The sequence below is a fragment of the Malaclemys terrapin genome, chromosome 1, assembly GCF_027887155.1.
Source record: "Malaclemys terrapin pileata isolate rMalTer1 chromosome 1, rMalTer1.hap1, whole genome shotgun sequence".
NCBI lineage: Eukaryota > Metazoa > Chordata > Testudines > Emydidae > Malaclemys > Malaclemys terrapin.
Genome location: NC_071505.1, coordinates 237,415,690 through 237,518,403, shown reverse-complemented (window position 1 = coordinate 237,518,403; position 102,714 = coordinate 237,415,690). Strand labels below are relative to the sequence as shown.

Here is a 102,714-nt window from a genome sequence, read left to right as displayed (position 1 = left end):
TAAAAAGCGACGAAGAGTCCTGTGGCACCTTATAGACTAACAGACGTATGACGAAGTGGGTATTCACCCACGAAAGCTTATGCTCCAATACGTCTGTTAGTCTATAAGGTGCCACAGGACTCTTTGTCGCTTGTATTGAGAAGGTGAACAAGCCTGAATTTGGTCTTCTTTACGATATTACTCTAAGTGAAAATAATAATATTAATACTTACAGGGGGTCCCCGTTATACTTTGGGGCTGCGTTCTTGAAAAGGGTGATGGATATCGAAACAACAGATACCAGGGAATTTTTCCCCATAAGAAATAATGGCCCACCCTGCCTCTTTCCACCCAGCCACCCCCGCCCCACCTCTTCCCACCCAATTCCAGCCTCTCCTCCAAGTGTGCCCCATCCCTGCTCCTTCCCCTCCCTCTCAGCACCTCCTGCACACGGGGGAACAGCTGTTTCGTGGCGTGCAGGAGGCACTGGGAGGGAGGTGGAGGAGCAGGGCCACTGGCAGAAAGGAGACTCTGGGGAGTGGGGGGTGCTGGCTGCCGGTGGGTGCTAAGCAGCCACAGAAAAACCACACAAAAGGTGAAGCGACGGATATGCGGATCAGGACCGACGTTAATCGGAACACATTCCCCTACTGATGAGCAATGGATATGTGAAATGATGGATAAGGGGGAGATGTATACAGGGACCCCCGGTATATAGTTGATTTCTTCCATACATCTCAAATCATTTTATGAAGATGGATAAGCATAATTATTCCTATTTTTACAACTGAGGAAAGTGCAATTGCTTATCCAAAGTTAAAGAGTGAGTTAATGCCAGAGCAAGGAATAGAACTCAGGTCTCCTGACCCCAAGTTTTGTACCATACCCACAGGACTACAGATTGTGAAAGTAATAAAATGTTTAGTTTAATTCTTGTTATATAAGCCTGTGCAAGAGACACAGGCTAGGAGCATCTTCAGTGCCTCCCCTGCCCCTCCATTTGTTAATTTTTTAATACCTTATTTTTATGCATTTATAGCCCATGTCATGACACTGATGCACAACTTGCATGCATGATTTATCCCTGTCATATAAGAAGATAAATTTCCATGCTGGGATATGTAAATCTGTATTTATTCATGCCATATATACACAAATAAAAAAATTTGTTTCCTCTAAGCTTACAGAAATACATGGAATACCTGAAACATTTTACCTCAAACATTCTATTTTCCCTTTTGTTGCTAACAATAGAAACAACATCCTAAGCCTGGCACCCCCCCAAGCCCGGCACCCTAGGTGATCGCCTGGGTCGCCTGCCCCTAAATTCTTTCTTATAGCAGAAAGAAGGAGAGATACCTATGGCTCTAATCCTGCAAGCACTTCCACATGTAACTTCACTCATATGACTAGTTCGGTTGAACTCAATTGACAGCTACATCATTCGCTATGCAGTTCAAGTGTTTATTTTTAAAATACTGTACATGTTGTGTTTTGGTTCTTAATTTAGAATGTTCATTCTGAGAGGCCCTAATTTAATTATTCTCTTCTTTATTTATGGCATGTTCTCTGGTGTTCATATCTTCCAAATACTCCAACATCTTTGATATTATTCCTTTCTAAATTGGGAATGAATCAGAAGCCATATTAAGACTTGTTATGTCCTAATGAAAATTCATGTTGTCCACCACTTGAATACTTGCATTAAACCCTGGAGGTTCATCATTAGAAAGTAAAATCAATCAAGGCAAAGAAAAGAGTCTCAGTCTTATCAAAATAAAACAATCATTCTTTTGAATCTTACTGTAAGGTCAGTCACTGATTCACAATATCTAATGCCCATAAGTGTCTGTAGTAAGACTAGGATTTTAAAAACAAAAGTTAATTGGCCAAATTCATCCCTGCTATAAAAAATTCCACTGAGTCAAATGAGTTTATTCTAGGGATCAATTTCTCCCATTATGTCTAATTTTTGTTAACTGATTTTGTTACTTTTTAGTGTGGCAGACTGTAGTGAAGGATCTAATAGAAAGGATTAATTCAGATATACCATTTAAGAAAACTGACAACATTTTTAGGATTCAGTCTGTTTTGAATAAGCCTACAACTGACTCCTAACTCTGCATGTTTCTATCTATTTACGTGTTTCTATGGCTCTGCTGTAAGTGCAGCATCTGAACACCTCCCGAGAATTTAGAAGTGAAATAACAATAGCAGTCTGCCTCTTTTTTTCTTTTCCAGTGAGTAGGAGAAATGGCTTGATTAGTCTAGTTGGGGAGAGGGGGTATTTGTTTGCTTGTTTATTTTTGTGTGTGATTGAGTCAATGTTTTGTGTGTATGTTTAGATTTGGCAAGCAGCTCCTTATCTGTGCTGGCAGATACATCCATGATCTAAAAACAGCATTTTATACTGGCTTGTGTCTCAACATATACCAAGAAACTATTATTGCAGTTGCTGAGAAAATTGCTCCTGCAGTTGAATCCTCCGAGGACCTCATAGCCCATTAACTGCTAAAGAAAGACATGTTAAATAGCGTTGGAACGTCTCGCTTACTCATTCAGAAACTAGTCCACAGGAACCATCCCCGATTGGATTATATGTTATCCATTACATCATATTCAGAATACTGGGCATGCACGCTGGGTGAAAATCATCTGGCCTAGGGACCTCTTAATGTCTATGGAGTTAGGCTATAAGTCATTACAACAAGGCTTAAACAAGACTAAAGTGGTGCATAGGCTGTGTGCTGGTCCTCTGCAACAGGGTGAAGGTAACCCGTTCACATAAGGATTTGCAAGTGGTTCAATCCTCAGCCATGCTGAACTCATACTTGATGCAGCTTATAAAGAAATAAAGGTTGCCCTGAAGTTCCTTTATTCTTCCCTAATCCTGGGCACAAAACCAGCCTCCTATACAAGTTAAAGCTGCTCTAACATGCATCAACAGGAGATCAGCAGAACACATCACACTTTGGCCCTGTCCCCGTCACATCCCCTCTTCACCCAGGGATACCCCACTCCAGCTGGGATGCTGGGGGAATCCTCAGCTGCCTCTTTGCAGTAGCTTTAAGGTCACTTGGCACTGTCTGGAAGCACAAAGTGACCTTTGTCGGACTCAGGATCCTTCCCTACATGTTTATATGAGATAGGTATCATAAATTGGATTAATATTTTGTATAGGCACTGCTCCCAGCAAATGCCACTGTGGGCACTAGCTATCTGACAGGTGAAAAGTTTCCCAGTGTGAATCCATGTTATAGTCATATGCAAGGCAGATGTTAACAAAATGTATCTGAGAAGTGAAGGCATTAATACTCCTGTGATGGAAGTGGAACTGCTCTGTAATAATTTATGAGTGCTGTCTGCTAACCTGATTACTGAATGAATGAATGAATGAATGAATGAATGTAGGACGAACAGGACTACAGCAGTTTCAAAATGGTTGAGGGCAAGTTGTTTGGGGGAACCAGATTAAGACACAGGCACCTGCTGGGATGTCTGCCTGGGCTACCATCAAGGAAGAGTAATACTTCAGGTAAGACACATGTAGACTGTTATTCTAAAGTCCTTTCTCACTAAATGTTTTGTTCCTATTATTAATACAAACAATACTTTGGTTTAAGCAGGCGGTCTGATCGCTATATACTGCTGGCCAAAGACTCCCACAAAGAAGAATCACGGGTGTCTGAACTCAGTCAGAGATGCCTGGTAAGCACAGTTGATACACGGAATACTGTAGCCCCAAGCCCAGCCTAGGAGTGGGAAAATTGTGGAATTCCACCCCAAGACAGGTAAAGGCAGAAGGCCTGATGCCTGAGGTGTGTTCATAGCATCCAGAAAAAGGGCAAAAGTGCAGCCCTGTAATCATGACAACTCTATCCTAAGATGTCCTTAAGATGCTTCATGAAAGTCTGAAAAGTGACACAATCTATTTGCCTTCCTGAAGGATTATATTCTGTTCAAATAAATGATTAATAAATTAGTAGTGTCAACAAAATAACGTAGTCTACTTAGTTCAGATTTGTGTTGCTGGGACAAAGAGGGTTTACTGTTGTTCTTTAATCTCTGAGGTAACATAAAATTTATCTCAGATCTGTAGCAAGCAAGAGAACAGGCAATGTTGTATAACACCTCAACCTCTAGAAATCTTAATGATCTAATTGAAATGTAGTTGGAGAAGCAGGGCCTGCAACAACTCATACCTCAACTGTTGAAACATGGTTGATATCATGAACCAATCGCTTGTACCCAAGCTACTCTTTCAAAGGTACTTTTAGGCTACCTTTAAATTTTATTTTTGCTCATCCAGCAACTCTGCCCTAGAAAAAGTGGCCATAGTTCTCAAATTTTGTTTTAGGACAAGCACATCCTTTGGTGTTTCTAGGACTGTAGCATCATTCCATAGTCTTAACCATATGCTTGGGTCTCTAGGATTTCCTGGTTGTCCTGTCAGAGATCTTCTGATGTGATATGTGACATGGAGTCAGCAGGATCCCCAGAGCTCCAAGCATAAAATGCACAGATTCAAGGTGCGTAGTTTAAAAAAATAGTTCTAACTTATTAACACAAAAAAAAAATAGATAAAGAGACAAAAGTTGGTTCCCTAATTGGGCCTAGATCCCTTCAGTGTCTGCAGCCTACCTAATTAGGCTTCTTCTGCTAGGATTTCTCTTTATACGCAGGGAAGATTCTCATCGTGCCTCACTCCGAAAAGGCACTGTCATTTCTCTGAAGGCACCATTATTCCCTTATGCAGAACTCCTGAAGAACAGAAGTTTGTTGGTTAATATTTTTGATAGACATAGAAAAAGAAACAGAGGACAAAGGTAACTGCTATACTCAACTCTAGTTACACTAGGAGTGAAAACACCAGAAGAGGGGAGAAAGCTGAACTGGGCTATATCCTTGAAATAATTCCTTCCATTAACCAGATTTAAAAAAAAAAAAACCTTCTAAGTCACTCTGTCACTAGGGTGACCACCAGTCCTGAACTGGGCGGTACAGTCCCAAAATGCAGAGTTCAAGTCCCAGTGCCAGGCTGAATGATGCCAGGACAGCATTTGTCCCAGATTCCTTGTAGCGCTGCTCTCCGCCTACCAAAGGCTCAGGGTCAGTGGAGGGAGGAGAGGCTGAGGTGAGCCTTAGCCCCCCTCGCCACAAGGCCCTGGCCCTGCTCCTCCTCTTTCCCCCGAGGCACTGCCCCCCGGCCAGACCAGAAGCTGGAGGTGGCCCGGGCCATGATAAAAGCTGCCTAGGGAGCCCGGGCCACTGTGGGGAGCTCTGGACCTTCCACCTGCCCTGGGCGATGGGCCAGGTGCCTGAGGATAGCCCCCAGCCCATGTCCCCATCCCCTGGGGTGTGCTGCCCAGGGAAGGTGGAGGGTCCGGGGCTTCCCACAGTGGCCTGGGCTCCCTAGGCAGCTTTTACCACAGCCCAGCTCCAGCTTCCGGCCTGGCCAGGGGGTAAGGCCTCAGGGGGAAGAGGAGGAGAAGGGGGCAGGGCCTCGGAGGGAGGGGGTCAGAGCTCCTGCATGTATCCCACTTTGCCATTTGAAAAAGGGGTCACCCTATCTGTCACACTCACCAAAATGTATAGCTTTGAGGTTGCAGTCACTAAAAAGACTAATTTTCATGTCTCAGATGTGTAGATAAGAACATAAGAATGGCCCTACAGAGTCAGACCAAAGGTCCATCTAGCCCAATATCCTGTCTTCTGGCAGTGGCCAGTGCCAGGTGCCCCAGAGGGAATGAACAGAACAGAACAGGTAATCATCAAGTGATCCATCCCCTGTCGCTCATTCCCAGATCTTTTAGAAAAGATTACTCTTCAGATACTATTAGTATGATCAGCAGTTTTAAAACTCCAATCCATTTACAGTGCCTCAAAATTTTCTGGACCAGTGGATTGTAAGTTTTTCTTCTGGGCTCAATCTGTATATGAAAAGTTGAAATGACTGCTAAATACACCCTAATGATTTGAAGTTGTAAACCAGAATGAAATAAGTCATTGTTAGATTTGGTAAGTTTGATGATAAATGGTACATTTGGGGGTCTTGATCTTGCCTATTTGTAATGCTGAAATCCAAGAATATGTTCCATTTACTGCAATAAATTGCATTAGTTGTCTTAGATCTGTCTCACAAAATGATTTTAAGAACTTTAGTTGAAAATTTATAAGGCTTAAAATGTTGTCTCTCTTGCTGAGGGACTGAATATGTTCTCAAAACTTTGTTAACTGTTAGGATGTGACTGTGATGGGGGTTCTGAGGGCCGGGCAGTGGCTAGCGCACCTGACTTCCAGCCTTTTGCCTCTGTCAGGGCAGTATAGAAACCAGTTCCTGATCTTAGGGTGGGAATCTTCAGCTTTCCACCCACATCTGGGCCTCCTTGGCCCTTAAGGTTACATATCTGGGAGTTTGGATTGTCTTCTTCTTATCTTCAGGTCTTGTTCTCAGAAGACAAACACAACTCCATCTCCTACTGTGTACCCTATTCTTGATCAAGACCGTAACTCTGTAACTGACTGTTTAAAAACACATGAAGATATATTTTATCGAGTTCGCAGGAACACATCAATTGTTCATTTCTTTTGCCAAACATCAACTTTCATTCGTGGTTTTACCAAGTGGCTAGAGTAAATTAGTAAACTGATAAGGACTGACGCAATTAATTTAGGAGGACATATTATGTAAGAGAGGTTATGACTAGTGAGGTGATGGTAATAGGTGTTAGGACAGATTGTATCCTGAAAGATGCTTCAGGTCCAGAGGACTCTTTAACCATAGTTATAGCACAAGCCTAATGTGGAGTCTAATTCTTCTTAAGACATTATTGCAGGCTTTGAAGCATTGTCCAAGACTTTAATATTTTAAAATAGGTTTTGTTTTATAAAGAGTTTATGCTTAATGTAAAATTATTGAGCTGTTGTTCCTTCAAATTTCTTAAGTTTTCAGAAAGTATAGCCTTGCTGGTTGATTCCTGACCAAGTGGCTGAATTAGGAAATCTCTTCTGGTTTTAACATAATAATAACACTTTGCATTATATAGCAATTTTCATTTTGGGATCTCAAAATGCTTTACAAATGTTATTTTATGTATTTGAATTGAAAGGCAGCAAAAAACAATGCCTACCAAAATCTTGACATTCAGAAATAAACAATACAAAAATACAAACACAGAGCCAAAAAAGCAGCACAGCTTCTGTATTACAAGCCAGAACAAGATGAGAGCCATTTCAGATTACTGGGTGGGAGGGCATGAGAAATTTTCTACATAAGAACGGCCATACTGTTTCAGACCAAAGGTCCATCTAGCCCAGTATCCTGTCTTCCAACAGTGGCCAACGTCAGGAGCCCCGGAGGGAATGAACAGAACAGGTAATCATCAAGTTATCCATTCCCTGTCGCCCATTCCCAGCTTCTGGCAAACAGAGGCTAGGGACACCATCCCTGCCCATCCTGGCTAATAGCCATTGCTGGACCTATCCTCCATGAATTTCTCCTCAAGGAGCCAGACTTAGAGGTTTATAGTTTGTGTGGTCAGATTCTTCTTTTCAGGGCTGGGTGCAAAAAAGTGTGTATGCGCTGGGGGAGGGGTGGCTTTAAGCCATCTTTAGTGCCCCTTGAGTTTTGGCTCCAGGGCTGCTCTAATATGTATTGGCTCCTAAGGACCATGAGTGTGCTGTCACACACCTTTACAAACTAGCTGTAGCATAGTGTGCTCTGACCAAGACCTACTCCTGCCCTTTCTTTTCTCCGACACAACCCTTAAGCCAGAGCTGTTATATTGACCCACAGAGAATCCCCACACCCCATGCTGGGGGCTATCAGCACAGCCACAGCCCGGTGTATGACATGGGTGCAAAAGTGCAGGAGCGGCTCTAGGCACCAGCGTTCCAAGCAGTGGCGGCTCCAGGCACCAGCGCTCCGCGGGGGGCACTCTACCGGTCCCTGCGAGGGCGGCAGTCAGGAAGCCTTCGGCGGCTTGCCTGCGGGAGGTCCGCCAGTCCCGCAGATTCGGCGGCAATTCGGCGGCGGGTACGCCGAAGCTGTGGGACCAGCGGACCTCCCGCAAGCATGCCGCCAAAGGGGTGGCAAAAAAGCTAGAGCCACCGCTGTTCCAAGCTAGGGTTACCATATTTTGAGTGTCCAAAAAGAGGACACTCCACGGGGCCCCGGCCCCAGCCCCGCCCATGCCTCCGCCCCAACTCCACCCCTTCCCCAAAGTCACCGCCCCAACTCCGCCCCCTCCCCTGCTTCCCGTGGACATTTGATTCGCGGGAAGCCTGAAGCAGGCAGCAGGTAAGCTGGGGTGGGGTGTGGGGAGGAGTCGAGGCCCAGTCTGGCCCCCCCCAACCGAGCGGCTCCCTCCGGCGGCCGGCCCCGGCCCCAGAGTCTCCAGCCTGGCTCGGCTCCTGGGGTGCTGGCCCCGGGCCGAGCACCCCAGGCCCCCGGCCCGGCCTCAGCCCAGCACCCCCGGCCCAACACCGCCGGCCCCGGCCCCAGCGTCTCCAGCCTGGCTCGGCTCCTGGGGTGCCGGCCCTGGGCCAGCCCCCGGCCCAGCACTGCCGGCCCCCGGCCCAGCACCCCCGGCCCCCGACCCCAGCCCAGCACCCCCAGCCCAGCACCGCCGGCCCCGGCCCCAGCGTCTCCAGCCTGGCTCGGCTCCTGGGGTGCCGGCCCCGGGCCAGCCCCCAGCCGAGCACCCCCGGCCCGGCCCCGGCCCGGCCCAGCACCCCCGGCCCTGGCCCAGCACCCCCAGCCCAGCACTGCCAGTCCCAGCCCGGCCCCGGACCAGCACCCCCGGGCCAGCCCCCGGCTGAGCACCCCCGGCCCAGCACCGCCGGCCGAGCACCCCCGGCCCAGCACCGCCGGCCCCGGCCCGGCCCGGCCCCTGGCCCAGCACCCAGTGGCGCTGGCCCCTCCCTATTTTCACGGACATGTTCGGCTTTTTGGGATTTCTCCCCGGACAGGGATTTGAGGCCCAAAAAGCCAGACATGTCCGGGAAAAGCCAGACGTATGGTAACCCTATTCCAAGCATATGCATGGGGCGGCACTTTTCAAGGGGCGGCATTCCGGCTTTTTTTTTTTTTTTTATTGGGGCGGCAAAAAACCTGGAGCTGGCCCTACAAAAGTGGGACTTCAGGAAGTGAGAAAGGGTACGCACAATGGCATCCTTTCATCTGGCCTAACAGGTGCAGTCTGGTGTTGGACACCTCAGGAAGGTACTGACAAGGTTGGTCCCCTCTGGTGACTGGTATCACCCACCTCTTAAAGCCCCAGCTCCTGGAATCCTGTGACAATCCCAGCAGGGTCCAGCTGCTGGGCTGGGGACTAGAGAAAAACTGGGTAACACGATCCTCAAAGGCTTCAAGCCCTGATGGCAAATCAACCCCACCTCCACTTATCACTCGTGTGAGATCATAGTTGGCAAATACGTGACTCTGATCTCTGAAGGTCTGACCGCGGCGGCTGGGCCGGACCGCCCGGACTCAGCCAAGCCGGGTCCCTTCCCAGCCCCGCCCTCTAGTCAACGCCCCGCCCCAGGCCTCGGCCCGCCCTCCCCGCGCTGCGCGTGCTCGTCCCCCCGCTGCGGCCGCCGGCGCCGGGCCTGGCTGGAGAATGGGGGCCTCGGAGCCGCCGCCAGCCCCGCGGCCGGGCCCGGCGGCTCCTCCTGCTCCGCGCGGGGCCGGGCCCAGCCGCTTCGTGCGGTGCCTCTACCTGGTGGGCTTCCTGGTGAGTGCGGGGCGGGGGGCAGGAGCATCAGTCCCCTGCCCGGCGGGGTGGGTGTGTAAATGTAAAAAAGCAAATACTGTCTGGCCTGTCGGTGAACCCGGGCCCCGGTGGTGTCGCTGCCGCTTGTCTCCACTGGAACTCTCAGAAACCCTGAGACAGGATCCTCGGCTCCATTGCCAGGCCCGCCTGCAGCCCAGGGCAGATCTTCTCCCCTGTTTTTAGGGGTGGGGAATGTAGAACAAATGTAACCTTCAATATGTGTAATCCACATATAAAATATATTCTGTCCCATACTGTAAATGACCCTAGAGCATCCGGGTTCGAGAGCTGCCTTTTTATTGCCTGTCCGGACACCACCCATTTCTCCTGTGTTTGTATTTAACGTCACTGTCATGGTTGAACCTCCCCGGCCTTGACAATAATAGCAACTACCTGGCCAAAAAAGCCTTGAGATTCCTGAGGGAGCTCTAAGGGACTGGAAAAATTCCTCCAAACGTCTGAGCTTAGACAATCTGTTCTGTTCAGTACTCAAGTATTCACCGCAGTGGTGTGCTGTTTACTCTTAATTCAGTTTGGACAATGGTGTCTCTTTCACTTTCAAGTTGGCTTACTAATACTGCAGTGCAGGGTTTACTTCCAAACAAAACAATTTGTTAATTGGAGTTTACTGAAGACAATTTGTCAGACACTTGTATTGAACTAAATCATGTGAAATCTTGCTTTCAGAGCAGCTGTTGTTAAGGGATTGAGTGGTTTGTTCTGTGGACTCAGAAAGGGAGCTGCATTCAGGAACTCTTCAGTTCTAATCCAGGCTCTGTCACTGACTTCCTGTGTGGCCTTGGATGAGTCTCTTAAGTTTTCTGGGTCTGATTGTGCTTTGGCTGTAGAACTTCCAGCCCTGCCCTATTTCCAAATCTCCCCCCGCATGCAGCCATGCAAGATGCCCCTGTTGAGCGGAGTATTCTGGATGGGGAGTGCACTCACCAAATCCTGTTCAGCCCCTTGGAAAGTGGTACCACAGTGGTTTCATGCAAAGAGAGCCATCTGCACATGTAGGAGAGACATAAGGATTTGCCCTGTTACTAAATTAAAGCACTATGTTTATACTGGCTATTAACATAGGCAAACTAACCATTCATGTTTGGGACCTTGAATGCTTTCAGTTCAATTAGCCAGTGTGATAGTTTAATTCAAAAATAAGCATTTAAGATTGATAAAACGGGGGAAATGTTTTTGTATGTGTATGTATTACTGCAAGTTGCTTTGTTTAAACTAGCCGAAGAGAACTGACATGTTTCTTTCATATCTTTTATATTGTTTTCCCATCATTTCCGCCTTTGATAAATCTGTCTCGTTTTTGCTTCTTTTCCTTTGTTTGTGCTTCCTCTTTGGCTCTGTCTTTCTCCTTACAAGTCTGAAAAAGCAGTAGGCACTAGTGCTCCATAGAGCTTGTCTGTTTTGCTTTAAATAGATAATGCTTACATTTATATTTGCAATGTTTCATAAACTTTCTTATACTCATTATAGGTAATAATTAGAACCCTTCAAATACTGAGGTAAATTTACTCTGCCATAGACGGCAATTGGCACATTTCTAAGGGTGACCGCTGTGAATAGTAGCTGAAAGATGTCACTGAACTGTTATCTGCTACATAACCTTCCCATAGTCAGTAAATTAGAGTTTAGAATAACATACACTTTTCTCTTTAAAATAAGAAATAATTACTGTTCTTCACTGACATGCAAATGCTAGTAATAATTACTGGGCTTAAAGATTGTGTTACTTAAGAAGTACCAGGGATCAACTATGGGTATTATTAGACTTTCAATAGTTTTGTGAGTGTATGTATATATAAAAATTAGCCATCAAGACTGCTTAATGAGGTATTTGAAGCATTTGACTGAATGGTATATATAATGACATCTCTATTCTAGTTTTGGACGGACTATTATGAACGTTTAGTCCAACTGCAGTAGTCTCTCATAAAAGGTGATACTGCTTCAGTAGTCCCCTTCAGCACAGTTCCACTCTGATGTAGAAGTGGCATGCAAGCAGCATTGTACAGTAAAGAATTAGCAGGTCAATATGGTAAGTTAACAAAAGATAAAAATTTGAAAGGATAGGCCAGGAGATCCTTGTACAGTATAGGAGTGTAGAACCCCCACATGCTGTCTCGCCTTCCTCTGATGCTATTGAGGAAATCTCTGCTTCCCTTATGCTTTGCCTTGCCTCTGTACTGTATCCTGTATAACACTTTGCCATTGTAATGTAAGAAAAATAGTGTAATCTACTTACAGGAGTGGGCTGTCTTGAAAGCCTCTCTTCCCGTTGTAGATGATGTTTTTCAACTGAAAGACTGTACTTTACATGCATTTTTCAAAGTGCTTTAAATGTTTGTTTTCATAACTTAATTATTTGTACAGAGAGGAGCTTTTTTGTATTTGCATGATACACCAGACTATTTATATTTCTGAATTAAAAATGCTATTAGTGCAAACCTATCATTTTGAAAATTCAGAATAATTATTCAACTTCAAATATATATATAAAGCATTCAATATTTCTTAAGTAGGTCTTCTGAAAGAGTGTAGCTTTTTTCATGTATTTAGAACCATTCAGAAGATAAGTAGTTCCTGTCATAGTTTTTAGCTTAAAAAATTGTAGTTTGTGAACATACCAGTCAAATTGCAAGGATTATGCAATGCAACACAACACTTTTTATTTCTTGTAGACCAGGTCTATGTTACAAACTGTTGGTCATGTGTGTGACGAAAGTGTGATTTGTGATCAGCATAACTGTGCCGTCTAGAACCCCTAGTGTAGATGCAGTCATACCAGCATAACTGTGCCATCTAGAACCCCTAGTGTAGATGCAGTCATACCAGCAAAACTGTGCTTTTACCAGTATAGCTTGTTTCACTCAGGGCAGCTAGGATAAGCTGCATCCACGCTAGAAGCACTTGACCGGTATAATATGCTGGTATATCTGTACGGGTGGAGCCTTCCAAATGTAGACCTGATCCTAGATTGTTATTTAATTAAAATATAATACCCTTTTAAAATACAGAATCACTTAGTCTAAATCTTGACTTTCTGTATCTTTGTAAATATGCTCAATTACTGAAACTCCATTCTCCCTATTCTTTCAGGACTTCTTTGGTGTAAGTATGGTTGTGCCTCTGTTAAGCCTTCATATCAAGTCTCTAGGAGCAAGTCCAACTGTTGCAGGAGTAGTAGGTGAGTACAGCCTGGGTACTGATTACCCAGGACATGAGGTAGAAGTCAGATATGTATCATAACTAACCTTCAGTAGCCACACAGTGGAAAACAATGGCAAGCTCTAAGCAAGATAGACATTTGTCTGCAGCTGATTCTTCCCCCTTATAATCATGATTGTCCCACTATTAAGTCATTGTATTTCTTCATAGTTGTCTTCAGAAGCTACTGTATGGTGGGTTCCAAATGATGACCTTTTTGAGTTCTGTAGCTTCCTGTCCTCCACTGAAATGATTATGGGGTCCTGGCTTGTAACACAAATACAGGTCTAGTTTATAAATAGTAATGATGATAGAAATGTCGTCTTTATATCCAGATTTTTAATATCCTGCCTTTTCAGTTTGCCTGGAATAGAGCTCCTTCTGATGCTAATCCCAGGTCTGAGTTTGGTTGACAGAAATGTTCTTTATGCAGTAACTTAGTGTACAGTACGTTATCACCTCTACACTCTGCATTGACTTTAAGCGTTCAAAAAGCCAGGGAGCTGGGGTGTCCTTTAATCAGTAAAAGAGACTGACAAATATTGTACTGTTGGCTCCATGCTGGAATTGTTGTTTTCTTTCTGTTCCTTCTCTCCTACTGCCAATTGCTGCTAGGTTCTTACCCTTCATTTTGAAGGGTAGGATTTGCAATTTCTTCCAGGCCTACTGCTACAATGCCCTGTCATGTTTGGTGTAGGATGCCAACTGTCCCAGTTTCAGTTATTTCCCCTGGCAAAGCAGCATACTTCTGCTTCCACACTTCTCAGTTGAATAGTATTGCAATTTTGAGACACCCAGAAAAAGAGGAAAATTCATCCATCAAAGTGGTGAAACTCTTTTTCATGCTGTACCTGCCCCTGCTTTTCCCTATTGCCTCTTCCTGTACTTCTAATGAATTATTTTGTTAATTTTCCCACTTTGCAGAACCATTTTAAAGCTAGTTTCACAAGTCTGTTCACACTTAATTCTCAGTGTCTTTTTTTCCACTATTTTTATTTTAGGATCTTTTTATGGTTTACTGCAGCTCTTTTCTAGCACGTTTGTGGTAAGTTTTGAATACTGAATCTTAAATATATATTGGTGTCAAGTATCGGGGGTAGCCGTGTTAGTCTGTATCTACAAAAACAACAAGGAGTCTGGTGGCACCTCAAAGACTAACAGATTTATTTGGGCATAAGTTTTCATGGGTAAAAACCTCACTTCTTCAGATGCATAGCTATATTGCAAATATATATTGGTGTTTCTATTAACTTTGTAGGAAAATTGATAACATTAATGGTAATACTTTGGGGAATGTGAAACTGTACATTTGCTAGTGTAACCCACACACCTCCTAGTGGCACTGAGACCACTTAGAGAGAGAGAGAGAGATTGAGTCCGCCCTACAGCTTTAGCTAACAGCCAGTTGACTTTTGGCTCATGCAGTAAGCTCCAGAGGTCCTGGGTTCGATCCTGCCCGCCGACAACCGAGGCCTGTCAGTGTTACGCTAGTGTTTACACAAGCCCTTGAGGTTGGAGGAACTGTTCTTACTCTATGTGGAACTTTTTGTTTCAGTTATAGGGACTAATCAAATCCTAGTACACAAGATGAAATTTGTAGCTGAAAACCAAATCTCTGCCTAGATCTGAAAGTAGTAGTTTAAGCATTCAAATATTACTATGTGTCAGTCATGCAACATTCTGTTTAATGTTGTGTTGCTATTAGAGCAGTTTTCTTCAACGCAGTAATCTAAATACAAGAAATAGCATCATGGACCAGATCTCTGAAATTGTTATCTGTGTTTGCTATTCTGTGATTAATATGGAGTCTGTCGTAATTTGCCAGATGGCCTTAATTTATGCAATGTCTCTCAAACTTTATTTTTTCCCCATAGGTTATGCTTTTCCCTCTCCTTTCCCAAAACAAATATGCACAAGGACACAACCCCAAGGCCATAGGCCAGGAATGTATACTGTACCTGCCAACATTCAAATCTGTACTTTGGAGCCAGTGCTCCTAGGTTTCATCCACCCGTTTAGCACACAGTCACCTTGTCCTCTGTCTCTTGCAGCTTCCCTGAACTTATGTGTAAGGCTCCTACCCTTCCTACTTAAAGACCCTCTTCTGCCATGCTGCCTGTAGTGAATTAAGCTGACTTATTGTATATAGGTTACCTTTTAATTTCCCCCTTCCCATGACCTCTCTCTGTCTGCCCTCAGAGTGATATCTCCCTCAAGCCGGGACTGCCCTCTCTGAGTGTTTGGCAGGCATCTAGCACACAGTAGTTACTATCGTAAATAAATAATAATGGTCAGTGTTGGTGTGATGGCATTTTCATTAGACTGTCACCCATGATATTTCACTAAATTGTCACGAGTTTACATAAAATTAAGATGAGACATTAAATTAAATTAAGCTTGGCTTTCATATCTCATCTAGTAAAATTAATTTGTGGTGCAAGCAGGTGCTTCTCCCATTGACTTCAGGGTTGAATTTAGTCCGTCGTGTCCAGCCTCTGGCATCTAGACACAATACTATTATGAATGTTATCTAATCTATTTATGAATGTTTCCACTGATGGTCCCTCAGGGACCTCTCTTTTGAGAAGAGAAGTAATCAATTTAATTCAGACATGCATATTGTTCACATAGTAGTTCAGTACTATAAAAGCACTCATTTATTGTCTTACCAGGGCTGCTGGAGTGATGTAATAGGAAGACAATATTCCCTGCTTGCCTGTATCCTCTTCAGTGCACTGGGTTATTTGCTACTTGGCATGTCCACAAGTGTGTGTTTATTTGCCATTGCAAGGATACCTGTAGGTGAGTAATTGACTTGGTACTTGGATTTATATTCAGTCCAATGTTAGTTTGAGAATTATTGCTGCGGAAGTCATGATATTTAAATATGGGGGCAACCTGGATAGCAGCTTTGAACAGTTTTACTTATCACAGGTGCAATGGTTCTTTGGTACCTATGGAACCCCAGCTTTGAAAAGACCTCTAAGTTGATCTTTTTACTGAATTTTTCATTTACTTTTTTTTAATTGAGAAATGTACCAGTGATTTTTCAGGGCCTTTTTTGAGGGTGGGGGAGGGGGTGAACAACTTCTGAGACACCTTAGTGCAGGGATTGTTTTTTCAAAGGATGGGTGCTTATCACTTCCTGAAAATCAGGCCACTTTAATGTTTCTCAAGTTGAGCACCCAAAGTCACTAGTAACTTCTAAAAATGTTAGTCTGCGTGCACCACATAATGATATATATTATCTTCAAAAAGAACAGGAGTACTTGTGGCACCGTTCTTTTTGCGGATACAGACTAACACGGCTGCTACTCTGAAACCTGTCATATTATCTTCAATATATTGTTGTCATACTGAACATATATTTCCAAATAGGAGATCACCTAAAAGCTTGGCTCACTACTTAATGGGCTGTGTACGTTGTGGAAAAGCATATTTGTTAGTGCCACTAACACTAAGTTTCCATCAACATAACTGTATTATAAAACTCAGATAATAGGTTTTTAAAATTCTGACTGACTAGCCTCATTCCAAAGTAAACTTTTTTGTTTCTTTGATAGAGGAGGCAGTGGGTTTTTGGTATGATAAAGGAACTTCAGTGGTTTGTTTGATAAATCTTTAAAATTTTAACTACCTCTTTAGAGGTTTTTGTAATGCTCCTATATTGCCAATGGTTGCGGACTGTGGTGGTGTAAGGTAATCCTTTTGTGAGGAAGGAGCAGAGAGAGAGATTTTATTGTGCACGTGTGGCATTTTTAGAATGCCCCAGAATTCATATTAATTACTGCTTCTCTCGGCCTGTCAATACCTACTGTTTAACAATCTGGGATTGTACTGTACCAATTGCAAGTGTCTAGCCTGACGTATCGTTCTTTCCCCAGCACTGACCACAAGATGCAGTGTCTCTGGCAGTTGCCTCACCTCTACTGGGATCCACCATTCGGAGGTGCTGCTTCTATTCTATTTGAGCTGTTTTGCTCACTTGACACAGATCTCTGTTTAACATGATTCCTAGGTCCCAACCATCAACTAGCCGAGGGAATGGTTGCTGCCAGACTCGTCACATGCCCAGGACACAACCTCTATAGCTCTGGCGTTGGATAATTTGTAGCTTTTGGAATTTTCAAAGAATAATTAACCACAACCTTATGAATTACATCACATGCTAAATAAATATGATATCGTTTTCCTGTATGTTTTTGTTATCTTGCAGGTATTTTCAAACACACACTCTCCATTTCAAAAGCTCTTCTTTCTGACTTGGTTTCTGAGAAAGAGCGTTCTCTTATAATAGGACATTTCAATGCAGCCTCCAGTGTTGGTTTCATCCTGGGTCCTGTGGTTGGTGGCTACTTTACAGAGCTAGAGAGTGGCTTTTACCTGACATCTTTCATCTGTTCTTTTATCTTCATTCTGAATGCTGGTAAGTTGTATGTAGTATTTTGTGCTTCAGGCTTTTTCAAGCGGTACGTGTTCATGCTGTTTGTACAGTAATATGACTGTAATCCCCTTCTGTTCTGTGCATTCAGACTGCTCTTTGAATGTAAACTTCTTCTGACTTTTTGAAAAGAGTTCATTTAAGACAGCCCCTCCCCCTCTTTATTTATTTTTTACATCCAGATACAAGAGAGGGAGTGTTTTTGTGTCTAGAGCTGGAGAATGGGAGTCTGAATCCTGGGTTAAGTTCTCAGATCTGCTATGTATATGCTGCATGAGCAAGTCACTTAACCTTTCTCTCTCTTATTATAGAGCCCCATTTAAAATATGGGGAAACCAATAGTAACTACATGGGTTATGTTGTGCTTCATTTTTGTAAACTGTTTTGTGATTATTTTAAGATGAAATGTTGCCAACAAAGTGCAAAATACTTTCATGTCTTTGATTTCTACCATTAGAGACATCATTAAAACATAACAGTAACTTACGTGTTTGAGTATGGGGTAAAGAGCGTAACTGTCTACAATTAACTGATTGTAATGCATCACCTCTACAGGCCTCGTCTGGATGTTACCATGGAGTGAGGAACACACAGATAGTGATGAAAACGAACAGACCACCAGTAACAGTAAAGTGACAGCAAAGGCAAACTATGACCTGCAGGTTCAATCACTAGCTAATGGAACAATGAAATATGAAACTCCCCTCCAGTCCCTATGGATTCCAGTTGTGTCAGTGCTGAAGAGGATTAAAAGCATTGCATGCTCTGATCTGTGGGATATATTTTTAGTACGGTTACTAATGTCTGTTGCTGTAATGCTGTATTATAGCAATTTTGTTCTGGCAATTGAAGAGAGATTTGGGGTGAAACCTAAGCTCACAGGGTACCTCATAAGCTATAGTAGCACCGTTGGAGCACTTGCTGGTTTTCTACTTGGACCAATAACAAGACTCTATCAACATAACTCTTATGCACTTTTATTACATTCCACTGTTCTCACCTGTGTATTGATAATGCTATATTCCATAGCATTCAGCATATGGGCGGTCATTTTATCGTCAACATTTTTAGCGTTTTCAACCACTGTAGGACGCACTTGCATCACTGACCTTGAGTTGACCCTGGGTGGGAATCAGGCCAGTGGCACGCTCATAGGAGTTGGTCAGTCTGTGACATCTGTGGGACGCATAATTGCCCCTCTTCTCTCAGGAATTGCACAGGAGTTCAGTCCCTGTGGCCCTCCAAGTCTTGGTGTGGGGCTGGCACTGGTGGCTATTCTGATAATGCTCATGAACACACCACGATGTTGCAGTGGTAGAAATGCCAAATTAAAAAGTGAATAGCAGCTTATTTTGGACAGGCTGATGCATCATCAATAAACTGCAAAGCAATTCAAACAGCTGGGGATATGTTATACTAAAGAATGGTGAGCACTAAAGAAACCTGTATTGTAGCAACGGGCTGTTTTCTAAAAGAAATGGTACAAGTTCAAGGGGAGGCCAGCCTGACTGAGCCCTCAGATTCATACTGACTTGTCTGCTGCAGGATCATACGTCAAAGAATGCTCAGCGCTGTAGTTCAGAGAGAAATTCTCTTTCAAAGGTGCAGGTATCATTTAAAACCTTTCGTAAATTGAGCGTTGTATTTTCTTTATGCTAATAAGGTTGAAATCCCTTCAAGAAAAATGATTCTGACTCTGAATATATAAATGGCTGATGAATAATCCAGTTTGCAACCGCACATTGAAGCATGATGGTTAGACTGATAGGCTCTTTGACTGAGAGAGACAGACAAGTGAATTTTTTTATTTAAACAAATAAAATTTGTTATGTTCACTTATCAGTATGAGAAATGAAGGCTGACCTGGATAAACCATTGGCCTCCTGTGACAATGGCTTGTTGATAAATCAGAGGTTCCATATATAACTTGTGACGCATGCTCTGCCTAGAAGTTTTCCCATGCAGCATAATTAACCATTCCCAACTGGCTGGCTGACATTCTGCTTTCACTCCTCTGTCCCAGCATTTCTGGTAAATAGAGCTGTGTATGCTCTAGCACGTATGTTTCTTTTATATATAATATAGAAGGTAGTTTAAGAGAAAATGCCATCCTGCAGAGTAAGGGTGATTGAAGATGAGACAATGTAAATTACAGTGAAATTTGCACTAGTGGTACCTGGACTATTGAACACCTCCTTCTGGCAACCTTCTGTCATAAGTGAGTATTTTAAGGAACTTCCTGTGCAATTTTGTTCCATCTTCATTTTAAGAATAACTGCTCCTTCCTGTTCTTTAGATGGTTGTTTAAGACACATTTTGGAAAATCTAGTGATGTTTTAAAGTGTTTGTTCCATGTAGGATTAATCCATTTATTTTTCATCTCTGAAGACATACATTTAAATCCCAATTTAGGTAACCAGGGAAAATGTGTGTCTGGCAGCTTAGTCTTCGTTTGTCTGCATCCATTTTAGCAGGCCAAAGCTAATGGAGGTTGATGCAGGTAAAGACTGAAATGCATTGACAGACTTATGGGGATGGTTTCCATAGCAGTGACCCATGCTATACCAGGTTCAAGCCAGTGTTACTAGTCTGTCACTTTTCTGAGCATTACATTTGATCCACTAATTTAAAAAAAAAAGTTTGTTCTTATAGTGCCTTTTATCTGAAAGTTTCATAGCACTTCCCGTTTAATTATTTGATGTAGTATACAAAGCCTCTCTGCAGATTTTTTTAAATTGAATTTAGCACGTATGATGTGCACATGCAACTTTAAATGTTACTTTATAGCCGTCACAGCTGGTGTTTTTGTAATTTTGTTTTTAAATCAACTTTTCTTTCCTTCTTACAGAGTGCCTGTTCTTGTTTGAAATCGGTGGCAAAATCCCATTGATCTCAGTAAAAGCACAATGGGAGCACGTACATATATTTTAATTACTTGAAATTTTATAGGCGGACCCAGTGAGACAAGCACATATATAGACTAGTTTTGGGGAGGTCCCCTTGATTTCTGTCTGAGAGTTAAGCTTCATGCAGAAAATGGAATCTTCTCATTTTTAATGTACTGTAGATTTCATCTTATTTTTTTGTGACCTGGGATAAAGTTTTGCTATGTGACTTAGGTGCTTAGGAGCCCAAGTCTTATTGACTTTCAATTGAGACTTAGGCACCTAAGTCACTTTTGAAAATTTTATCCCTGGTGACCATTTAAGCAAGAGCCTCAAAACGTCCCCACTAATTCTCGTGCCCTTTTCCCCTCCACTCAGGAAAGACACATCATTCCCCAGAACAGGGACCTTTATCATAGAATCATAGAAGATTAGGGTTGGAAGAGACCTCAGGAGGTCATCTAGTCCAACCCCTTGCTCAAAGCAGGACCAACTCCAACTAAATCATCCTAGTCAGGGCTTTCTCAAGATGGACCTTAAAAACCTCTAAGGATGGAGATTCCACCACCACCTCCTGAGGTAACCCATTCCAGTGCTTCACCACCCTCCTAGTGAAATAGTTTTTCCTAATATCCAAACTATACCACCCCCACTGCAACTCGAGACCATTGCTCCTTGTTCTGTCATTTGCCACCACTGAGAACAGCCTCTTTGGAAAACCCTTCCAGGTAGTTGAAGGCTACTATCAAATGCCCCCTCTTCCCTTCTGCAGATTAAATAAGACCAGTTCCCTCAGCCTCTCCTCATAAGTCATGTGTCCCAGACCCCTAATCATTTTTGTTGCCCTCCACTGGATTCTCTCCAATTTGTCCCCATCCTTTCTGTAGTTGGGGGCCCAAAACTGGATGCAGTACTCCAGATGTGGCCTCACCACCGCCAAATAGAGCGGAATAATCACTTTCCTCGATCTGCCAATGCATCTACTAATGCAGCCCAGTATGCTGTTAGCCTTCTTGGCAACAAGGGCAAACTTTGCTTTGCTGCTGCCACTTGGAATGAAGTGGAAATAAAACATAATGGACTGGTTTTTGGTATAAAGGATTTAACAACTTTGGTGGTCTTCTTACCCAACAACCAACAGATAGAAAGTCATTCTAACTTGTGACACTGATAACAAAAGTGGGGGGCTTTCTTAGACCAAATGCACCATGAAATTAGCTAACACTAGATTTAACAATTGTCTGCATACCACTCTCAGGGGTGATAGGACTCAACACTTCACTTTTTATGTTTATGCACAAGCTGAAACACTTTGTTCTTTCCACAACCAAATTTTATTTTATTTTTATTTTTTGCTTTAATATATGAACGATTTTTGGTTTGGAAGATGTATTTTTCTTATTGTCTAAATCTGTATTATGGAAAATTAATATTTGGCGTGAGAAGCCTGTGAAAGATGTGGTCTCAGGGACATACTGTAGCTGATGCTACTGGACAAAGTGGCTTTTATTTATAGCAAAAAGTGATTCTGAAGTACTTTAGAAAAGTTTACTCTCTGTAGTGTTAGTTACAAAAAATGCACTAAAATTTTCTTTTAAAATGCAATAAAGTGAAATGACATTCCATTTTTATTAATGTTTCAGTAATTGTCTTCTGTTAACTTTATATATTGTTCCTTGTAATGCATTTCAGAAGACAGGTGGCCAAGTCAATGGAGTTGGATGGGATGCATATCCAATGCAGTATATTTAGTTTCCGTGACTGCCTTCTCTCAATTCTTTAGTCTTCCTCTGCCTGATTGACTTACTGAGTCAAGTTGACCTCTTGCTTCCTGATCAGTTAAGCACCCATTCAGGAAACATCTCTATTCAGGACATCATTTAAGCATGTGCTTAACTTGAAACGCATATGAAAGTCCCGCTGCCTTCTGTATGTCCTTAAAATTAAACATGTGATTAAGTGATTTCCTGAGTTGGGCCTAAGAGCAGAAGGAATTGGGGAATGGGGCTGGGAAGTCAGTTCAGTTGCATATGGTAGCTGAAGGGAGTGCAAGAGGGTTCTCCATAGGAACTGCTGGTAATACCTTCTTGTTCTCTTATTCCTCTCATTCCCAGATATGAATGTACTGTCTCCAACCCTGTTGCCAGCTTCCCCTACCAGTCCAGCTCTCCTCTGTTTTCTGGCTCCAATCTGTGCACCTCCCTGACCACACCCCCTTACACAAGAGGATGCTTTTACTAGGGCAGGGATCGGCAACCTTTAGCAGGCAGCCCATTAGGTGCCGATCCCTGTACTAGGGGCTGCTCCTACCCTTTGCTCCCAATTTCCATGCTGTTCCTGGCAGTGCCTGCATCTGCGAGGTTTTGGATTCCCCTCTGCAGAAGGTAGTTGCTGCTAAATGCTATCTTTGGAGATGCCAGCTTTCACTTAATGGTAAATGGGATTTGATCTCTACTTCACCCAGGAAGGCAGGGCCATCAATGGATACAAGAGAAACAAAGACAGAAAGGGGAAAGAGTTGGAATGCAAGTTCTGAGACAGGGTGCCCAGAGCCACCATTTCCGGTGCCTAGGAAGATAAGCTTGGCATCTTGCCATTCTCACTATTGCCATCCCCATGAGTCACACTCACTGCTTTTCTTCTGCCTTGAGTCTTGTCTTGGGAGGGTGGGGGGGTTGGTTTTGCAATTCACCTCTTGAAGTTTCCTAACTGTCACTATAGATCCCACAATACTTTTCACAAGAACAAGTGTGTTCATTTCATCACCCTGGCCAAACTTCCGTTGAATTCGGTCTCCCTAAATTTCTCCCTTTGCTTCTGTGTGACAGAAATTTCCTTGAAGGGAATGAAAACCATGTCTATAGTCAATACATCATTTCCGCCAATAGATGGTGCTAGATGATAGACATTTATTTGGCTTCTAATTTCCCAACACCCACAAACTTTCTTTGGCATTGGATGACAAAATCCACATTGCAGGCTGTAGCTGAAGGTGCTGATTAGAAAGTCTTAAAGATAATGTTCCAATTTACTTTTTCCCTGTAGAGATAAAAGGTAGTAGGAGACATACTTCAAAATATAATGATTCTGTAAGTTTATGGTGTGCATTTACTTACTGCTTTTCATTCATATATCTCAAAATGCGTTTAAAAATAAGCATTATCCTGTTCTATAAATGAAGTAATTGAAGTACAAAGAGGTTAAGACCCAGGTTTCCGAAAATGGCCCCTAATTTTAGGTGCCTCAGTTTTTGGGTGTGCAATTTAAACATTTGGGGCTGCCTTTCAATCACACTGAGTACCCACTACTCCAGCTGAAATCAGTGAAAGATGCAAGTTCTCAGGAGTTGTGAGAAATCAGAGGCCACTTTTGAAAATTTGACCCTAAGTGACTTGCTCAGTTACCATTCGCTTGTTTAGTCCTTATCAGCGAAGAAAAGAGAGAGTGAGTAAACCAAACTAACCTTCTACATGCATAATTTTACCACGTTTTTTAAAGTCACAATTCAAACTTAATTCAACCCCTCCCCCAAGTCATAACATAATCTCATTATGGGGGAAATTTGGACCTGGATTCAAGTGTGAAAATTCCAGCACAGGCTCATTTCTAGCTCGGATATGGCAAGAGTATATGATGATAATTCTAATAAATGTAAAAAAAAAAAAAAAAAACCCAAGATGCTGTTGAAAAATGAATTCAAAATTATTTGTATAAATTAACATTGTAGCATCATCTCACTCCATTATAAGCCAAAGAGAAGAAGATGGTTGTGCACAGGTGACTGATTCCCACAGTAACTAAACATGGCCACGTTTTTTTGCAAAAATCAACATTTCACAGTAGAGAAAGTAACTAGATGTGGGCCTTTGAGTGAGACTTTAAAAAGATCATGGTTCCATCTGCACTCAATTTAGAATTTGCATTTGACAGATACGAGAACTCCGCATAACCTGAACAGTAGAAAAGGATTACAGTAACTGCAGCAAAACTTAGGAAAGTTTGAGACATCAAAAAACAAACAAAAATAAAACCAACCCTCAAACATAAATAAAACTAAAATGGCCAGCTCTAAACTGAGATGAGAAAAACAGGGATGTTTTAGTATAGTAATTTATTTTATGGTAGTGTCTAGTGAAGGGGTGTCAAACTCAATTGCACAGGGGGCCAAAACTCAAAACTCGCGGGCCGAACAGTATAACCATTTATTTAACAGACTAAATATTTATGTTTTTTAACCATTAATATGAACCAAAATACAGGATATCATTCCAAAATAAATACATTTCAACTTAAAATATTTTGCTCTTCATAAAAAAATATCCTGTCAATACAATACATTCAAAATCTGTACATGCTGGAATATTAAAAAATCTGAAAATATAAATAAAAAATTGAATTTAAAGCAAAAGTATAATCATAACAAATCATAACATTCCATTTTCTTGTCCTATTTAGTCAGAGCCTGATACTTGGAGTCTTATCTTTGCAACAAGTTCGTTTATGTTTGGGGTTAGGTTCTGTGTTGTGAAGATTCTCAGGATCGATTGCAGGTGTTCATCAGTGAGGCGACTCCTGTGTGACGTTTTGTTAATTTTCATCACAGAGAACAGCTGCTCGCACAGATATGTGCTGCCAAACATGGACAGGATTCGAGCCGCATGTTGGCGGAGCTGCGGCATCGCTTCAGGAATGAAGCGAGTGAACTGTGCTGGCCCCGCAGTGTCGTACTTTGCCTTCAGTGTCCCGTTACATTGCAGTTCTATCAGCTCCATCTGCATTTCTACAGGTGCGGTTTCCACATCGACTGCAAATGGATTGCGAAGCAGCTCGAAGTTACTTTTCTGTGCCTCAAAGTCACTGAAGTGCCGTGCGAACTCAGTGCGCAGCGCGCTGAGTTTTTCAGCAAAGGTGGCATTTGGGAAAACTGTGGCACTTTCTTGGTTCCGTATTACTTGGCAACAGGGAAAGTGAGACAAGTTGCATTGGTGCATTTGTGTCTCCCATAAGCGCAGCTTCACTTGAAATGCCTTCACTGCATCATGCATATCGGTTATTATGTGCTCCCGTCCCTGGAGTTGAAGGTTTAAAGCGCTAAGATGCGACGTTATGTCAGCCAGGAACGCCAACTCACATTTCCACTTTTCATCCCGCAGAACTGTGCAGTCTTTCCCCTTACTGTCCATGAACTGGCAGATTTCCTCTCGCAGCTCAAAGTGTCTTTTGAGAACTTTTCCCCGACTTAGCCACCGGACCTCCGTATGATATGGCATATCGCCAAACTCGCTATCTATTTCCCGCAGAAAAGACTGGAATTGGCGGTGATTTAAACCGTGGGCTCTGATAAAGTTGACGGTTTGTGTTACAGTGTTCATCACATGATCCATTTTTAGGACTTTAGCACTCAGCGATTCCTGGTGTATGATGCAGTGATACACTGTCAACTCACCGGCACAGTTCTCCTCCCGCATCTTTGAGCGCATCCTTCCCACCAGTCCATTTTTTTCACCACACATAGCAGGTGCGCCATCTGTTGTAAGTCCAACGAGTTTTTCCCACGGCAGTTTCATGTCGGTTACACTTTGAAATACATTTCCAAAGATGTCTTCTCCTTTCGTTGTCCCGTGCATCGATTTAATGTCCAGTATTTCCTCTGTTACGCACAAATTGGAATCCACACCACGGATAAATATCGCCAGCTGTACAGTGTCAGTCGCGTCAGTAGTTTCATCCACGGCAAGGGAGTATGCAACAAAATCTTTTGCTCTTTCAATCAACTGTGTTTTCAAATCAGTCGCCATCTCACAAACCCGATTAGCAACAGTGTTTCTGCTGAGGCTTACATTTGCAAACGCTCGCGTTTTATCTGGACAAAGGACGTCGCACACTTTCATCATACAATTCTTTACGAATTCCCCCTCGGTAAACGGCCGTCCTGATTTGGCGATCTCTTCGGCCACAATGAAACTTGCTTTCACAGCAGCTTCACTTTGTGATTTTGCTTTGGTGAAAAACGTCTGCTGGGATGTCAAATTCTTCTTCAACTCCTCTACCTTTTGTAGCTTCTGTCCTGCGCTCAGGTTTTTGAATTTGTTCTCATGTTTCGTCTCGTAGTGCCATCTTAGGTTATACTCCTTCATTACAGCGATATTACTCCCGCAAAGGAGACACACTGGTTTACCTGCAATTTCAGTAAACATATACTCATTCTCCCACCGGCTTTGAAAGCCTCGGTTTTCAGAATCAATTTTTCTCTTGGCCATTGTTGGGGTCTAGCTTTGATTTGAGATTAGCGTTGTATACATCAACAGACCGCGAACTTGAACCGCGGCTTGCCGTTGGCGGCAATTGCACTGCATCATGGGATTTGTAGTGTGTGTTATTGGGGCGTCATATCACAGGGCCATTAAAAACAGATATATAAAACGATTTCGCGGGCCGGATATAATTGTATGGCGGGCCGGATGTGGCCCGCGGGCCTTGAGTTTGACACATGTGGTCTAGTGGCTCCAACTGAGATTGAGGCCCCATTGTGCAACATGCAGTACAAACAAAAATAGGAAATCGTCCCTGTCCCACTGAGCTTACAATCTAGATAAAGACAAAACAGACAAAGGAAGGACTAATATCCCCGTTTTACTGAGGGGATACAAAGAGAACAAATGAGCCACCCAATTTCACAAGCAAAACTCAGAACTGGACCCACATTTCCTGAATCTGACTCCATGCCTCACCGTGACACCATCCACCCTCAGTCTGTGACTAGCGTTATAACAATTCTGCTGCATTTCCACAGTAGCCACAAACAGACACAGTAGCCAGTTCTTCAAACAGATCCTTTTGATGTGCCTGCAACTCCTCCTCTGAGGGCCCAATCCTGATAGGTGCTGAGTGCTATCTACTCCCATTGACATGAATGAAAGTTGAGGACATTCATCATAGCACTTAAGGTGCTCAGCACCTTTCATTGGTTATATGCTGGGGGGGGAGGGGGGTGGAATGCAGATAGTCTGAATCAGGATTACTCAGGAGTTAATGCCCTTCACCTGATTTTACAGCCCATTTTCCATGAACTGAATGTGTTTCAGAATCTGCTTCTGCAGCTGGGTCTTCCTTTTCTGACCCTGTTCCAGCCTTCCCAACCCCTAACCGCATCCTACTATACTGGCCATTCTAACAATAATCTGCAGTGATAAATGTATTTGTCTTGTAAGGTCCGTGGGACAGGGGCATAGTGCAATTTTCAGTGCTATTCACATTAAAAATCTGATCTAGACAAGCAAAATTCAATCAAAAATAAAATCTTAAATGTACTAGAATATTTTTAAAGGTTCTCTTCATTGTAAGAGTTTTTAAAACATTCTTAGTTGGATAATTAAATATCGAACTTGGTTTATTTGGTTCCAGAGCTATTAGCGTGATAAAAGGCACAGTTTCCCCTTAGTGGTTATAAGAACATAATTGTCAAAGCATTGCTAAAAGTTATTCATAAAAGATATTTTCTTTTGTGTCTTGGGTTTAGTATTTGCTGTAGTATTTCATCCAGTTAATTAATGACATGGGCATGCAACCCAAAGGATCCACACCAAGTTTTTAAAATAGATCCCATTGTCCAGTCAGATGGTTTAGAATGCTAATTTAAATCTGTAGTTTATTATTGATAGTTCTACTTCAGCTATTTTCAGTATGGCTGATTCTGAGATTTATTTTTATGCCTTTCAGCTTCTGATGCCCACCTGACTATTCGTGGTGGTGGCTTTGGTCTTGTTGATTTAACATCTTCAGTCAAATTTTCTTCACTCACTGTTCCAAATCTTGGTCTCGATAGCAGTGGTTGCCTGAACCCTCTGGATGTTTGAGCTTCATTGTCCATTTCTCTGCGATCTACCCTTCCATCATGGTCTCCATTAACTTCATTCCTCCACTCCATTCTAAATTGCTGCAGTGGCTGCTGCTGGCTCTGGTCTTGCAAAATTTTTCGTGCTCTGGGTTTTAAATTGAGCACTGTGGTAGGAAGCTCCAATTCAGAGTCACTGCTGTCCGCACCCCCTACTGTTAATTTAAAACAAAATTAAAATGTTAGTTGAAGAATATCACTGCCTATACAGTGCTGTAAAACAAAATAACTGAGCCATGCACAGTATCAACCACAAGAAATAAAAATGCTTGTCTGTATTTTGCAATTCACAGCCATTTTGCCTGTTTTCCCAGAAATTTGCAGATAGAATTTTGCACTTGTGCTCAGTTGGCTGAATGTTTTCAAAAACATTTGTGACATTTCCTTATACATTTCCAGTTGTTCTAGACAGCAGTCTATCTGCTCCTTTCCACTTACACAAGGGAAAGGGAATGCAGACATGTGGATGGGGCTCCTAGGGTCACAGGGCTTGGACCATAGGGCTAAATATTGTGGACATTTGGGCTCAGACTGGAAGCCAGGCTCTGAAACCTGTGATGGGGGTGGGTCTCAGAGCCCAACTGACCCAGGCTCTGAGACTCAGTGACCCGGGTTTTTTATTGCAGTGTAGATGCTCCCATAGGCTACATCTACACTTCATACTGGAGGTGTAATCCCCAACTGGGGGAGACATACCCACACTAGCTCTGATTGAGCTAATGCACTAAAAATAGTGTAGCCGCCATGGTGTGAGCAGCGGGTGAGCTAGCTGCCCCAGTACAATCCCAGCTGAAATGCTAGGCATGTACTTGGGCAGCTAGCCCCTCCCACGGTGTGCATCACCGCAGCTACACTTCTATTTTTAGCACACTAGCTGGCTTGGAGGGTATGTCTCCTCAAGCTGGAATTTATACCTCCAGCTCAAAGTGTAGCAGTGTCCATACTGGGAAAGTGTCAGGTCTGCTGCATTTACTCCATCTCCAGCCCTGAAGAACTCCCACTGGGAATGTTCCACAGATATTGCTTGGGTAGGGTTTGTATGGGCAAGAGGGGTGGATAAACTGCTTTTTGCAATGTTTTGCCCTCTCTGTGCAGCCGGTATTACACTGGGCATCCTTGCCTAAGTAAATAGTAATCAAATCACTAGTAACTCAACCTCTGTGTATGCATGCTTCTCCCTGAAGGAACCGCATGGCCCAGGATGGAAGAGGTCCAGAGAAGCAGCACGAAGGGACCAACCCTCCACCAGACAAAGGATCTTCCCTGGGGATCTGTGGAGGTGGGAGGTCATGTCTCCTACCTCTCTACGCCACCAGAAGAGACAATGTCAAGGAAACACCATGCAATAAATCTTAGTTTCCAATCCCTCAAACCCCTTCTCACTGGTCTCCCCAGGGCAGAGTACAAATTGTCTCAATGAAAGCTGTGGTAATCTATCCACAAATATTCTTAAATGGCCACTGTCTGGTAGTTTAAGTTGATAATATTCCTAAAGATAGATAGATATAGATCAAAATGATTTTCCCTTTAGCAGCATTCCTTTAAATTTCTTAATATTTTCCTCAATATTTGCATACTTTCCATAATTTTAATACCTCCATATTTTATAGCATTTACTATTTACAAATGAATTGTGGTATTTCCTATATTTAAGTCAGTTACGGTGCTTTAAATCTATTTTTAAAAGTATTTAAGAGGAGTACATTGTGGGACTGTCATAGGAACGGTTCCCATTAGTACTCTTCACAGCATTTCTCTTGCACAAAGGAGGAAGAGGTCAACAAAATATATCCTCATATAATTGTCCTTCCACCCACATAATTTCATAGAAAGAAAACCTTCCTCCATCTCTGGTGGCAGGCTTATTGCTTTTTTTTCTAAATGTGTCAAATTATATATTTTTTGACAATTGAATAATCTTGAGGCACATTTCCTTTTCAATGTTTAATTCTAGGTGACAGTGGATGACCTCTGTAGACAGAGCTACAGAATAAAAGGCATCACTATACTCCAGGAGAGCAAAGACATAATTACGAACTTGCAAGGACATGATCCATTGCTAAACTTGTGTGGGGGTCATATTCCACTAATTATGGTGGGCAGTATGGTCTGGAAATGTTACTGAATCTAAATGTATTACATCTTCCCAGGGGTAGCTCTTGATTGTTACTTTACGTGGAAGAGAATCAGATGGAGCAGGTTCTATCTATGTATAAATTATAATAAAAATCATATAGAGGGCAAGCCAGAGATGTTCCATTGAAACCGTTTTTCTATGGAAAACTCAGATTTCAACAAAATGAAATTTTTCCCAAAGGCTGTCTACTTTCCATGGAATATTAAAAAAAAAAAATTGTGAGAAACGAAATGCCTAAACCCTGGTTTGGCAAACACTGAGATATTTGGGGCGTGAAATACACTACAATGTCCAGAAAGACACATGACCCAGAGGGTGTCAAATTCATCCATGGATCAGCGTTCTGGGCCAGTTGCCATAGTAACAGTCAGCTTGTCAATAGTGCTTCATTTATAGCACAAAAAGCACTTCGTAAAAGAGGGTAAGTAGTATCCCCATTTTGCAGATTGAGAAACTGAGGCACAGAAAGACTCAGTGATGTGCCCACGGTCAGTGGCAGAGTTGGGAGTAAAATGTGAGTGTCTTAACTACTACCAGATGTCCAAATAAGCTATCCACTGGTTATGGCTACTGTTCACCTGGTTTGGACTAGGTGTTCTCTTTGGACAATAGTCTGTGGATCTAAAATTTCATTCTTTCTAATACCCATGACAATGACTCTTATGTGTGGGAAGTAATGCAGAGAAGAGTCTCATTTTTTAGCATCAAAGTTTGGGGTGAAAGGAGAAGCAGACAAGCTGTAGGCATCTCACCCCATGGAAATCTTCAAAGGGGATAATCCCTGTGGTGAACATATAGGCAGAGAAAGTCATAGACACTGAAACATAACAGGAACCCAATCCTGCAAACCCTCACTCACATGAGTAGGCTTGACTCATATGTGCTTGTTCCCACTGAACTAAATCATAATCTCTCATTGACTTCAGTAGTACAGAACTGCTGCCATGAGAAATCTCACTGACTTTTATGGGAGTAGTTATATAAGGACTAGTCTCATGAGTAAGGGTTTGCAGGATTGGGCCTTAAATGCAGATATCCCCTTCAATAAAAAAAAAGGGAATCATGGGGAAAATATGTATTTTGAAGACATGTGAATCAAGGACTAAATATTTTGCTTTCCAAATCTTTGTTGCCCTGATTTATTTATTTGTGTTGTTTCTTCTGACTCCCTTTTCAAGTGATGTGACCACTTTTATCTTACTCTCACCCACAGAATACAGAGAGTGGAATTGTGCAGTCAATGACAGAACTCCCACTGGCTTCCACAGGGCCAAGATTTCACCCACAGAGTCCAGGCTCTTGTTTTCACCATTTCCCTCTAGCTTGCCCCCAATTAAATATATTTTGCCACCACTAAACTTTATTGGAGCAAAAAAGCCACTTCTAATTAATTCTGCTAATTATCAATAACTTATTTTATCTTAATTTTTAATTAGCACTGGCATGTCTTCATAGCCCCATAAGAGCAGTATTTGCAATGGCAAAGTAACACAGTACAATCTTAGGCAGTGGTCCCCAAACCATGGGGCATGCCCCACCTAGGGGGGCATGGAGGAACATTCAAGGGGGCATGCGATGGGTTCTGGGCCAGCTCCCACAGGGAGCAGGGAGGGAGTGCCATCCAGCCCCACGCTGCTCCCAGCCCAACTCTGGCCCCAGCCACAGCTCCACTCCACCCCCAGCCCAGCTCCACCCCAAGCCACAGCTCCACTCCGCCCCCAGCCCAGCTCACCCCCAGCCGCAGCTCCACTCTGCCCCCAGCCCAGCTCCGGTCCCAGACGCAGCTCCACTCCATGCCCAGCTTTGCCCTCATTCCTTCTCTACCCACAGGCCAGCTCCTCCCTTATCCCCAGTTCAGCCCCTAGGATGACCAGACAGCAAATGTAAAAAATTGGGATGTGGGTGGGGGGGGGGTAATAGGAGCCTATATAAGAAAAAGACCCAAAAATTGGGACTGTCCCTATAAAATCGGGACATCTGGTCACCCTATTCAGCCCAAGCTCCTTTGCTGAGCCAACTGTGCATAATGGGGGGTTGGTGCAAACAGATTCCATTACTGGTAAGGGGGTGGGCGGGCATGACAGGAAAAGTTTGGACACCACTGCTCTAAGGTGACATTTCAAAAATACTTACAATAGCCGCTTTTCAGCTGAATAGTGTTGAGGTCTTAAAAACAACTGAAGAAGTTACTGAATCTCTAGTTTAGGAGCAAGGATATGGGCACAATCCTGCAAACCCTCACCTAAGCAAGTTTATTCATGTCGGTAATTACACTGATGTGAATGCAATTGCTTGCACGCGTAAGGATTATTCATATGGGTAAATGTGGCCCTATCTGGGGAGTCTGTCCATCCCAAATATACAATATACTAGGCCCTGCTGCCGTTGGTATCAAAACACGTTGCATTACCTCTAAAAGATGTTTTATTCCTTATTCGTAATTTCTCTGGCAGTTTAGTGTTTTTAGGCAGGGACAGAAACCGTGTTGCTTTGGTGATAGCCTGTATAAATAAATGCAGGAAGTGTTAAATTATAGTAGAGGGAAATATCACATAATGAACACCAGAAACACAAGCGAGACATCTGAAAGGGTTTGCCTACCTTAGGAAAAGAGCTGAAGGCTAGGCTGAGGTTAGCAAACACATAATAGTTAATCATGATCTTTTCCCACCACAGACCTAGGTTAATCTTTTGCCTCAGTTTAGCTGGCTGAGGCCTACCCTAGCCAATGGGAAGCCTAAGGTTAATGTCAGCCAGCTAAACCAAAATAAAATATGTTAATATGCATCTATACTAGAGAAAAGGTCTGGATAGGTCAGAGTTAGTTACATGTTTATTAACCCACACCTTTCCTTAACCACTTTTGCTAATGTAAGAAAACCCAAAGTCTTTCTATACACAATCCCTGTTTAGAACTTTATTACTCACTTATTAAAATTAGCTCAAAATTGAAAGTTGGCTTACAAACTCTCAGAGCAGGAACAAATCTAGGCCCCGATCCTGTAATCACCTATATATCTGAGTAACTTGATACATGTGACTAATCCCAGTGAGGTCATCGGGCAACTCACTGCATAGAGTTAAACACATTTAAGTGTTTGCAAGATCAGAGCCTAAAGGCCTAGCTCCTACAAAGTGCCATTAAAATCATGTGGAGTTGAAGACAGTCAGCAACTGGTGGTAGGTAGCTTACAGCATAGGACTCTTAATTTTTTATCTACAATTTCTCAAGTGAATCCAGTTTGTGGTAGTTAAAGTGACACTCTCAAGAGATTTTTTTTTTAAATCTGCCCCCTTTCCCTATCTACCCATCCCACTCATTGTGTACCCAAAAGAAACTTGAAATTGAAATCCATTTCCTAGCAGACATGTGTCCTCTGGATATTGTAGTGCTACCCAGGAGCACTGAGCTGACGGCATATTGGTTAAGTAAAAAAAAATAATCCAACATTATTTAAGAAAAAATATTTTAAAAATTACTGTCTGTGAATTTTGACAATCTGACTTGGACCCCCTGTTTCTTTTCCCACCCACAAAATTTCTTTGTCCTGTACTTCTCTCTGGCATCCCTGGCTAGTAAATCAGTTATTTGCATGACCAAGGCAATGTGTAGCCATGGCTGCAGTGTCAGAAAAATATTGTGCTTCCAGAACAAGATCTAGTGTTACACTAAATGCCATGGTAGCCTCAATAATGATGATAACCAAATACAGTGATTCTTGCAGATGTCACTCTGACCTCAGCTGTAACAATGAGTACAGCAATTACCAAGTAACCATGGAATGCGAAAATAAATATTCAAAGAATGGTTAATTTTCCTTTCTCCTAAAGTGGGTAGATGGATTGATTTCAAAGCAGCTGCCAGTGTCGCCTCTACTGGAAGACCCTTTCCCCCTAGTCTTTCAGATATGACCTGAAGTTTGTGATTTTTGCAGTATAGGTTGACTCAGCCCTTCAAACGGCATCATTTGAAGAAGAATAAATTGCATACCATGCAGTTTACTTGGCGGGGAGAGGGGGTCCTTTATGTGCCTCCTCAAAGCTGGAGGTCTTATGTGCCCTCTGTGGATATTGCAGAACGCCTGGCACTTTTCAAATGAGGGGGGTGGTCTGCTGAGCTTGGTCAAAATTTGTCTTCTTTACATTGTTGCGGAGATTTTCTATGGACAGATTTTCTGCCTCAGTGCCACTATCTCAGCCAAGCAGGCTCTATTAACATACAGATGCACCTTCACAGTGAGAAGAGAGAAGTCTGTAGTGCTATGTGTATGAAGTTTGTGAAGTTCTTTGTGGACATTTTGGATGACGGCGGCAATAGAACCTCACCCTACAACAGATGCAACTGCATGGAGCTCTGTGGAGGTAAATGGGGCTTCACACAAGCTCCAGGGCTCGTGCACAGAACAAGGTGCAAGATCAGAGCCTAAGTGTCAGTATTACAAATGACTGATTTTTACTTGTTCCCTTGCACATTCAAGTTTTCCTGTGTTTCATGGGGACATTTTGCATGATATTTAGCTATGATGAGTTCTTTTCTACAAACATACTAAAATGCAAATACCGGTCTGTCCCTAGATAGGCTGTGGGTTTTCTTTACACTCTCCCGCAGGCTGTGTCGGCGACGGATAAGAATTTCTTTGGCCTGTTTTTCACTTGCATCTGCAGCCAGGCTGTGTCTGTTATATGACATCGTCTGAAAAACAAAGGCCGTGGTAACATTTTCAAAAGCACAATGGCAAATGCATTGACAATTTACAAACAGCACAAAATGCACTCTTTGCTTTAACATTTTTTTAAGCGTCACAAATATCTTCCAAACCGAATCACATTAAAAATTGATTAAGGACAATCCGAGTGATTAGGTCAGTGTTTGTTTAGTCATTTGTTCCACAGGCGTTCTGTTCGGCACCTGTCTTTGTTAAACCTGCCAATATTTATCATGAAAAAGAATGGGGGGAAAATAGCTTAATACAGTGTTTATGCCAGATTCACACTAGCTCATTCAATGTGTCAATAGAGGACACTCGTTTGAAGATGATAAGATCAGTCACCAAAGGGGGGAAATATTTTCAGCTCCAGTGAGCTGAAGCCAGCGCCTCATTTGAACACTTTCCAAAAACACAGACACACAAACCATTTTAGCCACAGTAGGGTGTAAGTACAGTGTCCTTTTTGCTTTTATGTCACGACTTTCTCAGCTCATCAATTCGTACTCTCAATAGAAACAACCACACAACCACTGAAAATGAGAAGAGCAATCTCACATCAAGAGCTGACCAAAACACTGGCATGACAGAACTGGGACAAAACTGGGGTTTGGTTTCATGGGGTTGTGTGCATATGACCCTTCAAAAGTAAAGTAAATAAGCTGGATGTAATGTAACAATAATATTTAGTACCCATACAAAGGTATAAATGCCAGCAAAGCCCTTATGGCTTATTGTGAACATAAAAGGGACAGATCCTCAACTGGCATAAATCCAAATGGAGCTCCACTGATTTTCACCAACTGAGAATCTGGTCTGAGAATGGATTTTTCAGATGACCTTTACATTCAAAACTGATATGGGACATTCCATTAAGTATAACTTCACCCTTACTCGATGTCGTATTTGATAGAGATTCTTTGTTAATATTTCTCGCATATTATCCATTTCAGCAGGGGAAGGCGGCCTTACTTTATCTTCCGGATAGTCACTGTTGAAAAGTAGAAAAAAAAATAGAGAGAGAGAGAGAGAGAGAGAGAGAGAGAGAGATGCTTAATACCTGATCATACAAATTAAAATTACCAATTTTCTTCCTTAGAGATAAAAATAAAATTTTACATAGGGGGAATTTTTTTTTTTTTTTACAAGATGAAGGGTTTAATCCTGACTCCATTGAAGTCAATGGCAAAGCTCAAAACTCACCCAAAAATGTCATGCTTTTTCAAAATTCTATACAGGTTGGATTAAACTACAGATTTGATTGAGGTACTTGTCAAAGTGCCCCTGAAACCTCCTTTCCAGCTGCTGTACCCAGGGCTGGCCCTAGACCAAATGGACCCCCTCCCCCCCAATTTGTTAAACTTTTGATTAACTTACAGCAACCTGGGCCCCATTGCCCCCCAAGCCCAGCACCCCGGCTGGTTGCCTGCCCCTAAATCTGGCCATGGCTGCTTTTCAGAAGGGCAGGCACTGTCTCAGAATTTAGACACAGCTCCCTTGGGAATGTGCTGCACTCTGGGATACTTGTGCCATCAGGCTCTTCAACCTGGAAGAGCAAAGGTCACCTTCAGTCTCTGTGGGCTGAAGGTGAAACTGACCAACAATGAATCCCTTCACTTCTCTTAGTGGGCCAGTGCCCGAGCGACCCCAAAGCTACAGCCACCACTCCCGCTGATGGCATTCATTTCAGATTCATTGTGGGGAAAATGGTAATTGCACTGTCAATGTCAGGCAACACTAATATACCAGTCTTACGAAGACACAATCCCTGTACACAAATGGTGTAGTATAATAAACCCACACACCTACATGGAGATTCATCCACACTGGCTTTACTCACTTGAGAGAAGCTGAGGATGGGACTGTACTTATCATCCCACTTTCTGCCATCTCAATGGCATGTTTGATTTCCAGCTTCTTGTACAGGGAAACAATGCTGGATTTGGGCTGGTTCTCCCGGATTAGAAGTCTCCGCAGGAATTTATTGTCAAATTTTTTAAACCTGTGGGGAAGGCAAACCAACCCGACCAGTTAGCTTCTGTTACAAATAGTTCGGGAAAGCAAATATTCCACGGCTGCAGTGATGGGGATGGAGGTTACTCCCTGTGGGATGGATTTCTGGCCACGTCAATCAAATATCATTGAATGAGGTAATCAAGGATCAAGTAAATCTTTCTCTGCTGGGACTGGCCTCTGTTTGGGCTCATACATTCACCCTCTAACAGTGGCCTTTAGCTTTTAATTGTGTTGGCTTATTGACAATTATTATTTTTAATTAGCCATTTGCCTAAAAGACAAAGAGAGCAGTAAATATTACTGTAATAGCGCCAAAAAGGCCTTGGCTTGAACTCACTGCCTTTCATGCTCTGAACTTTTAATGGCCCCCTGAAAAAGAACATTCAATTTTGTTAAAAGTTCTCGCCTCTAGTGTAGCAATTGGATGCTTACTGAACCACTATTGATCCTTCTTCTCCTTACTAAGTTTGAAATAAAACCATCAAGAACCACGCAATAGCCAATCTGCTGTTCTGATATTCAACTCTTTCAGGCACCTCAAAGTCAACTAGTTCCTGAGTCTTCCTGTGATAAGATCCAAAGGACGCTGATTGGTTTCCACCAAGCAAGGAGCTAACCCTGTCCTTCAACATTACAAAGCTGTACAGGTTGGAATAGCAAAGCAGGCTGGGGACTACAGGTTTACACAACCTCTCAAAGGCCACACAGAAAACATTGCAAAAACAACCAGAAATGGGGAACGAATGGTTTGAGGTGATGGAATTCCATAGCTGGGGTCAGAGGGCTGGGTTTTTACCCAGCCTTAGGCTTTTGTTCTGTTTTCTTGTGGTTTTGTAAAACTATTTTGTCTCACCGTGTAACCCACGCATGCTAAAACCAAAGCAAACAGGAGTAAAACCCCGAGGAGTAAATCTGCTGCCCGACTGGCTGCTTTTGCTGTTGCTAAGCCAGCTCATCCGTTCAGCCAACTTAGTCTCCCTTCTACCGCGAAGAGTTTTAAATAACATTCTTACTTATCTTTCCAAAAGTTGTGACCCCAGTGTCCGCACACATCTTCAATTCCAGTCTTCACATGATCAAAGAACTAAAGGCAAAAATACAGATTCCTTATGAATTCCCACGGACATCATTTAGCTTGCTCTTAGATATGACACTTTAACGAGAGCTTATTTAAATCACTAAAGTCTTGTCTGTATTAGAAAAGTTGCACCAGTTTAACTCAACCAATTCAAAAGTCAATTGAGTTAAACCAGTGCAAATCTGTAAAGTAGAATCACAGAACCACAGGGTTAGAAGGGAGTGCAAGGGTTAATAGAGGCCCTAAAACCAGTTAGTCTGTGTTTAAATTGCCTTAGGTTGAGTGGAAAGATTATCGAGTAATTCAAGCACTAGCTTAGGATTCAGGAGACCTGGCTTCAATGTCCTACTCCACCACAAACTTCCTGTGTGACGTTGAGGCAAGTCACTTAGGGTACATCTATACTGCATCTAGGAGCAAGCCTCACCGCCCAGGTGCACAGATTTTTGCTAGCGGGATTCATGCTAGCGTGCATAAAAATAGCTGTGTAGACATTGCTTTGATGTTGTAACTTGGGCTCTCAAACTGGGGTGGGTGGGAGGGGCTTAAGAGCCTGAGCTCCAGCCCGAGCAGCAACGTCTACACAGCTATTTTTAGTGTACTAATGTGATCCCCGCTAACAGGGGTCTCTGGACTTGGGCTTGGAGGCTCGCTCCCAGATGCAGTGTACACATAATCAGGGTTAGACCCTCAAAGGTATTTAGGCTCCTAAATTCCACTGAAATCAACTGGAGTTAGGTGCCTGAACACCTTTGAGGATCTGAGTCTTCATCGCTCTGTGTTTCAGTTTTCCATCTATAAAATGGAGATAATAGCACTTCTCTACTGCTCAGAAGTATTCTGTGAGTAAATACATTACAAATTGTGATGCACCCAGAGTGGGATTCACATACATATTTAGCCATCTAGCTCTGGGAGTATATATCTTAGATTCAGAGAGAAACTGATGTACGGTAGGGTTAAACTGATTTAAGTGTGTCTACATTAGGGTTTGCACTGATTTCACTAGTTGAATTTAATATCAGTTTAGTTAAACATGTGCCACTGTTCTAACATAGGCAAGTCCTAAAACTGCAGCAAATTCATATATAAAGAGTAAAAGGAATGTAATTTTATCACAGCAGATCAACAATTTAGAAAATGAACAATCCAAAGGCAAATTCTCTCTCTCTCTTTCTCTCTCTCTCTATATATATATACATATAAAATAAAGTTTATCTCCTTGTGGCACAGGCACATTACAGGTCAAATCTGGTCCTAGTCAATGGGAGTTTTGCAATTGTCTTCAACAGAGCCAGGATTTCACCCTATAATGCTAAAGCTATGGCATACCCGATTGTAAATTTCTTCACCGACAGCTGGCTGCTTTTTATTCGATCTTTTAACATCAAGAAACTCTACCAGTGGGCGAATTGTTATTCCCTGTACAGAAAACAGAAAAAAAAAATCCTTGTTGACTCATAGACATAAAGGAATAGAGACATACATTTCAGTCATTTGCCTTCTTTTTTTTCAGTCAAAACTGTGACAACCAGCCTGGGGGTCTTCCTGGCTCCCCAAAGACAAGTATGGTACAGTAGTTTCAAATATGAATTCACCCTTGTAATTAGCAAGTGTTGCATTTAGTCAGCAATGTGCTCCCTCACATAATACAGTCCCTACTAGCAAAGCAGAAGTGAAGGGAATCTCCAGACTATGATTGATGTCCATAAAAAAAAAAGGATGCATTCATCTGACAAATCCTATTAGTGACTTGCCACTTGCTAATGGCAACCATTTTTTTCCAATACAAGTTTTTCAAGAATTGCATGATGAAGAAAAACAATCAGCTTTTGAAACCAGAAGTAAATCTTTTCTTAATTCAAACACAGATTTGCTACATTCTCCGTCAGCTATTGTTTTAGAAATTAAAATTCGGGGCTCACTAAATAGGAATATGGAAATTAATATCGAAGAGTAGGTGACAGTGGAATTTTTGGTTAGTATTTATCCTCATTTGGTTATTTTAAGAGAAGGCACCAAGGTCTGGCTTGCCCAATATGCTATGTTGGCTTTTAACATTTACTTATGGAGGAAATGTCTTCTTTTTATTTTAATGCTACTTACACATTAACATAAGCTGTTAATAAATACCTGACACACCTTTGCTGCCTGGCTGCTGGCTACACTGCATTTTTAGGGATGGTCATATTACAAAACCCTCTGAAAAAGGCCCATTCAGGCAGATTAAATGTTTTGATTTTCTTCTCAAATGCTTCTTCACAAAACATCTGGGAAACAAAACCTGACAGAAGGAGAGTTCTCACCTGAATGAAAACGGTAAAGAATATCACCACAATAGTAGCAGTAATAAACAATTTCTTTCTGGGGATCACAGCAACAGGAAGCAGAAATACAAGAGAAAAACAGATGGCTCCTCGGAGACCTCCATAGGCAATAATGAACTGGTCCTTAAAAGTTAGAGGAATTGTCCGGAACATGTTAATGATCTGAGTCAAAACAAAAACACCTGAGGAAAGGATGAAGACAATAGTCAAAGGGAAAACTGCAGTGACATGGAAAGCCTCATCATTGCTGATGTTTATTTTTATGACACAGTGTTTGTTTGTTTTTGTTTTTTTTAAGAAAGGAAATGTCTGTTTACCAGATTGAGAGATTTTTAGTTTAAAACATTGGGTAACATTTTCAAAAGTGCCTAAGAGACTTAGGAGCCCAAGTCCTATTTTCAAAAGTGATGTAAACACTCCAGTGGCTGAAAATCCATGGACTTTAGTTCCTAAGGGCTAGATTTACAAAGGTATTTAGGCACCAAGGTGCACCTGGTGAAATTTATATAAGCATCAAAGCTGGTTAGGTGCCTAATTCCCACTGAAAGTCTATGGGAGCTCAGTTAAACTCCTAAGGCCTAGATTCACAAAGGAAGTTAGGCATAGTGGTGCTGTGTGTCACAACACCTAACTGTTAGACAGCTAGAAATCACCAGCATTCACAGTCAGTTCCCCAGCCAAGCTAGCCTATGGGAGATCCTAAGGAGAGGGTTGTGTCCTAAGCCCCACCTTTCTCAAGCTCAAGGAGTTCGACACTTAAATCCACATTGGACAGAGGCACCTCCCTCTGCTTTGGATTCTCAGCTGTGAACTCCCTTGAAATTCACTTCCTATGTTGTTTTCTGCAAGAAGCCAGCGGGAAGAAGAAATAGGAGCTCCCTCATAGCTTTTAGCTCAGTGGCACGATACTCACCTGGGATGTGCAAGACCCCTGTTTCAAGTCCTTCCTCCACCTGAGGGAGGAAGAGGGAATCTGCCACTTCTCAGGTGAGTGTCCTAGTCACTGGGCTATGGGACATTCTGATAGGGGGTTCCCTCACTCTCCTGTTGAAGCTGTTCCACTGTTCCATATAATTAAAGAGGCATTGAAGGAAAAGGACAGGACCCTGGGTCTCCCACATCCCTGGTGAACTCTAAGTGTCCTAAACACCAGACTATAGAGTCATTCTCAGCTTGTGTGCTTTCACTCTCTCTGGTCCAATGACCCTTTAATTATTTATCCACAGTGGAACAGCTTCAACAGGAGAGACTAAGCCTCAGATCAGAATACCCCATAGGCAGTAGTTAGAACACTCACCTGAGTGCCAGGGGATCCCTGATCTACTCCCTTCTCCTCTCAGGGACAGAGGGAACTTAAGCTGGGCATCTCCCACATCCCAGATGAGTACCCTAGCCACTGGGCTAAAGGTTATGAGGGAGCTCTTCCTCCTCCCCGTTTAAGCAGACTGGATTGGGCCTGCAGGTGAGTTAGGTGGAGAAGCACCTATCCTTCTCTGGTACGTGCACTGCTCCGGAGTTTAGGCATCCGGACGCATAATGTGAGGCTGCAGTGCGCATGTGCAGAGGTGGAAACATAGGTGCCTACAGAACTTTTAATGCAAAAACTCAGGCACTGAGCTAGTTTGACACCTATAGGGTTTGGTGGCAGCTGAGGGGAGTGGGGCTTTTGAATCCCAGTGGGGCCTGATTCTGAGATTTAGGTGCCTAAAGAGGCAGCTAGGCACCTAACTCCCTTTGTGAATCTTTAGTCCTAAGTTACTTTAGTCCTGAGTTACTAAAGCACTTTTGAAAATCCCACTAGACACTGATCTGCATCTTTAGGTGCCTAAATACCTTTGTAAACCTGGCCTTAAGTGGCTAAATAACTGTAAAAATGGGACTTAGACACTGTCAAAAATGTTACCTGTTGTCTCCAACACACAAGGACTCAAATCCTGGAAACAGTCACATGCTTAACTTTACCTGCATGAGTGATGAAGCCAATGGGTTATTCAAGTGACTAAAGTTAAGCATGTGCATAAATCTTTTCAGGATTGTGGCCCAGAATAGGGGAAGCCAAAAAGACTCTTTAAAGGGTTTGTTTCTTCTCAACATACAGAAGACACTTTCTTCTTTTCTGGTTTAAGAACCATATAACACAGTAAACAGAAATTTAACTATGGTATCCCCCATTGTAATGCTATTGGTATTTCTGATCATGACTGAATTGGGATAAACATACAAGACATTAACTAACTCTTATTTGTTTCCTTTTTGCAATGCTGCCAATAATTTGGGGAATTTTTCTTTCGTTTTCTGTTTATTTTTAAACCACTTTCAAATAAAATGCTTGTGACAATGATGACGCTTTAGTTTCAATATGGTTACGGGAATATATGGACTCCTACGCATTTCATGAGCACAAGACTGAGCTGAAAGTAATCTTTGGAAAGCAGACTAACCTCTTTGAAATAAAGGACACTTAAATGTAAGGAGACCTACTGTGACCTACTGAAACTCAGCTTTATCAATCCCTAGAGCTCTGACCTGAAGTCTCCTGCCAATAGTGAGGAAAAAAGTTATTAGTCTCCCATATCCAGCACAAGCAGATATTCAGCTTTCCCCTATCCTATGCAGATTAGCTATTACTTCTTCACAGGTCCTGTGCCACAAAAGATGCACATTTCACTTGTAAAGAATGCTCAAGAACAAAGTTGGATGTCAAGACTTTCTTACCCAGTGCACGCCAGATCAAACAGAAGAGGAGGGTGAAGCTAACAAAGGCCCAATTCCATTCATGGTTTTTTCCAATCGTGGACACTCCCATGAAAATAAAGATCAGGGTCTCACTGACACTGCTCAGCATCTTCATGAAATACTTTATGGTTGTGTAGGACTTCTGGGAAACATTCTCCTCCACATACTTATTCATGGTCATGGCACAAGCTGTTATCCTGCAAAGTTAAAAGTTAGTGTTTAGTTTATGTTTTAAACCCATTCATCTAAAGAGAACACTATTGCAATGTTCAGCTAGGAAGGGCTCCCTTTGATATTGGTCGTCTCTTAAATAAAAAGCATAATTAAGTCTACCAACTACCTATTTTCAATTATATATGTAGAATGTATTTATAGAGGGGTTTTTTTCATGGAGGTGTGTTTTCTAAAGAAGTGTTAGTGTGGAGAACCTTTTCTCATAGGCTGATCCACACCGCCAAAATGAAAGGCCCTCTGCAGGGTCACTCAAGATTCTAATGCTGAGCTTACAAAACAACCCCTTCAAAGAAGCACAAAGCAAGACATCACACCTGTCCTTCAGCATACGTACGTTGCCAGCATGAGTGAGTGAAATGGGGATGCTCGGTACAATCATCCAACGTATGAGGGAGGAAGCAAGGCTTACTAAGACAGACATAGACAGCAAGGGCCAAGGACCTAGCAGTTTCTCTCTATTAAAGAACAACATCCATATTTCTCCCTTATTCCTCCGTGTCCTCTGATAACAAGTATTTCTATGTCCTTGTCCATGATGGTCATAACTCAGTATAATGATCTATTTCTGTTCATGGACTGACTCTGAGTAGGAAAGAGATGACAGGGGCCTTGGGTAAAAGGCTCAAAAAGGTCTCAGTGATTTAGGTACCTAAGTTCCATTTTCAAAAGTAACTTAGGCACTCAGAAACCTAAATTTCACTGAAAGTCAATGGGACTTTGACTTTGAAGGAGTGACACTTTGATTTCTGATTTCAATGGGATTTAGGCTCCTAGAAGCTTTTAAAAATCCCACTCAGTACCTATCTGCATCTTTAGGCAACTAAATACCTTTAAAAGTCTGGCTGAAAGTCACATTTGAAAATGGGACTTAGGCGCCTAAGTCACTTAGGTAGTTTTGAAAATTTTACCCCTTGTCTACAGAAGGACTTCAGCTGCCAGCGTAGCTGCCCCAGGGCAAATCCCTGATAATGCATGGCTATGTTTTATTGGTACAGGATGATTGGAACCAATGTGGTTTAATTCCAGCCTCAAAACCACAGTAAACTACACTTGTACTAATCATACTGCACCACTGAAAACCATGGGGAAAGTTGAGGTTGTAGTTGCTGACACTTTCTCAAAATGGTACCCTCTCCTACTAAAACTGCTTCTATCATTTCCTGATGTAGCTTGATCTTTTGTCCAGATTCCAATTTCCTTCAGATACTGGGAGACAGTGTTGTTTGCTCTGGATGAGAAAGACTAATAGCTGAATATATTAAGTCCTTGACTCCTCTAGGATCCCTTGTCACAGCCAAAGCCATAAGTGGCTGATGAGTCTTACCCCAGCGTGGGGAAATCCAACTCTTCCCTCTCCCCATGACAGGCATGATGGAGACTGGAGGGGCAGGGCTGGAGCACAGTGTGCTCTGCTGATCCCATGAGAGTGCAGTATGATGAGTGGAACTGGAAAAAGAGGGACAGGTTTCAGGAGGGAATGAGTTTAGTGTAGAAATGGGTACCCAAAAATGCAAGTTGGGTGGGGCTAGGGCTAGGCCATTACCATTCACACAACAGATCCTCATTGTTCAATACTGGACCCAGCATGCTTAATAACAATTTCTTTCCTACAATGCTGTCTTCCTGCAATCTCACTTATTGCTAATGAAAAAGAGACCAGTCAGTGCAATCTGGAGCAGCCATTTGGCACCTCTAATGTGCTTTGAGGACTGGCTCTGTCCCCGGACAAGTTGAGGATGGAGGAGGAATAAAGTTAGTTTAGAGCATCCTTTGCATCCCCTGGCCCTCATCTGTGCTGAGCATGAGTTTGACATTGGTGAGGATTGTGTCCAATATCTCCTTATTGTATCCCCAGTGTTTTTATGCAGATGTTGAGTAAAACTGAAACTCAGATGTAGTCTCTGGGTCCCTACAACTGTGGGCTCTTTGGGAAAACAAGCTCGGCATAACAGGCCGGGACCTGTCAGAGAAGAATGGTGAAGATCTCATTCTTCCCTCCTCAACACCTTTGGTTTGGCCTGAACATATTGTCTATGATAATGCAGCCATTGTCTTTTGCCAGGACTCATTAAGATCAGCCTGAGACCAATCCCAGAAGGCTATGTGAAGCAGGGTGTCTAACCAATATAACATTTCACCTTCCTGACTTTCCGATTTATTGGGAAGCCTGACCGTCACAGTGTACAAACTAAACAGAAAATGAAATTAAATGTTAGATTCTATTGATTACCCTCTAAAACTTAATTCTTATCATGATTACAGACATGTAGGAAAGCCCTGCAGCTCCAGGGTGAGTCAGCCAGTTTTGGGAGCAGTTTGTTTTTGGATCCTGAGCTAATGGAGACTCTGTGCACGGATGTCTGAAAAGAATCTGTCACCAGATTAATTTGTCCCTCTGTAACTTAATCCATCTCATATATTTAACCACTAAAATTTAAAGGGACAGCATCCTCATTTTTTATATATTTTTTTCAGTACAATATTACTTTCACTTATTGAATGTCAGTAACTGACTTCATTCTGTAATGTACCGAGATTGAGCAGTGCTATAAATCTTCATTAATCTTCAAATGATGAATATGCTACAATTAGCCAATGTGCAATTTTGCATTTGATAGCTCTTTAGATTAGTTACTTCTATTTGAACAAAAAGTCCTATGTGAGTTTCTTCATTTGGAAAAATGAAATTACAAGACAGCTACCAAACTTCTAAAAGATGCAAAATACAAATATTATTTTAATATTTTCTTTCCAGTGGAGGTTAATATTGTCAACATAATCTGCGAGTGGGAAAGCCTAGGTGTTCTCTTCATTTTGTTTTGTACTTCCTGTTCACATCCAATTTACATGTAGCTCCTGCATTCTTTGCTCTCCGCCTGTTGACTCTGCTATGTTAAAATCAGGAAAAGAATAAAGGACTGATTACCATCAAATTGTATTTTGTCTCCCTTCGACAAATGTAAGTCCATTTGCACAAACAGTGCAGTTTCTGTTGTGGCTGGAATAAACTAGAGCTCTGGATTCAGTCCTCAAGTTTCTTTGACCTACTAAACTTAACTGTAGTTTAAGTGCATGTTTCTTTTAGGCTGTTCATTCATTGTTGCAAAAAAAGAAACTCATATGAATAGTTCTGCTGTTTCACAGCCCTTATAAAAATTATAAACAGAAAATGTAGTATTATCATTTGAGGTGGGACTAGACTGAAAAGTTCAGCTCCACTGCTACTGTTTCTAGTTCATGGTTTTGATACAGGCCCAGCTCTAATTACATCATAATACATTTCCTCGCCTTCAGAAGAGAACACTCTAATAGGCACTATCTAGGAGATGATTAATCCATTACAACCTACTATGTTGATGAGTCATCTGGCCAGGAGTTATAAATGGCTGTTTCAAGGATCATTTGTCCCCATGACAAGTATGTTGCATGGGATATTTTGGGTAAAAGGAAAAGGCATTAACTCCTTTTTTTCCTCTTCTCCTCTGGCTTCAATCAATTTCCCAGCTGCACACAGGTGAGGAGACAGGGTCAATAGATATTATTTATTTGATAATGCTGCATTTTCCTTTCCAGTAATTTACCAGTGCCACAACTTTAATATGTCAGTTTCAGTGTTTCTTTCATTCAGGTAAATGGAAACTGGATTTTAGAAGTTCAGGGCTAAGTATCTGTGATGCATGAAAACCTAGAGCTGAGGGGTGTGGGTAAGAATTTATTTGAAAATAATCTGAAATTAATCTTTGAAACAGCATGTTTTAAATTAGATGTACACAGCCTTCCATCTGCATTGGTACAGTGATTCACTGTTCACTCAGTCATCTCTGGCACCTGCAGCTATCATGTATGCTTCAGACATGTCAACAACCTTTTTCCCAAAATGTAAGGATCCAATACTTTTACCTGGATGATAGAGTAAACACCACCTTCAACCTCATTTTCAAAACAGAGAATACTCTGATTTTCTAAATAATACATTATAGGACTGTTTTGATATTTCATAACTTCTGTCTGGAAGCCACTAGACAAAAGTGGCCGGGGTTTAAAGTCTTCTACAAATGATGAGACATCTGGCAGTGCTGTCTTCTCCGAGCACTCACTGTGAGCCCAAGTCCTGCTGTGGGACTGAACCCACGGCCTTCTAGTCTTTGCTGTTCAAGATGACTAAATAGATGTCAGAGGAAAACCTGGATCTGCTATTAAAATTTTTATTTCAATGCCATACACCATGTGCTTTTCGTGCTTTATTAAATTAAGAGGTAGAATATGCTTTTGCCCTCTGCCCAGTGTATGGAGCAATGCATAGCTGCACTGCCCCCAGGGGCCTCCGCCCATATGCTCAAGGGGGAGAGAGGAAGAATAGATGCACAGTGTCTACTTATCCTATCCACAACTGGAAGGCCCAAGTAGACGCCACAGAAGAATAAAGGGGGAAGGGAGCTTACTCCCCACATGGGCCCACAGGTCAGGCTATAAATGATCGTTATTAATCTATTCCAGAAATGACCAAGCACAGTATTATGGATATGGCGTGTTATGGGAAAGAGTAAAATATTTAATAATAATTAATATGTATATAGTATTATAAATATGAAACAAGTTTAGAGTAAAAACACATTCAAGATATATTTGATGATAAATATTTTGTGGTCAAGTTGGAATATCAAATAGTAATAATACTACCTACTACTTCCTCCATCTTTCATACCCATGCAGGGGCCAATCACATGTTGACACTAGGGTTGTCATAGTAATGAATATTTATCCATACAGCTGTATACTTTCAGTATTATTCTGCACCCATGTGCTTATTCCATTTAAACATGTTAGGAGACATGCAGTATAATTAGTTTTATATTAGGCTCACAGTGTCCAGTTCAGCATTTTCATGCAAACTATTATGACTTTTTTATATAATGCTTCACTTCCTTTTTTGATATGGGAGCCCTTTAAGTACATGATCATATGCTGCCAATGACATTTGACTAAGAACAGGAGGAAACTGGAAACCACACAAATGCTATGAATAGCAACCAGTGGAAGAGATGGGTCATTTCAGAACTAGGTCAAATTGGATTCGTATGTTACTTTATTTCGGTTCATATCTGAGAAAGAAACACATGCACCCTTCAGTTCCTTATGTTCATTAGCATGCCTTCCGCTTCTTTTTCTTCTGCTTTTTGGGGGTGTGGAGAATATTTCTATGTTTATAGTACTTAAATAATTAGGGTTGTTTTCCCCATTTAATTGCTTCTTAGCCCTGGAAAAACTTAAATTACCACATCTGTGATAAATAAACAATTCTGTCTTCAATCAGATACTAGAAAAGGTTCTAAAAACAACAAAAATTTCACCAAATATTAGAAATACTAAGTAGTAACTTTTAAGTTTCATAAAATGTTATCGCTTCTAAAACCTGACTGCCTCATGTTTGTCACTAGAACAATGCAATACTTAAGTGAAAGAAGATTGTTCTTTACACAATATTGCTTGAATCACAATAAACTGTTTTAATTTATTTGATGTCATGATGGTCTTTTCTAAAACTTAGGTCATTACAGGTCATTTATGCAGTACAGGAAGGGTGTCTTAGTTCTTCCTATTGAAGTGCTATGCGGGAGCACTATAATACTTTTATCTGTCAGAAATAACAGAGAAAATATTATTGTTGTATGTAATTACACACACACACACACACACACACACACACACACCCAAAGGGTTAGATTCACAAAATGACTTAGGAGCCTAACTACCACTATAGGTGCCTAAATTCAAGAAACAGGCCCGCTGGGATTCACAAAGCCCCTGCTTAGCTGCCTCCAAGCCCTATAGGCATTTAAACAAGCTCAGCACCTAATTTTTTTGCAGTAAAAGTTCCCTAGGTGCCTATGTTTCTGCATGTGCATTGCAGCCCCATGCCAGGTATCTGGACACATAAGTCACAGAGCAATTCATGAACTGGTGAAAGAAATGCACTCTTATGCGGCCAAATTCAATAATCACACTCAGAGTTCGCATGCCAGACTGGGCCCCTATAGACAAGCTTATACAAAACAGCGGGGGGGCAGGGGGAAGGAGAAGGAGGATGACCATCTTTCGCATAACTTAGAGCAGCAGTTGGGATACAAACCCAGGAAGTGTGAAACCCCTGGTGCAAGTTCCCACTCTACCTGATGGGGAGAAGGAAATTGAACTGGGCTCTGTCACTCAGGTGAATGCCCTAGCTATAGGGCTATGGGATATTCTGCTTCAGTCTCTCCTGCTGAACCTGTTCCGTGGTGAATAAACAATTTGAAAAGTCACAGGGCCAGAGAGAGAGAGAGAGAGAGAGAACACTAGCATGAGAATTGCCAGGAACGGCAAACCACGGACACTGGGAGCTGCACGGGGCCGTGCCTGTGGACGGCCAAAGTTAGCAAAATGTCTCGCAGCCCGCAATCAGATTACCCTGATGGGCCGCAGGTTGCCCACCACTGATCTAGCCCCAAGAAGCAAAGATCAATGGTTATTACTCCCAATTTAGTAAATGGGAGTTTTTTCATTTAACATTAATGGAACAGCATTGTCTCCATTCACCAGTACTTATTCAAACAACTAAGTACTACTCATTCTGAGGTACAGGCTGCAGAATCTAGCCATCACTGATGTCTGGCTTTGCACTGCCATTTGGTGCTATTATTACTAAAGTACCTTTTTTGTATACTTACGCCATAATGCCTGAGAGGTGAAACATTTCAGCTGTTATGTATGACAAGTAACTGTAGAGGAAGACAAAAAGTGGCTCAATCACTCGGATTTTATGGGTGAAACGGGTTGTAAATGCTGCCACAAATCCCAAAAAGATTCCAATCAACACTCCACCGATCCCCACCACAACGAATTTAGCAATTCCAGCAAATACATCAATGGTCTCAATTGTGGGCATCTGGCAGAAAGTCTTGAACAAATTGTACAGGACCTACAGAGAAAAGAAAGCACATTTTCAGAAGCCTTTCCAATTCCTCTCAGTGTCACTGTAGTCCTGCATTCTAATGGAAGATTTTGTATTTTTGTCTTTACCTTGAATTCACTTTAAAAATATGCTAAATAATTAATAATCAACTTATATACTTATAATATGTATATATATACTATTTTTCATCCATAGATCTGAAAGTACTTTACAAAGGGGGACAAATATCAATATTCCTGTTTTGCAGATTGATTTTGCAGACACTGAGGTACAGAAAGGCAAACTGACTCAATCAATTTCACCCAGCAGGTCATCGGCCACGCCAAGAATAAAACCAAGTTTTCCAGATTGATGCAAATTCCTGTGTCCCACCTATGCTGCCAATCATTTTCAGACTTCCTAACTTCACACTTTCCCTGCCCAAGGCAAGATTTTTCAGACTCAAATTGCAAAAAGAAAAGAAAAGAAAAGAAAAGAAAAGAAAAGAAAAGAAAAGAAAAGAAAAGAAAAGAACGATTTGTTTGATCACTAGTAAAATCAAGTAATTTCATTAGACATTTGAGGCTGTGGGACAACAGGTCTGAAAACATATCTGCTCAGCCGAACTGTGACAGATGCAAACCCTAAATGGCCACAATGCCTCTTGCTCCTGCCAAGTTCTGTTTAGAACAATATGCAATGTGATCACCTGGGTTATATTTTAAATATAATCAACTGATTAGAACTGTGCAAAATCATAACCAGAAGCCATGAGTAGGTCCAATGGCAAGCTACTGGGCCTTCTAACGATCATTCCGATGTCTTTAAACACTCACTGCCTCTGAAGCGGAACTGAATTGATTATAAACTCCCATTGACTGCAGATATTCTGACTCCGGAACATTTCTGGATAAAAATAGAAGCCCAAACAAAGTATAAAACAGACCAACAAGAGACTTCAAAAGAGCTGCAAGGTGAAGTTGTTAGCATGGTCAGCCCATCTGCTGAATCAGGCCAGTTGGCCTCATTCGGTAGATCCATAAATTGTGTTCTCTGTATCTGACCCCAGGAGGCTCAAAATCTCTGTGATAAATGATTTCTTTAGAAGCAGGTAGGCAAACATGAAGACTGTGCCAAAGATCTGCAGCCTGGTTCCAGCACCACCACTGCAGTGTATGTACAGAATGGTGGGTGGGAGTCAGTGTCATTCTGATCATGGCACACGTATTTCAGGCCTCAAAAACAGTGGGCTTTTTAGCAAAGTGTGCTCATCTGTGTTTAGGTTAGATGCTGTTCGAACTGAAAAAGTGATTGTTTTTGTTGAAAACAATTACACAATGAGAAGGCTCCATATAAATACGAAGACCAGCCATTCCCCAAATATTGATGCAAACCGAAACACCTTTGCATGAATGATTGTTAAGATAGGCATAGACATGTCTGAACCAAACAGCAATTTGGAATTGGAATTAATATTTGCTTGCGCTGTTTTTGCAGTACTGTGTTTGGCCAACCCTAATACCATCATAGACATGATAGAGAGATTCAACTATAAACTAACAAGAAGAGTCAGGCTTTAAGATAAGCTTTAAAGAGAGGATGTGATTCAGTGGCTTGGAAGGAGGCAACATCAGGTAGATTGGGAAGCGTAAGTGGAAAAACAATATCCCAACTGTGGAGGATCATGGGAAGGGAAAGAAAAATGGCCAATACTGAAGGATCAGATAGAGTGGATGGGGGATATGAGGTCAGTGAGATAGACTGTAGATTTTTAAACGTTTAAAAATCAGGAAGACAACTCATTGTTGAATTAGGAGATGAATAGGAAGCCAGTGATGGAGAAAAGAGAAAGCGATGGTTCTAATTCATGGAGCTGTCTGGCCCTTATGACGTGGAAAACTGGAGTTACATTGATCATAAAACAGGACATTACAGGAATGATGACAGGAGATTATTTATACATGGGTAAGGATTTCAGGAGAGATAAGGCCAGGTAAGAAGAAATGCCAGTAATATTCGAGATACATTGACAGCAGATTTACACATGGGGAGGTGGATGGCTCAGGGAAAGGGTAATGGGCTCTGCAGACTTTCATCTCTAGGTCAGCATAAGAAATTCAGCTCAGCTGGTTAATCATTAGACATCTGATGGCTGCTTGGTGTCCTATAGGAAATAAGTTGGTGATCTCAGTGCAGCTCCAACTGGGCAGGTGCCCACATCAAATTAGCACTAATTGGAAACTGGGCTTATAGTCTCCATGTGATTTGCACTATTTCTGGGTGTATCCATGAGAATCCATGCTGAACACCTCTTCTCTCCTCCTCTCCCCCACAGACACTTCTGCATCTGGGGAAAACCTCTAAATTGTTATTAAAAATCTGACAGAATTCAATGATAAATACCTGAAGACTTCCGATATTAAAATCTATGAAATATTTATATGCCTCCATTAAATATTAGCATGTAGGTCTAGTGTAAAGAAAGAATTTGATAAACTGGCTTTGGCTCTCAGTAGATAGTGACAACTAGCTAGAAAGCCATATGGCATGATGGTGCCATGCAGTCAAGTAGCAGCAACAATAGTTGTTTATATAGTAACTTACCACTGTTATGGCATCATTCAGCAGAGACTCTCCGAACACTAGGATGTAAAGCTGTTCATTGACATGAATATTTTCAAAAACAGCCAGCACTGCAACAGGATCCACGGCTGAAATCAAGCTGCCAAAGAGCAGGCTCTGCAGCAAAGTGATATCGGTCAAGCCAAATATTTCAATCTGGCAAATCCCAAAGAGGGAAAGCCCAATGCCAATAGAATTCCAGAGTGTGCCCACTACAGCATACCAGAATATGGTACCAAAGTTCTCAAAGAACAGACGAGTCGGCATGAAATATCCAGCATCGAGTACAATCGGTGGAAGGAGATACAAGAAAAAAACATCGCTCTTCATTGCAGGTGGGGACTTTTCCTCGGCTCCAAAAATAATTCCACCCAGTAGTAATCCAACCAGAATAAGGAGGCAGCTCTCAGGCACGATGGAGGGCAACTTGTAATAGAGATGAAAGCCTTCAAGGGGAGTTCAAAACACAAGAATGTAAAATAGTTACTTCTCCAGAATCTACAAGCAAATTATGTTGTTGTATTCTTTATACTAAAAAAATAATAATCACATGATAACTTTATTTTCACTTCAAAGAAACATTCAGAAAAGCAGAAAACAAACACACATAATCTCATTGTGCAGCAAGAGGTGGGGATAGAATACAGGTCCTGTTTGGCAGATATGTAGATTTGATATCATCTCCCAACCTACCCATTCACCAGGCAAATCCAGACCATGCAGTAAATACACACATAAATGAGCAGTAAGAGATCTGACTTGACATTTGTGCACAAGTTTACCATGGCTGTGCACACAGTTGTGGTAATTGTGCACTCTAATTAGGCAAGAAGCCACTTAACATTTTGCATTCACAATTCTTAAAATCTGGGCCTTAGTGCCTCATTATTTCACAATTCTACTGAACACCCAGTGTGCTGTCTGCTGTACAAATACATAGAAAAATTCTTGGAAGAGATTTTCAGTGGTGACCTAAAGGTTCTATAACCTATAGGCCAGGGCCAGATTAAGGTAGGGCTTTAGGGGCTGCATCCCCATCCCCACCCCACCCCCATTCCACCCGACCCCACACCCACTCCAATCCCTTTCCCCAAGCCTCCACTCCTTCCCTGCCTCTTCCTGCCCCCGCTCTGCCCCAGCCCCACCTCTTTCTACCCCCACTCTGTCTTCCCCCTCTCCCCCAGTGCCTCCTGCAACCTGCTGAACAGCTGATCGTGGTGGGTGGGAAGTGATGGGGAGGGAGCTGATCCGTGGGGCTGCTGGTGGGTGCTGATCACCCACTATTTTTTTCCTATGGGTGCTCCATCCACAGAGCACCCACGGAGTCAGTGCTTATGACTCATTCTATTTAGAAAATAGTTTTTTTTCCCCTTGCAAGTGTATTTCTTCTGTTTCATTTTTCCTCCAAAATATCAAGAATGTCAAATCTGATCAGACTTGGCTTCGCTGGAGGATCTGTTGAGGACTCAGGGCTCTTTAGATAGCCCCTCTCATTCTTAATGCACGGGATGGAGAAGTTGAATCTTTAACAAATACATCAAGAAAGTGTTCTTCAGTCACTGACGTTTAATGGCTGTTAACATACACACAATTTTTTAAACAGCCTGACTCTAAATCCCTTCCCCTCTCAGACAAGTATTTACACACACAAATTGTACCAATTTCACTATATTAGTATAGTTAAACCAGTACAATCCCCCTAATGTGGGTATAGTTACACTGGGATAAAGGGCTATATTTCTATAGCTATTCCCATACAGGAAGGGGAATAAGCTAAACCAGTATAAGGGCTTGTCTACACTTGTCTAATGACTTCAGTGAAGACACTACCTATGCTACCGGGGGGTTTCTCCCATCAGCATAGGGAATCCACCTCCCCAAGAGGTGGCAGCTAGGTCAACAGGAGAATTCTCCTGTCAACCTAGCACTGTCTACACCAGATGTTAGGTTGGTTTAATTGCATCACTCGAGGTATAGAATTTTCATACCCCTGAGCAACTATACCAACCAAATTTCCTTCTGTACACCAGGCCTTAGATGCCTTTATAGAGACATAACCACATCTCTACTCCAGATGGTACTGATTTAACTATTTCAGTAAAACTCACACCCACAAACAAAATAGTTAATTTGGTACAAAAACTTTGTGCACACCAGGCCTCAGTTGCCCAACTTTTGATTTTGTGGCATATTTCACTAGTTTTCTGGTCCTCATAGAGTCGTCCAGGGTAGACAAAGGGTGTGGGTAGATGAATAGTGAATGTGTGGCAAGCTGGGGTGTAAATCTAAGTCACGCTAGCACACTACAAGCTAAGTATCTGTATGGATCTTGGTACCATGAACTATAAGTTCCCTAGTGCACTTTGATCTACTCCCATTTCAAACAACACTAACTGTGCGTCTAGACAAGCCCCATGTCTGAATTTCTTGTGTAAAAAGCAAACAGAAAAAAACTACAAACAAAAACCTTACAGGCGTTTTTTATTATACACCATAAAGATATTTTTAAACTAAAAGGGCACAAGCATAATTATTTTTTTCTGTTACAGGGTACCAATATAGCAAATTTGCCCTCCAAAATATATCTAGCTCACGTCAATTCAGATTTTTTTTTTTAATTTCAAGAATAAGAATCTGAATGAATGTGGAAGAGCTGTCAAACCCACTCAGTATAACCTGCAGTAGGACACCTCCAGTTTGCTGCTTGGTCACAACAGGTGAGGGCTTTAAGGGACATGAGAATGAGCCATTGGGGACCATAGGTGGTGCTTTGCACCTTCCAATCAGTTCCATGTTGAATTGTCATGCTTCGTACTGGTTTCTGCCATGACAGAAGACCAAACTTTCCAATAAAGAGAGTGAAATCTCACCTGACCCCTACAGTCAAATTTCACAAGTTTCTGGAGCTTGCTCCTCCCAGAAGGATTTCAATTTTTCCTGCTAGTTATAGCCCTGCATACTTGTCATGATCAACTGAATCAAAAATTTTCTTTCTGACACCTGGATTCTGCACAGGTAATATAAAATCACAACTATGCCTTTATTGCTGCAGGGTGGAGAGCCGGCAATTCCTAGCTTTCATGAATTACCTTTCATTGTGCATCTGTATTTTCACAGGCACAGTAAGTGGAAATATATTGTACTGTGTATACAAAGACATTGAGCTAGGTTTACTGAAACTAGCAGAAGACAATGGAAACTGCACCTCAGTATGTCAGCATTGGAAAAAAAAGACTTTAATTAATGAAAAGTCCAAGTCTTAGTGATACTGCTATTACTGCCACTTAAAATATTGAAAACTGGTTAAAGGAGATGTGGGTAACATTTACAAAAGTGACCAAGTGATTTAGGAGCCTAAGATCCATTTCCAAAAGTGACCGTCAAGATCCAAAAAGGGACTGAGGTGCCTAACTGCCACTTCAGATGCCCAGGTCCAAACTTTAGATCTTCAAAACCTCTGCTCAGCTAATTAACCCTGGAGGTGCCTAAATTTCTGCTGGTGCAAATGTGTAAAGTCACTGAAGTCCTACCACTGCAAATCTGCTCAACAGCTAAACTCTGGCAGATTTTCAAACTAAGCATTCCCCTGTCTAGCCTGCCTGTGGGGCCCAATCCAGTAGGCATTCTCAGAGCACACCTACACCCCACAAAAGACATCCAAAAGGAGGCTCCCCTAGTGGTTAGAAATCCCCACCCTGTCTAATTTGAAGCAGAGATTTGAAGCCAGATCTCCCTCAGAAATGCCTTAATAACTGAGTTATAGAGCTATTTGGGATGGTGCTCTCTCAATTTCTCCTCTGGAAGCTGTTCCACTGGGTATAAATAATTAAGTATTCTTTGGGCCATAGAGAATGACTTCATAGGCCCACTTTGTATAAAATATTTAAATATTCATTGGAGCAGGGACTGGAACCTGCTCTCCCAGGTGAATGCACTGACCACTAGGCTATGGAGTCATTCTCACACTTTCTCTAGCCCACTTTTGGAAATTTTACCCCTTAGGCCCAATCCTGTAGTTATTATTAATACAAAGTAAAGCTGGTGGGACATGAAAAAGCTAATTTCATGAAAAAATTGAAAGGTAGAAGTTGTTTTAATTGCCGAGAGTTCAAAGTGTACGCATTTTTCAGTTTTGTTTTATTTTTTAATTTGTCATGAATTTTCTTCAGGAATGTTTCAAAACGTTTATCAGAAAAAGTATCAAATGCCTTACTGAAATAGACTCTCTAAAATTAAAACTTTTGAAAACCATTTCAATAACACATTTGATTAAAAAAATCTGATTTTTTAAATGCATGGAATTGCTCATAAAAACTGAAACATTTTGGTAATATCAATAGTTTAAAAAATTATTTTGAAAAAGACCATTGTTTTCATTCTGCGATGGAAGAAAACAAAAACCTTTGTGAAACAGCATTGTGTCAAAATTCTCATTTTTCACTCAGAAAGCTCAGATTTTAGATTATGTGTTCTCTTACTCTTTCTGATCTACAGTGACCAGATGCCACCCAGGCCCTCTGAAACCTTCCAGATGAAAACACTGATGAGATCGACAAGTTCTCTGCGTAGCATTTTGGCTACAACAAAACTGCATATTTTGACAACACTACATATAGTCAAAAATATTCTGACCAGCTCTAGTAATTACAGCACATTTAAATATACTTGGCCTTCAGGTTCATGAAGTTCTGTTCATATGCAATGGGAGGTTATGAAATTTGATCATATCCTATGCGCTTGAGTAATTTTTGAAAGGGTCTTATTGTTTAGTGCATTTTTTTAATAAAGCAATGTTCTGTATTACTGATAATGCTTTAGATTATTACATCTGAAAAAGTTTTTAAAATCTACTTTACTCCTCACAGTTTATGCAGTTTGTTTACTTTTTGCATTGCATTTATCTTAGAAAATAAAATTAGACTTGTCTTTTTCACCTTCTGGAGTCTTAAGCATTAACAAAGCACTGCAAACAGTCCACAAGAATATTTATGTTTTTAAAATGACATCATTGGAATTATAAAAACAATCACAGAAATATTTCCATTGGTCTTAGCTTCTGCAAGACTTTTTATTACAAAATCTAAATTTTGGCCTAAATCAACTTTACAGTACTCTTTTAAATGAGGAGAGATGGATACAAAACAAATGGCATATGTTTATATCAGGCGATTAGTTGTAATACATTGGTGTTCTATATATCAAAATTAAATATATAGACCCTGAACCTGCAAACCTTTATGTACATGCTTGAGGTTAACCACATAAGTAGTCCCATTGGACAGAACCTCAACTGATGTAATTGCAGTAGTTCTGTTCAAGTCAAGGAGACTATGCTTAAAGTTAAGCACATGCTTTAAGTATTTGCAGGAACAGAGCTATATGGCTACTAAGCAGAATGATAGCTAATTTGGCTCAATAAGTAGTTATCCACACGAATGTATTCATAGTTTTCAGTGAAATGTGTGATACAAAAAAAAGGCATTTGAAGTCAAACAAACATGGTAATGGTATGTTTTCCCATTTATTCCTCAAAGCAGGTTCTTCCAGACTAAGATTCTCCAGGACTGCTTAGAAAGAAACTTAGTTAAAAAGAATTTCATCATTTATACATAGTCTTACTGATTTTTACACAATTCCTAAAATCCTTTGTTTTCCAGATCACTCTGTTACTAGTTTTAGTTTTCATATTTTATTGTAACAAGAAATAAAACAGTTAATTCAAAAACAAAAATATATTTCCCTAATAAAGAGAACACAACACCGTGGAACTATGCAATACAAACTTTTCCCACATCAAAGAATGAATGACCTTTCTAACCACTCAGTGTTTCTCATCTTTCAGGAACTATTCACAGGACATAGCTGAGTGGTTAAAAAAAAAAAAAAAAAAATACTAAGAGGAGGCTTAATCCACACTGATTAACATGTTTGTTTGCTTTCCATCAGTCCCTTGCCATAAATTTTCTTTAGCTGAAATTCTTTATTAAAGATAAATTATATAATTGCCTACCATTATGTACTGTAATATTTTATGGAAAGGAATAGTGTTCATAGACTGTTCTTGTAAATATGTATCTAGAGACTCTAGGGAATGTGTTTCATGTATACACAGAAGGATGAATGAAACTGTAAGTTTTTTAGTGCTACATTTTTAATATTTTGCAACCAAATGCTTTAAGCTTTACATTTTGTTTAGGCCTATTATGAGGGACATTTTCTAATGGTAATTCAATCTAATGTTCTCGTTCATACTGTTTCTCTTGAAGAAGCAAAAAATTTTTTGCTAAATCATGCCAAAGGCTTCAAATTACATCACTAAGCAATAGAAGAAAATCCCCCTAATGGTCACTTGTCAGTAACTCTAAAAGTCAGCTACCACTCTGTACCTGACCTATCAGTCCTCATTTTCAAAGGAAATCTTCACAACACCTTCAAAATATGAGCCTGGGGTTTCATTCATAACTTTGCTAGACACTACCAATCAAGGACTGGAAGAGATGCTGGATTTATGATTAACTGCAACAATGTACAACCCACTAACAACCCCTCACAAACTGCCTTTCCCGACCTTTTGCATTTTACCCATGAAGGGATGTAAAAGGGACATTTCACTTGGAAAAGTTCCTTAAATATGCTAAACAATCTGTTTCACCTTGTATTTAACTGTGACACTCTGAGCCCTTTCCCATACCTGAAGAAGAGCTACAAAGCTTGTCTCTCTCACCAACAGACGCTGGTTCAATAAAAGATATTATCTCACCCACCTTATCTTTCATCTGAGGAGTTTTCACTGAACTTATCACACTGAAAGGTAATTCACAGTGACTTGCGTCTATTTTAGTAAATCAATGTTATTCACTGTTTGTCTTAAAAAACCAAGCAGGGTCATAGTGAAAGCCACTGTTAAGTTAAAATCTAGAATCTAGGTGGGTGTTTGCCCAATAAACAATTAGGGAGTACATGTATAAATGAAGACATAACTTGGGGACTTTCTCTGCTTTTCAGGGATTTCTGAACAGCAGTAGAACTCTGAGTGAGAAGTAGCCTTATGTATCCGCATTCTCACTACCCCTCGGTGTATAAATAGACAGGGAGGGGCACATTATCTACCCATATATTTGCCCTGTTTTTAACAGTGAAATAAACAGGCAAAGCGTGCATTGCAAGGCTCTCCCTTTGCCACACTTGTAAAGCTCCTGCAGGCAGCTGTCCCCCGCCGGTGAAGTGCACTGGGCACTGCCCCCACCCGCCCGCCGAATGGGCTCCCACCCAAGCTCCCTTTGGCTCACACAGCTCCGCTGGACTCAGGGGCAGTCGCCCAGCCTCTGCCTCCCCATCGGTGCCAGCCCCAAGGCGCGCGGCCGGGCCGGGGGCACTCACCGATCTTGGCCAGGGAAGCCAGCAGGATCCAGAGGGTGATCTCGAAGGGGATCTGCACGTGCGGATAGTCCAGGGTGAAGACATGGAGCCGGGTCTCCTCTAAGGGGGTCCCGCTCGGCGGCTGCAGAGTCCCTGAGCTGCCGGGGTCGAGGCTGGCGGTGCTCATCGCGGCTTCCGAGAAGGCAGAGACCGCTCCGGGCTCCAGGAGCCAGGCGAGGAGGAGGACAAGGGGCCCGGCAGGCAGCCGGGGGCAGCGGCAGCCCATGGCGCGGCTTGTCAGGGTCCCCCACCGCCACTCAGAGCATGATCCCCTCTGCCGGGCCGAGCCCCGCTGCTGCCCCGCTCCCGGGGACGTGCCAAGCCTCCCTCCCCGGGCTCTGGATGCGCCCCGCCCCGCTCCCGCTGCCCCTTGCTGCTCACCTGGGCCCCTGCCCGGGCCGCCCCGCGCACCCCTTCATCCCCCAGCCTCCGCCTCCCCCGGCCGCCTGCCTCTGCCCCAGGGCCAGCCCCGCGCTCGCCCCGGCAACGCCCCTCGGCAGCCGCCCCGGGCACAAGGGCGCTGGCTGCCACCGCGCACCTGCCGCCGGCTCCCAGGGAGCCAGCCCGCTCCCGGCGCGGCAGCCAGCGAGGTGCGGCTGGGCCCAGGAAATAGCCAGCCCCGGCTCTCCGCATCTTGCTGGGCAGGAAAGAAAGCGCCCAAAAGCTCCGTTTGGGGACAATGGGGAGCCGCTAGACAGTCCGATCTGTGCGCGCCGCATGGCAGAGACCCACCCCAGCCGCTGCATTTATGGCACCCTTCTGCCACCTGCCCCAGGATCCTGCCACTGATTCCTCCTCCTGGGACCACCTCACCTGCACTGTACCCACTAGGCTTCCTCCTATTTATACCAACACTCCGAGCTTCTCCCAGCCTTCCCTCATCTGCCAGCGATGAGAAACCAGCCAGGGAAATGTGGAACCCCTCCCCCTCCCAAAAAAAATTATACTGACCCAAGGCCCAAGACAGTATTCAGTCATGCCCCCCCTCCCCGCCTTGGTGATGTCTCCTGGCCCCCATAAGGCTTGAAAGGAGAGACGTCTAGCCTCCTAGTAGAACATTTGCCATTTGATCCTAACCCTGGAAGGTCCCAAGGTCTTAAGATCTTAAGACAGTGACATACATGTATTATGTATGAAAAACAAGCTACCCGCGGCTATTTTAGAGGTTTACATGACTATGTCTGAGTCCTGTACAGTCTGACTCATGGTAACTGGGCCTGATCCTGCAGACATGTATGCATGTGCTGAATTATAACATAACTTTACTACTCATGTGCTTAAAGTAAAGCACATACATAGGCACATTTGCAAAGTAGGGAACCTAAGACATTTGGCTTTACAGGTGGATATTTGCAAAAATAGTCCCAGTGTAGTCTTGTAACTCACTACAATATATTTTAAAAGATCTGAAAATATGTATTGCATATACAGAACACAGGTGAAATATGGTCCTCACTGAAGGCCATGAACTTCAAAGAGATTTGCCATTGACTTCAAAGAGGCCAGGATTTCCTTAAATAGTATGGAATACATTTTTTACTGAGACTTATTGGGATAATCAGCATAACTTTCTTCTGGCTTCCCCACTAATGAGTAATGTAGTATTTCAAAACTCAGACCAATAGAAACGTCATCGTGCACAATCTGGTATTCTCTTGCTCTTAATAGTAGTTTAATGCAAATACCACCAAAGAGAGCAGTAACAGCTCTTTTCTTCCTAACAGTGATGGGGAAAATAACTTTTGCCATGTTTAAATACTTTGTTTTTCATAGGATCTGGGGGAGATGGAGTGAAGATCCTAAATAAAAAGCAGAATTGAATCCTGGCAGTTCTCAATAACTTCAACATCTTTCAAAGTTTGGCCATTGTACTTAAGTTTCTAATAGATTTAAGAGCATATCACTGGGTACCCACATTTGAATTTTTTGGCCATGATGTATCAAAACCAAGGTTTTTTTAGATGAAAGCTATGTATCATCTAGAAAATCAAATGGAAGGAAAAATATGTCTGAATTTCTAGCCAGTCTACAAACATTCCAACTATATGTTGAGTTTGGTAACCTTCTGCAAGAAGCCCTTAGTGTTGCTTTTGTCTCTTGTATTAGGTTCCCTGAATTAAGAGAAGGACTGCTGAGTCTGTTCATACTAAGGAACTCGCCCTGGAAGGAAACATGTATACAGAAAGAAAAGATTGTGCAATGCCAGGAAATACCTCTGTCCATTTGGCCATTTGTAGGGGAAAAGGCCCAGCCTACAAATGAAGCTTGCCACACCCAAGCAACATTACCAAGCCAGATGGATCTATGTTTCTGTGGCTTCAGCACATTACATCAGTTGGAGCAGTATCTTAACAAACTTCCTTGAAAAAGCTGTGGTAAGGAGATGGTGTCCACACCTACCTGTCAAACATCTCTGCACAGAGGGGGGAAAAAACAAAAACAAAAAAACCCTCTATTCACATAACATTGTGGGGTTTAAATCTTTAATGTATCCTCAGCACACCCCTGTGTGGTAGTACAGTACTATCACTCCCCAATGGGGAAGTGAGGCACAGAAAAACTAAATGACTTTCCCAAGGTCACAGGTGGCAAAGTAGAGTCGGGAACCCTCCAATTCTGAGTACCACACTAGCACTCTAAGCACTGGATCATTCTTTCTCTTAGATACAAGTAGAGCTAGTTAAAAGAAATGGCCACATTTGTGTGTGACCTATTTTGTTGACATTTTCTTTTCTTCAAAGTTTGAAAAAATATCAGCCACCTGTTGGTGTGCCAGAGCACAGAGAAGAAAATACAGAGAGGAACATACAAATGCCTACAAGTGTGTACCACTGGATTAGCTAGCAGAATGTGGTAGAACTGTCCCTATCAAAAGATGATCTTGTGAGGTAAACTATTTTTCAGATCTATTAGGACCCAAAGGCTCTATATTGAGTTAATGTAAATATAACTAAGGAGCACATAAGAATGGAAATTGGTATAGGGGAGAGAGGAAGACCGTGGGGGGGGGGTGCGAGGTGTTGTCATAAATCCTGGGACCAGTGATTTACCTGGCTGATAAGAGGGGAGGTGATGAAGAAACATATTGCTACAAGCCAAAGGTGAGAAAAGGGGAAAGGCACTGAAATTGGAGCTGGCGACAAGGGAATTAATGGAAATGGCTATGTTTACATTTATTGTTACATTGACATCTCTATACACATATTTCCTGGATTTGTTTTTTAGGAACAGCAACTGCATTTTTGTGTAATAATGCTGGTATTTAGATAATCCCAGTTAGGCTTTGATGCTCACAGTTTACTGAGATAAATGGGATGGTGCTTTCTCTCTTCCTACAGCCTCTGAACATTAGAGACTTGCTCTGTTGTAATTACCTATCATTTTGGTCACCCACGTTGCCTCCAATCCTGTAACTGGATCTATGTGGGTGGATCTCTGCAACCTTTCAGAGCCCCCTGAGGTCAATGGGGCTCCAGACATAAGGGTCCTTGTGTCCACACATAAAAGCACTTGTAACCATGCACAATCACTGCATTTGTATTTGCTTTTAGAGCAAGGCTGACCACTATGTTATCTTGCCTTGGGTAGCTCTGCACCATTGCACACTATGGTATCTTGCCTTGGGTAGCTCTGCACCATTGCACACTATGGTATCTTGCCTTGGGTAGCTCTGCACCATTGCACACTATGGTATCTTGCCTTGGGTAGCTCTGCACCATTGCACACTATGGTATCTTGCCTTGGGTAGCTCTGCACCATTGCACACTATGGTATCTTGCCTTGGGTAGCTCTGCACCATTGCAGTGCTATTGCAAAAAGAAAGCACTGGCATTGCAGCTGTGCTATTGCAAATGGCCCTTCCAGCACAGTCCAGGAGTGCCCCTGCACACACTCCTTTGGCTACGCTGTGCAATATCTCCTGTGTTCCTGATTATTTTCATGCTTTGAGTAGCTGTCATTTTATACATAAAAATTGTCTGTTTTATAAGGTACAATACAGAAATCTTAAGGCTTTCCTTGTTTAAAAACAATGCAATACTAAATGGTATTTAATTTTACGAACTATGTAGTCATTCCTACATTTTAGATTAAAAAAAAAAAACAACAACTACAGTATTGATTGCTACCTCCGTTTTAGAGAATTGTGCTGGATACCCACAATGCATTAATATTGCAATGGTGAGTATGAGAGAGTGCTGGTTGTGGGCATGCTTAATAGGTTTGCACTGGCCAGGATGGTTAATGCAAAGATTCTGAACAAGTTACGATAGTTCAGTCATACCTTTGCAACAATACATTTCTTTAGTATAGATCGAGGTTTTGATTGAAAAGGATGGATTATTATCAAGCTGACTTTATCTTTACAGTGAAAAAAGATATTCACTTGTTAACATTGTGCTTACTCTTTTTTCACAGTGGCAAAAGATAAACATTTAAAAAGAGAGATTGATCACAATATTGTAGAATTCAGTCATTATTTTCAGAGAGACCCTAAAACCACATGATCTTCCATTTTATTTGCATGTATAATTTTCTCCTAACCTTAAAGCATTTTTCTGGACAGTATCGTTGTGTATGTTTCAGTAGTACATTTGCAATGTCCCTCGTGTAAATTGTCCCAGCAGTAGCCTAACAGTAGCCACCCCTTTGTCAGCCAGGTTTGAAAAGGCTAATGTGCAATGAAGTCTCAGGGTATGTCTACACTACGGGATTAATCCGAATTTAGATAATTCGGATTTGAGAAACAGGTTGTATAAAGTCGAAATGAGTGCGGCCACACTAGCACAGTAATTCGGTGGTGTGCGTCCAAGTACCGGGGCTAGCGTCGATTTCTGCACCGTTGCACTGTGGGTAGCAATTCCATAGCTATCCCATAGTTCCCGCAGTCTCCTGCGCTCATTGGGATTGTGGGTTAAGATCCCAGTGCCTGATGGGACAAAAAACATCGTCGCAGGTGGTTCTGGGTACAGCCTCACTCCCTCCCTCCCTCCCTCCCTGCATGAAAGCAACGGACGGCAGACAACCATTTTCGCGCCTTTTTTCCTGGGTGGGTGAACACTGCAGACTCCATACCACGGCAAGCATGGAGCCCGCTGAGGTCAAGACAGCACTCATGAATATTGCAAACACCTCGCGCGTTCTTGTGGAGTTTATGCTCAGCCAGGACCAGAAAAACGAGGCGAGGAGGCAGCGGCGGCGGCAGCGCAGCGACAAGCATGATGAGGACATGGACACGGACACGGACACAGAATTCAGTGAAACCACAGGCCCCGGTGCTTTGGAGATCATGTTGTTAATGGGGCAGATTCTATCCATGGAACGCCGATTCTGGGCAAGGGAAACAAGCACAGACTGGTGGGACCGCATAGTGTTGCAGGTCTGGGACGATTCCCAGTGGCTGCGGAACTTTCGCATGTGTAAGGGCACTTTCATGGAACTTTGTGACTTGCTGTCTCCTGCCCTGAAACGCCAGAATACCAAGATGAGAGCAGCCCTCACAGTTGAGAAGCGCGTGGCGATAGCCCTGTGGAAGCTTGCAACGCCAGACAGCTACCGGTCAGTCGGGAATCAATTTGGAGTGGGCAAATCTACGGTGGGGGCTGCTGTGATGCAAGTAGCCAAAGCAATCACTCAGGTGCTGCTACGAAAGTTAGTGACTCTGGGAAATGTGCAGGCTATAGTGGATGGTTTTGCTGCAATGGGATTCCCTAACTGTGGTGGGGCAATAGACGGAACCCATATCCCTATCTTGGCACCGGAGCACCAAGCCACCGAGTACATAAACCGCAAGGGGTACTTTTCAATGGTGCTGCAAGCACTTGTGGATCACAAGGGACGTTTCACCAACATCAACGCGGGCTGGGCGGGAAGGGTTCATGACGCTCGCGTCTTCAGGAACACTACTCTGTTTAAAGGGCTGCAGCAAGGGACTTACTTTCCGGACCAGAAAATAACCGTTGGGGATGTTGAAATGCCCATAGTTATTCTTGGGGACCCAGCCTACCCCTTAATGCCATGGCTTATGAAGCCATACACAGGCAGCCTGGACAGGAGTCAGGAGCTGTTTAACTACAGGCTAAGCAAGTGCAGAATGGTGGTAGAATGTGCATTTGGCCGTTTAAAAGGTCGCTGGCGTTCATTATTGACTCGCTCTGACCTCAGCCAAAGAAATCTCCCCATTGTTATTTCTGCTTGCTGTGTGCTCCACAATCTCTGTGAAAGTAAGGGGGAGACCTTTATGGCGGGGTGGGAGGCTGAGGCAAATCGCCTGGCTGCTGATTACGCGCAGCCAGACACCAGGGCGATTAGAAGATCACACCATGAAGCGCTGTGCATCAGAGAAGCTTTGAAAACCAGTTTCATGGCTGGCCAGGCTACCGTGTGAAATATCTGTTTGTTTCTCCTTCATGAAAACCCTCCCCCTTTACTGACTGATTTTCTGTAAGGAACCCACCCTGCCCCTTCCCCCAGCTTTCTTTCAAACCAAATAAAGTCACTATCATTTAAAAATCATTTATTCTTTATTAATAGATTAGAAAAAGAGGGAGGGAACCCGGGTGGTATTTGGGAGGAGGATTGCTGGGAAGGAAAAAGCCACAAAGAAAAGGTTAAAAAAATGACAGCCTTTTGCTTGGGCTGTCTACTGGGGTGGAATGGGAAGGTGTACGGAGCCTCCCCCCCCGCGTTCTTACACGTCTGGGTGAGGAGGATACGGAACATGGGGAGGGGGGAGGGTGGAACAGGGGCTGAAGCGGCAGTCTGTTTTCCAGCAGCCGTTCCTGAACCTCCACCAGACGCCGGAGCAGCCCCAGCGTTGCATCCTTCATCCTCTGGTCTTCCTGCCGCCATCTCTCATCTCGATCGTCTCTCCTCTCCTCACGTTGGTCCCTCCTCTCCTCACGTTGGTCCCTCCTCTCCTCACGTTCACTGACTTCTTTCCTATACTTTGAAACTGTTTCCTTCCACTCATTCAGATGAGCTCTGTCACTCCTGCTGGATTGCATAATTTCAGAAAACATGTCCTCCCGCGTCTTCTTCTTACGACGCCTTATCTGTGATAACCTTCGGGATGGAGGAGGGAGGCTTGAGGAATTTGCAGCTGCTGTAGGGAGGGGAAAAAAGAGAGAATTGTTTTAAAAGCTACATTTTGCAGAACAATGCTTATACTCTTTCACGGTGACCAACACTGTTCACATTACATAGCACATGTGATTTCTGTGCAAGGTCGCATTTTGCCTCTTAATGCTGAGTGCTTGTGGCTTTGCTGCTAGAGATCACAGGTCTGGGCAACAGAATTCGGCTTGCATGCGGCCATGGTAAGCCATTGTTTTACAGCTTCTGCACCCTCCTTTCCCACATACCAAGCATAGCCTGTAGAGTGCTGCAGAAGCCTGGCCAATCTCAGCCAGTTGGGGGGGGGCAGTGTGGGGGGGCTTGTCTGGGCCCCTTCAGGCAAGTAGAGTGCTGCGGTTTTTCTGTTAACATTCAGCAGCACCAGAAAACAAACTAACCCCCCCCCCGCCATGAATTCTCTGGGATGATCACGGTACCCCTCCCCCCACCGCATGGCTGGTATCAGGGAAGATCCCTGCAGGCACCAAACTACCCCCCCCCCGCCGCCGACCCCCCCCCTCGCCATGAATTCTCTGGGATGATCACGGTACCCTCCCCCCACCGCGTGGCTGGTAACAGGGAAGAACCCTGCTAGCCAAACGCGGAAAACTTCAGGGCCAATTTCCCATCTGCGCTTGGCTAACTGCAGGGAAGGATTTATTTTCCGCCACAGGCAAACAGCCCAGTAGGAACGGCCACCTCTGTCCCCTTAATTAAGTTCCCGTATTTCAACCAGGTTACCAGGAGTGATATCACTCTCCTGAGGATTACACAACAAGATAAAGAACGGATGTTGCTTGAATGCCAGCAAACACCGGGACCATACGCTGCTAGGCTTTGTCAGGCAATGATACCAGATTACTTGCTGCAAGCATGGCGTGGTCAAGTGTCCTACCATGGAGGAGGGAATAAGGATGCACTGCCCAGAAACCTTCTGGCAAGGCTTTCGGAGTACCTCCAGGAGAGCTTCATGGAGATGTCCCTGGAGGATTTCCGCTCCATCCCCAGACACGTTAACAGACTTTTCCAGTAGCTACAGACTTTTCCAGTAGCTGAACTGACCGCGAATGCAAAGTCAGGCAAAGTAATCATTAAAAACCGTTTGCTTTTAAAACAAGTTTTATATTTTAAAAGGTAAACTCACCTGAGGTCCCTTCCATGGGGTCAGAGTCTTGGGTACTGGCTTGGGAGGCTTGGGAGGGTACTTCAGTCAGGGTGAGAAAAAGATCCTGGCTGTTGGGGAGAATGGAGTGCTGTGTGCTCTCTGCAAGCTCATCCTCCTCCTCCTCCTCCTCTACCCCATCGGCAGAATCCTCAGGCGTCGAGACTATCCCCGACCCAGAATCCACGAACAAAGGTGGGGTAGTGGTGGCAGCCCCCCCTAGAATTGCATGCAGCTCGGCGTAGTAGCGGCATGTCCGCGGCTCTGACCCGGAGCGACCGTTTGCCTCCTTTGTTTTTTGATAGGCTTGTCTGAGCTCCTTGACCTTCACGCGGCACTGCTCAGAGTCCCTATTGTGGCCTCTCTCCATCATGCCCTTGGAAATTTTTTCAAAAGTTTTTGCATTTCGTCTTTTAGAACGAAGTTCTGCAAGCACTGAATCCTCTCCCCATACAGCAATCAGATCCAGTACCTCCCTCACGGTCCATGCTGGTTCTCTTTTTCGATTATCAGCCTGCATGGTTACCTGTGCTGATGAGGTATCTGTGGTCACCTGTGCTCTCCACGCTGGGCAAACAGGAAATGAAGTTCAAATGTTCGCGGGGCTTTTCCTGTCTACCTGGCCAGTGCATCCGAGTTCGGATTGCTGTCCAGAGCGGTCACAATGATGCACTGTGGGATAGCTCCCGGAGGCCAATACCATCGAATTGCGGCCACACTAACCCTAATTCGAATTGCTAAAATCGATTTTGGCGCTACTCCGCTCGTTGGGGTGGAGTACAGAAATCGATTTAAAGGGCCCTTTACATCGAATTAAATGGCGTCGTTGTGTGGACGGTTACAGGGTTAATTCGAATTAAAGCTGATAAATCCGAATTAAAGTCGTAGTGTAGACCAGGCCTCAAAGAAGATGGAATTTTTATAGGCCCTGTTAAAACCTTAATAGATGCCCATTGATAATGTGATCGAAACTGCAGCTGTAACATGGAGCACCCCATTAAATAGGGAGATAAAATGTTTATATTACTGTATAATGTTTCTCTAAACCAAAGTTCACTGTTCTAATGATTATTGCATTGTCTCTGATATTTATATGGCTAGGATTTATAATCCTGTTTAAAAAAAGCAACAAGCTGCAGCTAACTGGAAAACAATTTCATGAACTTTTTTATGAATATTTGTCCCCCTTTTCCATCAACATTTTGACAGCAATTTTCCAACCATCTATAAAACTAATAAAAGAATGGAAAACATTTTTCATTAAATTCTGGTTTCTTTTCCATTTACTATTGAAATTTTTTTCTCATGAAAGTTTTCTGACCAGCTGTATACAAAGGTGATTTTTAATTTCATACAGTTGATATCCTTCACTCCAAAAGATAGTAAAGCATATATTCCTTATTAAGAGTAAAAGTATAAGTTTTGTCCCTCTTTCATCCATAACTTAAAAAGAGATTAAAGGATTTTGCTCAAAATATCCAAAAGAAAATTGCATCTGAACAGACTACACCTGGAATATTTCAGCCAAGTAGGTGGATAATTCTGAAAGTTATCAGCACTTGAAAGCAGAGTGTTATATGATTGAAACTGTTTTGCAACAAGAACTACAGTAATTGCTAAAGCTGACTGCTATAAAGATAATATATAGCAATAAATTTACAGTTACAGCACAACCTTTGTGTCACACTGCTTTTTTAAACAATCACAAGACTCTTAAAATCAAAGTTTTGTTTCCAATAATAACACGCTATTAAGATAAAATATAATAAAAATAATTTCTATAGTGGAACAAAATACAAAAGCATTCAGGTCACCGCAGGTAAAGAGGACAATCTTGTCTGGTTCTTATTTCACTTCAGCAGCCAAGAGGAAGTAATTGAAATTCTGGGAAAACATGCTCATGGTATGCGTAACTGAGATGTCTAGTGAGGTAAGGGATAATTGACATTGATAGCTGATGTAGGTTTTGAGAAGAGGCAAAAATAACTTATTCCATAGAATTTGAACACTAAACAATGTGAATATGCATTGTGGAGAGGGAAGGGTTTAGATTTGTTTACCTTTTGTTTTTTTTATTATAGTTCACCTTGATACGTTACTTTGGATAGTGTTGCTCACATGTAGTTTCTATAATCTATAGCTAAATTTCCTTTATTAGATTGATACATCTAAGGCCTTGATCCTGCAAATATTTGTGCATGTGAGTAGTCCCATTGCCTGTTCAAAGAATGCATAATTGATCAGTTGAAGTGTGAGATGACAGGAGCTACAATAACCCAATAAGTACATTTTTGTCTCAGGTTTGTGCCTGGCGCTGCTGAGCAGTCATCCCTATGATTGTGATTGCGATTCCAAATTATGGGCAGTCCCATCTCCTGAGCAACAGTTGAATGGGATACTGGGGTAACTGTATCTGGGTAAACACTGATCCAACACCAATGACCTGCCCCCGTCACAACGTTTCACATCATCCTGTGCCAGGCTGGTACAGAGGCCATTTGTCCTGTCATGTGTAGACAGCCCTGGGACACCACTTCATTTCACCGCTCTTTTTAAATGACACAGAGAGCCTTGTAGGGTTCCAGAGCGCCAGGGGTGAATTTCACCCAGAAGAGGAACACAAAGGAGAAGTACAGTAAAGGAGGGGAGGGATAGCTCAGTGGTTTGAGCATTGGCCTGCTAAACCCAGTGTTGTGAGCTCAATCCTTGAGGGGGCCACTTAAGGGTCTGGGGCAAAAATCAGTACTTGGTCCTGCTAGTGAAGGCAGGGGGCTGGAGTCAATGACCTTTTAAGGTTCCTTCCAGCTCTAGGAGATGGGATATCTCCATTAATTTATTTATAAAGTTAGGCAAATTCATGTAAAAATGTGCAGGTGTATTAACAAAAACTGTTTTGCAGCATTCACCCAGTAGTAATTATTCAAGGAATGTTTCAAATGTCACAAGATCACTTTTGTGGCAGGAGGTACAACAACTAAGTCCATACTTTACATTTCTTGAATGAAAAGTGCACGCATTCTGCTTGTAGCAACACTGACAAAGGTGGGAGGTTTGTTGTTGTTTTTCCCAGTCAGCATTCCTTAAGTACTTGCTACTCATTTACATCACTGTACCATTGGGAAATGACATTGTTGGTAACATGCTGTATGGACCCAAAATCAGAGACTACAGACTGGCCTCCATTCTGCTTAATGGTGTTTTAGCAATCAAGGAGCCTCCCTGTTTAATATTTAAACAAAATGTTTAATGTTTAAACAGCAACATTCTTCTTTGATGTCTTGTGCTAGGTTGCAGCAGGATTGTTATTGGTCTATTGATCTCTGATATGGAGTCCCCAATCTTAGTCTCAAAAATACAGTCACTTTTCATCAGTATGAGACCAATCACTACAGAAAAAGCAGAAATGCTCATTTTAATAACGTGCATTTTAATAAAATTTTAATAACATTAACTGTTTATCTTCCAGTTAATCTTTGGACATATTCATTACTTTTGCAGGAGATTCCTGTGACAAGAATGTTTTCTGCTCCTTCTTTCAACCATGGCAGTGTTTAAAAGATAAGGGGCTAGATTCTGCTATTAGGCAAGGGGTAGTGTGGAACTGCCTCACCTTAGCATTAGCCTTAGGAGGCAGTGTCAGTTACACCCCTCTAATGCACAATTCCCTACCTGCACCCCCCTCTGCATTGGTGGGATGATAACTAGTAGCAAGAGCTGGTTGAAAATTTGTTCTTTATTAAAAATGTGACCAATTTTTCTCTTTGGATTAAAAAAAAAACAAAACCTGAAAAATACATTGCTGTTTTTTCAACCGGTTAATAGAGCGGACAAACCATTTCAAAAATTTGATGAACTTTATTTTATGAAAATTTTCAAGCAATCTTCACAAAAATGTTTGAGTGCTTTTTTATTATTTAATCAGCTCTCCTATCAGCCTATTCCCAGCCAGCCCTATGCTGGCTCAGCTATTCTGACCCACAAGAGAGAGGGTGGAGCTAACTCTCTATGCATTCCCACCCCCCCTCCCTACTAATTCCGTGCCCTTTCCCAACTACTCCCCATCTATCAGCTTTAGGGAGGAAGTGAGCAGGTAGTAACCTTGCTTTCTCCTAAGTGTCTGGACCCAAGATCAGGATAGGGCATGTAAAGGGGCAGGGAGTTACTCGTTTTTCTCCCTTGCGCAGGTGCATAGTCTAAATTCGGATCTAGCCTTAATAAGATATAAGATGCAAAAAAATGCCAATTTTAATCAAAACTTTACATGTAAAACCAAGTCTAAGGCCTGATTCTACCTTCAGTAGCATGAGTTTATCTGCCCCAATATAAATGAGGGTAGAGTTGGGCCCTTCCTATTTATATGTTGTAAAAAGTGCTTCTGAGCATGAAGGATATACAGCAAAGCATGCTGTGGCAAATGATGCAGTTCATTTTTATGATGAAAATTAATCTTTCTGTTTACTTTTAAATAACACAGGATTATATTTTTGTGAGCAAAATTGCTAACAAAAATCATTGCATTACAGTGGGTTTTTGCATTACATTCTTGAGTTTTTCCTCTGCATCAGTTCTGTGGTTACTTATTATATACATTATGTTTGAGTGTATTTTAAATTTATTTTTAAATAAGTTGCAAGGGTTCCTTGCAAAGCATGAACAGTAAATAGTTAACGTTTCATATCAATACAAGCCAAATTATTTTATCTTCAAAACTACCCTTTCACTTTCCTTTAAAGAAGAAAAGTGAGATAAAATATTCTTGTTACTGTGCTGGCAATTCCTTTTCCTGGTATATTATAATCAAACAATTGAACCATCAAAGTCCTCTAGAATAATACTGTAGCTAAAGCTTACAAGTAAGTAGATGGTACTTAAAATAGCAATGTTTAAGTAAGGCAAAGCCTCACAACTCAGTATACGTAGTATAATTAATGAAGTGCACAAAAACAGTAATTTCATTAATCTATCTACGTTATCCATCAAGATTCTCAGCTGAGGCAACATGAAATTCCATTTCCTTTCTCTGATGTACTGTATGCAGATCAAACCATAGCCCAGCTGCCAAGTAAATACACATTCACAGTCAATCAGAATTAAACAACTGTGACATCATTAACCTAATGATAAATCTGTAGCACTAATATTTTAAAAACTAAGCAATCCCTAGTTAATCCTCTACATTAGTGGTTCTTTACATGATTCCAATTGAAGTCAACTGGAAAATTCCCACTGATTTAAATGGCAGCAAATCAGGCCCGTCATTAGGAAGGAGTTTTGGTTTAAGATGATACTGGTGTATTAAGAGGTTGCTTGTGAATTGCTGCCTTTCATAGCTATCAAATAGTTAACTGACTGTGTGCTAAAAGTGTACATGCTCTCAGGGGTTATAAGGTGAGCATGTGTTTTATACAAAAACAAGAAAACTGAATGGCAAGTATCCATTTTGAGTGTGAATGCAGCTTTCTATTAAGGTGTTGAAATATGCAGCTTCACCTTTTAATTATTATTTCAGCTGGATTTTTAAGTCCTTATCTTGCTTTCGATTTATTGAATTTCTAGTCCATGTGTTCAGATTTAAGTACCTGCTACGTATGACTCTTACGTCACTGTGTGTTTTTATTCCTGAGGGTTATTATGCTATTGTGGAGTCTCTTAACTGTTCATCTCAGGCCACTGGTGGAACTGACAGATGATTATAGGTATATCATAGATTTTCCATATGCTTTGGTGGGAGTTTGACCCTTATGTTTACTCAATCTTGCATACATTCTGTTTTCACTAGAAATTATTCCCATTTAGTATTGTTCCAAAATCACATATAGATACAAACCCATTCTCATCTGTCAGGAAACCTCAGGATTTAGCCAGTTATTGTTCTTGGGCCTGATCCAGCACCCACTGATATCAGTGGGAGAGTTGGATCAGGTCCCTGCTGCTATGCATTGACATTATCCTTTTCTTACTGTTCTTTAAAGCCCATTGGAGTGTGCCAAGAATAGTGCCAGTGCGCCCTTTTCAAAGGCTTACAAATCTCTATTAACTATGCCATTCTGATTTTGCAAGGCTAATGGGTCTGTATGTTTTTTCTGGATGGATAGAAGCCATTCTCCTGTCAAATACTAATACACATATAAAGAAATAAATCCTGTGGCAATTATTTTCTCCCTCAATTTATAACTATAGCTCTGAATTTACTCCAACAAAAATCACATTTCCTAAAAATTATATACAAATAATTATTTGTCATTTATATTTTATTTATACACAAAAATAAAAAGAATGCCTATTCAAAGCATTAGGAGCACCAGCCCAAATTACAATAAAAACAGCAAACCCAACAAAAGCCAATAGAATTCAACCCAATATATATATAACCCATGGTTATATCTTACTATTGCATTTCTCGATAGTATAATAAGTCCATTACATATAATTCTATATACAGCAAGCAGATTTTAAGAAAAATATACTGACCATATTTATAAACACATCCCTTTTCAGGAAGATTCCTAAGCACGGGATTAACTAGAAGATGCTTAAGTTCAAGCACATTCTTACGTGTTTTCCTGAATGGGAGTCAAGATAGGGGAGTTGCTCTTGTATTCATAGCACTGTCCTGGGACTCAGGAGATCTGGATTCTCTTTCCAACTCTACCCCTCTATTTCTGTGTGATCTTGGGTAAGTAATTTAGTTTCTCTGTACCTCACTTTCCCATCTGTAAAATGGGGATAATACTTAATTTCTCCCATTTTTGGTCAGTCTTGCCTATTTAGACTGTAAGCTCTTCAGGACAGAAGCTCTCTCGTCCTATGTGTTTGTTCAGTGTCTAACACAATGAGACACCCAGCAGCTACAAAAACAAATATATAAATAATAATTTTGAGGTGGATGGTTTGTTACAGCCATCCATTGCAGATTAGGGCCTGAATCTGCTCCCAGAGAACAGCAATAAGAGTTTTGCCATTGATCTCAGTGGGAGCTGGATTGAAACCCACCTCCTAAGTCTACCTGCCAGAGCTATTTCAAACAAAGTCATGGTAAAAGTTGTTAATTGTTAAATAGACTTCTCCAAAGAGTGAAGAGAAAGACAATAAATAGAGCAAATGCTTAGTATGAGGACGTGGCAAATTCTGTCTGTAGGACAAAATGTTAAATGTACATAGAAGAGAGGGGCAAAGGCTTCCAGGCACACTCCAACTGTAGGCACATCTACAGTGCACAGATAAAAGGAAAGTTGTGCAAAAGAGGTAAAGATTGATTATTGCCAAACTGGAGATAGTGACATCACAAGGAAAATGATATGATGGGTAATAATGTTTAGCAATATGTGGACTTGATCCAAAGGTCTTTGAAGTCAATGGAAAGATTCCCATTGACCTCAATGGGCTTTGGATCCAACTCTGGACACCCAAGACTGAATATAGGTTAGATTGCCTAGAAGATTTGGCAAATCTTTTCAGGAGAGGTCACTAATGATCTGTCACACCAGCCTCATTGGAACCTTTTTGGAGGTTGTTGTTCACTCTCATATCTTACCCTCTCCACCTGTTTTAGTCTCAGTGGATTGGGTTTGATGCTACTGGCATATTAGTTTTAGTTATTTCAATGCAGTTTGTATGTACAGGATATATAATTCTTTTGTATGGTCTTCTAACCATGAATTTCACAAATTGTTATATTTTGTGTATCCTGATTTGTAATTACTCCTAGTTAGTATTCTTACATACAGTCAAGTTGTTAAAGGCTGCCATCTCTTTTGTGTGTGAGTGCATGCATATGCAATTAGTACCCAGAAAATGTGCATTTGCATTTTGGAACATACAATTTAGTATGGACCCAAATCCTACAATTTAGATGGCAAAATTCCTAATTTAATCCTCCAATCAAGCATTAAAAGACATATTATAGATGGTTGGTGGCTTTGATCCCACAGCTAAGTGCAGGGACCACAGATACACTTTTTGCAGGTGTAAATGTTTTCCACAGAAAAGCCAGGCTGGACTGAAACTTCTGTATAAATCTGGCCCATAATTGGAGAAACAAGCAGCAGGGAAGTTAATTGAACAAAATATGTAGAACAAGGTGTGATAATGCTTCCCATCCACCTAGGAAAACACATGAATGCAGTCTGAGTGTCTTCCATCATCCTAGACATGGTAATATTAGACAGTAACACAAGTACACACCATGAACAAACTTGTCGCTGTGATAGTCTAGTTTAAAATATTATTTTGGAGAGCAAATACATTCATTGCTTGTTTGTGGATCTCAAGATTCCAGGTTGTCCTAGAGTTCAGGAAAGTTGTCTGTCTAAATCCCCTGCAGTGCTGGGAAAATCTCAACCTCAATTGATGTTTCTATTTAGTGTCAAAAGAAGTTAGGTGACGTGGAAATTTGTCCTTTGTCAAATAAAACAGCCTCACTCTATTCAGGGGAAGCCAGTCCAGTATACTATTACAGCAGTTGGAGGATTATATATATTTCCTCATACCTAGATGTGCCCCAGTTACTTTCCTACACAACTGTCTTTTACAGCACATATAATGGAAAAAAGGTGGGGCAGGTATGCTCCTTAACTGCAATTTTCATTATTGTTGCAAACCCAGCCCTAACAACATTGCATCTCGTACCTCCTGAGGAAAGAATGCACTGCATAAACACGTGAATGAATGCTGAATCTCGGACAAGGGTTGGAGGAGGGGAAGTGTCTTGTTCCCATCTACAAAGGTTTGTGTGTGTTTTGCTGGGGGCATGGAGGTGTGCTGGGCAGAGCTGTCGTGGTATGGAGGAGGTTTCAGGGGGGAGGTGGAAGAAGAGAAGATAGGAGGAAGAATTAGCACCCAGGCACACAGGCGCTGACTTTTGTTTTGGCCAGTCGGTGCGTGCTCCTCTCCGCTCCCTCCCCCCCATGCAAATGCCGGGTGGAGCCTTGAGGGGGAAGAGGCTGAGTTAAGGCAGGGCCTTAGGGCAGAGCATGGATGGAGGGGGGGTGGGGCCACAGTCCAAGTGTCGGGGTCCACAAAAGATTAATCTAGCCCTGCAGGTGCTGAGCACCCTCTATTTTTTTCGGTGGCTGCTTGAGCCCCAAAGCACCTACGGAGTCGGTTCCTATGCCCACACACCTTCTCTTGCCACCAACCCTCACAGATGAGCTATAGGCTGTTCAATAATGGGCAGTTCCTACCATTCTACATGGTTGCCTTCCAGAAGGGAAGAATTTATAGACGTTTGCTGTATACATAGATAAATGAATCCATTACTCATTTTTCAGGTAGTCTGGAAGGTTAAAGTGATAACACTGATCCTAATTTCTACCCAAGGCCAACTTTTTCCAGATAGTTTGTACCTTGAGGCAGGTTCTACCCTTTAATGGACATAGCTATCTCTTCCAGGGGCTAAGTTCCAGGTTTTGTCAGATAATCAGCTTCATTGTGATCTCGGTTATTATAGTGTAAATCAGGAATGACTGTACTGGTATCAGTTGTGTTATATCTGTGAAAAACCAGTGCAGTAGCTTTAAGAATTTGAATTGAACAAATGTAGCTAACCATCTATGAAAACCAAAGAGAGGTAAAAAAAGAATTATTCTGAACTGTGCTTTCCGCTGTAATAGGTAAGCCTTTCGATGCTACAAACTGCTTCAAGTTTAGAAGCAAAAGACTAACATAGCAAGTTTTTATTGTATATCATTTTGTTACATTAGGGAAGGATCTTAATGATAACTCCTGGGCAGAGCTCTGGTGACGATCACATCTCGGAAAAGAAAAGATGTGGCCTGCTGGAATATGACAGCCATGAAAATTCATGCAGACACTATGAACTGAATGGAAAAAGGTTTCATGCATTCAATTTCTAATCTCCTTCTTTCAGCTATTACTCCAACAATGAGCACAAGGATTGTATCAGTCCTCCCCCACAACACCCTGACCCACCACCGTCATATGAGGTTTTGATGGTGTTTGAGTTTTAGCCTCCACTAGGAGTAGGTTTGCAGAAGTGCAAGGTGCCCCAAACCTCCCCACCATTGATGCGTGCCCAGCAAGCCAGCACGGTTTAAGAGGGGATATACCAATTCTGCACATTGTCTAGGCAGCTGCCATATGGGGTATCTTCTACAGCCTCCAGCAAAACTTCCATCCCCTGGCAGAATCCATGAGTAAGTGTTACCACCTTCCCTTCCACAGCTGAATCCCTCCTGAGATGAAGCAGATCAGGAATGAAAAAAGATGTGCAAATTGCACGAGCAAGAATGAATGTAGCCCCACGAACGTAAGTTCCAAGGGTGTATTTTAAAAACAAGCATAACTGTCAGGGTTCAGTTAAAAACTGGTCTCAAGCCGAGAGGTTGGGTTCTAACTCTGGACATGTTTGGACAGATTTCATATAGAAAGAATCTGAACACACACAGGCAGAGTCACAAGTGAACTCCAGAGCATCCTGGGGAGGCTTTTAGTCTTTTCTTTTCCTTATTTTTAAAAAACAAGCAAGGAAAATGAATGCAAAATCTCATATACAATATTACAGATGTGCAATTACAAAAAATGGTAATCAATTCAAATTAAATGTCCTCCCACAATATTAATGTGTCATATGCTGTATAAAATAGCTGCAGCATTGGGGAATGGGGTGTTCCCTCCACCCATTAACATTACGTGGCATCTTCAGAACAAGAACTGAGTAGGTTTACCATTTCCTGAAGAACATGGTGAGAAATGTGGCTGCTGTGATCTGATCACCCTGCCTGTGTGAGTTTCACACAGATGCCTCCCCCCTCCTCCCCCTCCCCCAAAAGCCACCTGTGACAAACCAAACTAACTAAAAAGAAACTCCCAGAGTTTTACCTAGACTCCATGAAGTCCACTAAGGACTTAGCCACTGCAATTGATTTTAAAGGGAGAGCACTCAGATACTATGGTGATGAGGCAGCAGGATAAACCCGAGAGGGAGGGAGGTAGCTAGACAATATACTTTCTTCTTGATTTTCTTGTTATTTGTACATAGTACCATAAAATATGCTGGATGATAACTCAGTCAAGTTAAATTTGATATAGCAACTATATAACTTTTTGCATATCCTGATTATTTTTTTTGACTGCCTAGTAAGACTCAAGGAAACAAGGCTCTTAAATGTTTACCTTTAACATACAGTTAATGACATCTTTGTGAATTTAATTAATAAGTTATTTTTCTTATTTTAATGTATAGTAAAAGGACACTTCAGTTGTATCTATAACTTTGGTTACTAGAAATAGGAATAACTTTTCCTTTTCACCACTCCTTAACCTTTTTACTAGTTATTCATAGACATGAAGGATGATAACCATAATGTTTTATATTAATAGTAACCCACCCTCAATAATAGCATTTAATATAGACAAGAATCCAGAGGAAAAAGCCCTTGTTCCAAATACTTAGATGAAAGAAACTAGAGGTTTGGTGGCAGCATTAACAAATTTAAATTTCCATATAAAGAAAATCTCAGTTACTTGTCATGGTCAGGCTTGTCATAACATTGTCACATTATTATTTATTAGTATTAGTATTTATTTGTACTGTAGTAGTGCCCAGGGACCTCATGGACAATTGAGGCCTCATTGTGCTGGACTATAATCTAAAACCCTGACCCTGCAAATACTTACGCATATGTAAACGTAACCACATGCATAAGTCTTTGTAAGATCAGGGCCTAAGGCCCTGATTCAGTAAGAAACATAGGCCTTGCTCCTGTTCCTACTGAAATCAATGGTAAAACTACAATTAACTTAAATGGTGCAAGATCAGTCCCTAAATGCCTTGGTTTCAGTGAGTGGGACTACTCCCATGCGTATAATTAGGCATTAAGGCCCAGTTCCTCAAAAGTATTTAGATACCTTATTCCCACTGATTAGTTAGGTGCCTAACTACCTTTGAGGATCTGAGCCTAAGTCCCTCGCTGCTGAATTGGACTTTTCAGCAGATAAAAGAAATTGCCTGGATTCTTGGTCATGGAGGCACAATAGTACCTAGATGCATGACTCTGTAATAGGCAGACAACCTAGTGAAAAGTTTCTTCTTTTCAAAACATTGAGAGTATGGTGTGAGAGGCTGCCACATCACGCCATCTACCAAAGCAGAATCACCTAACTTAATAGGATGTTACTTAGTTTAGCATAACCTATTGCAATGTAGCAGAACACTTTGGAAAAAAATCTTTCCTAGTGTGCTACATTCACTTATATAACTCTTCTCCCCTCTCTCGCAACACCTATTCTTGATCATTTTTAAAAAATTCCAGATTGGGGAGGGTGAGACGATAGGAAATAAAAAATCCAGCCTGCAGGTGGTGCAGAAGACAGTGTGAAGGATTCCTTTTGAAATACAGCCTGAAAGTCATTCATTCCTCACAAAGGTTACTGTTGTTCCTATTTAGACCCATTTGGAGAACTTGAATGTGTCAGCATTTTCTCTGTGGTTGAAACCAAACCATTATGTGAGTGCATTTCTTGGTTTTCATCACCAGAGGTCACCGTAGCACTTTTGCTCTTTGCTAAAAGCGTTCCTTTTCCAGCAGATAACATGAGAGAATGTAGGGCTCTCGCCTAACTTTAATTAGGCTTTGAAGATCGGAACAGAAAGACACAGAGATAAGAGTGAAAAAACATAATAGTAAAAAAGGTTGTTAAACGGGATTCACTCATCAGCTTTTGAAATGGGTTTATTTCATACAAAGACTGATAGTGTGTGTGTTTCTGGTTTTGGCTGTGTATGCATCTTGTGTCCCTGTGTATATCTCACCCCCTGGAGACAGAGTCTGTACTTCCAGTCTTGGTGCTGGGTTTACAGCTTCACTCTGGCTCTTGATACATCAGGTGAGTATAAGGTATTTCACAAGGAAGGTTATTCTCAGTAGGGTGGTAGAAAAAAGGGGGAACGTTTCTGAAGGACCTCCAAAGAAAGCTCTCATTCCAAATGGTGGGATTTATGGAGTAAATTTGCCAGCAACCATTAGCTGAATTTGAATCTGTGTTTGCATGTTTATGAAAATGATGAGGGGGTAGATTTGAGATTAGTCATTGGTGACAATGAGGAATTCAAACCAAAAGATCCATTTGATCCAGCAATAATGTGAGTGTTGGAGTTTGTAGCTGATAGCCCAGTATAACAGATTGAGCCAAACACAGATGCAGTCAGAGATTGCTTTGGAAACAAAGTACAATACATGAATGAACTGTTAGCAATGAAGATCAATTGTTACAACAATCATTACTGTCCTTCCTGCACTTATTGATTATACAGAAGTAAACACTTCAGTTTCTACAAGCAGGATAATAATGTTCTTTTTAAACAGTATTGGTGGAATAAAAAAATACTTAGCTATTATATATTGCCTTTTAGATCTCAAAAACTTTCAAGGAAAGTATCGTTATCCCATTTTACAAATGAGAAAATCGAGGCACAGAAAGCTGAAAGGACTCGCTTCTGGCCAGTGGCAGGTCCATTAACAGAACTCAAGTTTCCTAACTCTGGTGCCCACTCCACTGGACCACACTGGGTAAAAAGAGATTCAACTTCAGACTCCAAGAAATAAATAAATTTGCTGCAAATTCTTCACTTCTCTTTTTCCTTACAAGTCCATTCAGTTTTGTTGGAGTGTCTGAGAGGTGTGTGTTTGCATAATATATCCATATCAGAGAGCAAATTAGACACGTTTTTTGTCAACAGAGGTCAGTCATTATTCTGAATGTAACTACCTTTTCTCATTAGTCCACCAGACTAAGGTGGTACAGGGAAGGGTGGCTAAGAGAAACATACAACTTTCAGTGCTTTATATTGTTAACAAGCCGCTTCTTGAATTGAAATTATATCACAGGAAGTTGGTGTTTACACACATATTGTAACACATACCAGGGGACCAATGTTTTAGTTTGCAACAACATATCTGTGGGAATTATTGCATTCAAAGGCCATGTCTATTATACCTATATGCAACTGTAGCTATGCCAGCATAACCCCATAGTGTAGATACAGCCTATTCTGACAGAAGGGTTTTTTCCATTGGTGTAGGACCAATGGTAGCTAGGCAGACATAGGCCCAGCTGCATCTACACCAGAAATTAGGTTGGCATAGTTATGTCATTCAGCTGTGTGGATTTGTCACACCCCTGAGTGATGTAGCTGTCGACCTAAGTTTCAAGTGTAGGCCCAGGCCAAACTTAGTGACAAACTAAAGTTGCCAGATGACACCTGACCTCACAAGTAAATAATAAAGGCCAGCCAGTGGTACCCACACTGTAAGGGCCATCCTGCCATGCTGTGTTATTTTTATTTATTATTTGTATTACCGCTTCAGGTGAGTACATAGGTTAACATCCCCTTCTGATGTAAAGGCATAACCCAAATAGCCCCTGGCACATTGTTTTTGTCCGAATATCTTCTTTTAACTTGGACTGTAGGAGATTAAACATTCTTAAACAGCAGGTGTTTTTCACTGACTCCAGGTAGTTTACAAACAACATCCTTTCCATTCAAGTTCTTCCACTTTTTGTGCTAAGAATAAGAGGAACAGTTTAAGTCCATTGTTTTGTTCATCTGAGGAAGTTTCAGTCACCTGACTGAGGAAGTTTCAGTCACCTGAATGCCTAAGGGGTGGAAAGATGGATTTCTTCAGCTTTCAAATGAGGATAGTAATATTAATATTTGCTTATCTTACATGGGTTCAGGGACTCTCAATTAACCGCTCTTTGTCTGAAAGGTGCTATGCAAAGTCCTGTTATTGTTACTCATGTATTACTCACACTGTATAAATGGGTGGGTCTAAGGGGAAATGAGTAAGTCTGTTTTCAGCAAGCAGAAACTTTTCAATCTCCTCTTTCATTCACAGGTGGTTGTGTTCCCTCCATCCCCACCCCGATTACCCACCCAACAAAAGCCTTTTGAGGTTGGAAATTTTTCCTGGGGTAAAGCAAACTGAACTGGCTAAAGGGTAGTTGTTTTTATTGCAAGAGGACTTAAAAAAAAAATAAGAGCCCATTTACTTCAGCAATGAGGAATACCTATTGTTATTCATTGTTTCTTATCATTGCTGATAATATTGTAAAGCCAAGATCAAATAGTAGGTGTTCAGCTCAAGGGCTGCTAGTGCCCTAGAATTAGTAGCTGAAGTAGTGATAGTGATACAGCAGATTCATTTCAAATATTGTGAGGTAGTGTCATATTCAACATACTAACTAATATATTGTTGGTAGAAAAATATTAACTAGGTGTCTAGCTATTTGATTTGTAGCTGCATACAGCCCCTTAGATCTCAAGTTACTGTTTATGCGTACAATTCACTGTGGGCACAAAAATATGGGCACAGTTATTGCACAAAATGACACTCATAAAAAAAGAGGTCACTGCTGAAAATCAAGGCCTCAACTTATTTATTTTTTTCAGACTGTCTCTTTTTTTCTTTCTGTCTTTTGATAGAAAGGACAGGTAATGGGAATCTAAATTGCTCAAGGAGAATGGATGGACTATAATAAACAAGAACTAATATTGATTCTTGAAATTTTATACCTGTGAAACCAAACCTACAATGAGTTTCACTTGCAATTAAGATTGAGAAAGAGTCTCATAAGAAAGTAAATAAACTAGGCAATTTAGCACCATATCTTTTTAGTCCTTTTAACTGGACCAGGCTATTACTCATACTGCCTGCCCTTTTTGATTTAAAAGTTCTTAATTACAGTGTGTTTTGCAACTAAAAATATTAGCATTATTTGTCCTACTGGAGAAAATACCCACACACAACCAAGAAGACAGACTATCCATTTTTTAACTGTAACAAAGAGGGTGAGATCATATTTTTTATTGGACCAACTTCCGTTGGATGAAAGAGACAAGCTTTCGAGCTACACCCACATCGCTTCCCGCAGCCCCCATTGGTCTGGAACAGCAAACCACAGCCAGTGGGAGCTGCCATCGGCCGAACCTGCAGACTCTGCAGGTAAACAAACAAAGATATTACCTCCCCCACTTTGTCTCTCTGATATCCTGGGACCCACAGGGCCACAAGAACCCTTTTTTAACCGTTAGTTTAAGACAGCTATGCAAGTCAGCATACAAAAAGTTAAACCACTGTAAGTATGAAATAAGAACACTTGAGAAAGTTTAAATGAAGACATTTTGAAGTCAGTAAAAATCCCTGCTCATTTTCAAAAACCATATTAATGGTCTGCTTTAGAACATGGGCAGCATTTGGGAATATTTTGTTAACTGGCCTCATTTTACCGTTTTTTTTAAATCATGTAAATTATGGGCCAGGTCAGGCCATCAAACAAGTGTTTCAATGGCTTTAAAACAGATAACACGAAATGGCCCTATGTTATTTCAGTGGGAATTTCTCTAGAAACACAGAGCCACAATGAGAATTTAGCAGGACCGATTGTTTTGGTTTATAATGAAAATGATATACTCCTGTTACATGCACCCCCATGACTCTTTGGATGAAATATATTAAAATCTACTACATCCTGAACTGAATTAAGGGATAGTCTGAGGACCAGATTTCCAAAAGAGGTCTGCTCCTGTTTCATCAATGGGAGCTCTTTTGAAACTCTGGTCAAGATGAAACCATTGTGGTTCTCTGTCATTAACAAAGAATTTACAGAATTTAAGGAGTGCTACAGTGGAATCTGGTCCTCTTGTGATGCAGAGTACATGGGGCCCTGGTCATTATATCTTTCATACATAAGAAAATCAAACTTAGGTATGCAAGAACATAGCTGCTGTAGATATCTTACACGCAGAACTGAAGTATAAAAAAGGTCTTAGGGGCTAGACTCTCCATATTGATGTGCTCTGTTAGCACTTTTTGATACCATTGATCCTCTTCTCCGTTTGTATCCTGTCTCTGGATGATCGCATATCACAGAACCCAACTGTCTTCTCTATGCTGAAGACATAGATGTACCTTTCTGCTTCTAACCTCTCTCCCACTGTCCAAACTAAAATTTTAGCCTTTCTGACATTTTCTTGTGGATATCCAGCCTTCAGCTTAAGCTCAACATGCACAAAACAGAGCTCCTAATCTTTCCCTCCAAGCAGGGCTGCCCAGAGGGGTCCACAGGGGCCCGCGGCCCCACGAGAATGTCTGAGGCTCCCCCGGCGCCTCAGCGCGCTGTGTCAGGAGCAGCCCTGGACAGTGCTGCAGCAGTGTGGTTCCGGTGGGGCCTGAGCTCCTCCCGCTGAGTCAGAGCCACGTGGTAAGGGGGTGGGGCTGCGAGCTCTGTTCCCGCTAGAGCCACACTGCTGCAGCTCTGTCCAGGGGCCAGGGCAGCTCCTGGACGCGGCGCGCTGAGGATCTGAGAGAGGGGAGAGGCGGGGGTAACCCAGGAGTGGCCCTGGACAGCGCTGCTCAGGGACTGGATCGTGGGTGTTCTGGGGGTCTGTCAGGACTTGGCGGGGGGCGGGGAGGAGGATAGGGGTCGGGGCAGTCAGGGGACAGGGAGCAGGGGGTTTGGTGGGGGGTGGGGTACCGAGGTGGTGGTTGGGGGAGGTCTCGGGGGGGGCGGTGAGGGGACAAGGAGCAGGATGGGTCGGGGATTCTGAGGGGGGCAGTCGGGGGGCAGGAAGTGGGTGGGGGGTTAGATAGGGGGCAGGGCCAGGCTGTTTGGGGAGGCACAGCCTTCCCTACCCTAAAGCTCATTCAGCAGTTTGAGGCTTGCAGACAGCTATTTAACACAAAGAGCCAAGCTGTTATCTTTTCCCTTAGGGCTACCATCCCTTTCACTTCTCAAATGCCAAATTATAATCTACATTTAATTTCAGTGCCATAGGGAGATTCATGTCAGGGGAGGGTAGCTTCATTTAAAATTAGCCACTTTAGATTAACAGTGATAGAGCCAAGAGAGCCATGGGGGAGGGATCACATGAGAAGAGCAATATCCTACATCACCTACCTCCTTCCCAACCCTACCAAGGGAGACCTCCCTCCCCTGCATTCCCTGAGGCTCCAGAGGGGTTAATTCAGTGGTTCTCAAACTTTTGTACTGGTGACCCCTTTCACATAGCAAACCTCTGAGTGCAATCCCCCCTTATAAATTAAAAACACTTTTTTATATATTTAACATTATTATAAATGCTGGAGGCAAAGCGTGGTTTGAGGTAGAGGCTGACAGCTCGTGACCCCCAGTAATAACCTCATGACCCCCTGAGGGGTCCCGACCCCCAGTTTGAGATCCCCTGGGTTAATTTAATTTTAGCACCCTGTGTCCATTCGCATGCATATGCTATTTTAAGCATTTCCTGGGGTAAAGCAAACTGAACTGGCTTATTTAATCACATCTCGGAAAAGAAAAGATGTGGCCTGCTGGAATATGACAGCCATGAAAATTCATGCAGACACTATGAACTGAATGGAAAAAGGTTTCATGCATTCAATTTCTAATCTCCTTCTTTCAGCTATTACTCCAACAATGAGCACAAGGATTGTATCAGTCCTCCCCCACAACACCCTGACCCACCACCGTCATATGAGGTTTTGATGGTGTTTGAGTTTTAGCCTCCACTAGGAGTAGGTTTGCAGAAGTGCAAGGTGCCCCAAACCTCCCCACCATTGATGCGTGCCCAGCAAGCCAGCACGGTTTAAGAGGGGATATACCAATTCTGCACATTGTCTAGGCAGCTGCCATATGGGGTATCTTCTACAGCCTCCAGCAAAACTTCCATCCCCTGGCAGAATCCATGAGTAAGTGTTACCACCTTCCCTTCCACAGCTGAATCCCTCCTGAGATGAAGCAGATCAGGAATGAAAAAAGATGTGCAAATTGCACGAGCAAGAATGAATGTAGCCCCACGAACGTAAGTTCCAAGGGTGTATTTTAAAAACAAGCATAACTGTCAGGGTTCAGTTAAAAACTGGTCTCAAGCCGAGAGGTTGGGTTCTAACTCTGGACATGTTTGGACAGATTTCATATAGAAAGAATCTGAACACACACAGGCAGAGTCACAAGTGAACTCCAGAGCATCCTGGGGAGGCTTTTAGTCTTTTCTTTTCCTTATTTTTAAAAAACAAGCAAGGAAAATGAATGCAAAATCTCATATACAATATTACAGATGTGCAATTACAAAAAATGGTAATCAATTCAAATTAAATGTCCTCCCACAATATTAATGTGTCATATGCTGTATAAAATAGCTGCAGCATTGGGGAATGGGGTGTTCCCTCCACCCATTAACATTACGTGGCATCTTCAGAACAAGAACTGAGTAGGTTTACCATTTCCTGAAGAACATGGTGAGAAATGTGGCTGCTGTGATCTGATCACCCTGCCTGTGTGAGTTTCACACAGATGCCTCCCCCCTCCTCCCCCTCCCCCAAAAGCCACCTGTGACAAACCAAACTAACTAAAAAGAAACTCCCAGAGTTTTACCTAGACTCCATGAAGTCCACTAAGGACTTAGCCACTGCAATTGATTTTAAAGGGAGAGCACTCAGATACTATGGTGATGAGGCAGCAGGATAAACCCGAGAGGGAGGGAGGTAGCTAGACAATATACTTTCTTCTTGATTTTCTTGTTATTTGTACATAGTACCATAAAATATGCTGGATGATAACTCAGTCAAGTTAAATTTGATATAGCAACTATATAACTTTTTGCATATCCTGATTATTTTTTTTGACTGCCTAGTAAGACTCAAGGAAACAAGGCTCTTAAATGTTTACCTTTAACATACAGTTAATGACATCTTTGTGAATTTAATTAATAAGTTATTTTTCTTATTTTAATGTATAGTAAAAGGACACTTCAGTTGTATCTATAACTTTGGTTACTAGAAATAGGAATAACTTTTCCTTTTCACCACTCCTTAACCTTTTTACTAGTTATTCATAGACATGAAGGATGATAACCATAATGTTTTATATTAATAGTAACCCACCCTCAATAATAGCATTTAATATAGACAAGAATCCAGAGGAAAAAGCCCTTGTTCCAAATACTTAGATGAAAGAAACTAGAGGTTTGGTGGCAGCATTAACAAATTTAAATTTCCATATAAAGAAAATCTCAGTTACTTGTCATGGTCAGGCTTGTCATAACATTGTCACATTATTATTTATTAGTATTAGTATTTATTTGTACTGTAGTAGTGCCCAGGGACCTCATGGACAATTGAGGCCTCATTGTGCTGGACTATAATCTAAAACCCTGACCCTGCAAATACTTACGCATATGTAAACGTAACCACATGCATAAGTCTTTGTAAGATCAGGGCCTAAGGCCCTGATTCAGTAAGAAACATAGGCCTTGCTCCTGTTCCTACTGAAATCAATGGTAAAACTACAATTAACTTAAATGGTGCAAGATCAGTCCCTAAATGCCTTGGTTTCAGTGAGTGGGACTACTCCCATGCGTATAATTAGGCATTAAGGCCCAGTTCCTCAAAAGTATTTAGATACCTTATTCCCACTGATTAGTTAGGTGCCTAACTACCTTTGAGGATCTGAGCCTAAGTCCCTCGCTGCTGAATTGGACTTTTCAGCAGATAAAAGAAATTGCCTGGATTCTTGGTCATGGAGGCACAATAGTACCTAGATGCATGACTCTGTAATAGGCAGACAACCTAGTGAAAAGTTTCTTCTTTTCAAAACATTGAGAGTATGGTGTGAGAGGCTGCCACATCACGCCATCTACCAAAGCAGAATCACCTAACTTAATAGGATGTTACTTAGTTTAGCATAACCTATTGCAATGTAGCAGAACACTTTGGAAAAAAATCTTTCCTAGTGTGCTACATTCACTTATATAACTCTTCTCCCCTCTCTCGCAACACCTATTCTTGATCATTTTTAAAAAATTCCAGATTGGGGAGGGTGAGACGATAGGAAATAAAAAATCCAGCCTGCAGGTGGTGCAGAAGACAGTGTGAAGGATTCCTTTTGAAATACAGCCTGAAAGTCATTCATTCCTCACAAAGGTTACTGTTGTTCCTATTTAGACCCATTTGGAGAACTTGAATGTGTCAGCATTTTCTCTGTGGTTGAAACCAAACCATTATGTGAGTGCATTTCTTGGTTTTCATCACCAGAGGTCACCGTAGCACTTTTGCTCTTTGCTAAAAGCGTTCCTTTTCCAGCAGATAACATGAGAGAATGTAGGGCTCTCGCCTAACTTTAATTAGGCTTTGAAGATCGGAACAGAAAGACACAGAGATAAGAGTGAAAAAACATAATAGTAAAAAAGGTTGTTAAACGGGATTCACTCATCAGCTTTTGAAATGGGTTTATTTCATACAAAGACTGATAGTGTGTGTGTTTCTGGTTTTGGCTGTGTATGCATCTTGTGTCCCTGTGTATATCTCACCCCCTGGAGACAGAGTCTGTACTTCCAGTCTTGGTGCTGGGTTTACAGCTTCACTCTGGCTCTTGATACATCAGGTGAGTATAAGGTATTTCACAAGGAAGGTTATTCTCAGTAGGGTGGTAGAAAAAAGGGGGAACGTTTCTGAAGGACCTCCAAAGAAAGCTCTCATTCCAAATGGTGGGATTTATGGAGTAAATTTGCCAGCAACCATTAGCTGAATTTGAATCTGTGTTTGCATGTTTATGAAAATGATGAGGGGGTAGATTTGAGATTAGTCATTGGTGACAATGAGGAATTCAAACCAAAAGATCCATTTGATCCAGCAATAATGTGAGTGTTGGAGTTTGTAGCTGATAGCCCAGTATAACAGATTGAGCCAAACACAGATGCAGTCAGAGATTGCTTTGGAAACAAAGTACAATACATGAATGAACTGTTAGCAATGAAGATCAATTGTTACAACAATCATTACTGTCCTTCCTGCACTTATTGATTATACAGAAGTAAACACTTCAGTTTCTACAAGCAGGATAATAATGTTCTTTTTAAACAGTATTGGTGGAATAAAAAAATACTTAGCTATTATATATTGCCTTTTAGATCTCAAAAACTTTCAAGGAAAGTATCGTTATCCCATTTTACAAATGAGAAAATCGAGGCACAGAAAGCTGAAAGGACTCGCTTCTGGCCAGTGGCAGGTCCATTAACAGAACTCAAGTTTCCTAACTCTGGTGCCCACTCCACTGGACCACACTGGGTAAAAAGAGATTCAACTTCAGACTCCAAGAAATAAATAAATTTGCTGCAAATTCTTCACTTCTCTTTTTCCTTACAAGTCCATTCAGTTTTGTTGGAGTGTCTGAGAGGTGTGTGTTTGCATAATATATCCATATCAGAGAGCAAATTAGACACGTTTTTTGTCAACAGAGGTCAGTCATTATTCTGAATGTAACTACCTTTTCTCATTAGTCCACCAGACTAAGGTGGTACAGGGAAGGGTGGCTAAGAGAAACATACAACTTTCAGTGCTTTATATTGTTAACAAGCCGCTTCTTGAATTGAAATTATATCACAGGAAGTTGGTGTTTACACACATATTGTAACACATACCAGGGGACCAATGTTTTAGTTTGCAACAACATATCTGTGGGAATTATTGCATTCAAAGGCCATGTCTATTATACCTATATGCAACTGTAGCTATGCCAGCATAACCCCATAGTGTAGATACAGCCTATTCTGACAGAAGGGTTTTTTCCATTGGTGTAGGACCAATGGTAGCTAGGCAGACATAGGCCCAGCTGCATCTACACCAGAAATTAGGTTGGCATAGTTATGTCATTCAGCTGTGTGGATTTGTCACACCCCTGAGTGATGTAGCTGTCGACCTAAGTTTCAAGTGTAGGCCCAGGCCAAACTTAGTGACAAACTAAAGTTGCCAGATGACACCTGACCTCACAAGTAAATAATAAAGGCCAGCCAGTGGTACCCACACTGTAAGGGCCATCCTGCCATGCTGTGTTATTTTTATTTATTATTTGTATTACCGCTTCAGGTGAGTACATAGGTTAACATCCCCTTCTGATGTAAAGGCATAACCCAAATAGCCCCTGGCACATTGTTTTTGTCCGAATATCTTCTTTTAACTTGGACTGTAGGAGATTAAACATTCTTAAACAGCAGGTGTTTTTCACTGACTCCAGGTAGTTTACAAACAACATCCTTTCCATTCAAGTTCTTCCACTTTCTGTGCTAAGAATAAGAGAAACAGTTTAAGTCCATTGTTTTGTTCATCTGAGGAAGTTTCAGTCACCTGACTGAGGAAGTTTCAGTCACCTGAATGCCTAAGGGGTGGAAAGATGGATTTCTTCAGCTTTCAAATGAGGATAGTAATATTAATATTTGCTTATCTTACATGGGTTCAGGGACTCTCAATTAACCGCTCTTTGTCTGAAAGGTGCTATGCAAAGTCCTGTTATTGTTACTCATGTATTACTCACACTGTATAAATGGGTGGGTCTAAGGGGAAATGAGTAAGTCTGTTTTCAGCAAGCAGAAACTTTTCAATCTCCTCTTTCATTCACAGGTGGTTGTGTTCCCTCCATCCCCACCCCGATTACCCACCCAACAAAAGCCTTTTGAGGTTGGAAATTTTTCCTGGGGTAAAGCAAACTGAACTGGCTAAAGGGTAGTTGTTTTTATTGCAAGAGGACTTAAAAAAAAAATAAGAGCCCATTTACTTCAGCAATGAGGAATACCTATTGTTATTCATTGTTTCTTATCATTGCTGATAATATTGTAAAGCCAAGATCAAATAGTAGGTGTTCAGCTCAAGGGCTGCTAGTGCCCTAGAATTAGTAGCTGAAGTAGTGATAGTGATACAGCAGATTCATTTCAAATATTGTGAGGTAGTGTCATATTCAACATACTAACTAATATATTGTTGGTAGAAAAATATTAACTAGATGTCTAGCTATTTGATTTGTAGCTGCATACAGCCCCTTAGATCTCAAGTTACTGTTTATGCGTACAATTCACTGTGGGCACAAAAATATGGGCACAGTTATTGCACAAAATGATACTCATAAAAAAAGAGGTCACTGCTGAAAATCAAGGCCTCAACTTATTTATTTTTTTCAGACTGTCTCTTTTTTTCTTTCTGTCTTTTGATAGAAAGGACAGGTAATGGGAATCTAAATTGCTCAAGGAGAATGGATGGACTATAATAAACAAGAACTAATATTGATTCTTGAAATTTTATACCTGTGAAACCAAACCTACAATGAGTTTCACTTGCAATTAAGATTGAGAAAGAGTCTCATAAGAAAGTAAATAAACTAGGCAATTTAGCACCATATCTTTTTAGTCCTTTTAACTGGACCAGGCTATTACTCATACTGCCTGCCCTTTTTGATTTAAAAGTTCTTAATTACAGTGTGTTTTGCAACTAAAAATACTAGCATTATTTGTCCTACTGGAGAAAATACCCACACACAACCAAGAAGACAGACTATCCATTTTTTAACTGTAACAAAGAGGGTGAGATCATATTTTTTATTGGACCAACTTCCGTTGGATAAAAGAGACAAGCTTTCGAGCTACACCCACATCGCTTCCCGCAGCCCCCATTGGTCTGGAACAGCAAACCACAGCCAGTGGGAGCTGCCATCGGCCGAACCTGCAGACTCTGCAGGTAAACAAACCATCCCATCCCGCCAGCAGATTTCCCTGATGGGCTGCGTGCTAAAGGTTGCCAATCCCTGAGCTACACAGAGTTCTTCTTAAGAGCACTGTGCAAGCTCAAAATCTTGTCTCTCTCACCAACAGCAGTTGGTCCAGTAAAAGATATTACCTCCCCCACTTTGTCTCTCTGATATCCTGGGACCCACAGGGCCACAAGAACCCTTTTTTAACCGTTAGTTTAAGACAGCTATGCAAGTCAGCATACAAAAAGTTAAACCACTGTAAGTATGAAATAAGAACACTTGAGAAAGTTTAAATGAAGACATTTTGAAGTCAGTAAAAATCCCTGCTCATTTTCAAAAACCATATTAATGGTCTGCTTTAGAACATGGGCAGCATTTGGGAATATTTTGTTAACTGGCCTCATTTTACCGTTTTTTTTAAATCATGTACATTATGGGCCAGGTCAGGCCATCAAACAAGTGTTTCAATGGCTTTAAAACAGATAACACGAAATGGCCCTATGTTATTTCAGTGGGAATTTCTCTAGAAACACAGAGCCACAATGAGAATTTAGCAGGACCGATTGTTTTGGTTTATAATGAAAATGATATACTCCTGTTACATGCACCCCCATGACTCTTTGGATGAAATATATTAAAATCTACTACATCCTGAACTGAATTAAGGGATAGTCTGAGGACCAGATTTCCAAAAGAGGTCTGCTCCTGTTTCATCAATGGGAGCTCTTTTGAAACTCTGGTCAAGATGAAACCATTGTGGTTCTCTGTCATTAACAAAGAATTTACAGAATTTAAGGAGTGCTACAGTGGAATCTGGTCCTCTTGTGATGCAGAGTACATGGGGCCCTGGTCATTATATCTTTCATACATAAGAAAATCAAACTTAGGTATGCAAGAACATAGCTGCTGTAGATATCTTACACGCAGAACTGAAGTATAAAAAAGGTCTTAGGGGCTAGACTCTCCATATTGATGTGCTCTGTTAGCACTTTTTGATACCATTGATCCTCTTCTCCGTTTGTATCCTGTCTCTGGATGATCGCATATCACAGAACCCAACTGTCTTCTCTATGCTGAAGACATAGATGTACCTTTCTGCTTCTAACCTCTCTCCCACTGTCCAAACTAAAATTTTAGCCTTTCTGACATTTTCTTGTGGATATCCAGCCTTCAGCTTAAGCTCAACATGCACAAAACAGAGCTCCTAATCTTTCCCTCCAAGCAGGGCTGCCCAGAGGGGTCCACAGGGGCCCGCGGCCCCACGAGAATGTCTGAGGCTCCCCCGGCGCCTCAGCGCGCTGTGTCAGGAGCAGCCCTGGACAGTGCTGCAGCAGTGTGGTTCCGGTGGGGCCTGAGCTCCTCCCGCTGAGTCAGAGCCACGTGGTAAGGGGGTGGGGCTGCGAGCTCTGTTCCCGCTAGAGCCACACTGCTGCAGCTCTGTCCAGGGGCCAGGGCAGCTCCTGGACGCGGCGTGCTGAGGATCTGAGAGAGGGGAGAGGCGGGGGTAACCCAGGAGTGGCCCTGGACAGCGCTGCTCAGGGACTGGATCGTGGGTGTTCTGGGGGTCTGTCAGGACTTGGCGGGGGGCGGGGAGGAGGATAGGGGTCGGGGCAGTCAGGGGACAGGGAGCAGGGGGTTTGGTGGGGGGTGGGGTACCGAGGTGGTGGTTGGGGGAGGTCTCGGGGGGGGGGCGGTGAGGGGACAAGGAGCAGGATGGGTCGGGGATTCTGAGGGGGGCAGTCGGGGGGCAGGAAGTGGGTGGGGGTTAAATAGGGGGCAGGGCCAGGCTGTTTGGGGAGGCACAGCCTTCCCTACCCTAAAGCTCATTCAGCAGTTTGAGGCTTGCAGACAGCTATTTAACACAAAGAGCCAAGCTGTTATCTTTTCCCTTAGGGCTACCATCCCTTTCACTTCTCAAATGCCAAATTATAATCTACATTTAATTTCAGTGCCATAGGGAGATTCATGTCAGGGGAGGGTAGCTTCATTTAAAATTAGCCACTTTAGATTAACAGTGATAGAGCCAAGAGAGCCATGGGGGAGGGATCACATGAGAAGAGCAATATCCTACATCACCTACCTCCTTCCCAACCCTACCAAGGGAGACCTCCCTCCCCTGCATTCCCTGAGGCTCCAGAGGGGTTAATTCAGTGGTTCTCAAACTTTTGTACTGGTGACCCCTTTCACATAGCAAACCTCTGAGTGCAATCCCCCCTTATAAATTAAAAACACTTTTTTATATATTTAACATTATTATAAATGCTGGAGGCAAAGCGTGGTTTGAGGTAGAGGCTGACAGCTCGTGACCCCCAGTAATAACCTCATGACCCCCTGAGGGGTCCCGACCCCCAGTTTGAGATCCCCTGGGTTAATTTAATTTTAGCACCCTGTGTCCATTCGCATGCATATGCTATTTTAAGCATTTCAGTTTTCACAACATAGGCTCATTCCAAATTCTGGAACAAGCTCAAATGCTCAGTTCGTGGAGTATGTACATAAGCTATACTAAAGACAAACCCACAGTAGCCATCTCCAGTTTGTGAGGGACTCCATGGAGCCAGTCTCTAGGAAACAGATAAATTAATGGAGGTTAAGTCTATTAATGGCTATTAGCCAGGATGGGTAAGGAATGGTGTCCCTAGCCTCTGTTTGTCAGAGGGTGGAGATGGATGGCAGGAGAGAGATCACGTGATCATTACCTGTTAGGTTCACTCCCTCTGGGGCACTTGGCATTGGCCACTGTCTGTAGACAGGATACTGGGCTGGATGGACCTTTGGTCTGACCCAATATGGCCATTCTTATGTTCTAACCTAAATGAACCCAAAGTTATGGAGACAGATATGAGTCAAGGAAACCAGCAGAGTATCAGAAACCTGGAAAAATCTCTGACTGGATGGGCTCAGGCGTTTGGTCACAAGCTGAGGTGGTTCAAAAATTTTGGATTTTTTTTAAGCAGAATTATTTTATTGTTTCTTTAAACCATCAAACACAGCAAGCAGCAAATAGTTGGCCACACACTGTTCAGGTTTTGGCAGACTAATTTCAGCTTTCCAATTAAAAAAAAACACAACAAATTTTGATTTTTTCTGCTTTTTAAAAACCGCTAGTTTTCAATCCAAAAAAAGTTTTGACAGAAAATATTTGTCCAAACCTTTTGTGCCTTTTAGCACTAGCTGATGCTGAGAACCAGTGATATCTTGTAAAGGTGACTTGAAATGAAGTTTTCTCAAAACTGGGTTTGTGCCAAGATGCAGAAGGTTTTTAAATGTTTATTTTTCCCAGGGCCGCCCGGGAGGTGGGGGGGGGGGGGGGAGAAGTGGGGCAATTTGCCCTGGGACCCACAGGGGTCCCCAGGAGAATATAGTATTCTATAGTATTGCAACTTTTTTTTTTATGGAAGGAGCCCCCAAAATTGCTTTGCCCCAGGCTCCCTGAATCCTCTGGGCAGCCCTGCCTCCAAGCATTCCTCCTTCCATTATTCTATATCCCACGGACAGCTCTGAACCCAGGCATAATCTTTCACTTGGCCTTCTCTCTAGGTCCACACATCCAGGCTGCATTTAGCTCTTGCCTCTTCTTTCTGCATAACATCATAAGGGCAAGTCTACACTACAAAAGTAAGTCAACCTAAGTTATGTCAACATTCAGCCACCATAGTAATTAAATTGCTTCTGTGTCCGCAGTGTGCACTGTCACCAGGGGCGCTTGCACCATTTTAACTGCCAGTGTGGGGCATTGTGGGACAGCTTCTGAAAGGTAGTAACAGTCAACATAAGGAATGCAGCGTCTACACTGACACTGCATCGATCTAACTACATTGACCTCAAGCGCTACACCTTTCACGGAGGTGGAGTTATTAAGTTGGTGTAGTGGGCGAGTTACATTGGTGGGAGCTACACTTTAGTGTAGCCACTTACCGAGTTTGATCGGTGTAAGGCAGCTTACGTCAATCTAGCTCTGTAGTGTAGACCAGGGCTAAAATAGGGCCTTTCTTCTCTGTCCACACAGCTAAAAGTCTCCTCCAGGCCCCCACTATCTTGCATCTTCACTACTATAACTTCCATCTGGCCTTGACGAATGCTATCTTAGGGTATGTCTACACTTAAAACGCTACAGCGGCACAGCTGCAGTGCTGAAGCTGTACTGCTTCAGTGTAGACATGTTCTACAACAATGGGTGGTGTACTCCTATTGCAGTAGTTAATCCACGTCCACAAGAGACAGTCTACACCAGGGGTTAGGTCAGCATAGCTATGTCTCTCAGGAGTATGGATTTTTCACACTCCTGAGAAACGTAGCTAGGACGATGTAAATTTTCAGTGTAGACCAGCCCTTACTTCACTTCCATCCATTCAAAATGCTGCTGCAAAGCTCATTATCCTCCAATGGTTAATTTGTAATGAAAGAGGTGCCAGTGCTCAAGCAATTAGGTGCAGGGGCTCAAGCAAGTTTTTTTACATTCATAACTGATGCAGCAAGCCCAGGGGTGCCGGGGATCTGCCCTGGCACAAATTAAACACTGCTATTCTCCTATCTTGTTGCTTCAACCACATCACTTCTCTCTTTGCATCCCTCTACTGGCTCCTCCTTCTCGGCCTGGTCTACACTATGACTTTAATTCGGATTTAGCAGCGTTAAATCGAATTAACCCTGCACCCGTCCACACAATGAAGCCATTTATTTCGAAATAAAGGCTCTTAAAATTGATTTCTGCACTCCACCCCAACGAGTGGAGTAGAGCCAAAATCGATATTGTCATTTCGAATTAGGGTTAGTGTGGCCGCAATTCGATGGTATTGGCCTCCGGGAGCTATCCCACAGTGCATCATTGTGACCGCTCTGGACACCAATCTGAACTCGGATGCACTGGCCAAGTAGACAGGAAAAACCCTGCGAACATTTGAATTTTATTTCCGGTTTGCCCAGCGTGGAGAGCACAGGTGACCACAGAGAGCTCATCAGCACAGGTAACCATATATGCCGATAATCAAAAAAGAGCACCAGCATGGACCGTACGGGAGATACTGGATCTGATCGCTATATGGGGAGAGGATTCAGTGCTAGCAGAACTTTGTTCAAAAAGACGAAGTACCAAAACTTTTGAAAAAATCTCCAAGAGCATGATGGAGAGAGGCCACAATAGGGACTCAGATCAATGCCGCGTGAAAGTCAAGGAGCTCAGACAAGCCTATCAAAAAACAAAGGAGGCAAACGGTCGCTCCGGGTCAGAGCCGTGGACATGCCGCTTCTACGCCGAGCTGCATGAAGTTCTTGGGGGGGGCTGCCACCACTACCCCACCTCTGACCATGGATTCCGAGGCGGGGATAATCTCATCAGCTACACCTGAGGATTCTGCGGACGGGGAGGAGGAGGAGGAGGAGGAGGAGGAGGAAGAGGAGGAGGAGGAGGACGACGAGCTTGCGGAGAGCACCCAGCACTCCGTTCTCCCCAACAGCCAGGAACTTTTTCTCAGCCTGACTGAAGTACCCTCCCAACCCTCTCAAGCCAGTATCTAAGACCATGACCCCAAGGAAGGGACCTCAAGTGAGTTTACCTTTTAAAATATAAAACTTGTTTTAAAAGCAAGCGTTTTTTAATGATTACTTTGCCCTGAGGAGTTGGGATGCATTCGCGGCCAGTACAGCTACTGAAAAAGTCTGTTAACGTGTCTTGGGATGGACATCTCCATAAAGCTCTCCTGGAGGTACTCCAAAAGCCTTGCCACAAGGTTTCTGGGCAGTGCAGTCTTATTCCGTCCTCCATGGTAGGACACTTGACCACGTCATGCTTGCAGCAAGTAATCTAGTATCATTGCATGACAAAGCCTGGCAGCGTATGGTCCCGGTGTTTGCTGGCATCCAAGCAACATCCGTTCTTTATCTCGCTGTGTTATCCTCAGGAGAGTGATATCGCTCAAGGTAACCTGGTTGAATACAGGAATTTAATTAAGGGGACAGAGGTGGCCGTTCCTACTGGGCTGTTTGCCTGTGGCTCAAAAGAAATCCTTCCCTGCAGTTAGCCAAGGGGCGGGGGAGGGAATTGGCCCAGAGCTTTTTGCGTTTGGCTAGCAGGGATCTTCCCTCATACCAGCCATGCAGTGGGGGAGGGATAAAGCGATCATCCAGAGAATTGGATGGGGCGGGGGGTTAGTTTGTTTTCTGCTGCTGAAGGTTAACAGGAAAACAGCAGCACTCAACGGGCTTTGCTTGGTATGTGGGAAAGGAGGGCGCAGAAGCCGAAAGACAATGGCTTACCATGGCCACATGCAAGCCGAATTCTGTTGCCCGGACCTGCGTCTGTGATCTCTAGGAGCAAAGCCACAGGCGCTCAATATTAAGAGGCAAAATGCGACCTTGCACAGAAATCACATGTGCTATGTAATGTGAATACTGTTGGTCACCGTGAAAAAGTATAAGCATTGTTCTGTAAAATGTATCTTTTTAAAAAATTCTCTCCTTTTTTCCCTCCCTCCAGCAGCTGCACATTTTTCAAGCCTCCCTCCTCCGTCCCGAAGGCTATCTCAGATAAGGCGTCGGAAAAAGAAGATGCGAGACGAGATGTTCGCAGAAATCATGGAATCCACCCGCAGTGAAAGAGCTCATCTGAATGAGTGGAAGGACACGGTTTCAAAGTATATGATGAGTATATAAGCCAGTGAACGTGAGGACAGGAGGGACCAACGTGAGGACAGACGGGACCAACGTGAGGACAGAAGAGATGCTCGAGATGAGAGGTGGTGGCAGGAAGATCAGAGTAGGCAGGATGCAACTCTGGGGCTGCTGCGTGAGCAAACAGACATGCTCTGGCGTCTGGTGGAGCTTCAGGAACGGCAGCAGGATAACAGTGTGCCGCTACAGCCCCTGTATAACTCTCCTCCCCCCTCACCATGTTCCATAGCCTCCTCACCCAGACGTGTAAGAACGTGGGGGCGGGGGGGAGGCTCCGTACACCCTCCCATTCCACCCCAGTGGACAGTCCAAGCAAAAGGCTGTCATTTTTTAAACCTTTTTTTAGTGACCTTTTCCTTCCCGCTGATCCTCCTCCCAAACCCTACCCGGGTTCTCTCCCTATGTTTATAATCAATTAATAAAGAATAAATGATTTTTAAACGATAGTGACTTTATTTCCTTTGAAAGCAAGCTGGGGGAAGGGGGAGGGTGGGTTCCTTACAGAGAATGAGTCAATCAAGGGGGCGGAGAAACAAACAGAAATTTCACACTCTGCCTGGCCAGTCATGAAACTGGTTTTCAAAGCTTCTCTGATGCACAGTGCTTCCTGGTGTGCTCTTCTAATCGCCCTGGTGTCTGGCTGTGTGTAATCAGCAGCCAGGCGATTTGCCTCAGCCTCCCACCCCGCCATAAAGGTCTCCCCTTTACTCTCACAGAGATTGTGGAGCACACAGCAAGCAGCAATAACAATGGGAATATTGGTTTGGCTGAGGTCTGAGCGAGTCAGTAACGATCGCCAGTGACCTTTTAAAAGGCCAAATACACATTCTACCACCATTCTGCACTTGCTCAGCCTGTAGTTGAACAGCTCCTGACTCCTGTCCAGGCTGCCTGTGTATGGCTTCATGAGCCATGGCATTAAGGGGTAGGCTGGGTCCCCAAGAATAACTATTGGCATTTCAACATCCCCAACAGTTATTTTCTGGTCCGGGAAGTAAGTCCCTTGCTGCAGCCGTTTAAACAGAGTAGTGTTCCTGAAGACGCGAGCATCATGAACCCTTCCCGGCCAGCCCACGTTGATGTTGGTGAAACGTCCCTTGTGATCCACCAGTGCTTGCAGCACCATTGAAAAGTACCCCTTGCGGTTTATGTACTGGGTACCCTGGTGCTCTGGTGCCAAGATAAGGATATGGGTTCCATCTATCACCCTACCACAGTTAGGGAATCCCATTGCAGCAAAGCCATCCACTATGACCTGCACATTTCCCAGAGTCACTACCTTTCGTAGCAGCACCTCAGTGATTGCTTTGGCTACTTGCATCACAGCAGCCCCCACAGTAGATTTGCCCACTCCAAATTGATTCCCAACTGACCGATAGCTGTCTGGCGTTGCAAGCTTCCACGGGGCTATCGCCACTCGCTTCTCAACTGTGAGGGCTGCTCTCATCTTGGTATTCTGGCGTTTCAGGGGATAGCAAGTCACAAAGTTCCACGAAAGTGCCCTTACGCATGCGAAAGTTTCGCAGCCACTGGGAATCGTCCCACACCTGCAACACTATGCGGTCCCACCATTTTGTGCTTGTTTCCTGGGCCCAGAATCAGCGTTCCACGGATAGAACCTGCCCCATTAACAACATGATCTCCAAAGCACCGGGGCCGCGGTTTGAGAGAATTCTACGTCCATGTCCATGTCCTCCCTCATGCTTGTCGCTGTGCTGCCGTCGCCGCCACCTCCTCGCCTTGTTTCTCTGGTCCTGGTTCAGCATAAACTGCACGAGAATGCGCGAGGTGTTTACAATGTTCATGACTGCTGTCTTGAGCTGAGCGGGCTCCATGCTTGCCGTGGTATGGAGTCTGCAGTGTTCACCCAGGAAAAAAGGAGCGAAATGGTTGTCTGCCATTGCTTTCATGGAGAGAGGGGTGAGGCTGTACCCAGAACCACCCGCGACAATGTTTTTTGCCCCATCAGGCACTGGGATCTCAATCCAGAATTCCAATGGGTGGGGGAGACTGCGGGAACTATGGGATAGCTACCCAAAGTGCAACGCTCCGGAAATCGATGCTAGCCCCGGTACATGGACGCACACCGCCGAATTAATGTGCTTAGTGTGGCCGCATACATTCGACTTTATACAATCTGTTTCCAAAATTCGAATTATATAAATTCGGATTAATCCCGTAGTGTAGACATACCCCTCCACTGCATTAAAAACAAACTACTTGTCCTCACTTATAAGACCTTTCACAGCACAGCCAATCCCTGCCCTACCTATAATTTCTTATGTAGCATCAAAACATCAGTTCCCACCTTTGCAATGCAAGTGATGCCAGTCTTAAGTGTCCATTTGTAAAATTTTCTAACAAACACCTGTGACAGTGTACCCCATAAGGCTTTATGGGGAGGGGGTGCTTATAAATGTATGTATGACATAACTGGAATATGTTTTGTGCTGCCTGTGCCATGTAACATATCTCCGTAAGGGTTATGATCTACTATATCTATTCATCCTATTTGTACATATATATCATTTTCTACTCGAGGTTAAGAATATGGGCTGTATGCTTGCCTGATTTCTAAGTAAGCTTTGTGAGGCATTTGGTTAGCTTCTTTAGGAAGGAATTCGCCAGGTTAAGTACCTGATCAGGAGACACTTAGGGAACAATGCATCTTGGAATGCTCCAATCCACATGAGACGTCTTCCTGGAGACATGCAAGATGCCATGTGGACAATGGCATCGGCCTGCAAAGACTGAGTCATGCAGGGGCATGTGACTTGTCCAGGTGACTCCAAAACTCCATCTTGGAGCTGGACTTTGCATAGGAGGGAGGAGGGGGGTCTCC

General features: G+C 42.5%; 3 protein-coding genes and 3 long non-coding RNA genes across 8 annotated transcripts; 3 read left to right on the top strand and 3 right to left on the bottom strand.

Annotated features, from left to right (window-relative positions):
- Positions 1-4,620: 4,620 nt before the first annotated feature.
- Positions 4,621-9,968, bottom strand: LOC128826793 (uncharacterized). Its single transcript, XR_008442890.1, has 2 exons — positions 9,791-9,968; positions 4,621-4,740 (listed from the first exon to the last, which is right to left on the bottom strand). It is a non-coding gene; the product is annotated as an uncharacterized LOC128826793 (long non-coding RNA).
- On the top strand, positions 9,582-21,928 carry MFSD9 (major facilitator superfamily domain containing 9). The gene is made up of 6 exons (XM_054010279.1): positions 9,582-9,713; positions 12,864-12,951; positions 13,973-14,016; positions 15,644-15,773; positions 17,188-17,397; positions 17,968-21,928. The coding sequence occupies exons 1-6, from the start codon at positions 9,600-9,602 to the stop codon at positions 18,753-18,755; spliced, it is 1,374 nt and encodes a 457-aa protein (XP_053866254.1). The 5' UTR covers positions 9,582-9,599; the 3' UTR covers positions 18,756-21,928.
- Positions 21,929-24,485: 2,557 nt separating this feature from the next.
- LOC128826773 (general transcription factor II-I repeat domain-containing protein 2A-like) lies at positions 24,486-27,592 on the bottom strand. The gene has a single exon (XM_054010269.1). The coding sequence runs from the start codon at positions 26,555-26,557 to the stop codon at positions 24,749-24,751; it is 1,809 nt and encodes a 602-aa protein (XP_053866244.1). The 5' UTR covers positions 26,558-27,592; the 3' UTR covers positions 24,486-24,748.
- On the bottom strand, positions 26,386-60,685 carry SLC9A2 (solute carrier family 9 member A2). Of its 3 annotated transcripts, XM_054010249.1 has the most exons (13): positions 60,359-60,685; positions 52,961-53,424; positions 50,133-50,383; positions 43,171-43,388; positions 40,435-40,637; positions 39,461-39,550; positions 38,064-38,134; positions 36,875-37,036; positions 35,929-36,025; positions 34,890-35,021; positions 32,739-32,829; positions 28,031-28,346; positions 26,386-26,475 (listed from the first exon to the last, which is right to left on the bottom strand). In XM_054010249.1, exons 1-13 carry the CDS (start codon positions 60,621-60,623, stop codon positions 26,472-26,474), a joined length of 2,364 nt encoding a protein of 787 aa, XP_053866224.1. In that variant the 5' UTR covers positions 60,624-60,685; the 3' UTR covers positions 26,386-26,471. The 3 variants fall into 3 exon arrangements, with proteins under 3 accessions (XP_053866224.1, XP_053866214.1, XP_053866232.1); XM_054010239.1 differs by lacking the exon at positions 26,386-26,475 and having other exon boundaries at positions 27,731-28,346; XM_054010257.1 differs by lacking the exons at positions 26,386-26,475; positions 28,031-28,346; positions 32,739-32,829 and adding an exon at positions 34,341-34,557.
- Positions 60,686-77,245: 16,560 nt separating this feature from the next.
- On the top strand, positions 77,246-82,201 carry LOC128826748 (uncharacterized). The gene is made up of 4 exons (XR_008442883.1): positions 77,246-77,397; positions 78,374-78,504; positions 78,855-78,939; positions 82,045-82,201. It is a non-coding gene; the product is annotated as an uncharacterized LOC128826748 (long non-coding RNA).
- Positions 82,202-86,969: 4,768 nt separating this feature from the next.
- LOC128826751 (uncharacterized) lies at positions 86,970-90,803 on the top strand. The gene is made up of 3 exons (XR_008442884.1): positions 86,970-87,057; positions 87,408-87,492; positions 90,598-90,803. It is a non-coding gene; the product is annotated as an uncharacterized LOC128826751 (long non-coding RNA).
- The last annotated feature ends 11,911 nt before the right edge of the window (positions 90,804-102,714 follow it).

Bases quoted from the DNA above. Each gene is read 5' to 3' on its own strand.
- MFSD9 (XM_054010279.1), top strand. From the start codon at position 9,600: ATGGGGGCCTCGGAGCCGCCGCCAGCCCCGCGGCCGGGCCCGGCGGCT. The intron at 14,017-15,643 runs GTAAGTTTTGAA...TTGTCTTACCAG, and splicing joins TCTTTTCTAGCACGTTTGTG to GGCTGCTGGAGTGATGTAAT. The intron at 15,774-17,187 runs GTGAGTAATTGA...GTTATCTTGCAG, and splicing joins CATTGCAAGGATACCTGTAG to GTATTTTCAAACACACACTC.
- LOC128826773 (XM_054010269.1), bottom strand. From the start codon at position 26,557: ATGGCCAAGAGAAAAATTGATTCTGAAAACCGAGGCTTTCAAAGCCGG.
- SLC9A2 (XM_054010239.1), bottom strand. From the start codon at position 60,623: ATGGGCTGCCGCTGCCCCCGGCTGCCTGCCGGGCCCCTTGTCCTCCTC. The intron at 43,389-50,132 runs GTAAGTATACAA...TTAACTTTGCAG, and splicing joins CACCTCTCAGGCATTATGGC to GATAACAGCTTGTGCCATGA. The intron at 38,135-39,460 runs GTATGCCATAGC...TTTTGCCTTTAG, and splicing joins GTGAAGAAATTTACAATCGG to TTCTTTGATCATGTGAAGAC.